Source organism: Eurosta solidaginis, chromosome 5 (genome assembly GCF_040869045.1).
Source record: "Eurosta solidaginis isolate ZX-2024a chromosome 5, ASM4086904v1, whole genome shotgun sequence".
NCBI classification, from domain to species: Eukaryota; Metazoa; Arthropoda; class Insecta; order Diptera; family Tephritidae; genus Eurosta; species Eurosta solidaginis.
The window spans coordinates 60,787,441-60,931,619 of NC_090323.1; the positions used below are offsets into that span (position 1 = coordinate 60,787,441).

Sequence of the window (144,179 nt, forward strand, 5' to 3'; positions counted from 1 at the left end):
GTTTTTCAGAATGTTCGAAGAGAAGTGAAAGCCGTTCCGCCTCGTAAAGTGATCTTTGTATCAAGGTTGCATGCATCACTATCGGAAGAAGACATTTCTAATTATATCTGCACTAAGCTTGGAGCTGAAAATAGTGGCATCTATGTCTTCAAGTTTACTTTTAAATATGCGAGAGACATATCTTCCTTCAAAATATCGGTTCCTGATAAATATTTTGATAAGGTACTGGATACTTCCTTTTGGCCGACTCATTCTGTGGTTCATGTATACTCTAAAAAGCATGTCAATACGTCAAAAAACTAAGAGACCTGTGCTGTGAGAGCAGCACATACCTTGATAGCTGTCTACCGTCCTGTTCAAAAGGTCAGGGAGTTGATAATATTTCCATAAATGGCACCCAAAAGCAATTGAGTGTTTACTTTCAAAATGTCTCCGGAATGCGAACTAAGTCTAACGTAATGTACAATATTAGTTCGCTTGTGGACTATGACGTGTTCGTTCTTATTCAAACCTGGCTAAATCCTGAGTTCCTTGATGCTGAGTTTTTTGACCTGTACACTGTCTATCGCAAGGATCGCGATTTTTCCGTAACTGGACTCTCTAGAGGCGGTGGAGTTTTAATTGCCATACGCCGGCACATCAACTCGTCGCTTGTGGAGCTGAAGGATCAAGACTCGCTTTTGGACCAACTGTGTGTCTCAGTTCGCGGCATCTCTGAAATTTTTATCTGTGTGTCATACATTCCACCGTCTAGTCTAGACTCACTTTATAAGTCTCATGTAGATAATATTACTGATTTAGTTCGTTCTTGTGATAGTGGTAACTTTTGCATATTGGGTGACTTTAATTTACCTAATATTGAATGGTCTTACGTCATTAATAACTACTCATTGGTTCCGAACAATGTAAACACCACTTCTGAGATTTACCTTATTGACAGTTTCTCAAGTGTTAGTCTTTCTCAGATCAACGGCTTCACCAATAAACTGTCGAGAATTCTTGATCTTGTCTTTCTTAATGATAATTTTAGCTGTACGGTCACCGAATGCCTGGAACCGTTGTCGTGCTCTGGTTTGCACCACTTTCCGCTTATCCTCGAAGTAGAATTCTATAACTTCGAAAGTATTGGAACTCTGAATGAGGATCCTACTTTTTCATTTAGACGTGGAAATTATGACTGTATATATCAGGAAGTTTCTTCCGTTGATTGGGAAGCCCTGTTTCGGGGATGTGATCTTGCTCGATGCTTCAGCTTATTTAAAAATGTTGTAAATCAAATTTGCATAAACAATATACCTCAGAAAATGAAGCGGTGTTACAGAATACCATGGTATACTAGAAAACTAAAGAGGCTTAAGAATCAGAGGAATAGGTTTTACAAAAAGTTCAAGGCCACTAAGCTAATGGCGTATAAAGAGAAATACCTGCGTTATTCCAAATCATTCAAAGCGTTAGGCAAGAGGCTCCATGGTAACTATGTTCGTAATTTTGAATCCGCATTAAGGAAAACCCTAGCGCATTCTGGACTTATGTAAATTCAAAAAAACGATGCTCAAGTATCCCTGCCTCAGTCATCTATAATTCTGAGCATGCTTCATCAACAGCTGAAGCGGCCAATCTTTTTGCAGCCTTCTTCTGCTCCAATTTCGTTACGCCACCGGAAGACCCGCAGGGTCGATGGAATATTAAATCATCTACCCATACTGATATTGACGGCTTATCGTCTTATCTTTTGAAAAATTGTTTGGCTCTGGCATTTTCCCTCCTTTTAATTTTCAACTAATCTTTAGAGTGCGGCGAATTTATTGATGCGTGGAAGATAACCTTCATCAGCCCTATTTTCAAGTGTGGTAACAAGAACAATGTCGTGAATTATAGGCCCATTGCAAAATTTTCATCGGTTTCAAAATTATTCGAGTACATTGTGAGACAAAAAATGTACTTTGCTGTTAAACCTCTAATCACTGAAAATCAGCATGGTTTTATGGCCGGTAGATCCACTGTAACAAACCTATCTATCTTCTCTGATTTTTGCATATCTTCTTTTAATGGCCGTCAAGTTGATACTGTGTACAACGACTTCTCAAAAGCATTTGATAAAGTTAGTCATTCTATCCTGATTTCTAAATTGACTCGCGTGGGCTTCCACTCGATGTTTTTATCATGGATTAAATCATACCTCCACCAGCGTAGCTGTGTTGTGGTTATAGACAATAACTCTTCAAACACATTCACAGCCACCTCCGGGGTGCCTCAAGGTAGCATACTTGGCCCATTACTTTTTGTAATTTTTATAAACGATATTTCCACCTGCTTCCAGCACTCTAATTTTCTATTATACGCTGATGACCTAAAGATTTTTAATACCATCGCAAACTCAAACGACGTGACTAAAATGCAATCTGATTTAGATAACGTTGCTGTTTGGTGTCGTGCCAATAACTTGCCACTAAATCTTAGCAAATGCTTTCTTGTAAGCTTTTCTAAATCATGTGGCCTCATTCCCTCTTCCTACTCTCTCGATGGTACCCACCTCTCAACTCTTAACGAGATAAAGGACTTGGGTGTTTCCTTCGATTCGAAATTTTTTTTCACGACTCATATAAATTCTACTATTGTTAAGGCGTATTCACTTCTGGCTTTTATTAGGCGTTCCTGCACAGACTTCACGGATTCCTACACCCTCAAGTTATTGTTCACTGCACTAGTTCGTTCGAAGCTGGAATATGCCTGTTTTATTTGGAAGCCGTATCATGAATGCCATATTGTTAGGCTTGAACGTGTGCAGAAAGCGTTTGTTCGGTTCGCGCTGCGCTCGATGAACTTTTCTGAACCGATTCCATCTTATAAATCCAGGTGCTCACTTATCAAATTAGAGTCCCTGGAATACAGAAGAACTGTCCTATCGCTAACGTTTGTTAATATCATCATTAATGGTGTAGTTGATGCACCTTGTCTCCTCAGGAGTCTCCGATTCCATATCCCTATAAGGCCTCTTCGTAATATACCTATTTTCTATACGGATTGTGTCCGAACCCTCTATGCTTCAAACGCACCTTTGCTTAGAGCTATGACCGACTTTAATCGCATCTCTGATTCTTCAGCTATTGATTTTGCTCTTTCTAAGTTTACTTTTAAAACAATACTTACTGATATCTTTTCAAACTGATAAATGTGCTGGCCAATCTCTTCATAGCATGTAAGTTTTATTGTGTCTATACTCAACTTATGTACTATACTATTAAATAATTATCTAATTTTAATTTAACATTGTTTTCTAGTCTGTAAGGGCTTTAAATGCCATAGACTGAGATATAGAAATATGAAATATATGTATAATAGTATGTGCTGGGTCGGTGCATCAATCCTAAGCCACACCCCCGTATAACGCGAAAATGAACGGTAATATACATGGTTGTTTTTCACAACAAATGTCGGGAAATGGACCAGGGGCCGACCTATTTTAAATAAAATGTTGTACGGTGCGATTTGCTTGAAATTCGGTTTATGGATGCTTCCGTGACTGGCTTATTATTCCAGAAACTTGTTTTTCCAGAAACTGGACCAGAAGCCGACCTATTCCAAAAAATCTAAATTATAGTGCGACCCTCTTCAAAACTTGATACCTCTGTGACAAAGGTAATATTTAAGAAGCTTTTCATTACGGGAAGTGGACCGGGGCCGACCTATTTTAATATACATATATATTTCTTCTCTACGTGTGTTTGTGACTGATCTTCTCCTAAACGACTGGGCCGATTTTGATCCAATTTTGTGTGGGTGTTCAAGTGGACTGAGCATGCTTTAAATTTACAATTTGAGCCGTTCTCTTTCTTATCCTTCCAAGAAGAGAACCAGAGCTGTGGTACAGGTTACCCCTTGACTAGCTCATTATTTGGGAAACTTTTTTCCGGGAATTGGGCCGGAGGCCGGCCTATTCGAAACACTCTCATTAATGGAGTCATATACTAAACTTTTAGAAAAGGGGCTCCTAATATGCAAGCTTAATAACTGAGGCATTTCTTTCTAGCAAGAGGACAAGGTTCGAGTAATTTGTCTGCGATTTGTTTGAAATTTATTATTAAAGCAACCTTTTGAATATGTCAATGTTGTATATAAAAACTAATGCAAAATCGGTTGGTTACTTTATAATAATAGATGATTTGTAAGTGGGTTTCAGTTCCATATGACAACCCATTTCATTATAGACCTGAAATATGGACCAGGGTTTTTTTGTGTTTTCACAATATGGGTAACAAATTGGATATGTTAGTGAGAAGTAGAAAAAGGAAAATAATAGGTAGGAGAGGGGGAGCTGGAGATGGGGAGAGAGAGAGAAATGGAAGAGGAAGATAATATAGGGTGTTACGAAATTGATTCGGTATAAGTAAGATATTACCCCACATATTACAGTGTTTGAGTTGAGCCAGACTGATTTCCTGGTTAACCCCATTTAATTTAACCTCCAGACTGATTTCCTTTTCTGCAGGAATTGGGTTGAGGGTTTCCTCTAATTTTTTTGGAATTAATCGTTACATTCTAAGATGCCGACCCGCTTTATAGTGCTTACGGAATTATTTATCTCATCTGCCTTGGAGGGGACTACAACAAGCGGTTTTTGTTGGATGTCCAGGTGTGCTGGAATTCAGCCCAAACTTCCTGTTAAGCATTTCATTACGTTCTTTTACTGGGATCACTTTAATCTCATTATGTAAATAAAAAGCATATGTCACAAAGAGATATTTCATGTTTTGCCGCTGCAAAAACTAAACTAACATTCTTACATATAACAAAAACTTATATGATGACTTAAGTGATTAAAAAAATGTTAGCTAAAACTCACCCTACAGCTTGGTAAACTTGTCCAGCGGTATCAGGATCCTTAGCGCAATTGAAAATAGCCTGCGCAACATCAGATACATAAACTGGTTGCTTTACAGTACGTTCCCCAGCATACCAAAGTGGCATACCACGGAACTGACGACGCCATATGTGAGCATAGTAACGTAGAAAACGATCCTCTGAACCATAGATGTCTGCTGGCCTAATAATTGTTGCGTCAGGGAACTCATCACGCACTGCGCATTCACCATGGTATTTACTCTTCAAAAAGTGACTGCCCCCTTCGATAACATAGCTTATTGGTTCGGGGTTAGCATTCAGAGCGGATAAATGAATTAACCGCTCAACGCCAGCTTCCTTGGAAATCCTGTTTAAATGGCATAGTTATGCGCACACTCAGTACGAAATTGTTAAATAATCCAAAGCAACCAAGCATACCTTGCAATACGCCGAGCACCTTCCACATGAACATCATTAAATTTAAAATTCTTTGTCTCAAATTCACGGCCAATTAAGTTAATTACCACATTTGAATACTTTACAGCATCACGAATAGCCTTTTCGTCTCTTAAATCAAAAAATTGAAACAGGACTTGTCCTAAATCGCCACATACCTTAAGACGTATGGTTTCGCTGTGATCACCACGATAGGGTAAAATCATTTGGGTGCCGGATTTACCCAACTTATTACACACATATCGTCCCACGAAGCCGGTACATCCGAAGACGGTTGCAACAATGCCATTGAAGCTGCTGCGTCCGCCGGTGCCCCGTCGCATAGAACTCAGGTTAGTGGTTTTTAGAGGACGCGGGGCATCGGAGGAACTTGAAGAGGATTGACGTAAGCAGAATACACTTAAAGCTGCAGTGCCTTGTTGTTCTAAAGAAAGTAAATTTAAACATATAAACAAATGGATGGTTTTAGCTCAAAAAGTTACATAATTTTTATTTTTATCATTTGCTTATTTTGATTGGCTTTCATTTACTTACTTTCTAACTGCCCTTTGCGTCGCAATATTAGTGAGGCCATGTTTCGTTAACTCCTATTTGCTCGCTCCCGAATATAGTGTTGTTGTTGTAGCAGTGCCGAAAATAGTCTTCTAAGGCAGTTGAGTTGGGTATAATTTCCGAAAAGTTTTTAATCAGTCGTTCCTAACTAAAAAGCTGCAATTATACAATAAACAACCCCACGTCTAATTTATAATGTCAAAATTTGACGTTTTTTTTTTGCGTGCCAACAAATTTTGGGAAATCAGTTTCAAACTACAATACATTGTAAATTTTACCAAGTAGCGCAACTAACAGCTGATCGGTGAAAATTCGCACATTCACACGCACAGTTCTCGACTCAGTTCCAAAAAAAAACTTTAGATTATTTAATTCAAATTTTAAAGTGTGATACTCCTTATAAATTTATGTAGGTAATAGTCTAGTTGAGGGGTCGACTGCTAATACGCTACCAAAAATATCGAGAGAGGTGTCAAACGACGCGTCTTGACATCAGTATTAATAATCCGATGGCGGAAAATAAAAATTTTAACGCGTTCAAAAGATATTAACGGAAAACCGAAAAAAGACCCACGGGTACCTCCGAAACCGGGGGTCGGATCCATAGTATTTTTGCGCAGAACATCTTTCTGCGTTGGCGGCCTTCGGCCGCGCTTATAAAAAATAACCCTGGGCTACGCCATGACAAGTCCGGGTGTGTGGTATAACCGTGGCTACCGCCACGGTGATGCACAATTTTTTTTGTGGGTATGAACACAACAACAACCACAGGGAAATCGCCAACTTCAACTGCAAATATCTCCGGACAGGGATAAAATTTTTCTTTTCCGCCTTCGGATTCTTGTTCTCGAGATTAATACGCGTCTTTTGACACCACACTCGGTATTTTTGGTAGCGTATTAGCAGTCGACCCCTCAACTAGACTATTACCTTTATGTATACAGAATATATATGGCGTTTTTGTTGTTATTAAAACAATAGTTTTATTTATATTACAGCTGTTATCATTTTTTTTTCAACTTTGAAAAAACTCCGAACACCATTCCTTCATTATATGACATACGACTGCCTAGTCCACTGCCTTCCACTCTATTCGCAACATAACCTCTACTTAAGCTGCCAAACTATATAGTAAACAATGCTACAATACATGCATAGCGGAACGATACAAGGTGGCAGCATGGTGACATACCTACAACAATAAATAAAAATTTCATGTACTTTGTTTTTGTAAATTCGATGGACAAATGTCAAAATCGTACTGCGCCGTATTTTGATGTATCAAATCAAATAAAAAAAAGTTTATAATCAGCTGTTCCATGCTGCCACCTTGTATCGTTGCGCCATGAATACATGCTACAATAAAAGAAATTTTCATTATATACCATTCACATAAGTTTTTCTATAAAGGTACGCGCACATTACGCTACGCGACACGTAGCGGCAGCGGCGCCTCACAGAGTGACATATTTTTGCAATTCACATTAAGCGGCAATCGAGCGACACATTGCGGCAAAAGTTTGTGTTTTTTTTTGTTTGCAAAATGGACGTCACAGTTTTAGAAGGTGTAATTATTTCATTTTTGTGCGAAGAAGGGGAAAGGAAAAGAAAAAGGTCGTGGCTATGGGTCCAAGACATCTCATCCTCAAGATATGAGGAAAGAGAGTTCCACACTCTTTTGCCCAGATTGAAAAAATTTGGTGCCAAATTCTTTGCATGTATTCTTATGAGGCAATTCACACCTAGCGGCAACAGCACTGCGCGACACTTCCCAACGCGGCTTTTTTGCCTAGTTGATCAAATTTGCCGCGCTGTGCCGGTTCGCGCAGTGCTGCTGACGCTAAGTGTGAATTGCCTCATAAGAATACATGCAAAGAATATTTTGTAGTGCAGTGCAGTGCTGCGTAGTGCAGCCTAATGTGGCCTGGATTTTTAAAATTGGAAGGTTGTCAGATGCAGTCATCCAGTGAGTTTTACAGCTCCGGCTCACGCTCAATTCTCACGGGAATGTTCTGGATCATTGAGAGACTTGAGAAGCAGGGGCCCTATTCGCTAACTGTGACTTTTAAAGTGTAAACAAGAAATTGTGCAAACTTTGAAGTTCTGATTCTGTAAAGCAAAACTGTGAACAAAAAACTCACTGATAAAAACTTCGTGAGTTTTCTTGGCAGCCAGTGTACACTATTATGACATTCAAAACTCATACGCACTGTTACAGAATGACTTTTTTGTTTTCATGGCGTTTGATGAATATTTTCTCACTGACATAAGACTTTTACATTCCGCAAAACAATGTGCACAATAATTTACAGAATCGCATGAAGATTTAAAATGTAAATTGTGTGTGCAAATGAGTTTTCAATGAGTGTACATTTTTCAGTTTTTCATAGCTGATGCGCTATTTGTCGCTCTCCATGCAAATACATGCAATATGCCCATCTGTTAGCGTACGATGCTGCATCAAAAATCACATGTACGTGTCGCTTAGAGCTAAATGCGAGCTGAGCATGGAATCCGAGAATACATAAAAATACACGAAAAAGCTTTTAGTCTTGTCGTCTAGAGCCGATAGGGGTAGCCTTACCATTACACTATCCCATTAATAATATTGCAGCATTAAATGAGGTAGTAAACGCTTTGTCACATTCTTCGATTTAAAACGACCGAAACGTTTATAATATTTATCTTTAACTGCTTTTATGTTGCCAAAATAAATGCCATCCCTCCTACCAACCTAATTGGGTTTAACCTTCATAAGTTCTTCAAAATTATTGACGTTCAAGTTCTTTGGGTCAAATTTGACCCAAGCGGTAAAGTTGTGGTATAGAACTAATTTAACATATTAAAATGTTTTATAAAATATAGCCTATTATATTTATCTAAAATTAATAAATATTTTATACTTTTAGCAGCATTTATTTCAATCTTTTCCTTTTTGATTTCGCAAAACTAAGCAAGAAACACATATTTAAATACAGTGTATGGAATAAAAATATAATATCAATTATTTAAATTCAAGAAAAAAATAAAATTGAATTCATGGCAAAATTATATCTAGACAGTTCAAATTTTTAATTATTTGATCGGTCACATAAAACAATCGTTTTAGAATGCTCCTGACATACAAAGGTTTCAAAATTGGTACAGACTAATCCAGTTTTACTATCTGACTTCTGGCATAGTTGGCATCGACTTCTTTTTGTTGTACTTTTGTCTGGTTTTAACTCCGATCTTGTTGAAATAGACGGCTGTTGATCGTGTTGATCCAAATCTTGAATTCTCTTACCCGATTTCCCGAGAAAATTTAGCCCTTGGTAAAGTTTCTCTTTTTTTATATAAGGCGCTGTAAGCTGTAGGCCTAAATTTTCCAAGAAGTGCCGGCGTTTGGAAAAAGAGTTTTCGTTTTGGCCTTTATTAACAGAGGTAAATAAAATAAAAGCATTATACGCTAATATGTCAATCATATTGCTAAATACAACTTGGGGCCATCGATTTGTCTTTCTTTCTACACCACATTTACACTTGTTATAATCCAATATTATTTGAGGGGTTTGCCTTCGCGATCACTTACTTCTGAGCTATGATGAAAAGTGCTAAGCAGAAGCACCAGTCTGGTTTTCTTTGGGATGTAAGATAGCAGGGTGGTGTTCTCTTGAAAACAAAATGTCGAAGAAAAAAGAGGTCTTCCTTTAGTTGTTACTAACTCTGACTGCAAATCAGGCTTATTTTTGCGAATGGTTCCAACTAAAGTAATGTGTTTTCCAGTAGTTTTTGTTCAATTTGATAAGATGTGAAAAAATTGTCTGCAGTCACATTATGCTCTTTAATTCCAGCTGTCAAATCAAGAACTACACGCATACCTTGGTTTTTTTCGAACATGGCTCCTATATCTTTGTCTGTATACGGTTGGATACTCCAGGCATAACTAGTAACCGCTTCACAAAGAACCCAAAATTTGATCCTATATTTTGCTGGTTTTGATGCTATGCATTGTCGAAATGGGCATCTTCCTCTAAATGCTACCAGCTGCTCATTGATTGTTACATCTTGTGAAGGGTTATAAAGTTTGGGCAACAAGTCAACCCACAGATTCCACAAGTCACGTATCGGTGCAAAATTGTATACCATTCGCCGTTGGCTGCGAGTGTCTCTACTGTCGAACCTTATTACTCTTGAATTGAATTTGAACCTTCCCCAGTAATTCTTGAAGAGGCGTAGCGAGTTACACCTGGACTTTTATTGATAACATTCTCCATGGGGGCTCTTCCATATCTATTGCTACAAGACGCCCTGAATATCTTATTTGTCCATTTTTTGTAACGAAGTCCTCAGTGAAAATATTTTCGTTATTACTTTGACTATCACTTTCACTATCCGACGGCTCAGCGTATTAAATGTTATCTTCACTTTCTGAACAAGATTCCTCTTCGTCTGATACTTCATTCCATAGGACCTCTATTTCACTATCTTTTATTTTCTTTGAAGCCATTTTTCTTAGCGTTCAAATTTATTCGTGTTACCTTTCTTCTTTTGGAAGCAAACATTTTTAGTTCACTCACAAATCAATAATCTGGGGATTCCCCGATATAAAGGCACAAACGTGATAAAAGGAAGCGAGACAAACATATGTCTATAAGAATTTATTTTGAATTTATAGACGTTAGAAAAGTGGAATTTCGCCAAAAAGATTATTGAGCAGGGTCAAACTTGACCCGAAGACCCTATTTGTAAAAAATTTTATATCAATAAAAGTAGTAAATATATGAGTTCAAAATCATTAGTACATTTGTGGCTTCTAAAATGAATAAAAGACATAAAATATGAAAAACTATATCCTCAAACTTTTCGGGAAAAAAACGATTTTCTTCCTAAAGTGGGTAAAATTTGACCCGAAGACCTTATAAAGGTTAAAGCTAAAGCATATATGGCACTACTTTATTTTTGCTTGGATTCCGAACTAAAAAAATTGACGAGACTTTATCGGAATTTCAAAACACAAAAACAATTTTTATCATGAGAAAGCGAGACCACTATTCCCCCAAAATTAGTGAGTTTGACATGTTCTTGTTTATGTTTTACATTTTATTTTTACATTAACACTTTTAACAATAAAAACAATGCAAATAGCACGCGAAAATTTCTTCGGTCTCTAATGGTTCACTTTTTTCCATAAGAAGGTTGATTTTAATTGTGTTTTTATGCACCAAATTTTAATTTCATTTCATTTCATTTATTGCAAAAATAGTATTAGTACAATAAGATCTAGGATCTTTTATAGTACAACAAACAGATAAATCGCAATGTAAAAAAGAACAAAAGTCATAACAGAGGGTTATGTAGGTTAAATAATCACATGAAACATAGAGAATTATCGTAATTTACTAGTATCTAAAATAAACAAACAATTAAATTCAATAACAAAACATTGTATACACTCATATATATTGATGGCGAAAACTCAAGAAGTATAATGGCTTCAACTAAAATGAGCATAAAGAACATTTTTAAAGTTGCTTTTATTTAGACTACTACGTACGGATACTGGAATAGAGTTCCATAGGCGAATGGCATTGACAAAGAATAGCCGTCCAGATGTTAGATAGTTATAAGTTGGTACTATTAGGTCGTTGATTCGAGCAGACCTGGGGAATATTAGCTTATCATATAGGTAACTAGGCTCCTTATACATGATAAGCTGACAAAGGAAAATGCTGTTCCTAGCTTTCAGATATTCGAAGATTTCACAGCCCAGTAGACGCACTCTACAGCTGGATATATGATCAAATCTGGATAAGCCGAATACATAACGTGTAACATGATTAAATGCTACATCAATTTTATGAGCAGACTGGGAGCTCAGTTTACTGTATAATAGCTCAGAGTAGCAAATGATCGGCATAATCAATTGAATTGCAAGTTTTCTTCTAACATTGACCGGAGTATAAATAGCAGACATTCGTAAGTTTCTTAAGATATAGTATACTTTCTTAACCACCGAATTTACATGATCATCACAGGACAGCGTCGTGTTAATAACAAAACCAAGATTAGTCACTTTTGAAACGAGTTTGAGACATTTACTGGCAACGCGCAAGGGTGGAATACTTGAGAAACTTATTCTTTTTTTAGATATAGGCAACACGTATGATTTCTCACTGTTCATGCATAAGTCATTTTTCCTAGCCCATTCAAATATGGATGTTAAGTCATTATTCAATCTTGAGCATAAATCGTTTGTCCCCTCATGATTTCCCGACAAATATAGTTGGACATCATCAGCATATGCATGCATATGAGCATGCTGGCATGCATTAAATATGTCATTAATAAAAATACTAAAAAGTAGTGGACCCAAGATAGAGCCTTGGGGTACCCCTGCCAATAGTGGTTTTAGACCTGAAGTTTCGGAGCCGACTTTGACAAGCTGGGATCTACCCGTCAGATAACTTCGCATGAGCCGCACTGCGGAGTCATCAAAACCAAAATACATTTTTAATTTTAAGCACAGCAGGTCATGGTTCACAGAGTCGAAGGCTTTTGAGAAGTCAAGCAGGCATAATAAAGTCAACTGGTTTTTGTCAAAGGGTGCCCTGATGTCGTCTAAAATTTTTATAATAGCCGTGGAGCAACTGTGCTTTGATAGGAGGCCTGACTGGAATGGTGATAGCAGACTATGTTTGCAAACATGGTCTTGAATTTGTTCCGACAACAATATCTCAAAGACTTTCGAGAGTGCTGGCAAAATGCTGATAGGACAATCTGCAAACTTAGTTTTTGCAATGGGTATAACCGTGGCAATCTTCCACATATCAGGGAAGCAGGAGGTAGTAATACTGTGGTTGATAATATGCGTCAATGTAGGAAGAATGTACGGGGCAATTATTTTAACAAATTTGAGCGGTATATTGTCCTGACCGATTGCGTTGGACCTTATTTTATTTATGCATCTCGCCACATCAAGTTCCGAAACAGCTATAAACTCAAATATTTGACAAACAGGAACCACATATAAGGGAGGGGTTGAGAAACTGGTATTAAGACAAGACGGGTTAGCTTGGCTCACAAAAGCTGCATTAAGATCTTCAGGATTAAGGGAACAGTCAGAACTCTCACTCACATGTGCACGAAGTTTTTTCAGATTACGCCACAAAACATGATTAGGCAACGATATATTCAACATTTTACTGTAGTATCTGCATTTTTCTCTCCTAATATAGGCTGTGGTCTCATTTCGTGTAAGTTTGTATGCACGCCAATTTGCGTCGCTTCGGTTTTTCTTCCAGAGGGAATAAAGCTTATTGCGCTTGATAATCATAGCACGGACGGATCTATTAAACCAAGGGAAAGAGGAAGATCTGTTGCTATATACCCGAGATGGAACGTGAGTTGTATAGAGATATAAAATAATTTCATTTAAAAATCTCAGCTTTTCATGCACCGAACTCAAGCTCCAACAAGCAGACCAATTTATGCTGGAAATGTCTCCAAGAAGGTTATTTACGTCCAGTCGTCGATAATCTGGTAAAATGGATGGTCTAGCTACTGCACTGTGGTTATCGAGCACTACATCAAATGAACAGAAAATTAGATCATGGTTTGAGATAAAGGATAATTGATCAAACTTTAAGACTTTAGACGTATCGGACACAATGAAATAGTCAAGAAGGCTGGGGCAGCAGTTCTGTCCATACCTTGTTGGTACGCACACATTAACCACTTCAAGACCAACACTTGAAACATCGTCTAACAAACGGCAGGTATATGGGTCACTACATCAGAGATTAACATTAAAATCTCCGCAGATAATTATATCAGTGTAATCAACTGCGACCGAGGACAACATTGTAAAATATTCCTTCACGTTGCACAATTTATTAGGGTTATAGACGCACGAAAAAAGGACTTTGGACATTGAACTAGACACTTCAACTAGCAAGTTCTCAGTGACGCCAACAGCTATACTTGATATGATTCTTGACTTGAGATGTTTTTTACAATACATAGCAACACCACCACCTTTCTTTACCTTTCTATCCATCCTATAGAGTACGTATCCCTTTATGCCAAAATGGTCATCAAGTATTTCAGGTTTAAACCAAGTCTCGGAAACACAAATGATATCAACACTAGATTGTTCAAATATCGCTCTGACTACATCCATCTTTTCACCATTTAAACCACGAGCATTAAAGTGCACCACGTTGAAACCTTTATGGTGCCTGCATAGGACATTAAGCAAGGCTAGGCTATTATTCGCTATGCCATTCGCATTTCTACTATCTCCAAACACTGAGTACAATCGAATTAAAAGCAACTTTAAAGTAAGTTATAGACAAAGCCGAAGTAAAAGAAAAAAATAAATTAATGTTTGCGCCATCTTTACATAACAAAAAACAATGAATAAGCATATGAACTTAAGGTTGGCGAAATCGATACAGATCAGCCTCACTGGTAACTTTTGTTGGCTGTGCGGATGTATCAAGTCCATGCCTAACGTAGACGCAGCCACGGAGCGTGAATGCTGCCTGCAGCTTTCCCTGCCGCCTTAATTGGATAGCCGCTTGTAGCAAAAGCCTATTTTCCTTGGTAAGGCTCTCGTATAGGTGGAAGTTTCCCTGGATACCAAGGGGTTCCAGAGAAACAGCGCTTTTTATACGCCTACGGTGCTCTCCAAACGCACAGAGTGTACGATTGCGATCCAGCGGCGAATGGAACTTGATCACAATCGCACCGTTGTTGCCTGCACGTGAGGGTCTCGTGCGGAAAATGCCCCTTATTTGCGGTGACTGAAAATCAATGGACATGCACACCACGTTAAAAATACTTTTTAGGTTTTCGCCCTCCTTATACGGGACACCAAAAGCGACAGCATCAGCAGCGATATCAGCAGTCAGTTTTTGCTGAAGTCCTTTTGCCAACTCCTTTTTGAGATTTTCTATTTCGGACTCAGACTTTTCTAATCTCTCCGTCAACAAAGAAATCTGCGTGGATGAGGCAGACAGAGTGTTGGTAAGTAACGAGATCTCCTCTTCGATACGTTTATTTATTTGTTTCTCCACTTCATCTAATCTTTGAGAGAAGCCCTCTACCAAAAGCCGCAACTGGGCAGTCTGTTGATGCACCTTCGACTCGAATTCCTTCAGGGTGTCGTACACTGCTGAGTAAACAAAAACAAAATTTTCATGTGTTAGAAAAAAATAAAGAAAAAAAGGCCGAATGTAAAAAAAACCTATCGAAATACAAACTGGATAGTTTGTTTTTAATGAACTAGATTGTATTTTCCTTGTATTTCGTTATTTTTTTGAAATATAGTTTACACACTTACACTAGTACTGAAAACGTATTGGATGTGGGAGTCAAGGGGTTGTGTAGCGCAATATATAGCTTCTCCAACCCAATTGTCAACCTCACCTTCGAGCGGCGAATCCCGTTTCACTAACAGACGAGGCTCTGGCGACCCCAAGCTCCTCATGGAACTGTAGGGTGGAGAGGGAGGGATGGCCTGAAGGTTTAATGTGGCCATATAAATCGTTCCCGAAATGGTCGGGCCAGCACCTTAAGGGTGCTGTGTTACCGGAGCGTATCGGATCTGTATCCGACAAAGGACCATCACATCGATAACACACCCCAAAGCCTTCGGGGAGTAACCTAATCGCTACAACAACAACAACAACACGTATTTGATGTACACAAAAATAAAGTAGTGTCATATAAGTATAATTAAATAGATAAAAGCTCTCTGAAATATTAGGTATAAAATGCACGTGCAAACCAGGTATAATCTTCCTGCACACAGAACTGTCACAAATAAAAATAATCGATTAATTGCCAGTATATCTAACGTATAGAACTGGAAGAGGAGGAGATAAATTTTCGTAAGCTAAATCCCTGTTAATTGTGAAAACACTTTTAAAATATACGATTTCATGCCAAAACTGCGCAGAAATCTCTAAATTCTTATTTTTATGCAAAAGAAAAGGGAGTATTATTGTAAAACTGAATTGTGAAAGTTCTATTGTTGGCTACCCGTCGCGAACAAGAGAAACCTCGAATTTTTTTAACTCATACCGGATCTCCTAGTTTTTGGAGAATATGAGCTCTAGTGTGGGCAAGTCGACGACTGCGGCTTCAGGTAGGTGAACGTTTATTTTTTTTTAGATCAAGTAAAAATTCAAGCCTACCTAGACAAAAAGGTGGTAATAGTCTAGTTGAGTGGTCGACTGCTAATACGCTACCAAAAATAACGAGAGGTCTCAAAAGACGCGTATTAATCTTGAGAACAAAAATCCGAAGGCGAAAAATAAAAATTTAAGGCAATAGTCTAGTTGAGGGGTCGACAGCTAATACGCTACCAAAAATATCGAGAGAGGTGTCAAACGACGCGTTTTGACATCAGTATTAATAATCCGAAGGGGGAAAATAAAAATTTTAACTCGTTCAAAAGATATTAACGAAAAACCGAAAAAAGACCCGAAGGTACCTCCGAAACCGGGGTGGGATCCATAGTATTTTTGCGCAGAACACCTTTCTGGGTTGGCGGCCTTTGGCCGCGCTTATAAAAAATAATCCTGGGCTACGCCATGCCAAGTCCGGGTGTGAGGTATAACCGTGGCTACCGCCACGGTGATGCACAATTTTTTTGTGGGTACAAACACAGCAACAACCACATGAAAATCGCAAACTTCAACTGCAAATATCTCCGTAGCCACGGTTATACCACACACCCGGACTTGGCATGGCGTAGCCCAGGGTTATTTTTTATAAGCGCGGCCGAAGGCCGCGAACGCAGAAAGGTGTTTTGCGCAAAAATACTATGGATCCCACCCCCGGTTTCGGAGGTACCCGCGGGTTTTTTTCGGTTTTTCGTTAATATCTTTTGAACGAGTTAACATTTTTATTTTCCGCCTTCGGATTATTAATACTGATGTCAAGTTCGCGGCATCTCTGAAATTTTTATCTGTGTGTCATACATTCCACCGTCTAGTCTAGACTCACTTTATAAGTCCCATGTAGATAATATTAATTTAGTTCGTTCTTGTGATAGTGGTAACTTTTGCATATTGGGTGACTTTAATTTACCTAATATTGAATGTTCTTACGTCGATAATAACTACTCGTTAGTTCCGAAAAATGTAAACACCACTTTTGAAATTTACCTTATTGACAGTTTCTCAAGTGTTAGTTGTTGTTGTTGTTGTTGTAGCGATAAGGTTGCTCCCCGAAGGCTTTGGGGAGTATTATCGATGTGATGGTCCTTTGCCGGATACAGATCCGGTACGCTCCGGTAACACAGCATCATTAAATTGCTAGTCCGACCATCTTGGGAACGATTTATGTGGCCACGTTAAACCTTCAGGCCATTCCTCCCTCCCCATCACCAAGTTCCTTGAGGAGCTTGGGGTCGCCAGAGCCTCGTCTGCTAGTGAAACAGGATTCGCCGCGGATAGGTGAGGTTGACAATTGGGTTTGGAGAAGCTATATATTGCGCTGGCAACCTGAAGGGTTGCGCTACACAGCCCCTTGAATCTGGTATTTTAGTCGCCTCTTACGACAGGCATACCTACCGCGGGTATATTCTGACCCCCTAACCCGCTGGGGGGCTCAAGTGTTAGTCTTTCTCGAGAATTCTTGATCTTGTCTTTCTTAATGATAATTTTAGCTGTACGGTCACCGAATGCCTGGAACCGTTGTCGTGCTCTGGTTTGCACCACATTCCGCTTATCCTCGAAGTAGAATTCTATAACTTCGAAAGTATTGGAACTCTGAATGAGGATCCTACTTTTTCATTTAGACGTGGAAATTATGACTGTATATATCAGGAAGTTTCTTCCGTTGATTGGGAAGCCCTGTTTTGGGGATGTGACCTTGCTCGATGCTTCAGCTTATTTAAAAACGTTGTAAATCAAATCTGCATAAACAATAAACCTCAGAAAATGAAGCGGTGTTACAGAATACCATGGTATACTAGAAAACTAAAGAGGCTTAAGAATCAGAGGAATAGGTTTTACAAAAAGTTCAAGGCCACTAAGCTAATGGCGTATAAAGAAAAATACCTCCGTTATTCCAAATCGTTCAAAGCGTTAGGCAAGAGGCTCCATGGTAACTGTGTTCGTAATTTTGAATCCGACATTAAGGAAAACCCTAGGGCATTCTGGACTTATGTAAATTCCAAAAAACGACGCTCAAGTATCCCTGCCTCAGTCATCTATAATTCTGAGCATGCTTCATCAACAGCTGAAGCGGCCAACATTTTTGCAGCCTTCTTCTGCTCCAATTTCGTGACGCCACCGGAAGACCCGCAGGAGTTGCCCACTGTGGTTGACAGTCCCATTAACTTTGGTGCGCTGACTTTATCAATTGAAGATATGGTCGATGGAATCCAGAATATTAAATCATCTACCCATACTGATATTGACGGCTTATCGTCTTATCTTTTGAAAAATTGTTTGGCTCTGGCATTTCCCCTCCTTTTAATTTTCAACAAATCTTAAGAGTGCGGCGAATTTATTGATGCGTGGAAGATAACCTTCATCAGCCCTATTTTCAAGTGTGGTAGCAAGAACAATGTCGCGAATTATAGGCCCATTGCAAAATTATCATCTGTTTCAAAATTATTCGAGTACATTGTGAAACAAAAAATGTACTTTGCTGTTAAACCTCTAATCACTGAAAATCAGCATGGTTTTATGGCCGGTAGATCCATTGTAACAAACCTATCTATCTTCTCTGATTTTTGCATATCTTCTTTTAATGACCGTTGTCAAGTTGATACTGTGTACACCGACTTCTCAAAAGCATTTGATAAAGTTAGTCATTCTATCCTGAATTCTAAATTGACTTGCGTGGGCTTCCACTCGATGTTTTTATCATGGATTAAATCATACCTCCACCAGCGTAGCTGTGCTGTGGTTATTGACAATAACTCTTCAAACACATTCACAGCCACCTCCGGGGTGCCTCAAGGTAGCATACTTGGCCCATTACTTTTTGTAATTTTTATAAACGATATTTCCGCCTGCTTCCAGCACTCTAATTTTCTATTATACGCTGATGACCTAAAGATTTTTAATACCATCACAAACTCAGACGACGTGAGTAAAATGCAATCTCATTTAGATAACGTTGCTGTTTGGTGTCGTGCCAATAACTTGCCACTAAATGTTAGCAAATGCTGTAAGCTTTTCTAAATCACGTGGCCTTATTCCCACTTCCTACTCTCTCGATGGTACCCACCTCTCAACTCTTAACGAGATAAAGGACTTGGGAGTTGTCTTCGATTCGAAATTTTCTTTCACGACTCATATAAATTCTACTATTGCTAAGGCGTATTCACTTCTGGCTTTTATTAGGCGTTACTGCACAGACTTCACGGACCCCTACACCCTCAAGTTATTGTTCACTGCACTAGTTCGTTCGAAGCTGGAATATGCTTGTTTTATTTGGAGGCCGTATCATGAATGCCATATTGTTAGGCTTGAGCGTGTGCAGAAAGCGTTTGTTCGGTTCGCGCTGCGCTCGATGAACTTTTCTGAACCGATTCCATCTTATAAATCCAGGTGCTCACTTATCAAATTAGAGTCCCTTGAATGCAGAAGAACTGTCCTATCGCTCACGTTTGTTTATGACATCATTAATGGTGTAGTTGATGCACCTTGTCTCCTCAGGAGTCTCCAATTCCATGTCCCTATAAGGCCTCTTCGCAATATACCGATTTTCTATACGGATTGTGTCCGAACCCTCTATGCCTCAAACGCACCTTTGCTTAGAGCTATGACCGACTTTAATCGCATCTCTGATTCTTCAGCTATTGATTTTGCTCTTTCTAAGTTTACTTTTAAAACAATACTTACTGTTATCTTTTCAAACAGATAAATGTGCTGGTCAATCTCGTTATAGCATGTAAGTTTTATTGTGTCTATACTCAACTTATGTACGATACTATTAAATAATTATCTAATTTTAATTCAACATTGTTATCTAGTCTGTAAGGGCTTTAAATGCCATAGACTGAAATAAAGAAATAAAAAAAAAAAAAGCGTCGTTTGACACCTCTCTCGATATTTTTGGTAGCGTATTAGCAGTCGACCCCTCAACTAGACTATTACCAAAAGGGTTCCCTAGTCCTACAGAGAAAACACTACCTGTCTTAAAAATATGATCTTGCTTGAAATGTACTTGCGTTTGAGAAAACGCCACTAACAGTTTTTTGCGTCCAATAACCCTTCGAAAATCTACCTGCTAACTAACTGATATACGAATACTAACACATATGCACCAATAGGGTACTTAAGTACTAAATGGATATATTTACTTTTGTATTAGCCCATAGATTTTGCTGAATGAAAGATTATTTTTTTTGTAATAAAATAGAGCTTAGAGAGAGAAAAAAAAAATCTGCAAAAAAATAAAAAGTTTTCGAGATCTTTCCTCGCAAAGTACAATTTTTTTTATATTTTTACAAAAAAAATTTAAAAAATCCGTAATGATTGTTCGTTATCTTTGAATCTGAAGGACCTAGAAAAAACAAAGCTACAAACCGTTTTGGCATTGCTCAATTCGTTCTTGAGATATATGTATATGATTAAGTGGAGCCAATTTTTTCTTCTTTTTGAAAAAACGGTAATTCGTAAATATCTCAAAAACGTTACCATAGAATTAAAAATAACCATGATTTTCGGAATCAGGGGGTGATTTTACATAGGAATTTCATAATAGCGTCTCTGGTGCAGAAAAAAAATTGGAATTTGTGATCCAGTGTTATCAAACTTTCTATTAAATTGAAAATTCTCGATTTGAGTTGTTTCATTGGTTTCCAAAATACAATTTGATTAAAGCGAATAAGAGATCTAATTTTGTTTATTGCATATTGATTAATATTTATTAAGATTACGAGTACTCATATGTATGTACATATGTATACATATTTGTTATAAATTTTCTATTGTTATTTGTCAATTGGGTGATTTCGAAGGTATCCACTAGCTTGCATCCTAACTACTAGGTTCACAGGCTTTCCTGCAGGCTTGCTAAAAGTTGAAGAAACGAATCGAATTGCCAGCACAGCCACGATATTGATAACGAGCGCAACGTCTGCTATCGAAACCCCATCTTACGCCAGCTTGGCAGCCTCTGCCGCTATTACCCCTAACAATGGGGCTTTGGCAATTAGGACGTCCTAGAAGAAGATATTGAAAAAATGTATAATGAGTTTCGTGAGGGTCGATTAGTAGACACTTACTTAGTGTATTTGGACATTGAGCTTGTGCCTGATCTAGGAAGAGGCATATAATCACGAAGTAGAAGAGGGCAACAAGTTTCATGTTGATAGCGTCAAATAAATTTAGCTTCAATATTTTGTAAGTTGATATCGAGTTGTAGGAGCTTGAGCTGTGAATAATTTTCAAGTGCTAATCAAGGGGGTTTCATGTGCAAATTTTTTTAAGGAAATTTAAAGATTGTGTTTTTGTGGATTTGAGAATTTTTAATAATCATTTTTGCACAAGTTCACATTGTTGAGATTTTTTAAACGCTGGCGCAACAAAATCAACTGCATTGAATCAATTCAAATGATAAAAAAAATTAAAACACCTCTTTTAAGTTTTGATTTTATTATTACATTGAAACCTCTCTTGGATGGACATTCACCTTTGGCCATTTTTTATCCGTCCAAGAGAGGAGTCCGCTTAAGCAAGAGAGGTGTCGGCACAGCACAACAACTAGAACTCCATTAGAGAGCAAATAAGCACTTGGAAGAATTCGGGACAAGGGGAAGCTTACAAACGTTATAGGACCGCCGTCATGTAAGAAAAGATGGTAACAAAAAAGTGGATGAACTGCGAAAGGAGATAATATCTGCATATGATCAAACAAAAAGCAAAGGTGTGAAAGGAAGCGTGGGTTTGCAAGGTGTTAAAAATAATTTCAAATCAAGTTTTGAGGTTTAGAAAAACCTAGTGGCATAGGCCCTAGAAATCGTCTAGTATTTTCCAACAAGACGTACATAGTTATTTCATGTTGTTGTTGTAGCAATGCTTCGCCCCACCTAACAGCCGCGACCGATCACAAATTGTCATCAATATCCTCTAACGGGAGTCCAAGGAAACTTGCTGTTTCAACAGGGGTGGACCATAAGGAAAGGCGTGTTAGAGGCGTTGGTTCCACATTACAATTGAAGAGATGGTTGGTGTCATGTGGGGACACGTTGCAAGCGGGGCATACATTTTGTATGTCGGGGTTGATTCTGGATAGGTAAGAGTTTAACCTGTTACAGTATCCAGAACGAAGTTGAGCAAGAGTGACACGCGTTTCCCTGGGGAGTATGCGTTCCTCTTCCGCAAGTTTTGGATAATTTTCGTTAAGCACTGGATTCACCGGGCAATTCCCAGCATAAAGGTCCGACGCCTGTTTATGGAGTTCACCAAGCACCTGCTTGTGTTTTTTCACTTCATACGGCTGGGTTCTCAGGTGCCGTATTTCCTCAAAATGCTTACGGAGATGACTCCTTAAGCCCCTAGGCGGTGCCGGTTCATCAATCAGATGTCTGTTGGGATGCTCAGGTTTCTGGGTATTCAACAGGAACTGTTTGGTCAGCATCTCATTTCTCTCCCTGATGGGAAGTATTCTCGCCTCATTATGCAGATGGTGTTCTGGGTACATAAGAAGACAGCCCGTGGCAATTCTGAGAGCAGTATGTTGGCAGGCCTGTAGCTTCTTCCAGTGGGTAATTTTTAGACTGGCCGACCATATGGGTGATGCGTAGCACGTAATCGGCTGGCTAATTGCTTTGTATGTAGTCATGAGCGTTTCTTTATCTTTTCCCCAGGTACTGCCAGCGAGGGATTTGAGGATTTTGTTACGGCTCTGAATTCTCGGAACAATTGCGGCTGCGTGCTCACCAAAATGTAGATCCTGATCAAACGTCACACACAAGATTTTGGGGTATAGGACAGTCGGTAGCGTAGTGGCATCGACGTGGATGTTCAAAATGGTCGACATTTGGGATTTCCATGTTGTAAATAAGGTCGCGGAAGATTTAGTCGGTGATAATGCCAGGTTTCGCGAGGCGAAAACACTGGAGAGGGTTCTTGAGGGGATTTTAATTTGGTCGTCGAATAAACTTCTGGTAACATTATGAACACATTCTGTTTGTATGAGGTCCTTACGGACCGGCCAGTTCAACTTAACTTCAGGCAATCCGGCAATCCTTAGTTTTCATTTACATAAAAAGCATAACGGCAATCCGTAACGGCATAAACTAATTGAGATAGATATAGACTTCTATATATCAAAATGATCTGGGCGAAAAAAGAAATTTATTTAGCCATGTCCGCCCGTCCGTCCGTAAACACGATAACTTGAGTAAATTGTGAGGTATCTTGATGAAATTTGGTATGTAGGTTCCTGGGCACTCATCTCAGATCGCTATTTAAAATGAAAGAAATCGGACTATAACCACGCCCACTTTTTCGATATCGAAAATTTCGAAAAATCCAAAAAGTGTGATTATTCATTTCCAAAGACGGATAAAGCCATGAAACTTGGTAGGTGGGTTGACCTTATGACGTAGAATCGCATCGCTGCTGTATTTCTAGATTTCAAGCGAGCATTCGAAACAATTGACAGGTGTATTTTGGTAGAGAAAATGAGAAGGTATGGAATTGATGGAGTCGAAAATCAGTGGTTCGAAAGCTACTTGAGTAACAGGTGGCAACGCACGAAAGTCGCAGAGGGCATCTCAGAGCCTGCACAAATAACACTAGGCGTACCACAAGGTGCAGTGCTTGGTACTCTTCTGTTCTTAATATATATTAATGATATGGAAAATATACTACAAGGAGTTAAAATCTGTCAATTTGCAGATGATACACTACTATATACTACCGGAAATTCATGTCAGGAGTGTATTGCTAGGTCGAACTATAAATTAAAATTTATCTATAACTATATTAGTATGAACAAGCTAAAACTCAACGTTAAAAAACGAAAGCAATTGTAATCAACGGCGAATCGGAAGATAATATTATAGTTAAAGATGAAATAATAGATAAAGTTGACGAAATTAAATATCTAGGCATTGTCATCGATAAAAAAATAAATTTTGATAAGCATATAGATTATATCGGCAGCAAAATCTCGAGCAAAATCTGCAAAAACTACAAAACAAAGGGATGCAGTGCATACGGGATTCAAGGGGTTGTGTAGCGCAATATATAGCTTCTCCAACCCAATTGTCAACCTCACCTTCGAGCGGCGAATCCCGTTTCACTAACAGACGAGGCTCTGGCGACCCCAAGCTCCTCATGGAACTTGGGGGTGGGGAGGGAGGGATGGCCTGAAGGTTTAATGTGGCCATATAAATCGTTCCCGAGATGGTCGGGCCAGCACCTTAATGGTGCTGTGTTACCGGAGCGTATCGGATCTGTATCCGACAAAGGACCATCACATCGATAACACTCCCCAAAGCCTTCGGGGAGTAACCTAATCGCTACAACAACAACAACATGCAGTGCATACTATTATGTAATAGGCTGACACCAATCACATATATGTTAGAAACTCTGAAATGGTTAAATATCAATCAAATAACAATTATGAACTTCTTTTTGTGTTTAAAATGAAATACCACCTACTACCAAAGTACTAGGGTGCGTCCTATCACCGCTGCTTTTCATAGTAGTGCTGGACGATGTCCTGAAGCGCACAAACGCAGAAGCCCCAGATGGGTTACAATGGAGGCTGAATCAGAAACTAAGTGATTTAGTCTACGCTGATGATATCGTTTTCACTACTCACACACTAGCTGCTGTTGCCGAAAAACTCCAGCGACTCGAAATCAACTCCCGCGCAGTCGGTTTGAAAGTCAGCTACGCAAAAACCAAGCTAATGAGACTGCAAACAATGAACACATCTCTCCAACTTGTATCAAATGGCAGCACTACCGTCATTGAGGATGTAGAAGAATTCTGCTACCTTGGCAGCCAAATTACTAAAGATGGCGGCGCAGAATCGGATGTATCTGCAAGGATCTGCAAGGCACGAACTGCATTCCACAAGTTAGGCCGAGTATGGCGTTCTCGCATATTGTCGATGAAAACAAAACTGAGGATTTTTAACACCAGCGTGAAATCAGTTCTGTTATACGGGTCCGAAACCTGGCTTGTCTCTGACCGCATTAACCGACGACTGCAAACGTTTATAAACAAGTGTCTGAGAATAGTCTGCCCAATCTTCTGGCCAAGAACTATAAGCAACGCCGATCTACTGTCACTCACGAACAACCCCCCAATCTACACTGAAATTAAAAAACGTAAGTGGGGTTGGATCGGTCACACTCTCCGCAGAGAAGATGACAACGTTGCCAAAATGGCCTTCCAATGGAACCCACAAGGAAGCCGGCGCAGGGGGCGCCCTCGACAAACTTGGATGCGTACCATTCTCAATGAGAGCTCTTCCACCGCCACCTGGAATGAAATCAGACGTTTAGCGACTGATAGAAGTCGCTGGAGAGCGTTCGTCTCCGCCCTATGCTCCGACTAGGAGCGATAAGTTGTGCTTCTGGATGGCTATGGTATTAGTTTTAACTTTTGCGATTATCAACCAGATGTTCAATTCTATCTAGGAATACAACTAACCAAAGTACTTAACGAGCCAAATAGCATATGTAGGAGATGTGCAACCCTACGGCAACCCTATCGCTTCCCAAGGCAGTCGGTTCTATGTACCGGAGCGACTCGGGATTTTTCCCGACCAAGGACTGTCATTTCAGTGTGACCCCATTTATTTTTGTGTCGCGTCTCCCACAAATTGTCATCCTCCCAGCAGCTCCTTGCAGCAGGACTGCTACATATTCTCTTACTCCGGGAAGGTATCGAACCCAATCCGGGTCCGTCTCCTGACCCCGGTCCTGAGAAATGGTTTTGCTGCATTTGCCAGAAAAGAATCTTTTTAGGACGGTCATACTCTGTTCAGTGTGTCTCGTGCAAGGGATGGTTGCATCGGACAGGTTGTTCTGGGCTTGATCCCAAAACCCGACGTCCACGTAACTTTTATAAATCTTTTGTGGCTCCTTGCTGCTCACGCCCAAGGGCGTCCCGTAGTCTACGCCTAAGCGCCCCCCACTACCTTCCAGCAGCCTCGCTGCTCAGCAAGCCACAACAAGTACCCGCTGCTGCTCGCGCCCCACGGCGCCAACAACTCAAACAGCTGATACCACTCATAACTAATACCTTCGTAGTAGAGCTGGTAGCAATGCTGAGCATCAGCCCCTGCCCCCGTCTTCTTCTCCCCCCCCCCCCCCCCCCCCCCCCCCCCCTCTTTTCTGGCAGCAATCGCGCAGGTCAGGGAAACAGACTCTTAGTCCCTACCTCCGTTTGCACCGTCTGCCAGCACAGAATATATAGGTTTGCGACATCCGCTCAATGCAGCTCCTGCCTTGGGTGGTGCCACTTTCCTAGATGTTCTGGTCTCCGCGACGGCAACCCCTCGACGGGTTTCATCGCGCCATGTTGCCAGGTCGCAAACCCAAATCATCCGGGTACCCCAATGCTTGCCCAAGGGCGCCCAGTCCCAAGGCCACAACAGCAATTGCGTCCTGGCCTTCCACAACCTAGGCGTAGTCACCCGTCACTTACCCCTAGAGTGGCGGCGTCACCCCTCATGCACTTCAGAATTCTGCAGTTAAACTGTAATTGACTAACTGGGAAGATTACGGATATAGTCGATTTCATGAAGCGGCACAACATCCGCATTGCTGCGATTCAAGAGACTAAACTCACAGCAAGATCTGCATTGCAGACCTGCTCTGGGTATAATGTCCACAGGAAAGACCGCGAGAGCGGAAATGGAGGCGGCCTCGCGTTTATTATACACCACTCTGTGCAATATTATATATTTGATCCTGGCATCGACCGCAGGGACAATATATTAGAACGTCAAGGCCTATCTGTTCGGTCAGGCGATGCAAATCTAGAAATCATCAACATCTACATCCCTCCTGTCACCTGTTGCCCCAGTGGATACCGCCCTAATATCGAGGCATTACTCACTGGCAACAATCGCATTATCTTAGGCGATTTCAATGCCCATCACGACCTATGGCATTCAAACTTGCGGGCGGACAGTAGTGGTGAGATGTTGGCGGATCAAATAGAAGAAACGACGTTCTGCACAATAAACGGAGACGCCCCCACACGTATGGTAGGAAGCTGTCATAGCTCGCCAGATATCTCAATCGTGAGCGCAAAACTCGTAAACTGCGTCAACTGGCAGCCGATGGTAACATTGGCATCCGACCACCTGCCCATACTTATTTCGTTCGAGCGTACCGCCGCCTTCATCGTCACCGAAAAACGCACTTTCATAAACTTCAAAAAAGGAAAGTGGGAAGAATATAAATCTGCAACAGACAGCAGCTTTGCTGCCCTCCCTATCCCGACTGATGCCCGCCAAGGGGAGCGTGCCTTCCGTAAGGTCATTGAATCCGCCTCGGCACATTTCATTCCCGCCGGGAGAATTCCCGAAATCCGGCCCCACTTCCCGGCGGAGGCCGCGAGCTTAGCGAGGGAACGCGACCTTATAAGACAGCTTGATCCAGGCGACCCCCAAATAAGGGATATAAACCAACGCATCAGATTGCTTGTGGACGAACACAAGCGGGAGAAATGGGAAGAGCACCTAAGAGGCTGTAACCTCTCTATCGGTGTAGGTAAACTTTGGTCCACCGTAAAGTCCCTATCGAATCCGACTAAGCACAAAGACAAAGTTTCCATCGCCTTTGGCGATAAGGTGCTGTCGGATGCGAAAAAATGTGCGAGCGCTTTCTGCCGACAATATATAATGCATCCTACGGTTGACAAAGATAGACGGAGAGCCAATAGACACGCACATAAACACAAACTCAGCGCGTCACCAATCACCATCACCGCTAGAGAGGTTGAGGACGCCATTGGTCGCGCTAAACCATCCAAAGCAGTGGGCCCAGACGGCATAGCCATGCCGATGCTTAAAAACTTAGGGAAAGAGGGTTTCAAATATTTAGCGCATGTCTTCAACCTGTCTCTTTCCACCTTTGTCATACCCGAGAAATGGAAAATGGCCAAGGTGGTCCCGCTACTAAAGCCTGGGAAACCAGCTAACATAGGTGAGTCATATCGTCCGATATCTCTCCTATCGCCAGTGGCAAAGACGCTTGAAGCCTTTTTGCTCCCTTATTTCCAAGCACATTTGCAGCTAGCCCCTCATCAGCATGGCTTCAGAAAACTCCATAGCACTACCTCCGCGCTAAATGTCATTAGCACCCAGATAAATTGCGGTTTGGATCAATACCCCCACCATAGAACAGTACTCGTAGCGCTAGACCTATCAAAAGCCTTTGATACGGTCAACCATGGCTCGTTACTGCAAGACCTGGAAGGGTCTACCCTTCACCCATGTCTTAAAAGGTGGACCGCAAATTATTTGGGTGGTCGGCAGGCATCGGTGCAATTCAGAAACGAAACATCAAAACCAAGGAGAATTAAACAAGGGGTGCCACAGGGTGGTGTCCTATCCCCACTTTTGTTTAATTTCTACATATCTAAGCTACCTTCACCACCGGAAGGAGTCACAATCGTTTCCTACGCCGATGACTGCACAATAATGGCCACAGGCCCAGGCCCAGAGATCGATGAGCTATGCAATAAAATAAACGGCTATCTCCCTGATCTCTCCAGTTTTTCGCCTCGCGAAAGCTGGCATTGTCACCGACAAAATCTTCCGCGACCTTATTTACAACATGGACGCCCCAAATGTCGACCATATTGAACATCCACGTCGATGGCACTACGCTACCGACTGTCCTACACCCCAAAATCTTGGGTGTGACGTTTGATCAGGATCTACATTTTGGTGTGCACGCAACCGCAATTGTTCTGAGAATTCAGAGCCGTAATAAAATCCTCAAATCCCTTGCTGGCAGTACCTGGGAAAAGATAAAGAAACGCTCATGACCACATACAAAGCAATTAGCCAGCCGATTACGTGCTACGCGTCACCCATATGGTCGCCAAGCCTAAAACTACCCACTGGAAGAAACTACAGGCCTGCCAAAATACTGCTCTCAGAATCGCCACGGGCTGTCTTCTTATGTCCCCAGAACACCATCTGCATAATGAGGCGAGAATACTCCCCATCAGGGAGAGAAATGAGATGCTGACCAAACAGTTTCTGTTGAATACCCAGAAATCTGGGCATCCCAACAGACATCTGATTGACGAACCAGCACCGCCTAGGGGCCTAAGGAGTCATCTCCGTAAGCATTTTGAGGAAATACGGCACCTGAGAACCCAGCCGTATGAAGCGAAAAAACACAAGCAGGTCCTTGGTGAACTCCATAGACAAGCGTCGGACCTTTATGTCGGGAATTGCCCGGTGAATCCAGTACTTGAAGAAAAATATCCAGAACTCGCGGAAGAGGAACGCATACTCCCCAGGGAAACGCGTGTCACTCTTGCTCAACTTCGTTCTGGATACTGTAACAGGTTAAACTCTTACCTATCCAGAATCAACCCCGACATACAAAATGTATGCCCCGCTTGCAATGTGTCCCCACATGACACCAACCATCTCTTTAATTGTATTGTGGAACCTACGCCTCTAACACCCCTTTCCTTATGGTCCACCCCTGTTGAAACGGCAAGTTTCCTTGGACTCCCGTTAGAGGATATTGATGACAATTTGTGATCGGTCGCGGCTATTAGGTGGGGCGAGCATTGCTACAACAACAACAACAACAACGGCTTAAGGAACAAGAATGATTTTAGAATTAAATTTTATAAATCCAATAAGGCACAAAATGTTTTAATGTATAAAGTTCTAAAACTTTTTAATGAATTGCCAAGCAATATAAAAAGCGAAAGAAATATTAATGTATTTAAAAGACTGATAATATATCATATTAGAGAACATTATAGCTCACAATGAGCCAATTAGCTATTGCTAAGATTACCGATTTTGTATTACTAAACTGTACCTGAAAGTTTTAAAAAGCTAGGGCTAAATAAAGAAGCTAATAATAATAATAATAATAATAATAGAAAATTAGTAAAGTTTTGGACAATTGGTGTGGCACCGCCCACTTTTGAAAAAAGGTAATTTGAAAGTTTTGCAAGCCGTAATTTGACAGTCGTTGATGATAACATGATGAAATTTGGCAGGAACGTTACAACTATTACTATATATGTGCTAAATAAAAATTAGCTAAATCGGATGAAGAAAACGCCCACTTTTAACGAAAAAAATATTTTTTAACTCAAATTTTAACAAAAAATGTATTATCTTTACAGTAATAAGTAAATTATGTCAACATTCAACTTCAGTGATTATATGGACAATATGCAGCAAAATACAAAAATAAAAGAAAATTTCAAAATGGGCGTGGCTCCGCCCTTTTTCATTTAATTTGTCTAGAATACGTTTAATGCCATAAGTCGAACAAAAATTAACCAATCCTTGTGAGATTTGGTAGGAGCATAGATTCTATGACCTGTGAAAATGGACGAAATCGGTTGAAGCCACGCCCAGTTTTTATACACAGTCGACCGTCTGTCCTTCCGCTCGGCCCTTAAAACGATAACTTGAGCAAAAGTCGATATATCTTTACTAAACTTAGTTCACGTACTTATCTGAACTCACCTTATCTTGGCACAAAAAATGGCCGAAATCCGACTATGACCACGCCCACTTTTTCGATATCGAAAATTACGAAAAATGAAAAAATTCCATAATTCTACCAAATATGAAAAAGGGGATGAAACATTGTAATTCGATTGGTTTATTGACGCAAAATATAACTTTAGAAAAAACTTTGTAAAATGGGTGTAACACCTCCCATATTAAGTAGAATAAAATGAAAAAGTTCTGCAGGGCGAAATCAAAAGCCCTTGGAATCTTTGCAGGAATACTGTTCGTGGTATTGCATATATAAATAAATTAGCGGTACCCGACAGATGATGTTCTGGGTGACCCTGGTCCACATTTTGGTTGATATCTCGAAAACGCCTTAACATGTACAACTAAGGATCACTCCCTTTTAAAACCCTCATTAATACCTTTAATTTTATACCCATATCGTACAAACAAAAATTCTAGAGTCAGCGCTGGTCCTTTATGGCGATATCTCGAAAAGGCGTCGACCTATAGAACTATGACCCACTCCCTTTTAAAATACTCTTTAATACCTTCCATTTGATACCAATGTCATACAAACACATTCCAGGGATAACCTAGGTTCATTTTCTTACATGGTGCTTTTCCCTAATTTTGTTTCCAAAGCACTCAGCTGAGTATGTAATGTTCGGTTACACCCATATATATAATACTTCTATATCTATACCTTCCTATCTTCCTAATGTGCAAATTTTCTGTCAATCATTATTTGCTGAAACTGTGCAAATGTATGTTATGCGCATGCGCGGGCTTTGTTAGTGTTAGTAAATTGTAGTAGCGTGTGTAAAAAAAGTATAAAAGGGGTTTAACGGGTCACTATCCCCTTTACCCAACTTCAGCATACTAATTGTTATAAAATCTCAGTTTAGTCGATTAAACAATGAAAAGGCCAACAAAAACAATACAAGTGTTGATGTATTTATTATTTAAACATGGGATGCAGCCATAAAAAGTACATTATTTACATAAATAGTAAAAAAAAACCAGGCGAAGGATTCATATTTTTGAAATGAAAAAAATTCAAATATACATGTATAAAAATATACTTATACATACATTCCTCCAAGCATTTCTTTAAACGTTTTAAAATAAATTTAAAGTGAATTAGCTTGAACAAGCGATATATAAACGTTTTCAAAATTTTACTTATTTTGAGTTTTTTAATGAAGTAAATTTTTGATGAAGTAAACAAAATATGAGTACTGGGCTGGCTGCTATTGGTGTTGAAATAATATCATGTAAATTTTTTTCTAGCATACTCTTTTTCGTCCGCGCTTTTTTCGTTTCAAAAAGCAAACGAGGCTAAGGGCTGATTTACATACGTATATCTGCGCACTCAGCACAAATCGGTAATGCTATTCTGCGGAGTTCTTAAAACAATAAAAATTTTATAATACTAATGGAAAACAAAAGCTTACTTCTTCATTTGGAGAACGAAATAGCCTAATGTACAGTATTGATAGAAGCAAGACGGTTTGTTGAAATATACATATATTTAGGCCTCTTTTTTACAAAATTCAAACGACAGCCTTGAGATTTTGTCTCGTTCTCTCGTTGTATATCTGTACTGTAATGTTTGACAGGCTGCACAGTTCAGTGGTAGCGATATAGAAGTATTACATATATGGTTACACCCGAACTTAGCCTTCCTTACTTGTTAAACTTGGAAATTTTACTTATGCAAATTTCTTTTTATGCACATTACACTATGACACTACTTAAACTACATTTGTTTCGAACACATAATCGGTTTATTCGGAGAACCCCTTTTTTATTTGGAAAATATTTACATATATATGCAACCACATATATGATCACACTTTGTCTGCTTAGGTCCATACAAGGCAGATTTTCGATTGATTTGTTATGAAAACAGTTCTCAATATCCGCCAATAATAGGTTCGCATCCACTCAGTGGAGTTTTTTCATCCCATTTTTTAGGAAATAACGGCCCGCGTCCGGCCTAGAGGATGACCGCCTAACGAAGGTCAATTTGTTCTTAAAATTGTACCTAAAACTTGGCGCATGAAAAACTGCCCGTCCAAGAAAGGTGTCCGCCTAATACAGCTGTGCGTTAGGCGTGGCTTCTCTGTACTTGTCACATCCCTCTCTCTTTTCATACAAATGAGAAATAGTGCTTTTAAATAGAAACCTCGGACCAGGCGTCCTTTCGGAGATAAGACGTGCTGTGATCGCTGGTGTGAAATATTTTATAAATAGTTTTGGAAGCGTGAGCGGTCACACACCTTCTTCAGGGAAAAATCGAAAATCGCTATACATGCGAAATAATATATAGAGATTTTAAATTCGACGACCCGAATTGGGGAAGGAGAAGAAGGGGAAATAGGAATGAATATGAAAATAAAAATAATAACAATATAAACAGGAATATGCTTAGAATGTTTAATATGGTCATATTAAATCGTCTCTGTTGTAAATAAGGTCGCCGTGATTTGGTCGGGGACAATGTCAGATATAGCGTGGCGAAAAAACTGGAGAGATCAGGGAGATAGCTGTTTATTTTATTAGAAAGCTCATCGATGCGCGGGCCTGGGTCTGTGGCCATTATTGTGCAGTCATCGGCGTAGGAAACGAAAGTGACTCCTTCTGGTGGTGAAGGTAGCTTCGATATGTAGAAGTTAAACAGAAGTGGGGATAGGACACCATCCTGTGGTACCCCCTGTTTAATTCTTCTGGGTTTAAATGTTATGTTCCTGAATTGCACCAATGCTTGCCGACCAGACACATAATTTGCAGTCCACTTTTTGAGACTTGGAGGAAGGGAGGACCCTTCCAGGTCTTGCAGTAACGTGCCGTGGTTGACCGTATCAAAGGCTTTTGATAGGTCTAACACAAAGAGTACTGTCCTATGGTGGGGGCTTTCGTTTAATCCGCTATTTATTTGCGTGTTAATGGCGTTCAGCGCGATGGTAGTGATATGTAGTTTTTGAAAGCCATACTGGTGATTGGCAAGACGCAAATTTACTGTGAAATAGAGAAACAGAATGGCTTCAAGTGTCTCAGCTACTGGCGATAGGAGAGATATTGAACAATAAGAAACTCCTATACTAGCTGGTTTCTTAGGCTTTAATAGCGGAACCACCATGGTAATTTTTCGGGGATGACGAAGGTGGACAGGGACATGTTAAGGACATGCGCTAGATAATTAAATCCCTCTTTGCCTAGTTTTTTAAGCACCGGCATGACTATGACGCATGGCCTACTACTTTAGATGGCTTAGCATGATGTATTTATGCTTCTGTGCGCGTCTATTGGCTCGCCATCTGACTTTGTCAACCGTATTATAACCATTACATATTAAGAATTTTCTGCAATTCCCCTTATTTGCAATATTCTGCTAACGTTCGAATCACTAAACTGTTGAATAAATAACTCCAATATTGAATAATGGAAAAATGGCCTTTATTAAAGTACTTCACAATAACACTTATACTTTGCAACTAGCTTGCTTAATAACCAAACTGACTGATAGCTTAAATGAAACTGATCTATTGCCCGACAGATAGCGTGCCTAAGTGAAACCAAAGAAATTGAAATTATAAGAAGGTTGAACACGCCAGTATACGAGTTTTTTTGGCGAGTTGAGTCCAGAAGAACAAATTAGTGGAGTTCACCACATGCCACACACTATTTTTCGTGTTTGCCAAATTCACCAAATGCAAGCCGCGGCGAGCATATTTTCGCCGCGTAAAATATGAGAAATGTCAAAATACAAATAAAAAGAATGAATAAAATTGATCTTGTCTAGGAACTTGTCTACCTTGTTACTCTTTGGGTAAAATGTATGCCGAAATTGGGGTGCTTTTGGCAAAAAATTATATTCCTTGTTTACTTCTACCAATTGATTTTAACCGCGGGGGCTTTTACATCCTTAGGTGTGAGGCAATTAACAAACTTTCATTCGTAATGTTTGATAATTTGAGAAGTGTCAAAATACAAATAAATGGAATGAATAAAAATGAGCTTGTCTAGGGATATTGTCTACTTTGTTTCTCTTTGGGTAAAATGTATGCCGAAATTGGGGTGCTTTTTGGCAAACAATTATTGTACTTGTTCACTTCCACCAATTGATTTTAACCGCGGCGGCCTTTAAATCAGGCATGCTTAACCAACGAAACGATATCATTTCGTTACGATAATCAACGTTAATAAACGAAACGAAGTCATTTCGTTTCGTTTATTAACGTTAAGATCGTCAAATTAACGAAATGATTTCGTTTCGTTTTCTGCCATATCAAAACGAAATCAAATCGTTTATGTTGATTATTAGTTTCAAACTATGCTGGCAAAGCTGATTGATGGCGGAGTCATTAAAGGTGAAAGCATTATCCAAGCTGATTGCAACTTTTCTCATGAATTTTGACAGTACGAACATTTCTCAGAGTATTTTTGACATTACCACCAACGAAATACACAAACAAATTACATAGAGTTTGTGTGTGTATGTGCGCTCGTTGTTGCCACCTTACGGCTTCACCATGGCTATAGCATTGCCAGCACAATTCAAACATAAAGTACCACGTTTTCGTTAACGTTTTTAACGTTAACGAAAGCTTTTCGTTTCGGTTAAAAACGAGATACAATTTATCTTGATAATTTCTTTATCGATAATATTTCGAAGTGTTTCAACGGAAACGGTGGAAATTTTTTGATAAACGATTAGCTTAACGTTAAGGTGCATCCCTGCTTTAAATGCTTAGGTATGAGGCAATTAACAAACTTTCATTCATAATTCATAATGTCCTCGCCCGCTACGCCCACAACTTTTGATGATTCTTCGTGGTTCGAATACCAACATTTTATTTATTTTTATATTTTCTCTTCTTTAAATCATCCAAAATCAAGCAATCAACAACCAAAATTATCAAAAAAAGTTGTTTCACAGGCCACAGTATAAAAGAGCCCAACACACCAGGCCATCAGAAAAATATGTAGGGTTACTGGAGTTTGTTAGAAAAATATAAGTAAAAATACTTATCCATAAATGAATGTTGCAAAGGAAAAAGTAATATACAAACCAAAGGATAATAGAGCTATCTTCTTTGTACAAAATATATAAAAATGTTGTCAGGGTGTGGGTGTTCCCCGCGTTGATCGCACTTTGGCCCGCTCGAGCGGTACGGCTGAACTTCCAAGTCATGGGCAAAGTTACCTAGAAAGACAGAATAAAAGTAGGCAAAAGTAATAACCCTTAGACACACGTGTACAAGTCATATATACTTCCCGTAAACTCGGCATTCCAGGATTCCAACACCGCGCCCGCTACGCCTCAAAACCGGAACCTCCTATTTCCGCACTGAAAAAGAAAAAAAAAAATTAAATTATTTTAGCCAGGAAAGCATGAGCCACTTATATAAGTGCACATTTTTTTGTGTTGGGTAACAAAGGCATCAGAATTACAACAACCACATGAAAATTGTCAGCTTCAACTGCAGATATTTAGAAGTAAAATTTTCAGTATGATTACCTTTTTGATGTGCCTGAGGCGTTTGGTCGTCGTTGGCCACCTCCACCGATAATTTTTGGGACGCTATAAGCAGTCAACCCCAAATTTCTCACTTTTGTTATTTTGGATCCCGGCCCCTGCACCATATGCATGGAAGTGACTTCTTCCATAGCCAGCCCAACTGCATATTATCTGGGACAAATGCAGCACATAACCATTTTGGTCTTTTTTATGCTAGCTACACCAAATCACTGCACTTAATAAAAGAAAAAAAAAAAGAATCGAACGCGAAATCAATATTTAATTGCCACGATATTAATTAGCGCACAAAAATATAAACAAACGCGAAACGTCAAGGTAAAGAATATCAACAAAAATCCCAATATGGGGAAATTTGTAAAAGCTCGTTTCGAAGGGTTGCCAGATGAGCGATAATGGTGTGGAGAAATAAGGACAGGACAGGGATGGCTATAGAGCGACAATGGTTGCGGTTGATGTAAGGATGACGAGATAAAACGGCATATGAAAACGGTGTTCCTCACGAACACAGGCTATATAAGAATAGCTAACTGTAGAAAAAGAAGACAGTTGTTGAACATAGCAGCATACAAGTCTGCAGCGCGCCGCCCGCATGAAAATTCTTTTAAGTATCATTAAATAATTAAATCCCTGTGCGCGAAAAGTTATGAACCGATCTGTATTGTTTAAATAATAAAGTGGTGTTTTTGTTATTAAAAAGAAAACCAAAAGAAAATCCCCATAAAAAGGCAAACCAGCCAAATATATATATCGCGCGCTCGGGCGACAAAAAAAAAAAAAAACTTTCAAATTTAGGCAGGAGCCTTCGGCGAGCATAAAGGATGTGGAATACTTCTTATCTGGTGAGTGTTAGAACAGTATAGTGTTGTTTTGTTTGCGTATAAGGATTTTCGCGCCGTTTGGGATTTACCTAACCTCGTCCTCGACTTCGGTCGCCAATCTCCTCAAGAAATCCGGCACTGGCATAATGCGTATGCAGGCCCGGATTTCAGGGAGTGTAAATCCCCACTCCACCCTCTTTATACTTCGATAAAAGAATAATTTAAATAATTTTTTTTTGGTAAATTTTTGTTGTCTTGGGGATACATTTCTATTTTTTTTTATCCACCCTAATGTCTAACCTAGACTTGGCGAGGATACATGTAATGCTTGAGGAGCGTAAATGCCAAACGGGCGTGAAATCCTCAAACCTATTTGAATCCGCGCTAATAAAGCCTTTCGTCCCTCCAGTGGAAGGATCATCTCTAGTGCCGAAAAGCTCTTGCGTAGCGCCAGGGATATTGCTTTTACATAAACTTTTCATCACCATCTTACCATAATTGCCATGCTATAAAGGGTTTTCTTCACAAATATAACGATCGAAGACAGCAATCGGGAGTGTTGAGTGCATCAAAATCCACCTTTCAAAGAAAACGGGGAAAATTAAAGCAACCAAAAGGTCGAAACGTTAATATACGTATGAGGGTAGGCTAATTTAAGTATTTTTTTTTTGTCCAAATCGCATTTGTTTAAATTCAAGTGACATCGCAGTAAAGTTTGTAAAGAGCTGTTCGGTGACCAAAAGGGGCCAAATAGTCAATTTTGAGTAATTTCGCATGTCCTTTCAAACACTTTTTTTTTGTAATAGCTGGGAAAAACCAGCTCACACCAATTTCCCTTAACCTCCATAATAGAGCTCTGTTAGGTAGGCATTAGGGTATTGTATCGTGTCTTGGTCGAACTTCGCTCCTATTGAGCATATGAATGTTTGGCCTATCTTTGGTGGCAGAAAGGCCTAAGAAATATGTTATAATTTATTTTGGTGTTCAGTGACTGAGGATTTCTTTTATATGGCATAATGCGACTTTATTTGTCAAAATGTATAATACATGGATGTGTTCTTTTGTCGGAATAGCCAATTATTTATAGGGGATTTATGTAAACTTTTTATATAAAATAATTTTCGTATATGTATACGTTTTTTTTTTTTGAAACTTTGTTTTTTATTAGGAGAAACGCTTTCATGCCTAAATATGGAGCTTGTGCAGAATGTATGTATATATAATCGTTTAGGGTTGTAAATCATATCTTGCGAACATTTTTTTGTTATTCGTTTGTCTGAAAGATCTGTTGGTCAGAAACTCGTAAAAATTCTGTTCTTACAAACATATAGCCTCGTACAGGAATAAGTTTAAAATTTTGAATCGTTTCAGAGAACGTTGTTTTTTTTTTTTGAATTCTTATATAGGATTAAGATATTTTTATAAAATAATGTGAAAGTGAATTAAAAGTGAAAGAGATAATGGTTTGCTAAAAATTTAATCGGTTGGGGAGGGGGAAGATGACATTAGGGTGAGTATGTAGGGTCATTTGGAGCAGAGGAAAAGGGGACTCGCTGCCAAGCAGAAATTCGAGCGGTCCAAGGCAGGGTGGGCTTTCTGCGAGGGGAATGCACGGAAGTCAGATGATGATGATTGTGACATCCGCCCCGCATCAAGGTGGACAAGGGTTAAGGGCCCCGACCTCTCGCCCTGAGCTAGCTGGGGGACATTCCACCTTGATTGCGCAAAGGGGCGGATTCACCTTCTAACAGGTGTACGTGACAATTATTATTATTATGGCGCCCAATCGAAAGCATAGAGAGGGGGCCGCTATAGTGATTATAGCGGCCAAACAAAAGAAATTTTTTTTAGTACCATATACATATAATGGTGATGAAATAAAATGTTATCGTGAGGATTGTACAGCAGCGCCGCTGATTGAAATAGGCGCCCGGCAATGAGCAAATTTGAAATTCGAAATCAACATCTAATTCGTCAGTAATAGCAAAGCTCATTTCATATAAATATATTTCAATCTTCAAAAGATACATATACATATTTTTTTCACGTAGGCAATCATCGAAGTAAACGGGTCTGGCCGTATGCGACCAACACCCTGTTTCGGTGACTTATTCATGGTGTTTGATCCGAAAATTTAAATGCACCGAGACAGGAGTTGGAAGCAGACGGCAAACCCTAGCAATAGCCCATAGATGGCATAGCCGCATTAGGGTGGCAGGCTATTTGCATTTTTTTTTATCTTCTTAAATTTACATTTTTTCTTGTGATTCATTACAATACAATCATTTTTTTTTGTAGCTTCAGATAAAAGGAAGTCCTTATTGAGTTTTTTTTCTTGTGAATAAGTTGCCCCAAAATTTTGGAATTTTTACATTATGACCTCAAGCGGTCGATTGCATAAAGCTTGTGTTGCACAATGTATACGAATTTTGAAACACATCCACATATTGATTTTTTTTTTGAAATACTGAAGTGCATACACCCTCGTAGGAACGCAAGTGTTTGCTCCAATGACTCCTAGCATCAAAAAATTTTCCTTTGATAGGCCTGAACGTCATCTGAACCCCCCCCCCCAAACCTATATATGTGAAATTTGAAATTGTTAATATTTTTTTTTGTGAAAACAATTTGAAGTCAAATAGTTTGACATAAAATTGAAATTATAAATAATTTTCTTTGAGGAAACATCGAAATTAGATAGTTGAAACTGATCTTTGAAAACGATTGGAAGTCAAAGATTTTGATATTGAAGTTAAATTATAAATAATTTCTGGATTAAATTGATCCGTGAATACGAGCGAATGTATGCCATAAATTTTTTGATATAAATTTTTTTTTTGAAACAATTGTTGCGACCAGATTTATAATCGAATTGGTTTTTTTTTGCGGAACAAAGGGGGAAATACTGTGCGATAGGTGTAAAACACCAATCGTATGGGTCGCTTCGAACCTTATAACACCCGATACAAGACTAAACAATTAAATAAACTAAAATCGTCCAGTATGGCGAACTCCCAGGACACTACTTTTATAGATCTTTCTGATCGATTCGGGAGCGGTAGCACAGCACAAGCCGCAGGCGGGGATGATAGGCAAACGAACATAACCAACGTTTCAGCTGAGGCAAACAAGAGCACCGGTACTGTTCCGAAAGTGCCGAAAGAGCAATCGCAACCATTACAAGTTCCACCATCGAACTTGAAATTTCCACCACCTATTACTAACAATACTGTCGAACCAAATCGAGCGCCTGTAGGCAATCCTCGTGGCCTCAGGGATGAGTTAGCACCCATTCTAAAAGAATTGATGGTCGAGGCGAAACAAGCGATTCTGACGGAAATTCGTGAGAGTTTACCGGGACTAGCTAGGACAACTCCAAATACGGGTACAGCCTTAGAGCCGGCAAGGGTTAACGATAGGGTACGGAATCGGAATAATAAGCGACGAAGACATAATTCAAGTATCGAGTCTCGTGATTCTAGGCGTTCCAGCGATTTGGCTACACACGCTAATACAAATAATCATAACGTGAATAGAAACAACAATCACCCTATGCTCAGTACAGCAGCCTACATGCGCAATAATCCACCACCAGCTCGTCAACCTCTTATTGTCGAAGAAAGGGAATCAGCACCTATCCCTGCAGGACGTGAAGAAGCATCAGGAATAAGGGAAAGGGAATTGTCCAGGCCAGACATTAAGGTAGAAAAATGGGGACTAGACTTTAAAGGGCACCGCGACGCCATGCCAGTCGAAGATTTTATATTCCGACTAGAATACTTAAAAGGTCAATACGGGTGTACATGGAATGAAATAATACGCGATTTCCATCGATTGTTGAGCGGCGAAGCACGCGAGTGGTACTGGCTTTATATAAAGTCGCACGGCAGAGTCGATTGGCCGAGTTTACAGCTCGCGCTGCTACGCCAATTTTCATCACAACGTACAGATTTCGAGATCCTCAGGGAATTGACAGAGAGAAAGCAAAGGCCGGGGGAAAATATCGACGAGTATTTTCACGCAGTTGGTATTTTACGTTCGCGACTCAAAAATCCGATACCCGAATACGAGATAGTACGGTTAGTAAAAGGGAACTTGCGCGAATCGTTGGCTAAAATGGTCTACCCTATTTCGGCATATTCCCTAGACCAACTAAGAATGGAATGCAAGGAGGTCGAGCGATGCTTTCCGCGCCGGGACCGCACGCCGTTGAATAGTTTTACGCCACGCACACAATATGTGAATGAAGTTTACCCATCTGAAGATGATGAGCGTTTTGCTCCCGGTGATGAGGGTCAAGTCACCGTGGAGGAAATACGTCATCAGTCTTCAAATAAGCAGTCGAACGTTCGCAGAAGCGTTTCATGCTGGAATTGTGGCGCTGACGGCCACTTTTTCACCGAATGTATGTCGCTTCAGCGACGCATTTTTTGTTACAAGTGTGGCAAACAGGATGTCATCACTCCTAAATGCCCAATGTGTAACCCAGCGGGAAACGCTTCGCGGAACGCGGTTGTGACGGGGGAATCGCGCTCCACCCAAACCTCGTCAAAGTAGACGCGTCAACCAACACGGAACCGTATAGGGAACCCGAAACTACAACTAAAATTTGCATTTTTGATAAAAATACGAAAACCATAAAGCCGTCAAATACTAGGAAGGAAAATACGATTTCCTATGAAGAGCGACTTAGGAAATACCTCGAAACTCGGGAAAGAATTTTTGCAGAAGGCATTGTCATGGGACGTCGGGCAGTTTCGCGTAAAATTCAGAAGGCAAGGGAACGATTTAAAAAGAGGAAAAAACTTCGACAGAAGGTAGTGGCATCTATTAAGAAAATAAGTACCACAGACCCGCGTGTGTATGCGGATATAGATATAATGGGCATACAAACACGCGGCTTACTAGATACTGGCGCCTCCGTCAGTATTCTAGGCCGTGGCTGTCGGGAGTTTGTAGAAGAGTTAGGAGTTCCTATCGAACGTTACGTGTCTTCTGTCAAAACTGCAGGTGGCCGCCGACATAATGTCTTAGGCAAAACAACTTTACCGGTAAAGTTCAATACAGTAGAACAGAAAATTACATTTTTTTTATGTCCATATTTAGAACAAAAGATTTATCTTGGGGTAGATTTTTGGAGAAATTTCGAGCTGGCACCGGAAGTTATTTCCGTTAATGAAATAGATCTAACAAAAATAGAGCAAGATTTGGTATCTGATGAAGACAGGAACGAACGTCGTGTCTTACACTGTTTAACGCCAGAGCAGAAAGAGCGTTTGGAAAAGGTAGTCCAGGGTTTCAGAACCTATGAAGATCACGGGTTGGGACGCACAAGCTTAGAAAAACATATAATCAAGTTGGTCGACGAAACAGTACCGATTAAGGAGCGACATTACCCTCTTTCGCCGGCGATGCAAGCCATCGTATACGAAGAGGTCGACAAAATGTTGGAGTTGGGCGTAATAGAGGAGAGTGAGAGCCCGTGGAGCAACCGAACAACAGTGGTAAGAAAACCGGGAAAAAACCGCTTTTGTTTAGACGCTCGTAAACTAAACGCCGTCACGGTAAAAGATGCATACCCCCTACAAAACATAGAAGGAATATTAAGTCGCATCGACGACACACATTTTATAAGTAGCGTCGACTTAAAATTTGCTTTTTGGCAAATCGAACTAGACGACGAGAGCAAACCCTATACCGCTTTCACTGTGCCTGGACGCCCACTCTATCAATTCGTAACTATGCCGTTTGGACTGTGCAACGCTGCCCAAAGACTATGTCGCCTAATGGACCGTGTCATTCCACAAAGATTAAAGTCAAATGTTTTTATCTATTTGGATGACTTACTAATTATCGCTCCTGACTTTGACTCACATCTCCGAATTTTACAAGAAGTCGTCATCTGCTTAAGAGACGCGAACCTTACGATTGGATTAAAAAAATCGAAATTTTGTTTTAAAGAATTGCCATATTTAGGTTATATTGTAGGAGGCGGGATGTTAAAGACAGATCCTGAGAAGGTCAAAGCAATACAGAAAATCCCTGTTCCAAAAACGGTAAAAGAGGTGCGCAGTTTCCTCGGAACTGCAGGATGGTATAGGAGATTTATAAAAGATTTCGCCACAATGGCTGCGCCTTTGACCGATTCGTTGAAGAAAGGTAACAAATTTGAATTGTCTGCAGAAGCTATTGAAGCATTTAATAGCTTGAAAAGAGCTCTGACGAGCGCTCCGGTACTTAGGCATCCTGATTTTGCAAAAAGATTTTGGGTACAATGCGATGCATCTGACTACGGTCTGGGAGCAGTACTGTACCAAAAAGAAAGCGATGGGGCGGAGAAACCCATCGCATACTATTCGCAAAAATTTAATGATTGCCAGAGGAAGTATAGCACGACGGAGAAGGAATGTCTTGCAGCGGTGATGGCCGTCAAGAAATTTCGACCGTATATAGATTTAATGCCATTTACAATTGTGACTGACCATGCTAGTCTTAAATGGTTGATGTCGTTAAAAGATTTGAATGGGAGACTTGCTAGGTGGTCACTACAGCTACAAGCTTTCAATTTTGAGATAGAACATCGTAAAGGTTCGGATAATATAGAGGCTGACACGCTCTCTCGTTGCATTGAAGAGATTACAGAATCCCCCATAGGCAACATGGATACGGTCGAATTTGAATCCAAAGAATACAAAGAACTAATTGGTACGATAGAAAACAACAAGGAAAGGCTGCCTGATCTAAAGGTAGAAGACGGCATGGTTTTTAAAAAGTTTTTGTCGAAAAACGTAGAATTAGGAGAAAATGAATGGAAGTTGTGGGTCCCTGAGGCGTTGACCTCAACTCTCATTGAAAATGCACATTGCCCAGAAATAGCTGCGCATGGGGGTATGGCGAAGACGTTGCATCGGCTAAGGAGGTTGTATTATTGGCCTAACATGGTGGTACAGGTTCGCAACTTCGTGCGGGAATGTCAAACTTGTAAAGAGACAAAACCCTGTAATGCGGTTATGAAGCCAGGGATCGGTAAAGAGGTAGTAACAGTCCGGCCATTTCAGAAAATATATGTCGACTTCTTAGGCAAATACCCGAGGTCTAAACGTGGAAATTGTTTTATTTTCATCGTCGTTGACCACTTTTCTAAGTTTATCTTTTTAAAGGCGATGCGTGAAGCTACCGCAAGCAATGTGGTTAAATTTCTAACCGGTGAAATCTTTCACAAATTTGGGGTGCCGGAAATATTACATTCCGATAATGGAAAACAATTTATGTCCAAACAATTCTCGGAACTGTTAGAAGCCTATGGAGTTAAACATTTAAAAACAGCTTTTTATTCACCGCAGTCGAATGCTGCTGAACGGGCGAATCAGTCTGTGTTAGCTGCTATTAGATCCTACCTAGAGAACGACCATCGGGATTGGGACCTATATCTAACTGAGATAGAATGTTCACTTCGTAGTGCAGTTCATTCCGCAACAGGGGTGTCGCCATACTTCGCGCTGTTCGGTTTCAATATGTTCACGAACGGGGCAGACTATGCATTGGCACGGAAATTGGATAGCATGAGCGATAATGAAGTCTTCTTTCTCGACCATAGTGATAAATTAAGGTTAATGCGCGAAAGGATAAAAGAAAATTTGCACGAAGCATACGAGACAAACGCGGTTCGCTACAATAAAAGAGTCCGCGAAATACAGTTCAAACCTGGTCAGGAAATCTATAAACGTAACTTTGTACTTAGCGACTTTAAACAGAATGTAAATTCGAAATTTTGTCGCAAGTTCACAAAGTGTCGCATTTCAAGGGCATTAGGGAACAACATGTACCTATTAGAGTCGTTGGCAGGGAAGAGTTTAGGGGCCTGGCACGCGAAGGACCTTAAACAATAACCGCAACCTAAGGAACCGAACGCCAAAGAGGCTAGCACTAACGAACCTAATGCTCAATAACTTAATACTAATTAACTTAATATTAGTCAACCTAGAACTAAATAACTTACGGTTAAATAACTTAAAACTACGCAATTGTGTACTATATAACTTAATACTAAAATGCCGCTGCGATGACCTGAAAGAAGGACAAACTGTAATTAACTTTATACAAATATATTTCATTACTTGCTGTGAATACCACCTTCGATGAGGGTCAAGTCGGGGGTAGGGTATTCCTGCAGAAGTGGTGATGCAAAATTTTCCTACTAGAAAGAAAAGAAAGATTACAAAAAGTAACGAATCTTAAGTACATATCTCAGTTTTTTTTTACTTCCCGTAACATATGCCCGGCTAAGCTCTCGAGGCAGGAGACGTTGTCAGGGTGTGGGTGTTCCCCGCGTTGATCGCACTTTGGCCCGCTCGAGCGGTACGGCTGAACTTCCAAGTCATGGGCAAAGTTACCTAGAAAGACAGAATAAAAGTAGGCAAAAGTAATAACCCTTAGACACACGTGTACAAGTCATATATACTTCCCGTAAACTCGGCATTCCAGGATTCCAACACCGCGCCCGCTACGCCTCAAAACCGGAACCTCCTATTTCCGCACTGAAAAAGAAAAAAAAAAATTAAATTATTTTAGCCAGGAAAGCATGAGCCACTTATATAAGTGCACATTTTTTTGTGTTGGGTAACAAAGGCATCAGAATTACAACAACCACATGAAAATTGTCAGCTTCAACTGCAGATATTTAGAAGTAAAATTTTCAGTATGATTACCTTTTTGATGTGCCTGAGGCGTTTGGTCGTCGTTGGCCACCTCCACCGATAATTTTTGGGACGCTATAAGCAGTCAACCCCAAATTTCTCACTTTTGTTATTTTGGATCCCGGCCCCTGCACCATATGCATGGAAGTGACTTCTTCCATAGCCAGCCCAACTGCATATTATCTGGGACAAATGCAGCACATAACCATTTTGGTCTTTTTTATGCTAGCTACACCAAATCACTGCACTTAATAAAAGAAAAAAAAAAGAATCGAACGCGAAATCAATATTTAATTGCCACGATATTAATTAGCGCACAAAAATATAAACAAACGCGAAACGTCAAGGTAAAGAATATCAACAAAAATCCCAATATGGGGAAATTTGTAAAAGCTCGTTTCGAAGGGTTGCCAGATGAGCGATAATGGTGTGGAGAAATAAGGACAGGACAGGGATGGCTATAGAGCGACAATGGTTGCGGTTGATGTAAGGATGACGAGATAAAACGGCATATGAAAACGGTGTTCCTCACGAACACAGGCTATATAAGAATAGCTAACTGTAGAAAAAGAAGACAGTTGTTGAACATAGCAGCATACAAGTCTGCAGCGCGCCGCCCGCATGAAAATTCTTTTAAGTATCATTAAATAATTAAATCCCTGTGCGCGAAAACTTATGAACCGATCTGTATTGTTTAAATAATAAAGTGGTGTTTTTGTTATTAAAAAGAAAACCAAAAGAAAATCCCCATAAAAAGGCAAACCAGCCAAATATATATATCGCGCGCTCGGGCGACAAAAAAAAAAAAAACTTTCAAATTTAGGCAGGAGCCTTCGGCGAGCATAAAGGATGTGGAATACTTCTTATCTGGTGAGTGTTAGAACAGTATAGTGTTGTTTTGTTTGCGTATAAGGATTTTCGCGCCGTTTGGGATTTACCTAACCTCGTCCTCGACTTCGGTCGCCAATCTCCTCAAGAAATCCGGCACTGGCATAATGCGTATGCAGGCCCGGATTTCAGGGAGTGTAAATCCCCACTCCACCCTCTTTATACTTCGATAAAAGAATAATTTAAATAATTTTTTTTTGGTAAATTTTTGTTGTCTTGGGGATACATTTCTATTTTTTTTTATCCACCCTAATGTCTAACCTAGACTTGGCGAGGATACATGTAATGCTTGAGGAGCGTAAATGCCAAACGGGCGTGAAATCCTCAAACCTATTTGAATCCGCGCTAATAAAGCCTTTCGTCCCTCCAGTGGAAGGATCATCTCTAGTGCCGAAAAGCTCTTGCGTAGCGCCAGGGATATTGCTTTTACATAAACTTTTCATCACCATCTTACCATAATTGCCATGCTATAAAGGGTTTTCTTCACAAATATAACGATCGAAGACAGCAATCGGGAGTGTTGAGTGCATCAAAATCCACCTTTCAAAGAAAACGGGGAAAATTAAAGCAACCAAAAGGTCGAAACGTTAATATACGTATGAGGGTAGGCTAATTTAAGTATTTTTTTTTTGTCCAAATCGCATTTGTTTAAATTCAAGTGACATCGCAGTAAAGTTTGTAAAGAGCTGTTCGGTGACCAAAAGGGGCCAAATAGTCAATTTTGAGTAATTTCGCATGTCCTTTCAAACACTTTTTTTTGTAATAGCTGGGAAAAACCAGCTCACACCAATTTCCCTTAACCTCCATAATAGAGCTCTGTTAGGTAGGCATTAGGGTATTGTATCGTGTCTTGGTCGAACTTCGCTCCTATTGAGCATATGAATGTTTGGCCTATCTTTGGTGGCAGAAAGGCCTAAGAAATATGTTATAATTTATTTTGGTGTTCAGTGACTGAGGATTTCTTTTATATGGCATAATGCGACTTTATTTGTCAAAATGTATAATACATGGATGTGTTCTTTTGTCGGAATAGCCAATTATTTATAGGGGATTTATGTAAACTTTTTATATAAAATAATTTTCGTATATGTATAGGTTTTTTTTTTTGAAACTTTGTTTTTATTAGGAGAAACGCTTTCATGCCTAAATATGGAGCTTGTGCAGAATGTATGTATATATAATCGTTTAGGGTTGTAAATCATATCTTGCGAACATTTTTTTGTTATTCGTTTGTCTGAAAGATCTGTTGGTCAGAAACTCGTAAAAATTCTGTTCTTACAAACATATAGCCTCGTACAGGAATAAGTTTAAAATTTTGAATCGTTTCAGAGAACGTTGTTTTTTTTTTTGAATTCTTATATAGGATTAAGATATTTTTATAAAATAATGTGAAAGTGAATTAAAAGTGAAAGAGATAATGGTTTGCTAAAAATTTAATCGGTTGGGGAGGGGGAAGATGACATTAGGGTGAGTATGTAGGGTCATTTGGAGCAGAGGAAAAGGGGACTCGCTGCCAAGCAGAAATTCGAGCGGTCCAAGGCAGGGTGGGCTTTCTGCGAGGGGAATGCACGGAAGTCAGATGATGATGATTGTGACATCCGCCCCGCATCAAGGTGGACAAGGGTTAAGGGCCCCGACCTCTCGCCCTGAGCTAGCTGGGGGACATTCCACCTTGATTGCGCAAAGGGGCGGATTCACCTTCTAACAGGTGTACGTGACAATGTTTAGAAGTCAGAAATTACCGTTACTTAGTATGTATGTCCCACGCATTCACTCACCACTCACTACACTGAAACTCATGCACCATGCATATAAATAACTGGCTGTTAGGCTATTAAACTTTATTAGCTTATGTAGCGTAGCTGTATAGGCTGATGATTTTTTGTAGGTTTTTGTGGGTTCGAAGCCCGCTCAAGTTAATTCTTCTTTTTTTTTTTTAGCTGAAATTATAAAAATGCGCCAAAATAGCAAAATTTTGCCGATAAGGCGTTTTCTTACAATATCAAAGCAAAATTTGTTGTAAGAATATAAATAAATGAGCTAAACCCATTTGACAAAATCAAAAGTTAGCCAAATTCAAACAATTGTTGAATTACTTTCCATTGTTAGAAATTGTTCTCAAAGGAAACAAGTAAGGAAGGCTAAGTTCGGGTGTAACCGAACATTACATACTCAGTTGAGAGCTGTGGAGACAAAGTAAGGGAAAATCACAATGTTGTAAAAAGAACCTAGGGTAACCCTGGAATGTGTTTGTATGACATGTGTATCAAATGGAAGGTATTAAAGAGTATTTTAAGAGGAAGTGGGCCATAGTTCTATAGATGGACGCCATTTAGGGATATCGCCATAAAGGTGGACCAGGCCTACATACCAAATTTCATCAAGATACTTCAAAATTTACTCAATTTATCGTGTTAACGGTCAGACGGACGGATGGACGGACAAGGCTCAATCGAATTTTTTTTCGATACTGATGATTTTGATATATGGAAGTCTATATCTATCTCGATTCCTTTATACCTGTACAACCAACCGTTATCCAATCAAAGTTGAGCTCTGCTCAACTGAGTATAAAAAGGGCATTTCAAGACCATCGAAAGCTGGCATGGTAATAGGCGACCATATAAAATAGCAAATGTCGCTAAAAATATGCAAACATTTTTCTTAACTTCCATACCCGCCTTCTCCTCATTCACAAGCACGAAAATCAAATCCTAAATTTTTATTTTGTGTCGATTCTTATTACCAACACATTCAAACATTTCGTCCGGCCTCGTACATATAGACCAAACCTACTACAACTTTAGATTTTGGCGAGGAAATCTGACATTCCCGCCTACGTCTGATCAACAGCCATAAAGGGAAGAACAAGAAATCGATGGCAGAGCAGTCAGACAAAATTTAAAATTTGATTTTATTTCGATTCTTGTTACTAATACATACACACTTTTCGTCTGGCCACGTACGTATAGGCCAAACTAACACAATCTTATAACTTAGGCGAGGAAACCTTCCATTCCCTCCTACTTCTCATCATAAAGCAAATTTCTCTAATTTATTTTGCAAAATATTTTGTAGAAAAGAAATCCTATCTTATCCGTCATCACCCCACCCCATCCATCATCTTGTAAAGTTTTAAGGAAGAAGAATTATTTGTAGAGAAATTTTTACTTTACCAGGCGCTCATAAAAATTAGCGCGTGTCCGTCAAAAATATGAAACGAATTTTTTCGTGTTCATACGGACACATGTATGCAACTCCTTTTACGCAAAGAATTTAACGCATGAGGGTGAGTACAGCAATCTCATATTTCGCACTTTAGAAATAGTAGAAAAAATCTTTTGTTCCCGCCTTCATCTGATCTACAAACAAATTACAAAATCCCATTGATGCAACCAAAACATTTGCTTATTTATATATTTTTGCACAGCTTTCGTATGCAACTAATGCAAACAAAGTATAATTCAACACTCGTTTTGGCAATTGTTATTAGTTTTCAAACACCAAAACTTGTCCTTGGCTTGGTATCTTTGTTTACTTTTTAATTTTCTCACACACTGCTTCACTATATATGTACATACATATGTACACAGTTCATTAGCTTCACCATTGTTTTGATTTGATGGTTTGATGGAAACCAAAATATTTGCTTATTTATATATTTTTGCACAGCTTTCAAATACAACTTATGCAACATAAATATAAATAAATACTTATTTTGGCAACTTTTTTTTTTTTTTTTTTTTTTGGGATTTGATTGCATGGAGGAGGACCTTCTTATATTTGAAAGTCCCAGTTCCAGGTTATTGTCCAATGCATAAAATGATTAATTTCTGGATTAACTTTCCATAGTATGTAAGTAATTTAGGCTCCACTAATACACAATGGTAATACCAACTGGCCAGAACCATGTGTAGTAGCTTGCTATTTGTATTTAATTATGTGCTTTGTTAACTGGTTTTTTCATGGCACCACGCCAGGTTATTTTCAAATTATAGTTATATGTATGTTTGATTATTTATAAAATTTGTGTTTATGTCCAATTTAATTTGGTAAAGGTCTTTAATTTGTTGATATTTTCCAAATCTTCATATCACAATAGTTTCAATTTTTGTTAATTTTCAGTTTGAGTTGGTATTTTTGTCCACTTTCTTTGTTTAAATATCACTTTTTGGTTGTATGATTCAAATCCAATTTGTCTAATCCGGTAAGTTTTATCTCGATTCCACCAGTCCATTCCATTGTTGTTTTTGTCCAATTTTGGTAATTATTTTTCGTTTATTTAATTTGTGTATTTTGTAAGTTTTAATTCAATATATACAGATTCCCCAGTCCATTCCATTGTTGTTTTTGTCCAATTTTGGTAATTTTCGTCTTTTCCGTTATTATATTTTATATTTATTCAGGTTATGTGTACATGACTGTACATTTTAGTTACTCCGTTAAATTGTCCCGTTTATTTCCGAGAATTTTATTTCCATTTGTATGTATGTAAAAACATTAATTTTCAGTGGCTTGTTGCCAAGTGTCTTCAATGATTTTCCCGTTACGACAGTTTTACGTAAATCGAGTTGGTATTATGTGGCCCACGCCAGGTTATCCATTTCATTTGTTATTTATATGCACAATTTGCATATTTTTACAATACAGCGCACAATTTGTAAGTATTTTTAATTAATATTGTCTTTTCGACTCCCGCACTATCCGCCATTTTATTCTCAAACCGCGTGAGTAAAGCCCCTTGATAGCACGCGGTTGAGTTGTGGGGAAAACCGAACTTGACGCGACGACGTCAGAAAACGAAGTGATTTTGGCAACTTTAACAATATTAGAACACAAAACTAACACTTTTTCCTTGTTTACATCTCTTCTTCTTCCATATTTTTGTTTTGATACTTCCACTTCTTTCAAGCACTTCACAATTTCTTTGTATCACTTTTAAACTACAATTTCAAGTTTTCTATCACTTCCCGCAAATTAATTTATTGAAAAACACTTTAACACGTTAAATTTCATTCAATTATTCAGGCATGTCATTTCGTTTCGTTTATTAACGTTAAGATCGTCAAATTAACGTTATTTTGACGTTCTTAACGTTAATAAACGAAACGAAATGACTTCGTTTCGTTTATTAACGTTGATTATCGTAACGAAATGATATCGTTTCGTTGGTTAAGCATGCCTGCAATTATTAAACATTTTTATCACTGAAACGAAAACAAAATTACGCGACCGACACTGCTTGACATCAAAACAAAACGTCACGAAAATCACGAAAATTCAATTATAAATCGTTTTCGCCGCGCGGTGCGAAAGACGAGCCAAAGAGTATGGTGAACTCCACTAACCAGCTCTTTCAGAAAATTTTTGTTTTCTCGCTGAATTTTGAAGCAGCGAGTTCAACCTTCTTATAATTTCAATTTCTTTGCTGAAACCCCTGATGACATGATACGAAACTTTTATTCTCTCTCAATTCGTTTCCAGGAATGGGTATTGAATTTCATTCGATTGTAAACAAAAGTTCGTTCGTTTCCAAGAATGGGTCTTGAACATCATATGGCTATAGAGTTGCCTAAACTACCCAAAAAAAAAAAAAACTCCAAGAAATCCGTTCGGTTTCATTATTTTTAAAAAATCAGGAAGTAAGGTGATAGAAACTTATTAAAATTTATAAAAAAGGCAAAGTTTTGTAGAAATATTTTGTAGTAGATAAGTGAAAAAATATGAAATAATATACTTCGATTGCGTTGCTTTGCTTTGTTGCGCTGGCACCGCCATAAGATAACAATGAACGGCTAGCACCTTCTTCACTTTGATGCGACCAAAATGTTTATTTACATACATATGTATATCCACATACAATAAAAAACGCAAAAAATTTATAAGAAATTACGAAATTAGATCACTTGGTGAAGTATCTACGTTGTCGTCCGCAAAAGGCTGTTAATTATACATGTTGCGTTACCCTATACGTATACCTACAATTTATCTCAGCTGTCAAAAGTGGAATGTTGCAACGCTCCACAAAAACCTGGCCTTTATGCATCCATTTACATCAATGCGAAGACTAAGAAGCTGACTTTTTCTCCAATCGAAAGCTGCTATCAAAACCCGTTTCGTGTGCAGCCCTTCGATGAAAGGTGTTGTCACTGATAAATTTTCCACGGTTGAAAAATAGTTATTTTTTCTTCGGATTTGTAATCCTGACAAAAATTCGAGTTTTTTGATATCCCATTTGACAATCTTGAGTAAGTTTTCAGTGAAAATTATAAATTAAACCTTTACCATGTAAAATACCCCAAAGTTATTCTGAAATGCCCAAATTTGATTTTGAGCATGATGGTATCTATGGCCAATATTATAAAAAATGCACATTTTCACGCGCTCTCAGAGAGCGAGAAGTTTCATATCATGTCATCTGTGGCTGAAACTGATTATAGCGCCTCTACCGCTGGTGCTTTTATACTCTGTGATTTCCTCGTGGCATATTCTAGGCGCTTCCAGGATTTACTTAGTTAGTTATAAATTCTCAGCTGCAGATGTATAATTTGTATAGCTTCTCTCATACCCCATGCGCTTGTATGTGTGAGCGACACTTCCACAATCACAATTGCATACCTTTAGGAGCATTTTAGATAAGATATATGCATGTGTTTGTGCATTGCTTCTCCGCTGCTCGTATACGTACATATGTGTAGACGCAATTATTGATTCGTTTATGTAGTACATAATGATTGAATTATTGATGTGAATTCACGTCACTGCTTAGCATCGGCCTAGAGATGGCAGCACCCCTTAGTTTTGCTAACATTCGTAACACTGCCCTCCACCTAAGTCTGATAGTCCCGATCAGACAAATCTCCCGATCTAAACGCCGCTAGGATCTCCAAATGTACCACTCTTCTACTCCGTGGTTTCCGGATTGTTTGTATGCGGTAGATGGTGTCACTGATCTTCTTCACAACTTTGTACGGGCCTTCCCAACTGCACCGAAATTTGGATGGAACACCTTTCTGCCGGTGAGGGTTGTATAACAGTACCAAATCTCCCGCCAAAAAACCTTTCGAATTATTGTTCTCATCGTACCTGTGTTTCATCGTACTACTCAAATCCCTGGTTCGTTCCTTCACACTCTGTTGTTTGGCCAATAAACTACTTCGTAGAGCTTGTGCTGGACGGATTTGCTTTGCATAATCAGTATCGTTCCGTCGCTTCACGAGAGTAGAGTGCTCTGGCTTGAAACCACCCTTGTATTCTTTCTGCGAAGTTCTTTCCTTCGTTTTAGTACGTGCGTTAGGGCTTTTCAATGCCAGTGTTTCTCTCACAGGTACCTTCGATTTTGATTTGTTTGGCCCATTCGTTCCATCAACCCTTGCCCGATCTGCTGCCTTTGACTTTTGCGGTTTTTGTCGGATCTCTTTCACCAGTACTCGATTAGTGCTGAACCCCTCTTCTTCTCATAGCGCATAATCTTTCTTGGCATATCGATGCTGATGTCATGGTCAACTAAGAAGTCCACTCCCAATATAACTTCATCAACAACCTCCGCCACAACGAATTTGTGTAAAACCATGACCTTCCCAATTAAGACTTCACAGATCACTTCTCCCCGGACTTGGTTATACTCGCCAGTGACCGTACGCAACCTTGCTCCAGGTAATGACTTTACTCTCCTGTAGACCAAATCAGATCGAATCAAGGAATGAGATGCGCCCGTATCTACAGTCAGTACACGTTCTTTACCATCCACATTCCCTGTGACGGTAAGACTGCTCGATTTTCTACCAATTTGCAACACAGATATCACAGGGCATTCAATAGCTGGATCTAGCTCTCGATCTCTACATCTTACTCGCTCTTGCTCATCTCCTCCAGCTTTGCGTTTACGGCCACCCACATTGTTGGAACTGTTAGGGTTCGTGTTGCAATAACGCGCAATATGCCCTGGCTTTCCACACTTAAAGCATTTGACTGCATCATTATTCTTCTGCTGCGTACCCTTCAATGCTTCCAAAATTGCGTCTACCCAGTCTGCCCTTTCCACTTCCACGCGATGAGCTTTGTATGCTGGCTTACTCAAAAGTGAGGCTGTTTCCTGAGTCAGTGCATGCGATACCGTTTCTGCAAATGTTGGCTTTGGGTTTGTGTATGTGGCTCTCTTCGTTTCGACGTCCCGTATGCCATTTATAAAGCTCTGAATTTTTACCGTTTCGGTGTATTCCACGGGTGCGTCGGCATTCGCCAAATGTGCAAGCCTTTCGATATCTGACGCAAACTCCTGCAAAGTCTCATTAGGTTTTTGGTAGCGGTTTTGCAACTCTATTTGGTATATCTGCTTCCTGTGTTCGCTTCCGTATCGCCTCTCTAGAGCGCTCATCAATGTTTCGTAGTTGTTCCGCTCTCCCTCGGAAATAGTCTGTAGGATTTCAGCAGCAGATCCTTTCAATGCCACGAATAATGCAGCAACTTTATCTTCAGCACTCCAGTTGTTCACTGCTGCGGTCTTCTCAAACTGAATCTTAAACACCTGGAAAGGAACAGAGCCGTCAAAAGATGGCGTTTTTACCTTTGGATTACTCGTTGGAACTGCTGGGCGATTTAGTTGCAACTGCTGTATACGTCCTCTCAAAGCATCCACCTCGGCCTCGATTTTTTCCTCAAACTGTAAAATTTTTGTATCCTGGGCCTCCAGCTTCGATGTTACCCTTATCTCCTGTGCCTCCAGCTACGAGGATATGCTGGCCTCCTGTGCTTTCAACTGCTCAGCCAACTGAGATGTCATATATGTCTTTTGCTCTTCCAGTTGGGATGCCATATATGTTTTCTGTTCTTCCAGTTGAGTTTCCATCTTGGATGTTATCTGTGTCGACATTTCTGAAATACGTGTTTCTTGTGCTTCAATTTTCGATGTTACTGTCGACGTTTGTGCAGATATTGCAGCCAATATCACGTTCAAGTCTGTGTTGGTAACTGTCTGCGATGTTTCATTTTCCTCTTCAATTTTTGTTGTCTCCTCGCCATCAAGAGGAAAGACATACTCTTCCACGTTAATTCCGTCTGCTTCCATTGCCTCTTGTAGTCGTGCCTGAAGTTCGAGTTTAATGCCGGTTGTATTCAATCCACGGCTCTCCAACTCTTTCTTCAGTTTCTGGATCTTCAATTCACTGAACTTCGCCATGTCCTTGTTGTCCTCTGGAATTTATTCAACAATTCCTCTTCTGACACCAATTGTAACGAATTTTCTGCAATTCCCCTTATTTGCAATATTCTGCTAATGTTCGAATCACTAAACTATTGAATAAATAACTCCAATATTGCATAATGGAAAAATGGCCTTTATTAAAGTACTTCACAATAACACTTATACTTTGCAACTAGCTGGCTTAATAACCAAACTGACTGATAGCTTAAATGAAACTGATCTATTGCCCGACAATAGCGTGCTTAACTGAAACTGATTATAGCGCCTCTACCGCTGGTGCTTTTATACTCTGTGATTTCCTCGTGGCATATTCTAGGCGCTTCCAGAATTTACTTAGTTAGTTATAAATTCTCAGCTACAGATTTATAATTTTTATAGCTTCCCTCATACCCCATGCGCTTGTATGAGTGAGCGACACTTCCGCAATCACAATTGCATACCTTTAGGAGCATTTCAGATAAGATATATGCATGTGTTTGTGCATTGCTTCTCCGCTGCTCGTATACGTACATATGTGTAGACGCAATTATTGATTCGTTTATGTAGTACATAATGATTGAATTATTGATGTGAATTCACGTCACTGCTTAGGATCGGCCTAGAGATGGCAGCACCCCTTAGTTTTGCTAACATTCGTAACAATATTGTCTTCAAAAAACGTTCGCACTTTCCCATTTCGCCCGCTTGTGTTCATCCACTAGCAATCTGATGCGTTGGTTTATATCCCTTATTTGAGTGCCGCCGAGGTCATGCTGTCTTATAAGATCACGTTCTCTCGCTAGAGTTGCCCCCGCTGGAAAATGTTGCCCGTTTTCCCGGATTCTTCTGGCGGGAATAAAACGAGCCGAAGCTGAATCAATGACCTTGTGGAAAGCACACTCTCTTGACGGGCATCAGTCTGCATAGGGCAGCAAAACGATTGTCAGTATAAGTTTTGTAATCTTCCCACCTTCTTTTCATAAAGTTGATGAAAGTGCGTTTCTAAATGGTGATGAAGTCGCTCGAGCGAAAGGAGTATGGCTGATGTCAGGGCAGTATCCACAGGGGCAACAGGTGACAGGAGGGATGTAGATGTTGATGACTTCTCAATTTACATCGCCTCGCCGGACAGATATACCTTGACGTTCCAGTACAATGTTCCTGCGACCGATGTCGGGATCTAATAGATTAAATAGGTGACAAACGCGAGACCTCCTCCATTTCCGCTCTCGCGATTTTTTCTGTGGAGCAGGTCTGCAAAGCAAATCTTGCCGTGAGTTTAGTCTCTTGGATCGCAGCAATGCGGATGTTATGCCGCTTCATAAAATCAACTATCTCCGTGACCTTCCCAGTTTACCAATTACAGTTTAACTGCAGTATTCAGAAGTGCAACGGGCAAGACGTCAATCTGGGGGTAAGTGACTGGTGACTACGCCTGAGTTGAGGGAGGCCAGGACGCAAGTGCTGTTATGGCCCTGGGACTGGACGTCCCTGGGTAAACATTGGAGTACCCGGTGTAGCTGGGTTTGCGGCCTGACAGCATGGCGCGATGAAGCCCGTTGGGGGGTTGCCGTCGCTGAGACCAGAATATCTACGAAAGTGCCACCGTCCAAGGCAGGAGTTGCACTGGGCAGATAACGCAAACATATATATTCTGTGCTGGAAAACGGTGCAAAATGTGGTATGGACTAAGAGTCTGTTTCCCTGACCTACTCGAATGCTAGTGTCGGAAAGAGGGGGAGGAGAAGACGGGTACAGAGGCTGATGCTCAGCATTGCTACCCACTATACTACAGAGATTGTAGTTATGAGTAGGAGCGGCCGTATGAGCTGGTGGCGTCGTGGGGCGCGCGCAGCAGCGGAACTTGTAGCTTGCTGACCAGCGGAGCTGCTAGAGGGTAGTCGGGGGAGGCTTAGAGCGCAGGCTACGGGACGCCCTTGGGCGTGAACAGCAAGGAGCCACAAAAGATTTGTAAATGTTACGAGGACGTAGGGTTTAGCCAAGAACATCCCGTCCGGTGCAACCATCCCTTAGACGTGACACACTGACAAGAGTGTGACCATTCTAAAAAGATCCTGTTATGGCAAACGCAGCAAAACCATTTCTCATTTCAGGAGAATAGGCGCAGTCCCGCTGCAAGTATTTTTTAAAATAGTGCCACCGCTTTCTGAGGGTTTTCCAAAAAGGTCGCTCAGTGCGACATCCAGCGACAACTATTGCCAAAGTCAAATTATATTTTGGTAAAATATCCACTCTTTAAAAGCCCTGAAAAATTTGCCATACTCATAACGCCTAATTCGTAATCATATTTTCATTTAATCATAGATCTTATTGGTGCCTTAATTTAAAAAATGTCATAACTTCATAAAATAGAAAATACGAAAAATTTCGAAACGAAAAATAAAATCCCCAAAATGTGAATAAATTCGTGAACGCAAAACTTTATAGATTATGGATGTGGCAGAAAACCAAAACCTAATTGGTTGGCTATGATATCGTTATGACTAAGGCTTTATTCAATGGCTTCAATAACCGATTAGATTGACTTCCATAGAATTCGTTGGATCAGCTGTTTTACATGGAGTTTGTCAGGGACTTAAAGTAGTCATTCCGCAATTTTGTTTTCATCTCGTGATCTATTCATACACGAGGGAACTATAAAGTTGTGAGCAAAGTTTTGCTTCACAACTTAATTAATTTACATGCGTCACACTTTCATTGCATACAATAAAAAATATTTATTTATTCACAATTATTACAATTTATTTCTAGATGATATAAGAAAAAATATCATTACTTCGACTGCTGAGCGGAACGTCACCATATCTCAACTGCTGTTTCGAAAATGCCCTATCTCAAAATGTTTCGAAACTAGCCTTTCAGCCGAGTTTGGTTCATATTCTAATCAACAGTCAATTTATAATAACACCCTTCTGTTCCTCGTGTGTTGTTATAAAGCTATGAAATCTTGGTTTTGTTACATTTATGTACATATATACACACAATGGGATCCCAACACGCTTCTTCTGCCACCGCACAAAGTCGTCCATTCTGAACGCCTGCAATTCCAGATTTTCCATACCACTCATAACGTTCAGTAGAAATTATTATTTTGGTAAAATCATCATTACAGTGTTTTATTCGCACGGACTTAGTTTGGAAAGGACTGTTCCATGCGTGTTCATTCCATCCACTAATTTGCAGCGTTGAGCGCAGGTCTAAAGCATCGCAAAGTTCTATTACTTTTACTGTTGCATCATTCAGATCAAAGGGTTTATCCACTTTAATCAGAGCTAAATCATATCAAATTGGTTCTGAAAATGGTTTATCATAACGTATTGCCACCACTTTGCGTACTGCTGTTTCGAAAATGCCCTATCTCAAAATGTTTCGAAACTAGCCTTTCAGCCGAGTTTGGTTCATATTCTAATCAACAGTCAATTTATAATAACACCCTTCTGTTCCTCGTGTGTTGTTATAAAGCTATGAAATCTTGGTTTTGTTACATTTATGTACATATATACACACAATGGGATCCCAACACGCTTCTTCTGCCACCGCACAAAGTCGTCCATTCTGAACGCCTGCAATTCCAGATTTTCCATACCACTCTTACGTTCAGAGAAATTATTATTTTGGTAAAATCATCATTACAGTGTTTTATTCGCACGGACTTAGTTTGGAAAGGACTGTTCCATGCGTGTTCATTCCATCCACTAATTTGCAGCGTTGAGCGCAGGTCTAAAGCATCGCAAAGTTCTATTACTTTTACTGTTGCATCATTCAGGTCAAAGGGTTTATCCACTTTAATCAGAGCTAAATCATATCAAATTGGTTCTGAAAATGGTTTATCATAACGTATTGCCACCACTTTGCGTAGTTGCCTTCCTCTCTGGATGTATTGGTTGCACCAGCTACAATGTCGAATTTTCTTTTATCTGGTGTATGATATACACAATGAGCTACTGTAAACACCCATTCAGCACTGACTATGAAACCAACACAAATATTCTCTATCTTTAAGTATTGCTGCGCTCTATAGTTGAATCTTCGTCATCTATAATATGAAATTGCGCAGGACAGCTAAGCAGCACAAAAAGAACGCAAATTGATTTCGTAGAGTAATTTTTTTAATTTAAAACCTTTTCTACCACTTTTAACGTATAAAGTATACCGAGATAAATTTTGTGGGCGCTATTTATACCTAATTGAGTTGTGTAAATAAAAAATAAGATTTCAAGAATTTGAAATAACAAAAGTACCTCTAAATTTAAGTTAAAGCTACACAAGCTCAATCTTGTTATACTCAGCGAGCTTTACACACACAGTGTATTAACTTTGGTAACACAACGGGCATAAACGAATCGAGATAAATATAGACTTATATATATCAAAATGCTGAGGATGAAAAAAGGAATTGATTTAGCCACGTCCTTCCATCCGTCCGTCCATCTGTCGGTGTACACGATAACTTGCGTAAATATTGAGAATAAAATATTGCAATTTGGTATATGGGTTACTTGGCGCTCATCTCCCATCGCTATTAAAAATGAAGGAAATCGGATGGTAATCACGCCCACTTTTTACATATATTACATGTTATATGAATGGTGTTTCATTTTCCAAGTGAAATTATAACAAGAAAAAGGAAAAAAATTTAATTTTTGAAAATGGGCGTGGCAGCGCATCTTTTATGATTAAACAATTAGCTATGTTTCGGGCGCCATAACTCGAAGAAATATTAAAGGGTCATAATAAGACTGGGTACACATATTTTCCTTATAGCAGAAAATACTTCTAGGAAAAATGGATGGGATCGGCTAAAGACTACGCCCACTTTTATATAAAAAGTTCGTAGAATAAAAAAATAACCTATATCTTAGCGAAAAGTAGTTTTGTATCAATGATATTTCACTTACCAAGTTTTATTGTAAGAGGAAATTAGGAGACATTTTTTTTAATGGGCGGTGCCACGCCTCTATTCCGATAAAACATTTCTATAGCCTCAATAGAAAAAAAGAAATCATTTATCTGAAATGAACTGTACAATTCAAACTCACACTGAGTATATAATATTCGGTTACACCCAAACTTAGACACCCTTACTTGTTTTTTGTTTGTTTTAATTAGCTGAACCAGCTCTTTAATTAGCTGAATTAGCTTTACACAAATAACAAGTCAAATGTATTTATTGATGTTGTAGCGAAATGAAATGACGCATTTTGCTATGTTTTTTCAAAACAAAATTTCATTGCAATTGTTTGTTTATTTATATGTGGGCGATTCCCAAATAAGGTCCATCACAAACCGAAAATCAAAAGTGGTCAGACTAACAAAATATAACGTCCTTTTGATTTTAATAAAATTTTGTCAAGTCTTTTATTTAGCATTAAAAAAACTTTGGAAAGCGGAGGTTTTATAAATTGATCCTGCCCTTATCCTCATTATTTTCTTAGTAAGCAAACGTCGACTTGAAATTAAAAAAGCCTTCAGGTGTTAAATAGGTCTGTTTACTAAAATTTTTCCGGAAAGTTCGGGTAACATTTCTTATTGGTGTCTAAAATTTTTCAAGTCCATTACCTCTCTTCAATTAGTTGATCTATATATTTAGGCCAATAACTGTATGTCTGTTTAGCCAACGAAGAAAACTTTATATCTCGTCAGAAAGAGGGCATTTTGCGCTTTCAGCAGTGCATAAATTGTTAATTGATTCTTGGAGATGTTAGAGAAGTCTTACAAAATATGACGAAAATTTAAATTGTTGTATCTCTTTTTTAATTTATATATACAAAGGATTATCTGAGGAAAATCTAAAATCAGTTCTGATTTCAACAAGATATGAATTTTAAGGTTTAATGTAGGTTTTATTGGTTATTGATGTGTTCAATAATTTCATATGAAGACACAAAAGACAGCAATACAAACTAGCTTGTATTTTTCTTGTGAATCTTATCAAACATATAAAAAAATTTGCAGTAAAATAATATTGCGACTATAAACTGAGATATAACCTATCCTATATTTCAAGTTAGATCAAACTACACACGGGGTGCAAAACAAATTCAAAATCGGTTCAGTAGTTTAGGAGTCCATCGCGGACAAACAATGTGACACGTGATTTTTATATATAAAGATTTGTTAACTAGAAATGGTTAAATTGGAATATATTATCCAAATTTCAGGGGATGTATTATATTCGTGAGTTTTTGAATGCAAAATTGTAAATAGCCTCTTTAAATTTTGATTTATTTTGTACTTCTGTTCTATTTCTTCCATAAAACTAACTTTTGATGACCTAAACATTTATCGAAGAATAAACAGTGGGAAAGTTATATACCAGTATACGTCTCGAAATTCTACGGGCATTGGGTCTCTATTTCACCTTCTGTCTCTCATTTAAGGAATGTTAAATCTCCCCTTAGCTTCTTAAATTTTGCATACTTTCACAAGTATTAAAAAACTACTTCTATTTCTTGCCGCGTCCGAACCTTATCATATACATGGTCATATATATGTACATACTTACAATTGTGCTTTAAATATTTTAATATCCGCTCAGTCCACTGTTCATGTCTTCTTTTATGCAGATTGAAATGCGTGCGAATGTCGCGCCCGTTACCAAGGACTTGCCCATATGTATTTGCAAAGTGTGTTATTAACTTTTATTAATATTTTTAGTGAAAAGTACAATGGGTACCTACACCTAATTAGTTTTATCTGTTCTGAGACGTGTAAATAAAAAATAAGATTTCAAGAATTTGAAATAACAAAAGTACCTCTAAATTTAAGTTAAAGATACACAAGTTCAACCTTGCTATACTCAGCGGGCTTTGCACACAGAGTGTATTAACTTTGGTAACATAACGGGCGTAAACGAATCGAGATAAATATTGACTTCTATATAGCAAAATGATGATGATGAAAAAAGTAATTCATTTAGCCTCTGTCCGTCCATTTGCACACGATAACTTGAGTAAATATTGAAAATAAAATATTGCAATTTGGTATATGGGTTCCTTGGAGCTTATCTCCCATCGCTACTAAAAATGAGGGAAATCGGATGGTAACCGCGCCCACTTTTTACATATATAACATTTTGGAAAGACATAAAACCTGATTATTTAGTAAATAATTCATCTAGAATGTTTAAAGAGCTCACTGAATATTTTAACTTTGTTCGCATGGGGGAAAAAAGAAATTCATTTAGCCATGTCCGTCCGTCCGTCCGCCCGTCTGTAAACACGATAACTTGAGTAAATGTTGAGGTATCTTGATGAAATTTGGTATGTAGGTTCCTGGGCGCTCATCTCAGATCGCTTTTTAAAATGAACGAAATCGGACTACAACCACGCCCACTTTTTCGATATCGAAATTTTCGAAAAATCGAAAAGTGCGATAATTCATTACCAAAGACGGATAAGGCGATGAAACTTGGTAGGTGCGTTGACCTTATGATGCAAAATAGAAAATTAGGAAAATATTGGACAATGGGCGTGGCACCGCCCACTTTTAAAAGAAGGTAATTTAAAAGTTTTGCAAGCTTGTATTTGGCAGTTGTTGAAGATATCATGATGAAATTTGGTAGGCACGTTACTCCTATTACTATATGTGTGCTAAATAAAAATTTGCGAAATCGAATGACGAACACGCCCACTTTAAAAAAATTTTTTTTTAGTCAAATTTTAACAAAAAATTTAATATCTTTACAGTATAAAAGTAAATTATGTCAACATTCGACTCCAGTAATGATATGGTGGAACAAAATACAAAGATAAAAGAAATTTTCAAAATGGGCGTAACTCCGCCCTTTTTCATTTAATTCGTCTAGAATACTTTTAATGCCATACGTCGAACAAAAATTTACCAATCCTTGTGAAATTTGGTAGGGACGTAGATTCTATGACGATCACCGAAAAAATGGGCGAAATCGGTTGAAGCCACGCCCAGTTTTTATACACAGTCGACCGTCTGTCCTTCCGCTCGGCCGTTAACACGATAACTTGCGCAAAAAACGATATATCTTAACTAAACTTAGTTCACGTACTTATCTGAATTCACTTTATCTTGGTATAAAATATGGCCGAAATCCGACTATGACCACGCCCACTTTTCCGATATCGAAAATTACGAAAAATGAAAAAAATGCCATAATTCTGTACCAAATATGAAAAAAGAGATGAAACATGGTAATTGGATTGGTTTTTTGACGCAAAATATAACTTTAGAAAAAACTTTGTAAAAAAATGGGTGTGACACCTTCCATATTGAGTAGAAGAAAATGAAAAAGTTCTGCAGGGCGAAATCAAAAGCCCTTGGAATCTTGGCAGGAATACTGTTCGTGGTATGACATATATAAATAAATTAGCGGTACCCAACAGAAGATGTTCTGGGTCACCGTGGTCCACATTTTGGTCGATATCTCGAAAACGCCTTCACATATACAACTAAGGGCTACTCCCTTTTAAAGCCCTCATTAACACCTTTCATTTGATGCCCATATCGTACAAACACATTCTAGAGTCACCCCTGGTCCACTCTTATTGCGATATCTCGAAAAGGCGTCCACCTATAGAACTAAGGCCCACTACGTTTTAAATAATCATTAACACCATTCATTTGATACACATGTCATACAAACACATTCCAGGGTTACCCTAGGTTCATTTTGCTAAATGGTGATTTTCCCTTATTTTGTCTCCAAAGCTCTCAGCTGAGTATGTAATGTTCGGTTACACCCGAACTTAGCTTTCCTTACTTGTTTTTAAATGGGCGCGGAACCGCCCCTTTTATGACCAATAATTTTCTATGTTTCGGGAGCCATATCTCGAAGAAAAATTAAAGGATCGTAATGAGATTAGGTATATATATATATATATCTAGGAAAAGTAGACGGGAACGGTTAAACACCACGCCCACTTTTATATAATAGGTGTTTGAAAGGGTTGTAGAATAGAAAAATAACCTATATCTTAGCGAAAACTAGTTTTGTATCAATGATATTTCACTGATCAAGTTTTATTTTTTTAATGAGCGCTCCCACGCCCCTATTCCGATCAAGCATTACAAAACATTTCTAAAGCCTCAAAAAAAATCCCTCGTAACGAAATTCGAAAAAGTAATTTATCTGAAATGAGGTGGACAATTCAAACTCACGCTGAGTATATAATATTCGATTTCACCCGAACTAAGACACCCTTACCTGTTTTTGTTTATTTTAATTAGCTGACCAAGCCTTTAATTAGATGAATTAGCTCTACCAAAATAACAAATCAAATGTATTTATTGATATTCTAGCGAAGTGAAATTACGCATTTTGCTAGACTTTTTCAAAACAAAATTTCTTTGCAATTGTTTGTTTATTTATATGTGGGCGATTCCCAAATAAGGTCCATCACAAACCGGAAATCAAAAGTGGTCAGACTTTATTTCTCTCACCTCACTTGGGATTAAAGGTCAAATATGTGTATGAATTGAAAGCAATTATTTTATTCTTTCCCCTCATCCTGGACAAAGAAACATGATTTCAAGGAAAGGCTTCATCGGTTTTGCAAATTTGATCGGCCGTATATATAGCATATGTTGAACAATAGGGGTGTGCCTGAATGCGAATGGGGAATTATACTCACGCACGGTATGTATTACGATTTGATTGGCACAACTTTCTTTCTATTAATTCAAGTTTTAATTAACAATAATGACTCATGAACTAATAAGGAAGATGTAACAAATTATATTTCGATTAAATCAAACTTCAATGATGAAATTTAAAACTATACAACTGTAGGACATGCACTTGTTAAAAAACAACTTGTTTATTTTAATTTTATCAAACAATTTTTTATATATATCTTTTTATAAAATATCAAAATGAAAAAATATTTTTTCTCTAAATAAATTTTAGTTGTTAAAGATTTGTTGAAAAATAAAGAACGTTATTTTCGTATTTATTAAATACGATAAATTAGTGACCCCGAACCAGTGAACATATTCATACGTATCATGCCGAATACACGCTCCCGAGACAATGCCGCCTCATCACAGCAATCAACCACAATAAACACGAATCCGCCATCCACAATCAGCAACACGATTGTGGCATCTTCAAGCAACTCGAATTCATTTTCACAAGGAGGAATTCATCTACGAATTCCGAAATTCTGGAAGGAAAACCCATTGGTATGGTGTGCACAAATCGAAGCACAGTTCGAACATCACGGAATTCTGTCGGAGAAAATAAAATATTTCACGATTATTTCTGAATTAGAATCTGATATATTAAGTCAGGTAAACGATATTATTCTGGCACAACCTCAGAATATATATACACAGCTTAAACAACGTCTCGTCGATCATTTTTCAATTTCCGAGGAAAAGAGAATCCAAAAGTTGTTGAACGATTGATTTGGACGTAGTGGACAAAAAATCTAGTTGTCTTCTGCGGGAAATGCGTGGTCTCTCGCATGGCAGAGTTACCGATGACTTCCTGCGAACATTGTGGCTACAACGTCTACCATCACAAACGCAAGCTGTTTTGGCAGCATCTTCTGAAACGTTGGACACACTTGCAGTAATGGCAGATAAAATTCAAGCAATTTCAGCACAACAACAATCAACTGTCGCGGCAATACAATCGTTTCCTAATCTATCGGATCTTCAACAACAAATAACAACTTTGAGCGCCGCTATTAGCAATCTTCAAAAACAACGCTTTCGACGCAGAATTCGCTCAAATTCGCATGGGCGTTACACAAGTAAGTCAGCTAATACAACCGAGTGGTGCTATTACCATCGTAGATTTAGGTCTCAAGCCCAGAATTGTCGACAGCCATGCTCATTCAAGCAACACTATCAGGGAAACTCGCCGGCCGGTCACTAGATGAAGCTAGTGGCCGGTGCTCTACAATTAATCGTTAACATATCTTTGATAAGTCCACCAACAAAAAGTTTTGGAGCGGATGTGTCGGTTCTCCCATCAGCAGGTATATCTTACAAAACGCAAGACAAATACAAACTTTTTGCTGCTAATGGCACATCTACCAACACTTTTGGTACTCAGCTTTTAACCCCAACTTTTGGTTTACGTCGTTCCTTTGCTGGGAATTCATTATTGCTGATGTCAGCAGTCCTATAATTGGCGCAGATTTTTTGAAACATTTCGGCTTGTTAGTGGATTTGAAAAAAGGCTGTTTGGTAGATTGTGAAACTGGTCTGAGCTCTTCCGGTAAGTTGTGTGAATTAAGAGAGTTACCAGCGGTAAAGACACTTGTAAGTTCAACCATATATCATAAACTTTTATCTAAATATCCGAATTTAACGAATCCTTCGTTGCATCAGAAAAAAGTTCCTCATTGTGTTGAGCATGTCATCGAGACAAAAGGTCCTCCGATATTTTCGAGGCCTCGTCGTTTAGCACCGGACAAGCTCGAAATTGCAAAACGAGAGTTTCAATTTATGGTCGATCAAGGACTTGGTGCCCATCTAAAAGTTCTTGGTCAAGTCTGATACATATGGTATTAAAGAAAAATGGCCAGTGGCGTCCGTGCGGAGACTATCGTCGTCTTAACGCTCAAACTCTTCCTGATCGTTATCCCATTCCGCACATCCATGATTTCGCTTATGGGCTCTCAGGAAAGACAGTTTTTTCTACCATTGATTTAGTTCGTGCCTACAATCAAATTCCGGTTGCTCCTGCCGATGTTTCAAAAACGGCTATAATTACCCCGTTCGGATTATTTGAGTTCCGATTTATGACTTTTGGCTTATGTAACGCCGCTCAAAGGTTTCAGCGGTTTATACATGAGGTTCTTCGAGGGTTAGACTTTTGTTTCCCTTATCTCAACGATGTTTTTATTGCTTCTGAATCCTCTGAACAACACTTATTACATCTTGAGCAATTGTTTAATCGCCTTCAGTCATACGGTCTAACAGTAAATGTTGCGAAATGCCATTTTGGACAAGATAAAGTAACATTTCTCGGCCATTTAGTGTCTGCTCAAGGCATTCAGCTAATTTCTGAGAAAGTTGATGCAATTATAAACTTTCCGCAACCGAAAACTGTCATGGAAGTGCGACGTTTTACTGCGATGTTGAATTTTTACCGCAGATTTTTGCCACATGCGGCTGGGATGCAAATTCCACTTCTTATTTATCAGAAAGGTAATAAGAGGAACGACAAATCTCAAATAGAATGGACACCTAAAGCTCAATCCGCGCTTGAAAAATGTAAAAATGAATTGTCTCGAGGTACTCTGTTGACTCATCCTATAGATTCTGCACCGATATCTGTTATGGCTGATGCATCTGACGTAGCAATTGGTGTTGTTCTACAACAGAAAGCTGATGAGGTTTGGAAACCTCTGGGATTCTATTATTGAAGCTAAATGACACCCAGAAACGTTACAGTACTTATGATAGAGAACTTCTTGCGACATACCTTACGGTATAGCATTTTCGCTGTATGCTAGAGGGTCGTAATTTTATAATCTATACGGATCATAAAACCTTACTTTTGCGTTTAAACAGAAACCTGAAAAAGCTTCGCCTGGTCAGTTTCGTCAACTAGATTTTCTCTCGCAACTTTCCACGGACATACGTCATATCAAAGGAAATTAAAATGTTATAGCAGATAATCTCTCACGAATTTCGACTATTGATTCTCCGAATCTAATCAATTATGAAGAGTTAGCAAAGCTCAAGAAGAAGATACAGAACTAAAAGCTTTAACTGATAATCCAAGCTCTTCATCTTTAATCTTTAAATCTATAACAATTCTATCGTCGTCGAAGCCTATATTTTGTGATATATCCAAAAGAAAAAAGATATTAGGACATGGTCAAAAGCTTGTGCTAATTGTCAGCGATCAAAAATTCGTCGTCATAATCATAGTTGATCTTGTTGGACCATTGCCTTCCTCACATGGATATTCGTATATTAACTTGCATTGATCGGTTCACTCGCTAGCCGGAAGGAATTCCCTTAGTTGACATAAGTGCCCGTTCAGTTGCAGACGCTTTATTTCATGGATGGATATCTTGGTTTGGAGTTCCTTCAAAAATTACAACGGATCAAGGTCGTCAATTTGAATCCAATCTTTTTAAGGAACTTACACAGCTTCTGGGTTCTCAACGAATACGCACTACGTCGTATCATCCTTGTGCCAACGGTATGATTGAGCGGTGGCATCGTTCGCTGAAGACTGCTTTCATGTGTCACAATACTAAAAACTGGATGGAAATTTTACCAATTGTGCTGTTAGGACTGCGATCAAGTTTGCGCGAAGATGTAAATGCCAGTCCTGCTGAGCTGATTTATGGAGCTTCCTTAAAGCTTCCTTGTGATTTTTTCGACGCTAAGAATGACTTGTCTCCTTCCGATGAATTTGTCAAGCAATTGAAATCTTCAGTGAACTCGCTGCGTCCAATTGAAGTTTCGTACAAATCAAATCGTTCTGTTTTCGTCTACAAAGATCTTGCTAGTTGCACTCACGTATATGTTCGTTGAGACGCTGTTAAAAAGTCTCTTCAGTCATCGTATGATGGTCCATATCTAGTTGTGAGCAGAAATGATAAAGTTTTTAACGTCAATATTAATAATTGTACCAAATCAATATCAATTGATCGACTCAAGCCAGTATTCGTATTTAATACTGATATTTGTGAAGATCCTCGAACGATTTGTGTTCCAATACACCCTCATGTAAGAAGCCGTATTCCACGTAATGTACACTTTAAATCGAGACTTCATCGGTAAACAAAGTCTCTGGAGGGGGAAATATATAGGACATGCACTTGTTAAAAAACAACTTGTTTATTTTAATTTTATCAACCAACTAGCGGACCCCGTTGCACTTCGTAGCAACCAACCAAAAAAAGAAATGAAAGATTATACATTTTTTTTATGAAATGAAATTTATTAATGTCAATCCAAAACATTTGGATATACAATATTTTTAGTTTGCCCATTGGAAGCGAGCACAAACAAACAATTTTGAGTTCCAACTCTTGAGCAGGCCACGCATAGCTGTACATGTGAAAAGCACGGCTCCTCCAAATTTAATCCGCATATTTGAAGCGTTTGTCCTTGTGCCTTATTGATGGACATGACAAATGATAGACGCACTGGGAATTGCAAAGGCTTAAATTCAAATGGCAGGTCTGTTGGAATCAGTGGAATACGTGGTATGAGTACATTTCATTTTTCGCTGTTCCGGTCAATATTGCCGCTTCAATCAAATTCGGCATCAATTTTTTTACTACTAATCTTGTGCCATTGCACAGTTTTGGTGCATTTAAATTCCGCAGTAAAATAATTGATGAGCCAACCTTTAAATTCAAATAATGCGGTGGCATACCAGGTGGTTCCAATGAATTCAAAAATTCAATTGGATAATTCACTGCATCATCTGCATTCATTGCGCTATCAACAGATTTATATGATGTCACTGCACCTGCCAATTTTTCTTGAATATGATAATTGATTGCATTGACGTGTAAATTTTTTGGTGCCAGTATTGCGCGTTCTCTCAACCAATTGTGATTACTGTAATTTTGAACAATATTTGGAAACACACTTTCAATCAACTCTTCTGTTGATTGGAGAATGGTACAGAAATTGTTCGGCAATGTAATCAATCCATTTGTATTATCGACTCAAACTTTTCCATTGCCAATATCTAACAATTGCTTCGAGAACCGATCTGCAGATTGGTCGTTGTGGAATTGAACGCGCATATTTATGTTCAATGTCAATTTTTGCACATGTCGCCACAGAAGAGAAGACTTTAAACATGCGTTGATCTCATCCGCCGGTGTTGATCGTGGAACGACAGGCAATATTTGTCTAAAATCCCCTGACAATAATATTAATGCACCACCAAAAATTTCTTGATTCTGACGTAGATCTTGCATTGTACGGTATAATGCTTCCAGCGATTTTTTATGCATCATTGTACATTCATCCAATAGAATAATTGCTGCTTGTTGCAAAACTTTTGCCATCGCAGAATTTCTTGAAATATTGCACGTGGGATGTTCAATCACCTGTTAATTTGAAAATAATTACATTTTAATTAATATCGATTAAATTTTAAAGTGATCAATCAATAAATATAAGCATACCTGCACATTCAACGGCAATTTTAATGCAGAGTGCACTGTTCGTCCACCATCCAATAGAGTAGCAGCGATTCCCGACGACTTCTTTGCAGTCCAAGTGAAACAATGCGTTACATCTGAATACAGCAACGTTCTGGCAAAGTTATCGCTTTCGCACAATTGAAAAAATGCAGTTAATGTTGTTGCTGGTGGTTGTGCTGCTCTCTGCTGTACATTTGCATCGGTAAAAGACACACGCTGGCCATTTTCAAGATGAACAGCCAAATGAACCACAGCCGGATATCGCTCATGAATTGGAAATGAATAAGTTCTCCAAAGAGCTTTATTAGTGCTAATGTAGCACCCCATTTGATATTGTGCGATTTCATCAATGCTATTGTCACCAGCTACTCCAAAAACAGCCATATCACTGGCTTTATTCACATATTTGCAAATGTATTTAATCGATTTCACAGAATTACAGTACTCAACATTTATGTGAGCCTGAAATACTTTTGACAATAGTGGAGAATAAGGCACAATCCAACGATTATCAACTTCAACGTCTTGATTGCGTATTTTAATTGTTGTTGTATGGCCATTATCCTCCAGTGACCGACGTCGGTACAACGGGTATCCGTCGGCACCTGTAATAGTATCCGAAGTTAATGCTCTTGGATACCGTTTTGAACATTTTCCATCATGCATGGCGAATTCATATTTATCTGACCGCGAGGGCCATGTATCATATTTTTCGTGACAACTTCAAATAATTCTGGATCACTGATTTCATCTGGAATTTCAGCTGATATAATGATATCAATTTGATCGGGTGTTATTTTACGAACCAGCCATATCAAGATATGCGCGTGCGGCAGCCCTCTCTTTTGCCATTCAATCGAATACATCCAGCAACGCACCTCCCCAAAAGTTCGCAATTTGATAATCAAATCCATCAGTGCTCTTACTTTTTGTCGAAATACACGTGCTGTTATATCGTGTCGATCTGTTCGATTCTGACCATCAAATAAATTGTTTTTATGTTAGACCACTGTGGATTGCATGTGAATGTTATGAATAGGTCGGGACGACCATATTTGCGAACGTATGACATTGCATCTTGCGTATATTCGAGCATGTGGCGCGGACTGCCAACATATGTCGATGGTAAAATTGTTAAACGTCCGATATCATTAACATTGCCATCATTCACTATCGCATCTCGCAAGTGTATGTATTCTTCCAATCGTAATTTGGCTTGATTGAATCGAAGATAATTAAGGCGTTCTGCTTCAATTTTCGCATACATGTCAACAACGTATTGGTGGAAAAGTTTGCCACATCGCATAATAAAGTTGTCTTCTTGTGGGCGAATCATGAATCAATACGAATAATAATTCATCGCACTAACTGTTTTTTGTACGTCACGACCTATGATGAATACATAATCAGAAAATTAAAGTCATGTCTTAAATTGAATTCATTTAATTTTACCGGTTCGTGGATCTATCATTCGTATATTGACAATCACAATTGCCACTTCATCAATTGTTGGTGCATTAAATCGTCTCACATGCTCTCCAAAGGGCGTTTGGTCAGCCCTTATAACGATTCTGTGATCATCAGATGGCATACGATCGAGAGCGGTTTTAAACAATCGAATTAATTCATTGTACTTGTAAGAAGGTTTGAAGTTCAGAAACAATTTGTCGCCTTGCATGCGCATAAATTGTACAACGCCGATCCAATTCACAATTTGCATCTCCGATAAAATAGATTTGCAAAAATTGATGATCAGCATCAGGATACGGCAATAAGGATCCAGCTCGATGATAAATCTGACCTTGAATCTGTAATATATTTTTGAAATGTAATTAGATACTGGATACGAGTTCTTGAACACATCAAAAAAATTGCTGCTCAGATCGCAATTTTCATATGATATTCCGCATTAAGTAATTACCTTAAATGTCGGCGTGAAAGTTTCTCTTACAATTTTGGTCGCACCAAAAGAAATCATTTGAAATGCCGCATTGTATTCTTGAATGTGAGACAAAAAGTGCTTAAACGTTTGCGACGTTCCAAATATGAATGAATGAAGTGGATCGGGGGGAGATTCAAATGCTGTCTCACTTTTCCATTAGCACAACACATGCCAGGCGTTTCACCCTGAAATTTGGCTGCATCACAATGTGGACATCTCACCGTTATTCCACCAATATTGGCATGTTCACTATAATCATTTTCGCTATTGTAAGCGAGAGCAGCGTATTCCATCTCTTGCACAGCACGACGTGAAAGTCGTGTCATTCGTCTCGATGCTGGATTTAATGGATTTGGATCTGTCGATCTATGACGACGTGCGTTTCGTAATTGTTGTACTTGGTTTTGTTGTGAGCGTTCCACTACACTTTGCGCTCTGCTTTGATTAAATCTATAGGTAGAATTACGCGTACGCCGACCTATAGTTTATCGTCTTGTTGGTGGCATTTTGATGCATATGATGAAATTATGGAAAAAATATTTTTTAACTATGTTTTCTTGCACTGAACACACTTAAAATCACTTTTTAAATTAATAATAGTTGGAGAAATGTAGAGCGTTTTCTACATCTATGTATATGCCAAATCAATAGGCAAACGAAATTTGGTTTTTATATGGCTTTATTTTGCCGTAACTCTTTGACGATTACAAATTCAATGATCTTACATGCTAAGAAAAAATTCAATTTAGGCAGCAGAATTTATGTTTTGGAATTTTCCATGGAAAAGTCCTGCTATTTAATGTTGACAAAATAAGCGATGATATTGGCAAAGTAATATTAGTGCAGTGAGTGTGCATTATGTTGCTGCAGTGGTAGTGGGAGTGAGTGGGAGTGCAGTGCATTGAGGAATATGCGATAATAGCAAAATGATAAAAAAAAGCGAAAAACAAAAGCGAAGACGGTGACGTTACGTTGTATAACAAAAGCATGAATACGTGCGATGAGTGGGAGTGTGTGTTTGTATGTATGCAAATTATTAACTTAACGAAGATATGTTGGAAAGGCAGGCGTGAACAATAGTTACCATCAGAAGAAAGTGATTGATAAACATTTGCATTTGGATAGGTTCATCTGTTTAACATTTGTATGCTGTCAATGAAATTAACTTGTAATAGGTTGGATTGATTTTTTTCGTTAGGTCGGACCGAAATGTAAACTTTTTTTTTCAAATTTTTAATTTTTTCAAGAATGGCTAAACCGATTTGTGATTTCAAAATCAACTAACCATCATCTCTCCTTCCTGTATCTTTCCTAAAAATTTCATGGCAATCTGTCGAGCCGTTCTCGAGTTATGGAGTGACAATCAAAATGTACACTTCTTTTTATATATAGATTTTTTTATATATCTTTTTGTAAAATATCAAAATGAAAAAAATATTCTTTCTCTAAATAAATTTTAAATTATGAATTTTTTGGCGACCTTTTATCTTTAAATATGTATATATAGCTGGCTTTAGGTCCGTGTTTTATAATTGAAAAATTAAAAAATACCCTTTGATTCTTCTTTTAAATCGATATATTTCGATTGCTCAACGGCAATCATCTTCAGGATTGTAGCAACTAACAAAAATAATAAACATAACAATAAACAAATTTTGCATTTTACATTTCACATAAATACATACTTTTATTAACACGTCTGCTTTGTCCGACGTGGAGTATGGTACTGTTTTTTAGTGAGCAGGTGTTTGTAGATATGTGCGCTGTGATCTACGTCGCTCTTATAGTTCAGTCGTGTGTTAGTCGGAATATTAATAATGTGTAACATTTCTAGTGTGAAGCGTTTGTTATAGTGTTGTTCCTGTTGCAGTATTTTAGTCTCATCAAAGTTTGGTGTGTGGCCGCTGTCTGCACAGTGGGCCATGAGTGCTGTTTTTTGATTATTAACTTGATGGCAAAATTTAAAATCAGACTTATGCTGTGAAATTCTCGTTTTGAGTTTGGACTTTGTAGTACCTATATATATATTATTGCACGTTTCATCGCTATTGCCTTTACATGGTATCTTGTAAACTACATTATTTTTTTCCATTATTGGTATTTTCGATTTTGTTTTGTTAAATATGTTTTTTAAAGTGTTCGTAGGTTTATGTGCAATTTTTGTAGTTTCTTTATCATAGCAGTCAGATTTTGCTAAACGTTCTGATAGCTGCGGTACATAAGCCACCGACTTGAAAATAATGGGTTTATCGGGAGTTTTTAGTCTATTTAAATTTTTGGTTTTTCTTAATAAAGTTTTTATGGTTTTTTTCGGAAAATCATTGTTTCTTAGTAATGTGAAAATTTCTTTTTTAACTTCTTTGTGGTATACTTCATCTGAGGTCTGCAACATTTTCCGTATACAGCCCTTTGCTGTATTCATAATCATTGTTTTCGGATGTTTTGAATTAAAGTTTATAATTCGTCCTGATGCTGTAGGCTTTTGATACCACTTTAGTTTTAATTGATTTCCTCGTCTGTTTATTATGGAGTCCAGGTATGGTAATTCCTCGTCGTTCTCTAGTTCTATACTAAATTTTATATTTTTGTCAAAAGTGTTTAGTGTGTCAAGTGTGTTTTGTATTTCATTTTCTTTTATTATCGCGAATAGGTCGTCGACGTATTTGGTAAGTATTCTTGGTTTATGTCGCAACTTCAGCATAGTATCATCTAATAATTTTTCCATAACTATATCCGCTATTATTGGGGATGTGGGTGCACCCATCGGCATTCCTTTTAGTTGCGTATAGATAGTATCATGGAATTTGAAATATCTGCTCTCTTGAATGCAGAATTTAATTATTTCCATGAACAGCGTTTTTGGTATCTTTGTGTATTCTTTAATTGTATTCCATTTCTCTTGTATTATTTCAAGTGCCAATTGTATCGGGATGCTAGGGAAAAGCGAAACTACATCAAAGGAAATAAGCTTTTCATCTTCGTATATGTATGTATTGTTTACTCTTTCTTTAAACTCAATTGTGTTTTTAATATTGTACGTAGAACTCGCCGTTACGTTTTTTAAAATGTCTGCCATATATTTGGACAGTGTGTAAGAAGGTGACCCAATTGCTGAGCATATTGGCCTTAATGGAGTTCCTTCCTTATGAATCTTCGGGAGGCCGTAGATTCTGGGTGGCTGTGCGGTGGTTGTTATCATTCTTTTTCTCTCCATCTTTGTGATTATTTCCATGTTAAAAAGTTTTTCTACTAGTGCATTATTCTTGTTTTGTAAACGTGATGTTGGATCCTGTCTCTGAACTCTATATGTTGTTAGATCCATTAATATATCTTCCATTTTCTTATTATACTCTTCAATTTCCATTGCCACCGTTTTATTCCCTTTGTAAAAATAAAATAAATGTAAGGCGCTATAACCTCCGAAGAGATCTAAGGCCGAGCTTCTCTTCCAATTTGCGTCGTGCTCCTCTTGATTTTCCCTACAAATTGGCCGGACGGGACCTACATGTTTTATGCCGACTCCGAACGGCATCTGCAAGGCAGATGAGTTTTCACTGAGAGCTTTTCATGGCAGAAATACACTCGGAGCGCTTGCCAGTCCCTTTGTCGGATGTTAAAATTCTATTGTTTTTATTTTCATTCAGGAATTTCTTAGTTTGCTCCACTGTATCTAAAATTGCATTGTCTATTGTACAATGTTTGTTTGTTGTTGCATGATTTGATATTAACAAAGAGAGTTTTGTGCGAGCTTCCTCCTGTTGATCTTTGCTTTTTATGCTTTGTACCAAATCTTCGCCGTCTGCTATATATTTAAAGAGAGGGAAATTCTTGTTATCTACAGGTAGTCCGAACTTCGGCCCCTTTGCTAGCAATGCTTGAATATCTGGCGGGAATTCCAATTTGGTTTTGTTTACAAACCACTCTTTATGCTTGGTGTTGTTGGTGAATACTTCATTTCGTTTCGCTCTAATTTTCTCATATTTCAGCTCTTGACGTTTCTTTAAAGTTGTTGTGGTTTTATTAGCGACATTACTCTCGCTATCCAGTAATTCTTTGAAATCTTTTTCACTCAATTGTATTTTTAATTTGTTGGTTAATTGTTCTCTTTGTTGATTTAATCGTTGCAATATGTAGTGTTTTTGTTTTATAAGTAAGCTTAAGACTTTTGTAAGGAAAAAGTGTGTATGTCTGTGTAACATTTTATCTATGTCCGAGTGCTTGTCCAAGTCAGATACAAATAAATTCTTACATCTAGTGGAGTTTTTTATAAAATTCGGAATAATTTTTGATTTCCTACATTTTAATAGGAACTTAATACTTGATTTTACTTTTACCAATTTTTTAGATGTAAACTGCAGTTTGTTGATTGTTTCTTTGGCGTTTTTGTTGTTGTTGGCACTTGAAATAATACAAGAGAAATGGAATACAATTAAAGAATACACAAAGATACCAAAAACGCTGTTCATGGAAATAATTAAATTCTGCATTCAAGAGAGCAGATATTTCAAATTCCATGATACTATTTATACGCAACTAAAAGGAATGCCGATGGGTGCACCCACATCCCCAATAATAGCGGATATAGTTATGGAAAAATTATTAGATGATACTATGCTGAAGTTGCGACATAAACCAAGAATACTTACCAAATACGTCGACGACCTATTCGCGATAATAAAAGAAAATGAAATACAAAACACACTTGACACACTAAACACTTTTGACAAAAATATAAAATTTAGTATAGAACTAGAGAACGACGAGGAATTACCATACCTGGACTCCATAATAAACAGACGAGGAAATCAATTAAAACTAAAGTGGTATCAAAAGCCTACAGCATCAGGACGAATTATAAACTTTAATTCAAAACATCCGAAAACAATGATTATGAATACAGCAAAGGGCTGTATACGGAAAATGTTGCAGACTTCAGATGAAGTATACCACAAAGAAGTTAAAAAAGAAATTTTCACATTACTAAGAAACAATGATTTTCCGAAAAAAACCATAAAAACTTTATTAAGAAAAACCAAAAATTTAAATAGACTAAAAACTCCCGATAAACCCATTATTTTCAAGTCGGTGGCTTATGTACCGCAGCTATCAGAACGTTTAGCAAAATCTGACTGCTATGATAAAGAAACTACAAAAATTGCACATAAACCTACGAACACTTTAAAAAACATATTTAACAAAACAAAATCGAAAATACCAATAATGGAAAAAAATAATGTAGTTTACAAGATACCATGTAAAGGCAATAGCGATGAAACGTGCAATAATATATATATAGGTACTACAAAGTCCAAACTCAAAACGAGAATTTCACAGCATAAGTCTGATTTTAAATTTTGCCATCAAGTTAATAATCAAAAAACAGCACTCATGGCCCACTGTGCAGACAGCGGCCACACACCAAACTTTGATGAGACTAAAATACTGCAACAGGAACAACACTATAACAAACGCTTCACACTAGAAATGTTACACATTATTAATATTCCGACTAACACACGACTGAACTATAAGAGCGACGTAGATCACAGCGCACATATCTACAAACACCTGCTCACTAAAAAACAGTACCATACTCCACGTCGGACAAAGCAGACGTGTTAATAAAAGTATGTATTTATGTGAAATGTAAAATGCAAAATTTGTTTATTGTTATGTTTATTATTTTTGTTAGTTGCTACAATCCTGAAGATGATTGCCGTTGAGCAATCGAAATATATCGATTTAAAAGAAGAATCAAAGGGTATTTTTTAATTTTTCAATTATAAAACACGGACCTAAAGCCAGCTATATATACATATAAATAAATTTTAGTTGTTAAAGATTTGTTGAAAAATAAAGAACATTATTTTCGTATTTATTAAATACGATAAACAACTATCGATTTGAAATGTTCGAATTAATGAATAAGTAGCACTGGATGCAAGTTAGAAAATATGAACGATGATTGATGTTGCCGTATATAGTTATGTATATATGTATGTGCATGAGCGCACCTATGCACATATATATGTATATATATCGGAGTCACAGGGATGGAACCGGGAGTTTTGGAATTTGGGAAAAATGTAAAAAAGTAGATGGATTTAAATAAGATACTTATCACGGCGTTGGTTTAGATGTGCTGACGCTGAATACTCGTATGTATCTGCTGGCCTTTGTCGGCGATGGTTTGCTCAGAATAAAATTTGACTATTCGTAAATTTAATTTTAATTATCCTAAAGCAGACGTCGGCAAAATGAAAATGCAGATGTGTTAGTGAGAGCCCGATGATCGCGCACATCACTTGATGCATCGTTTTGCGTAGTTCCTTCGCTTATTAGCAAGCAACAAGACAAGATCGTTTGTTATTATTTTTTTAATGCACACAATGGCAAGCAAAAGGTTTATACAATAAAATTCGTTGCATTTGCTCGAAAGGGTTGGTAAAAATAATGCCCCTATTACCGTTTACAACTCAACTCTGGTTGGGTTGAAATTTCGCAATTTTGTATTACAGATTACAACTCAACCTGTCAAAAAAATGTCGGTTGAGTTGTCTAGTATAACAACTTTTTGTGGTGTAGTTGTCAAAGACGTCAAAATCTTACAACTGATCATTAGCAGTTGTCTCATACAATTTTGCAGTTGTTTTGATAAAATGTAACGTTTTACAATACGGTTCACCACCTAACAAAACAAAAATTTTCAAAGTTGGTATCAAAAGACATGTTTCAACCTCCAATTTAAGAATCCGAAAACAAAAATTTAAAATTTAATTTCTAATAAAATCAAATTTCATGTGGTTGTTGTATTTTGCCAGATTTTTTGTACACACTAATGCAAAAAGGCGTTGGACCCACCCAGGGTTATTTTTACAAATCGCGGCCAAAGGCCGCCAAAGCAGAAAGATGATCTGTGCAAAAAAACTGTGGAACGGGCCTCATATTTCGGACACTCTCGAGTAATTTTATGGGTTTTTGTAAATATTTTTCGACAGAAATAAAATTTTTAATTTCCGCTTTCGAATCCTAAAAACGGAGATCGAAACGCGTCTTTTGATACCACCTTTGATAAGAGTTAGATGGTGCACGGGCTAATAAAACGCTACCAAAAAAAAAAACACAAAATTTAAAGCGGGTAGTTAAACGTTTTTTAATCAAACAATAATCAACAATTTTAAACACATTTATAGAAAAAACAACGCATAACCGAGGATTACATTGCATAACTTTTTGACTTTATGGAGCGTCATTCCGAAGTTGGACGGGGCTGGCCGAAGTTCGGATGCAGCCAAAATAGGTGAAATTATGCGAACGTGAGTCCCATTGATACTTATCACTACTCCTGGGAATCCTGTTTTAGAGTAAAATACAATTTTTGCTGTTTGGGTTTTAATCCACTTCGCACAAATATGCTCCTCAATAATATCTAAAACCAGTCCAACACCAAAATCATTTCGAAAGCATATTTGATAGCTGCCGTCAGCAAGGAATCTGAGTGTGGCGCATAATTTTAAAATACCAACGCATATGCGGAAATGGTCCTTAATTTTGTTTAGTAATGAGCAAAATGCTTCCTTTCAAATCTGCAATATAACTTCATAAGAAGCTCATCATTTGTTACTTAAACATTTTCTTACTTGGTGCTTGTTAGTTCCAAGGTATTGGAATGATCACGCGAATGTTTTCCGTATTCGCGACATGTCAATCACCAACATTTTCGCCATTATAAAAGAGATTTCATATAATATCCGTGCTTTTAATAACAAAATCACTTGCAAATGCTTAAATTTCCGCCACAAATTGATCAGCTGTTCATTTATCTGTCAAATCATCACTTTCTGAAGTTCGCAACTCAATTCAACTTCAACTGAAATAAGTTGTAATTCGTAATACCAAACAGGAGTTGAGTTGTCTTAAAGTTGATTTATTTTAATTAATCGATGTTGCTGCGCCAAATCATAGATTAGATTGATACGAATCTTTTGTTTACGCTCTCATATTTTCGCTCTCACGAGGGATTTATCTTCTAGTTGTTGCTGGCAACAATCACAGATAAATCCCTCGCGCCAGCTGAAGCGGGTGCCAGAACAAAAAATGTGCCAGCCAAAACGAAAAACGTGCCAAAAATTTTGGTAAACTTTAGTTTGACCTACAACTGTATAATAGCGTTCAGAAATTATGGGAAAAAGGATAAAAATACTTGTTTTAGTGTAAGTATTATTAGTTCGAAGGCGGAGGGTAAATATTATTTCCCATTCAAAAGTTATCACTAAAAACAGGTTTTGTAAATATGAACTGCCGATGCAACCAGTCCATTTTGATCACAGAACCTGAAACGCCAGACATGTAGGATAAGCCCTATCCATTAAATAATATTAACTATTATATCATAGGTCCGATTTACTGAAATTTCAAAAGAATATATGGTTTTCACTGCGAGTTAAATGCGTTACAATATTTGACTAATTAATTTAATCGAAATGTTAGTTTTACTTAGATTTGTTTATATTTAACTCTAACAAGTCGTATTATTGTAAAATATTTTAAGGAAATAAATATTTTACGACTATCATTTTATTAAATGATTGAAACTATAATCGCCGAAATGTATGTCAAAAATCCCCATTTTCAGATCTATTCATTTTTGTTTGGAGTGGCATCATTGATAAATGTTATAAAAAATGTGCATTTTGACAGCGCTCTCTCGAAACAAAGAGTTGCAAATCCATTCATCTATGCGCCAAATGCTCAGTGACTACTAAACTAAAGAGAATAAAGGCGGTGACACATGACACAATGACATTTTTCATATAGATGCGTTTAACACAAGCTTATGCATTCCAATAACATCGCCACAATCAACCAAGATGTTGCGTTTGTAAATATGAAGGAACTTCAGACTTGGCAATTGAAGTTTATTACGCCTTGCCCATTCACATACAAAATTTCGCGAAGCACTGTTGTAAACATTGTCCCAATTCAACATAAATACTTGCTAACATATTTTGTGTCGTATTCGATTGTTATATTGCTGTTTTTAATTGTGAAAAATGTTAGAAAATTTACCAACCAGTAGGAAAAATAATTTCACTTGCAAAGTGTGCCAACACCCTTAGCCAAAGCAAATGTCAAATTCTTCTTCTTATGATTTGCTTGGAACACAATTGGGGAGTTGGCTACTTTTCAATATCAGATGGCGCCAGTGTCGCTCATTATACCGTTCTCCATAAGAATACGTGCAATCTACTCATAATGCATAAGCATGTGTTAAACTCATCTATATGAAAAACTGCTTGTGTCAGACCTATAAGAATACGTTTGAATTGAGTGTGCACAATTGTGCCAATATTTGCCGACATCTGTCCTAGAGACATTTCGCGCAACACTTTGAAACCATTTTAAATAATTCATTTTGGCCGCCCGGTGCTTTTGTACGTGAATTTGAACATAGACGTAAAGTAAATATTCCTAATCTGGCTACCGTTCCTCATAACAATACTGCAGCAAAAAACTAAATGTTAAATCTTTTCCTTCATATATTTTATCAAAATGTAAGAGATCTAAACATTAAACTAACTGATCTGTACTTGAAATCATTTAACTGTAATTACAATATCATAGCTTTCACTGAAACTTGGCTAAAGCCTCATATAATTAATTCGGAGGTTCTTTGCAATGATTACCAAATATATATGTAGTTAAAAAATAAAAAAAAAAAAATAAATGCTTTTAACTTTTGTATTAGTCCATCGATTTTGTTGAATGAAAGCTTATTTTTTTTTTTTGTAATAAAACATAGCTTAGAGAGACAAAAAAAAAATCTGCAAAAAAATAAAAAGTTTTCGAGATCCTTCCTCGCAAAGTACAAATTTTTTTTATATTTTTACAAAAAATTTAAAAAATCCGTAATGATTGTTCGTTATGTTTGAATCTGCAGGGCCTCGCAAAAAGTGTTGTATGCACAGTTTATAGCGAATTATATTACCTTTTAAAAGCTTCAAACCGTTTTGGAATTGCTAAATTCGTTCTTGAGATATATATGATTAAGTGCACCCAATTTTTTTTTTTTTTTCTGAAAAAACGGTAATTTGTAAATATCTCAAAAACGTTACCTTAGAATTAAAAATAACCTTGATTTTCGGAATCAGGGGGTAATTTTACATTGGAATTTCATAATGGCGTCTCTAGTGCAGAAAAAAAGTTGAAATTTGTGATCCAGTGATATTATAACCTCGTATTAGGGTGTGTTTATGTGAGACCAAATCGGCAAAAATACAACCACATCAAAATTTTTAAGGAGTATTTGCAAATATCTTTCGACAAATAATATTTTTAATTAGAAGAGAAACTCAGCTTAAATCTTCTTGGAGTTAAATCGCACCAAATATTTAATATTTTTTTATTCCTTTAACTATTGATCGTTACAATTTATTCGAATGCGGCTCAGATATCTCGCTCACCAAATCTTGACTAGGATTTGGAAACTCGATCCTTAAAAATAACGACAAGAAAATATTGGTATCAAGGGACAAATTAAAAGGTGGTCGGATTCATGTCGTAACCATCGCTCAACAATAAAGTTTTTTCGCTTACAACTATAATAATGTATGTGAGTGTAACGAATTTAAGAAGTCCTTTCCGATATGGATATGGTTGGTCTGGCTCTAGTACTTTCTTGTATGACCCAACTGCTCCCGTCTGAGGAATATAAGGATTTCGAAAGAACCATGAAGAAATCTCGCACACGAGAATTGAGCCGTTTGAACCACCTTTTGCCCATCAGTCCCATCCACAAAGGTTAGGCTGGGTTGGGTTGAACTGGGTGATCCGTTAAGACCTCACATAGACTGAGTAAGTCCGTAGTTATATCGGAAGTTTGTTTAAAGACCAAAGACCAAACCTCTTAGCCCTCTAGAGCAGTTCTCTAGGTCATATGCCACTTGCTGCTTCCTGATCTGATAGCTGTATCACTCCTAATAGCTGGAGACTTAGCCTGACAATCTTCACTTCCTCCTCCACATTGAGGTTACACGACAGTTAACCGTTTATTCTTGATGACTCTTAGATATTTCCCTTTCCCAGCTCATTATACCTAGTAGGTCATTTTACCTTTTAGTAAACAAGATCATGTCCATCCTCTCCGCGTTGGCGGTCATCTCGTCGTCCTAAAACATGTAGGTCCCGTTCTGCCAGTATGTAGGGAAAGTTAAAAGGAGCATGACGCAAAATGGAAAAAAGCTCTACCTAAATCTCCTCGGAGGTGAATCGCGCCAAGTACATATTTATATATTAATTTATTTATTTTATACTAAAAGTTTGGGAAGGGCTAAATTAATAGGAGCGGACCAGTTGTTGTATTAACGATAAAGACATTCCACGAAAGTGAAAAAAAACGAGTATTATCGATTTTGATGGTCCTTCACCGGGTATAGATACGCTACGTTCCGGTAGCAAGCACCATTAAGGTATTGATTCAAGGGGCTGATAAGCGCAATGCAAAGCTTTATAGCTTCAGACCTTCCACAAGCTAATTGCCAACCTCACCTACACGAGGGGAATCCTGTGATAGAAGGTTTAATGTGGTCATATTAATTGTTCCCGAGATGGTCGGGCTAGTGGCTTAATGGTGTTTGTTTCCGGAACATACCGATCTATATACGGCAAAGGCACCGAGCGGGTTAGGGGCTTAGAATATACCCGCGGCAGGTATGCCTGTCGTAAGAGGCGAGAGAAATACCAAATTAATTCAAGGGGTTGTGTAGCGCAACCCTTTCAAGTGGTTGCCAGCGAAAAATAAAGCTTCTCCATCCCAATTGTCAACCTCGCCTACCCGTGGCGAATCCTGTTACTTTAACAGCCGAGACTGTAGGCTACTTGAGTTAAATATACTATATTTTTGTAAATTATTTTTGAATTACTTTACTTTGTATGTTATTTCAAGATTAAAATTTTCTTGACATTGCAACATTTACTTACATACAATTATATAAAAATTATATAAAAAATAAATACAAATGTACACCATTGTATAATTTACAGCCACGACTGCTGCACAGCTACTAAGCTCTGCTCCCAGCGCTGCTGAAAAAAACAAACAATGGCAACGTGAGCTTCTTATGGAGCGTATACGTTCTCGCTCCAATCAACATAAATCGTTTGCTGAACTCTCCAAAGCTATGCGTATGTCTATGTTGGAAAAACGTTATGCGCTTGATGCCGTAGAGAAGGCAAATCTACAAAAATGTCTTGATAGCATGCAGCATTGCATTAAAGTAACATCAAGACAAGGCCTAGTTGAACGTCTTGAAAGTTTATCCCGTCAATTGGGCTTGAAGTTCATGGAGGATACATCAGGTTTATTTATATCAACAGATATGTTCTTTTTGGAAATAATTTTGGATGCTAATGGTGCACTTACCGATGTGAAAGTGCATCATGAATGTAAAATTGAACAACAATCATGTAGTGAATTGGTGAATTGTTTGAAACGTGGCGACTTTGCTGATTTTACAGTACAACTGGAAGGACTATCATCAATCTACCAACTGAATGCAGAACCCAAAGTAAAAACAAAAGCTTTTGTTGCTCTACAAGCAATGGAGACCGATCTTTATAATATTTTTCAAATGCAAAATTTCACTAAAGATTCACAACAATTAGTTCAAGCATCGTCGGTTGGTTTAGTCTTAAAACGGCGTGGCGGTCATCCCATGAAACTTATATACTTCGTGTCACCTTACGATCTCATATCGGTTGAATCAAAATCGCTACAACAACTCACTACAGATTTGATCACAAGTAAGGATATTGGTTTCAATGTTACCGTTAATTTAGAAGCCTCATCAGCAAATAAATTGCAAATATTACCAATTGTTAGTCTAACTAAAGACCCACAAAGTGGTTTGGATGTTCCAATATATGCACCATTAAATTCACAAAACTCAATGCTTTTACCAGCTACTTTTGTTTTACGCTTAAATAAACCACTACCGGTGTGTCATGCGACTTTGAGGGCGCTGGGCGTACCAGTTGGTGGATCATCTGATGGTGCAGGTGGCTTGGAAACGTCTGACAAAAAGGAGATGGTTATTTCATCGATTATGAATTTAGTAGTACAAACTGCTTCAGAGCAGCTTTTGAAGAATTCACAGAAAGGATTATTTGTGAATTTACCTGATCAAACACATTGTTATTTCTTCACTGAGAACAAACAATTGCAGGTGAGTAACAGATTTCAAAAATATTTTTGTTATAAATTTGTTTGAATTGAATCGGGGGTCGGAAGACTTTGGTATGAAGATGTATACTAGCATGGGAATAGTATTGTAGCCTTACTCATTATTTCTAAATTAATATGAGTTCAATAAATTCATATTTTCATGCTCTGTTGATGCTATCTGTTTTTATACTCAGTTGAGCAGAGCTCACAGACTATATTAACTTTGATTGGATACTCGTTGGTTGTACAGGTATAAAGGAATCGAGATAGATATAGACTTCCATATATCAAAATCATCAGTATCGAAAAAAAATTTGATTGAGCCATGTCCGTCCGTCCGTCCGTTAACATGATAACTTGAGTAAATTTTGAGGTATCTTGTTGAAATTTGGTATGTAGGTTCCTGGACACTCATCTCATTTAAAATTAACGTTATCGGACTATAACCACGTCCACTTTTTCGATATCGAAAATTTCGAAAAACCGAAATGTGCGATAATTCATTACCGAAGACGGATAAAGCGATGAAACTTGGTAGGTGAGTTGAACTTATGACGCAGAATAGAAAATTAGTAAAATTTTGGACAATGGGCGTGGCACCGCCCACTTTTAAAAGAAGGTAATTTAAGAGTTTTGCAAGCCGTAATTTGGCAGTCGTTGAAGATATCATGCTGAAATTTGGCAGGAACGTTACTCCTATTACTATATGTATGCTTAATAAAAATTAGAAAATCGGAGAACGACCACGCCCACTTAAAACAAATTTTTTTTAAGTAAAATTTTAACAAAAAATTTAATATCTACAGTATATAAGTAAATTATGTCAACATTCAACTCCAGTAATGATATGGTGCAACAAAATACAAAAATAAAAGAAAATTTCAAAATGGGCGTGGCTCCGCCCTTTTTCATTTAATTTGTCTAGGATACTTTTAATGCCATAAGTCGAACAAAAATTTACCAATCCTAATCCGATAACTGTTTTCTGTGAAAAAGAGCGAAATCGGTTGAAGCCAGGCCCAGTTTTTATACACAGTCGACCGTATATCCTTCCGTTCGGCCGTTAACACGATAACTTGAGGAAAAATCGATATATCTTTACTGAACTAAGTTCACGTACTTATCTGAACTTGGCCGAAATCCGACTACGAAAAATGAAAAAATGCCATTATTCTATACCAAATACGAAAAAAGGTATGAAACATGGTAATTGGATTGGCTTATTGCAGCAAAATGTAACTTTAGAAAAAAACTTTGTCAAATGGGTGTGACACCTACCATATTAAGTAGAAGAAAATGAAAAAGTTCTGCAGGGCGAAATCAAAAGCCCTTGGAATCTTGTCAGGAATACTATTCGTGGTATTACATATATAAATTAGCGGTACCCGACAGACGATGTTCTGGGTCACCCTGGTCCACATTTTGGTCGATATCTCGAAAACGCCTTCACATATACAACTACCACCACTCCCTTTTAAAACCCTCACTAATACCTTTAATTTGATACCCATTTCGTACAAACACATTATAGAGTCACCCCTTGTCCACCATTATGGCGATATCTCGAAAAGGCGTCCACCTACAGAACTAGGGCCCACTCCCTTTTAAAATACTCATTATCACCTTTCGTTTGACACCCATATTGTACAAACGCATACTAGAGTCAACCCTGGTCCACCTTTATGGCGATATCCCTAAATGGCGTCCACCTATAGAACTATGGCCCACTCCTTCTTAAAATGCTCTTTAATACCTTCCATTTGATACACATGTCATACAAACACATTCCAGGGTTACACTAGGTTCATTTTCCTACATGGTGATTTTCCCTTATTTTATCTCCATAGCTCTCAGCTGAGTATGTAATGTTCGGTTACACCCGAACTTAGCCCTCCTTACTTGTTTTTTTTTTTTTTTTAATATACTAGACAAGTCATTTTTCAAACACAGCCGTTTGTTAGATATCCGATCCGATACCCCCAGCGGGTTAGAATATACCCGCGGTAGGTATGTCTTTCGTATGAGGCGACTAAAATACCAAATAGATTCAAGGGGTTGCCGTCGAAGGACCATCAACATCGATAACACTCCCCAAGACCTTGGAGTTCTTAACAGAAATTATTTAATAACTCCTTAATTTTTCAAGCGTTTTGGGCAAACTGTAAAACGGGATCGGGAAAGATATTAATAGCTTAAAAGGCTTAATGCCAATTAATGCATGAATTAAATCGTCTTTTTGAATTTACTTCTGCACTCGTCATTTCGATCCTTTAACAGGCTATTGAATTAATTGAATTACATATTTAGATTTAATACACTTTACGAAATTTTACTTCATATAATTAAGTATTCTTTGTCGTAGTTTATCAATTATCATGAAATAAAATTCATTCTGCCAACAATTCTATTACAGGCTACTCTTGTTTCATCTATACCATATACGGAACCAATGCAAGTGCCAAAAATTTTAGACTTCCTGAAACGGCAAGCGCTTTTTTATACGCTATTGGCTAGTTGTGTGCGCGCACAGTCCAAAATGGGAAATGGTAATTATATTTTAAGCGCAATCTTAAAATTTTTTAATTAATTTCGATTTCCTGATCGCTTTAGATATGGAATCCACAACAATACTGGAAGTGAACGCAATTTCATTTCAGCAGATCAGCGTTTCCCTACAACATCCTTACGAGGAATCAATGGCTACTGTCGAATTTGATTTACGTGATGGCAATGTTAAATGTACAATTTACTCAATAACACAAAATTATGATTTGCTCTCATTGAAATTAACCAAAATAGTCGAGAAATGTCTATCAATACCAGTGACCATACGTGCGCTTCTTAAATTTTGGGATCAAGAAACTATAACCATGTTTCAGCGTACCATAAGTGCGGGTGTTGGCGGTGGTATGGGCACAAGTGGTTTGGGCGGTACAAGCACCAGTACTGGTGGTTATGGAAATTTTAATATGGCTTTAGGACCAAACGATTCCGGTAATGCAGGTGGTATACGTGGTGGCAACGCCGTTAAAATAGAACCAAACAACAGACAACAATTGACGACTTCTATGGCTTCAACTGCTGGCGCATTAAGTGGGGGTGCAACTTGCAGTACAGTCACCACCACCAGCAGTAGTAGCAGTAATAGTATTGCGGGGTTTCTTCAATATAAAAATGAGGTGCAACAACACGAGGATTTTCATGACAGCCCAAAGAGTCAAATGCAAAATAATTTAGCAATGCATGCTGTTGAAAGTAGCTCTTTGGGCGGCGCCCTACACCACCTTCAGCAAGCGCAGCAACAGCAACACCTACACCATCAACAACAGCAATCAACTAATGACCAACAAGCTACAGGCAAACAAACGGAGATCGAAATAGCCGATAAATACAAAACTATTTGGATGGATAAAACAGCAAATTTAAAGAATTGCGTTAGTATAACTCCCATATCACCCGACAGTAATAGTAGAGGTGCTGCACAGCAAGGTGTAGATGTAAAACGGGCAGTTGGTATCGAAATAATACCGCTGACAGCACAAGGTGGTGCTGCAAATGGTGGGAATGGTTCTAGCAGTGCTTCAATGATTGCAGCGGGCACAACTGTTTCACAACCAGGCGTCAACACTTCATCTACCATAACTATAACACCTATAAATGCCATGACTGGCAGTAACAGTGCTATCAAAGACAAAAAAGCCAGCAGCGCTAGCACAGTTGGTGGCAGCAGCATCATTACAGCTACATCTGCCAACATGTCAACAACGAGCATTAGTAGTAAACGTTCATTGGAAGCTCCCTCCCCCACCGATACTCAAAAAGAGAAAAAGCGCAAAAAGAAACGTGACGATTCACCAATGGGGCCACCAGAGAAAGTATATTCACGCCAAAATTCGCCTGCAGCGAATAGCGAAGCAGCGGCAACAGTGGTGGCGCGTAAATTTTCATCACCCTCATCCTCGCCAAAAGGTGGAGCTAGTGGTGGCATGTTAAATAGTAGCAGCGCTGCTGCAACCCTTGCTGCAGCAGGAAATGCCGCTTTACTCTCTACACGTCCCAGCCCGAAGCATTCGCCTGTGTATAGTAGCCCGAAGCACTCATCAAACACTGCATCGAACAGCCCGAAATCACCATTCGGTACACATTCGCCAAAGCATGGCTCATCGGGTAAGCCGAGTATGTCAACACTAAAAAGCGCCACAGCAACCAGTCTTAGTCCAAAAGGCGACAAGAACAGTTGTGTTAGCGGTAGTGGCTTAACTGGTGGTACGACGGTAGGACTTTCAGCAGCAGCGGCAGCTGGTGTAGCCGCTGCAAATGCAGTGAAAACCGCAATGGGTGTTGGCGTGGTTGGTATGCAACAAATGAAGAATATGAATCATTTAGCTGTTTCAACGGCAATGTCCCCAACAGCTGGGAATGCTTATCCTGCTGTAACTAATATTGGTGGTATGAGCAGTACTGGTGTTGGACAATTGATGAGCGGCAATGGTGCTGGTGGCAGTGTCATGGATATGAATGCGGCAACGGCTGCTGCATCGCAAGCGGCCGCTATGCGTAAGGTGGTTGGTGGCGCGGTAAGTTCATACAACAATCAGTAGACATAATTTTCTCAGCTAAATTTAGTTAAACATAATAAAATATTTGTGCGACAATTTAACGCTTTTTGGGCGGTATTATTTATGTATTTTTCTGATAAGTGCAATTTAAAAAAGTGTATTTGTTCTATGTAAAAAATTATTATTTATTGTTATACCCAGTGGTGCTAACATACGTTCGTTTATATAACTGGGATTTATGACAACATTTAAGAAAATAATCTAATGAGTGCTTTAAAACTGTTTTGTTACGTCCGAGGTTGCTTTTGAAGACAAAACAACATTTTCATACAATTCTGTGTGGTTGTTCTCTTTTATTAGCTCGAGACATCGTCAATGTTGAGGTCTAGTCTATAAAATCTGCATACCATTTATCTTTTATTTGATTTATAATTGCATTAAATTTTTGGCTATTTGGTCAGAAATTTCATTGCCCTTGATGCCCATATAACTGGGCGTCCAGACTATTACAACTACGCTAAAATATGCTTCCTGGTTGTTTGTTGGCTGTTTTTATCATGCAATTTAAGTTGGCACATTACGTTTGCTTTACAGGAACAGTTTCATTAACAACTGGAAGTTGATAAAAGATCCCAGCAAACACAGTTTCTAACGTTAGAGAAATATTATAGTATTACATTAGAATTCTAATGTAGTTCTCTAAATCGTTTTCTAACCTAAATGTTTGTTGGGATGGTCTGGAATTCATTAAAAACAATATTGTAACTGGAATTTGCACGAGGGTACGAGATTTTTAAGAGATTCATCATTAGATGTGACATGAATTTTGAACATCCACGTCGATGGCACTACGCTACCGACTGTCCTACACCCCAAAATCTTGGGTGTCACGTTTGATCAGGATATACATTTTGTTGAGCACGCAGCCGCAATTGTAACGAAAATCCAGAGCCGTAATAAAATCCTTAAATCCCTTTCTGGCCGTACTTGGGGAAAAGACAAAGAAACGCTCATTACCACATACAAAGCAATCCCCTATATGGTCGCCAAGCCTAAAAATTACCCATTGGAATAAGCTACAGGCCTGTAAAATACTGCTCTCAGAACCGTCCCCAGAACACCATCTACATAATGCGAGAATATTCCCCATCAGGGAGAAATGAGAAAAACAACATTATTAACAAATAAAAATCAAATAGATACTACATTAATGTCATGCTTGAAGCAATACGCTTTAAATACGCTAAGTGACTTAAATCTAATCTTTTTTTCATTACTCTTGTAATTTGTTTGCTTTTTTCATAAATTTTTTGTTTTTTTGTTTTGCCGTTTTTTACTTTTTGCACTTGTGTTTCAACATAAATAAGCTCCCTTTGTAAGTCAGATAATAATTTGTACAGCGTCGCACGACTTTTTCCAACTATGACTTTAAGGCGGCGATGCCAAGCTTCCACACTGTTTTTCGTTCTTGGAAAAACTTTCGATGTAGGGTCATCGAACACTGACCAAAATTGTGCTAAATATTTTGGCTGTGCTTTTTACCAAACACATAATTTTTTTCAAACCATTTTCAAAGTTTTTGCAAATCGCTGTCGTCAAATGAATTACGCAAACTTGTAATACTCTTGGATTTCGTTATGAGGAACCAGTGCTAAGCTTTTAAGCATTCGTACTTGGATTGAAAACTGCTCGCTGTTGACATATTTGCGGCTTAGTCTGAAAATATTTAATAATAATTTTATCTTAAATGCAGGAAGTTGCGGTTATGCAATAAATTTACCCTTCTTTTTGAACTTTTCGCCAAATATTTTTCCCGAAGTGGAAGAGGCAACCACTCTGCCGTGCAAATGGGAAACACTCTCTTGCTGCAGAAATAATAGCCATTTCAAAATCACTAATTATACGCGTCGGATTCAGTTGGATACCATAGTTCAATACGACGTTCTCCAACTCAACAAGAAAAGAAATTTTCATTCACTTTGATTTTTTGGTCATAAGAGAGAATACCAGCGGATCCTTTCTGTAGGCAAAAGACCGATTAGGTAAGATTTTCATCTATGATTTTAGATGGACTCTTTAATGCACGAATTAATGCATTTGAGCAGCACTGGTATTAACAATATGGGTTTTAAGTTTGTTTAGTTATTAAAGTCACAATCAATTTTAGGGATGGGGACAATTTTAATTGCGTGCCATTCATCAGGTATCTGATTTGATAAGAAATAGTTGTTGAGCATGGTATGAATGTTATTTAAGGAAGTATCTGGTATATTTTAAATCATACTATATGTTATTTTATCAGCACCAGCTGCTGAGTTATTGTTTTTGCTGTGAATAATATTGTATAGTTCAACAAAACTAATTAGAAGCTCATTATGCGGATTTATAAACTCATTAATTGGGATAGAGTTCGAATACTGAGGTACCTGATGAGCAATGAATTGAAGAGGATCCTTGTCGTTATCATTACATCAACGGATCTGGCTTGCTTGTTTAAAATCACCTCTCAGGGATTTCACAAATCTCCATGTCTTTTTAATAGTTGAGTTTTCATTAAGGCTGATAATCTTATGACCGAAATTAGATTTTTTTGCTTGCTTAATTTTGGGCTTCCATTCAGTTTTGATGTTAGCCAAAGGTGGAAATTTTCTGGGGAGGGTTGATTATTACATATTTTATACGATATCCTAAGAAATCTGTATGTTTTTCTAAATCCTGCTTTCGGTTTCCTTTTTTAATAAATTTTAAAGGTATCTGCTGTAATTTCATCGTTAAACTTGCTTTGAATATCATCAAGGCAAGGTTCGAAGTTGACTGTCTTCAAATTTTCTATGAGTTTTCTCTGTGAGAGGAATTCATTTTTTTTGTAATTGAACCATCTTCAATTATAATTGGCAGGTGATGATTATAGTTTAAAATAAAACTATATATTTAAAAATTTTATTTATTATTTTATTAGTTTGAATATTTATTTTATCAAACTTTTATTATAAAAGATATTTTATTAACTGACAATATTTTTTTGATTTTTTGATAATAAACAATCTAATAATAAAAACTTTAAAATATAACAAAGTATGTTTATTAAAGTACATAAGTAACCCTACCGCCAATATAGTTTAAAATAAAATTATATATTTAAAAAATTTTATTTATTATTTTATTAATTTGAATATTTATTTTATCAAACTTTTATTAAAAAAGATATTTTATTAACTGACAATATTTTCAGTTTTTGATAATAAACAATAAACGATCTTATAATAAAAACTTTAAAATATAACAAAGTATGTTTATTACAAGTACATAAATAACCCTACAATGACTACCACCAATTCTGATGTGGCAATTCTTCAATTAAATTGTCTTATGCAATTGATGAAAGAAAGATCAAGGACAGAACCATTGCTTGCAGCAGTATCACTATTGTAAGTTGGTGAACCATCATCTAAATGCCAGAATTGAAGGAGGAAAGTATGTAAGGCGGATGAGTAAATTCGGTCTCAGATTAGTGGTTCTGACTATGATAATGTCAAAATCAGAAATAAATGTAATGATGGACTTTGAGGGTGCAATGCCAACTCCACCATAGCCATTTTCTCTATTCTTTCCTAAAATGTTATAATTATTTTACGATGTTGTGGTTCATTAGACGCGAAAATTTCACTGAAGCATGCAATATCTGTTTTATTGTCATTAAGATAGAATTTAATTGAGTTTATATTGTTTTTCAACGATTAAATATTATATTGTAATATCCTCATACTGACGGAGATTGAGTAGAACAAGGCTGACTGATCAGGACTGCATCATGTTTTATGGTACTAATTTCAAGACTTTTTGATAAGTCAAAAATTTTTCCAATGGTGTCCTCTAGTCGAGCACCCACACCTTTTTCTTGTAGAAGCTTGAAAATATGCGAAAGGATACGTTCAAGTTCTGTAACGTTATTTTCTAGGTATTCTGGTTTCTCTACAATTGACTGAGATTCAGCTCTATTATTATTGTTATTTTTCGTTTTAAAAGGTATATCCGGCGTATTTGACGTCTTTTTTCAAAGACCGATGCCCTACCTGCCACTGTACTATATCTATATTTGGTGATCTTACGATTGACCTCGAGGTCCCTATCTCTAATTGTGGTGTTAATTTTAGTTAGGGGAGTGAAGCTTTCCTCATCTATATTAAGTCTACGAAAATCGCCACAAGGACGCCAATTATTATCTTCTTTTTAGGGTACTAAATGAAGAGGGGATGCAACGGATGAATTTGATGGTCTACAAATCCCAGTTCTTAAAAAAATCAAATTCGGTTTTGGCCACATTGAATTTAATCGGATCTCAGCGCCTGGGATTAGAAAAAGGAAGGTTTCCTTCAGTAATAAGTCTATGGACCGTAGTATGTATGACTGGCTTTGAATAATCTGGATCAGAAATCAAGGATGGAAAAGATTTTAATAATTTCGTATATTTATTATCTACTGAAAAAATTTATGGAAGAGGAACATTACAAAAACAATGGTATTGACTGAAAGGCTCGTCAATGGGTCAACCAACCAAATGTTTGTTTCTTATATCGATTAGTAGACCATATTTAGACAAAAAATCGACTCCTATGATTGGTTTCGCGATATCGGCTATCAAAATCGTAAATTGAAATTCACGCCTTAACCCTAAGTTAATATTCGAAAGTTTTTTACCATATGTAGAAATTGTTGTATCATTAGCCGCTGTCAAAATAATATAAGATTTCTTTTTACATAAAAATTTTGAAACTGTTAAGATATGAATGGTACTATTCTTTTTTTCGCGATTTTTTTCTATTGTATGTGCTGAAACTGATATTTTTATGTAGTACATTTCGCTCTCACATTCATCCATTATGTGTCGCATATCTTTGCTTGTGAATGAATATCCCTCCGATTAGCGGTGAATCAATTCAACACATCGTAGCGTTCTCGTATGATCAGACGAAATTTTACACTTGGAACTTTATCCACAAATATTTTAATTTTTATTTAAATTTTGAAGAAAACTCGTTGCACACTGTGATAAGTTTGAATTTTTATTGATATATTTTGAAATGAATTCGATCTATGAGGTTTTCTAGGCTTAAAAATATGTTCGTCTAGCCAGACGACAACGCCAATAAGTGATATAATCAAATTTGGTACAAAAAAAAAAGATAAAATAAAATCCACAAATACTTGAATTTTTACTAAAATTTTGAAGAAACTCGTCGCACCTGTGACTCCCCAGAAATAAGTTTGAATTTTTATTGATAAATTTTTAAACGAATACGAACTATGAGGTCTTATAGGCTATGTTCGTCTAGCCAGACGACAACGCTAAAAGGTGACATAATCAACTTTGGTACAAAAAAACAGATAAAATAAAAAGAAAAAATATCGATTTTGGAATTATTGTAAACACCGCCTCTAAACTTAAAAAGTCACTAAAGCTTTTCATGATCGGGTGGGTAGTAAAGTTATTCACAAAAATAAAGCCTTCTCGTCTGACCAGACCCCACAATCTATCGGAGGGATATTCTTTATATTTTTGTTCAAGTGATTTATAATATCTTTCTAAGGTTCGCAAAAATATTTCTGAGTATTCCCTCTTTATTTCTTCTTTAGTTCTTAAAGCATATTTCTTTGATATTCAAGTTTTTGTATCATTTCATTATTTTTCTTTGAAGTACTAGTTTCTGTGACATCGTCATCATTTGATTGTATTTGTTAATTCGAGTAGAATTTGATGCCCGACGTACATAAATTGATTTTGAAGGCGCAATTACTCAGACCTATACAATGGTTTCATGTTAATTGGTTTTTTCTATATTACAATTTTTATTTATAAAAAAATTTTTTATGGAAAAAGTGTCGATTAATAAACTAACGAGCGTGCCGGTTATGTCGCCTTTTGTTTGTAAGCGCGGCAGCCCTATGCTCGCCTAAATACATACTGTCTGTTTCATATTGTTTTTTTTTAATTTTATACTGGCTCTAGATCTTACCTATTTATCTGATGAATTCTCTGGAGTTTCCTATCTTGCGGAGCAGTCGCGTTATTGTAACTTGATACCCTATCTCTCTTATATATATATGGTTTGGGATATAGTTGTCTGTATATGTTGCCTAGGAATAGTTGCGGATTGGTGTTGTCGGTAAAAGCTCCTTGCTTGGTAGTGGTTTCTCTGCATCCTTATGTTCGGCTACTACTGTCTCCCTTCTCTATGCGGTTGTAAATAGGTGTTTCGATTTTGGTTCTGTTGATAATATCTAATATGATTTTGGAGTCTGGACTGCGTCTCAAATTCCTCGTTCATGTTATCATGAGAAATGGTACAGGCTGTCGTGTACGCTGATTCCAAATTTCCTGGGTTATGGCTGTACAATGTGCCGCTGGTATAATTCGAGTGTAATCCAAGTATAAACGTTCTTGCCGCCTCCTGGTAAGCGTATGCTTAATTTTCGCTTACGCTAAATTAAGTGTCTTAGACACCTCACTTTGGAATTTTCAACGCGGTTTCCTTCCTTTTATCGAGAAGGACATATGTATATGTTGCAAATGTTTAGGATTACTTCAGCAGAGCTGGATAACCTTTTATTAATGACACACACACAAGTTATTTTGTACTTGCTTTTATTTTGAAAGAAATATAGAGAAGTGAAATTTGCTTACAAACTACGATAGTTATCGGTATAAAGAGCTGAGTGCTGTGTTCGAGTGCTCAATAATTAAGTGGTTGTTGGGCCACATATGTGTAGTCCAATCCATTTACAATTGATTAAAATTAAATTTGGTGTTGTGTCTCCCTAAGTATATTTGCAGCTGGTCCTGTGATTTTCGATCTTATGATTCCCAAAGCGTTTTTATATTTCGGATGGTTTTAGAAGCTCTTTATAGCTTCAAAGTCCAGACTTGTGATCTCAATGATCTCTACTGTACCTTATCCTCATCAAATTTTGGGTAGTGATTTGAAAAATTTAAGGTTGATGTCCTTAGGACCGGTGATGTTTAGTTTCAATTAATCATATAAAGCTTCTTCTTGTGTAGCGTTTTGTTGCTCCAGCTTATCTATTCCTTCCTGTTACTGGATCCTGTAGACCAATGTGGCCACATGTGCATTTAGTTGAGCCAGTTGTTCCATTTTCGTTGAATTTTTTAAATTTATGCAGTCGTCGTAGGGTTTTGGTTTTTATAACGGATTCAGTTTTGTAACCGTAAGGTTTTTAACTCACAACTCTTCTATAACGCCACTTTTCTTAAAATTTTTCATGAACTTTTTTATTTATTAATTCTGTGGCTTCCCGTCATAACCGAAAGAGTCACTTACAGCTGTGCCTGGAAAACTTGCCATATCCATATAAAACAGCTGATCCAACCAACCTTATGAAAATCAATGTAATTGATCAATGGTGCCATACCACAACGCCCTGGTAACCATACCATAGCCAACCAATTGCCTTTTGGTTTTTCGCCATATACATGACCTATAAATATTTGAGTTGGTAAATTTAATAACTTTTTAGATTTTTTTGTTTGTTTTGGATACGTTTTGACCAAGTGAATTTTAATTGTGCAATATGTTATTAATTTTTTGTATTTTCTTCTTTTTTAATAAATTATCATAGTTTTTAACTGATGCCAATAGATATGGTTAAATATGGTTGACTCAGGCATTATGACAAAGACAACTTTTTGTCGAAAGTTGCAAACTTTAATGACTTTCTTTTATAATATCTTTGTTTGCGTTGCATAAGTTAAAATAATTAAAAAGTAAGGGAGTACAAGACTGTGCAAATGGCATAGCTTCTTTGCATTGCAAACTTTTGTAACATATTTTTTACAGTACACTAACAAAAAACACGGCCATAAATTTGGTACATCAATGCAAAAATGCAATGTCACAGATCTAAATTTATTTTTTTAATATTGAAAAGCAAATCATCTACTGTCAAAACAAAACAAAAAGTGCAAAGAAAAATATTAATATGAAAAAAGTTGCTCACGATTAGTAGCTCATACATATTTGCTATAGCAACGGTTCCAATGTAAAATACACAAAATTATGAACTCCTTTAGGGCTATTTTTTTTATTCCGGGTAAGCGCAGGCCGAACGGCTTTCTTTTATATAATAGATGTGGGAAATTAGGGCATTTTCTTTAATTTCGGTGGGTAATTTCACAGAGTTTATCTACCATCACTGGCTCACCACTGGGTATCTTATTTTCGGTCTCGCCTGAAATTAGTCTAGCTTAATTGTTAAGATATTTAATTCTTATTTCATTCTAATATTATAGTTAGGTTTTAGTTTAAACTAATAATTTGTTTAATTTTATTTTTAATAAACAATGTAAAATAGTTGCTTTAATTCCGATCAATCGAGTATATTGCTATTGGCTTTGTACAATAAACCACTGGGATGGGATAACTAAACAAAAAATGTACACAAGAGATTAAACAATAAAAAAGAAGCAAAAATCATTCTAACATCTGTAGTTGGATTTTCTTAATTACTACTTTATTTATTTTTATTTTCTTTTTCCTTCCATTATTTTAACTGAAACGCATTCTAATATTAATATAGTAAAATGCTAATAGCTCCTTATCCATACATCTTTTTAAGCTAGTCTAAGGGATTTCCCCGACTTCGCCTTTTGTCCGATTTTTCAGTGCAAGTTTAAACTCCAGAGTTAAAACTCTAGAGTTTAACCATGCCACTTTGTTCGATAACATAAAATTTTGCTACTCAGCTTAAGTGGCACAAGTGGCAGGGTTATACTCAAGTCAACTTTAACTGTAGTATAGATATTGGCAATCCATTTAAGAACTAGGTTAAAATTAGCTAGTCATATCCTGGCCCAAAAATCTAAGGTACATCCATCAAGGTTTGAAGTTTTTAAGCTCTAATTTTCTTCCAAAAAGCAATAAATAATTCGACTGTTAATAAGAATATTACCCTCAGCCGGCTACCGTTTCGAAAACGCCTTATATTTGTTTGATGAAAACCGTACGTCACTCTATTTTTAACATTTACCGAGATTATCTCCAATTTCTTACTAAACTTCTTATTTTTAATTAAAAAGATAGATTTCCCGTAGCATATTTCCCTTCGACAATCGTTAATTATGAAAAAACGTTAAAGATGCCGATTTTTTTCATAGACAAAGTACCATGTCATCCCTAATTGAAATAAAAAAAAAATTTGACAGCTAATAACATCTATTGAGTATTTATTGTAGATAAGTGGCCTCCGTGGTGTGATGGTAACGTGCTCCGCCTATCACACCGTATGACCTGGGTTCAACTCCCGGGCAAAGCAACATCAAAATTTTAGAAATAAGATTTTTCAATTAGAAGAAAATTTTTCTAAGCGGGGTCGCCCCTCGGCAGTGTCTGGCAAGCGCTCCGATTGTATTTCTGCCATGAAAAGCTCTCAGTGAAAACTCATCTGCCTTGCAGATGCCGTTCGGAGTCGGCATAAAACATGTAGGTCCCGTCCGGCCAATTTGTAGGGAAAAATCAAGAGGAGCACGACGCAAATTGGAAGAGAAGCTCGGCCTTAGATCTCTTCGGAGGTTATCGCGCCTTACATTTATGTTTTTTTTTTTAAGTGGTCTTAAACCAAGTTTACACATGCACTAATCTACAATAAATCCCCCATAGTTAATCTACTCTGTCACATGTGTCCCGTTCCTAGTAACTAGATTATTGGCTGTCAAATTTTCACGTTTCTCTGTTATTTCGTGTCTCCACTTAAAGATGACACACTAAAGGTGGTTTCTTGTCTATAAAAAAAATTTGCATTTCTAAAATTTGTTCATATAACCGATTACTGAAGGGAAACATTTATATGGGAAACCTAGTTATTTAGTAAGCGTTTAGAATTAAGTATGAAGTCTAATCTATCGGTTGGAGATGGCCATAGTCAGAGCTTGTTTTAAGGTTCTCTTATCTGAGCATAGATTTAATACATTTTGAGCTGACATACCGAGCTTATGAAAGCTATGATATAGGGGTCTCTTCAAACAATGAGATAGGGCGTTTCGATTTGACAGTCGAAATAGAGCTGCAACTAAAAAACTATTTATTTAATCTATAAATATTCCATACGTCTTTAACTGAACGGTGGAGGGGGTAACGACGCATGTGAAGTAGCTACAAATACTGCTAGAAAATATTTGACAGTTACATAAGTATGTTTTGAGTGAAAATCGCTTTCAGTCACTGACCGAAGATGGAAATACGGGCCCAAGTTTTGAGATGGGGCGCCGTTCAAAAAAAAAAAAAAATGCTAAGATAGTTCGTTTATATTGAGATATGTCGAGTTACATTGAGATACGTAGGTCGTTCTCTATATATAGGCTGAGATAGTTAGTTGTTTTTTAACCGACTGCAAATGTATGCATGTGCATTAGGACAGGTCAAATTGTATTGGGAAAAAGCGGGGAAAAAAACTTCAGGTGCACATCCAGCTTCTGAATCTATGTGTAATACTGAGTAATATTGTCCATGGGACCATAGGTCTGAAATGAATTTCAAGCCTCCCTAATTTTGTTAGAAAATTTTATATCCCAATCCGAATCCGAATTTATTTTCATGTATTTTATTTGTGAGAGCCGCTATTCGGATTGGGATATAAAATTTTCTAACAAAATTAGGGAGGTTCGAAATTCATTTCAGACCTATGATCCCATGGACAATATTACTCAGTATAACCCATAGATTCAGACTGGCTGTACCTTTTCAACAATAAATTTGACCCACCCTAATGTGCATACAAACTTTTTTTTGAGCTCCTAAAGTTTTACTCACTTATTAGTTCTATTTTCTTTATTTAATCCACGCTACTTTAATATTCTACCTCTCCACACATATGTGCATATTGCGTCCACACAAGCTTCCCCCTATTTCTAGCGCTTTCCGTATGTATTTACCCAAACACAAATATGATACGAAACTCTTTTGTCAGGTTAGTTCGATGGCGTCAACGATGCCAGTCGAGCAAACAACAGCAACAATAGCACAAACGCACCCGGAACTGCAAATAACGCAGCACTCTCTGTCACCGGACATTGGCAACAGTAGTGTAACAAGAGACGGCGAAAGTACTGATACCATACAACAAGAATTCAGCTCTTCCACTGAGTATATGGTAAAGTCGAGTCAAGAGGGTTTGAAGCTCACAATCAATAAAACAGGCGGTGGTGGAAAGTCTGCAGGTTGCAGTGGGGGTAGTGAGGATGTTGCAGGGAGCGGTATCATTAGTACATCATTTTCAACAACAGCGAAATCTTACAAATGGGGAAGTGATACTAGCTTCAATTCCCCAGCAAAGAAACAGCACACCGGTCTCAAACCAGGTGTGAATAGCGGACCGGCTTCAAAGAAATTAGCTTCAGCAAAATCCAAATGTACCACCACAACGAAACACACCTCCCAAAAGTCCAATTCTTCGAAGAGCTTATCGACGAAATCAACAAGCTCATCTACAACCATTACTGGTCTAACCAAAAGCTATAGTACAAACTCATTGGGCGATTTACTCCGTGCTGGCTCGTCACGCAAATCATCAAAAAAGTCTGCCAGCACGAACAATACTAGCCACGCAACTTCAGCTCAACCCGCCACACGTGTGAATCTTCAAGCTGATATGTTGAAAATACTGCAATATGCCTCACCCCCAATGGCAGCTAATATGGAAGGTTTTATAAAAGGTCTAAATAATAGCAAATTTCATATACCAAAATTATCACAACATGCTGCGAACTCCACAATGATATCAACACCATCGACAGGTATAACAAATGGAACACCAAGCTCACCTGCCACAACCAGTGGGTTAATGTCCGATTTAAATCAAAACACTAGCAGCAACGCAGTCAATGAAGCCTTACAAAAACAGTATCAAGCACAAAATCAGCTTATAAAGTTAAAGACCTCAAATGTGTCAATACGGAACGAACATCATCAAAGCACTAGCCCCGATCCGTTGCATTCCAATGCACATTATCAATCGCAACAACAACAAACGTCACAGCAATATGCAAATCACCATTGTCAACAACAGCAGCACTATCATGACGTCATGGACGAGGCGGCGACATTTACCTCAGCTTCAACTACTACTGCGACGTCAGCTGGACTCGCCGGTAAATGACATTTACAATCGTTTCGAAATATTTTTTTGTTTTTTAAGTGCTTGTGTAAGTTAAAACCAAGGTGTGTCTCACATATGTATATATATATATATATGACTCGTTTATATGCAAAGAGTTGCGAGACAGAAACTGCACCAGAACTTTTAGGTCTTCAGGAGGGTATCTTAAAAATATAATTAAGTATTTTACTGTAATTTATTTTACACGTGACATTGTGTTCTGTCATATAGTCCCGGTAAGCATTAAAATTCCTTTAATTGCTTATCGCGGCTTTATTTGACAGAAAATCAAAAATGATTCTAAGTATCTTTAACGACATTTACGCAATCAAGCATTCCCAGTAAATATGGCCTCTGCCGTTAGAGCCACCTTTTGTGCCACATTAGATAACTACAATTCTCTAAAGAGAGGTTGAGCTGTCAGAGACCATGCTTCTGGGCGATTTGGCAGTTTTTATTATTCGAGCATTTTATGTTCAATAGGTTTTCGAAAATTTTTTCATAAAAATAGGTCTCGCTTCCTTCTTCAATGCGCAAAACGTGGGCAGCTTTCTTCTTCGTAGCAATGTTAAAACAAACAGTCTGCTTCCATGTCCAAATTACTCTTCCAAATTCGATTAAAAAACTTTAATACTAGGAGTCTTAGGAAAATAAAATTCAGCCTAATTCGTGAAAGAACCAATTCTCTGCTTTACCCTTCAGCAACCCAAGAAAGAGAGCCAGTAATTTCTTCTATTCGATAACTGATGCCAATTAGAACCACCAAGGGAATGCAAGCGCTTTTCCACCCACCTTACCATCCTGATGCTACCTCTGAGTTTAGAAGAACAATTTTGTCGCTACTAATGTTTTCTACGGTAACACTCTAGAATAATGGTCGACTACTAAGACGCATTCAAAATTATCGGGAGAGTTTGTAAAGACGCGTTTTGACCCCAGTATCAATAATCCGAAGGCGGAAAAAAATTGCATCTTTAAAACCGAGCCGTCAAGAAAGCCCGAAAATGACATCGGACCTCCTCGAAACTGGGTGTGGGATGCACAGAATTTTCGCCCAGAACACCATCTTCCCTAGCGGTTTTTGGCCGCTCACATAAAAAATTTACCTGGGTTGCTCCGACACCGATTCGGAATCGAAATGAAATACGCGTACCGAAACACCTTTTTACAAATTGTTTTTCCTGTATACAAGAAAATCATCAAAACTACAACGGCAAGCAAATTTTCAACTATTTTGCAAATAGCTCCTGACAGACACAATTTTTTTTATCCGCCTTCGGAATACTATTGCCTATATTGACGATATTTTTCACCTTTTTTACTAATCAAGACTCTATTGAGAAAAATGTCGCAGTGTCCAATATTATACCTATTATATATTTTCTACACAGGTAGGTCCTCGTTTCATTTTCGGTTCAGTAATATGCTTCAAATAAATTTAATACTTAAAAGTTTTTTAGTATTTGTTTATCGGAGGTATTTTAACCAAGACCGTTTTTGTAGGTTACATTCCAATAAAAACTGCATTAGAGAATTACACTAGATATCGATATAAATATAAAGTGATCAAACTCATTGTACAGGTTTACAAGTATGATATGTATGAGAGGGAAACAATTTCTTTCCCTTTCTAACACACTGCAGTTTGACACTTCGGTCAGTGTCAAACTAGCGTGGAACCCAGTGGAACCTGCGTGGAACATGAGTTTTGACACTGAACGAAGTGTCAAAATTACCGGGGTTGCTTCGTCGAAAGCGACACAGGGAAGCACAAAAGGGATCGGAATATCAGATATGGGTTGCTGTGATGGTAAACTTCTTTTAACGAATTTAGTAGGAAATTTTAAGTGCACCCATGTGGGTCCTTCAGAAAATTATAAAAAAGTCTTCAATTGGGGTATCTGAGGACGCGTAGTTATTTCAGTATTAAGAATACAAACACGGGAGTTAAGTTTTTCTACCCGTTCAAAAGTTCTCCGCGAAAAACAGTTTGAAACCGAGGTCGACTGCAATAACCCGTCCAAAAAAGCGGAAAGAAAAATGAATAGACGCGTTTTGTCCTGTTGTCAATAGTCCGAAGATAAAAAGTATTCGAATTATTGGAAGCGAGGCAAAAACGCGTCTATTAATACCTCCCCCGACGGTTTTGGTCGTGTTTTAGCAATCGTCCCCGTAAAAAAGTATCACAATTTGTTAATTAAAATTGTCCAAAATATATGGTTATTAAAGAGAGATGTAATTAAGTGCTCGTTTGAAAGTAAATAAGTATATTTCTTTGTAATATAAGAAAAAAAAATTTTAAGCAGTTTTCGATAGCAGCTACTAAACTTTGTTTGGTCCTAAGAAGTACAACAGTGCCAAATAGCATCCACAAAAAAAACGAACAAGAACAAGCATTTTATCAGGTGAGCGTGGCTGTGTATGTGCGTGCTGCTACATATCCTACTTGTAGACCTGTACAACCGGTGACCGAGGCGGTTAGCCAATTTTCTTTTCGTTCTTAACATAGTAAACATTTGTGTCGGAATGGCGAGAAAAAAAGATTTTCAAAATTTCACTGTAAGGGATTCACGTAGCCATGGTTATTTATTTATTAGCTTATATGCTTATGTGTTATTTTTACGCAACAAAAAAATAACAGGAACTATCCACAAATTGTTAAGCACATAAGTTGATAATGAGGTGATGTGAATACCCCATATATGACCAAACTTACGCATTAGTTCTTCAAAAGCTTTTATATGAGCTAAGAGCTGGGAATTTTTTTTAATTACTTGCCTTGATGTCACCTTCCTTCTCTTCATACGCAGCCAAAGGTTATGGGTTCAAGTCCTGGAAAAGGCAACATTAAACTTCTTTCAATAGTTCAACAGTTTATCTAAGCGGTGGCGCCCCTCGGCAGCGATTTGGCAAATCGCAAATTGAAAAACCAGCTCGGTCTAAAACTCTTCAGTGGTAAATCGCGCCAAGTATTTATTTATTTGTGGCTTGAGTGTCGACCTCCTTCGGTAAAGAACTGCTGCACATTATCCACTATTACAAGGCGTTGTAGCCAAAGCTTGGTTAAACATCAACGCTACATCCAAAAAGCTAACCATTTCTTTGCTCTGCTAAAAACTCCAATCATATCAATATTTTTTATAATAATAATTTTCATAAATATAGCAAAAAATTCTATGACTCATAAACTGCGTTTAAAACAAAAATGTCGTGTTGAGGCATAACGTGATTTTTTTATCACTCATTAGGGTTCTTCATATTAGTAAAACTTTAAAACTGTTTGTTTTGCCCTCCTGAAAAACTATGGTGTTGCTGATAGAGGTGTTGAATAAAAGCCGACTGGGATTGTAACCTATCTAGTACGATGTTATATTTTATAATTCGAAAATCATGTTTGATGTCACGAGTGGTACGTTCAAGTAGGTATTTCGGCCTAAGAGATTCAGAAATTTATTCTACTTACACCAAATACGTATGTATATTCATCAGTTTTTTTAAATTCAAGATTGCAAAGTGAGTGATTGAATTAAAAAATAAGTCAGCAAATCTAAGAACTAAGTTAATTAAGGATTTAATAATAAATAAAAGTATGCACAAACGAAAGGTGTAAAGCAAACGGCTGTTATCACAGGTCGCAGGCAAATGTTTGCTAATTTTTGTTCGTTGAATACTTGAAATTTTTGCTCTTTATGAGAGTAATTTCTTTAAGAAAGCTAATTTGGTGCTGTACAATTTGTGCTAGAATTTCTGGCCAAACACGCCTATTATGTACTTATTCTTATATAAATTGTAGTACCAATATTAATCTGTGGTACCACTTAAAGCCAATCAAATTATAAAGTGAATTTCCTGGAGTTTCCAGGTAAGCACAGGTAGAACTAGATTTTTTCACGCCACACCAATGTACATGATACGTTTATGTTTTGTGTTCATAGAGAGGTTTTATGACATCACTTTTGTAAAATAAAACACCTTTATGTCTTACGTTTAGTAATATGGCAGGATTGTGAAGGAACACACTTATATGCACATTCAGTGATTTCAAATGCAGCCAAACTTTTTGACTAAAGACTAAACTGCGAAATAGTTTCTCTACGGCGGCTGAGGTAGACAGGATTGCGTTGTATTTTATCTACGTCCTTTTTAGTATTATGATGGCCGTGCAAAAGCTACAAATAGGCTATAAATTCACTTTCAATAGAGGAGTGCCATACAGCGCACTATGGGATAAATTAGAAAAAAATTGTTCTAAAAAAAAAAAAAAACAACAAAAGTTTAGGTTAGAAAAGAGACGTGATCGATGTGTAAACATACAGGTGTATGTCTGACAACAAATTTTTTAAAGTTAGCTAGAACTCGCCCAGGGGTTGAAGCTAACCCACAACAGAGATAACTTTGTCAGAAACAAATAGTTCCGGGCTTATCGAGGAGAGCTTTGTCAGCTTTTTATTGGTAACAACCCTCATGGTTTTATAATCGGCTTTTTATCGATTACGAATAGTAATCGTCGACTTATCGGTTTGCCATCAGCTTCTTATTGGTTTCTTATCGGTTTCCAAGGCAGGGTTACATATTTGTCATCGGTTTTATATTCAAAGATTTAAATGTATCTGTATCATAACAAACATATGAGTCGGCGTTCACAAACCAATAACAGACTGGTAACACTGCAATAAGATATCGATAACTTGTTCAGAGCAATCCGATAACAAAAAGGTAACACTCCGGTAACATATCTATAAGTTTCCAAAATCCAACTGATATCCTTTTTATAATATATCGATGAGTTTTCGGTATGTAATCGATATCATTTTGGTAGAAAATCGATACATTTCTGATAAGAAATTGACAACTATCCTATAACAAACCGATAACCCATCGAAAATATATCGATAGTTTTTCGGTGATAAAAATAAAACTTTTCGATAACAAACGGATTACTAGTCAATTAAAAGTCGATTTAATTAAATTAAATGTAATTTAGACTAATCTAACATCATTTTATTTAAATTAACTTAATTTAACCTGGCGACCGCCGTGCTGTAGTGGTAGCGTGCTCCGCCTACCACAACGAAGATTGTGGGTTCAACTCCTGGTCAAAGCAACATCGAAAATTTAGAAACAAGTTTCTCTAAGCGCGTCGCCCCTCGGCAGTGATTTGGCACAAACATTCCGAGTGTATTTCTGTCATGAAAAGCTTCTTAGTGAAAATTCATCTGCCTTACAGATGACGTTCGGGGTCGGCATAAAACATGAAGGTCCCGTCTTGCCAACTAGTAGGAAAAATTACAAGGAACACGACGCAAATTAGAAGAGAAGCTCGGCCTAAAATGTCTTCTGGGGGTTATCGCGCCTTGCGTATATTTCAATTTAAATCAATCTAACTTAGTTTTATTTTTTGTTATGTTTTATTCTATTTTATTTTTGTTCATTTTGTTTAAATATTTTTATTTTCATTCTTTTAAATTTTATTTGACATTATTTTAAATTTTAAAAATATTTTTATTTGCCTTCAAATATTATAATTTATTAAATTTTGATGAGCTCAAAGCAGTTTAAAAAATTGAAACACAGTTTAAATGTTTGTATTTCTAATTTTATTTGGTCGATATTTCGATCTCATTCTGAGATCATGTTCAGGAACTGTGGACAAAAACAACAATTAGTTAACATGTAAACAATTTTTCACCCTAAACATAATACCACTTACACAATTGAATATGTTTTACCGACTAACAAGATGTACGAAAAAAGAAAGCGTAGAAGTCAAATAAATATGAAAATATAAACAATTTAAAACACCGTAAGTATAAACAAAAATCTGCAAAAACAACAATACATAGAATGACGAACAAAAAGACACAATCTTTGCATTAACATACAAATGTACATATGTACATATATATTGGTCATCCCACTGCATTTGTTGTGTTGAGCTGCAATTCTAACTAGAACAGTGTTGTTGTCTTAAAACTAAAGCGCCAAATACACGACACGAACATTCCGCAATCTTGTTCGCAGCTTTAGCCATACACCATACGAACTTTTGGCCGAACATTAGTTCTCTTTCAGACAGCGATGAATACGGACAACAATTGTGCTGCAGCAATATTGCTCGCTGTGGCAATTAAGCATAAACAATGATGGCAAAGATTTATACATTTCAATAAATTCACTCAGAAAATTTTTATTGTCCATTTTACTTTTCCGCGCACGTCTGTTCCGTTCAGAAATTACTACGATTATGAGCTATTTCGCCATACACGCACGAACAGTTCGCGCAAATGTTCGCCAAAAATTAAAATATTTTGATTTTTGGCGAACATTTGCGCGAACTGGCAAACACCACCATACACGACAGAAAAGGTAGCAGAAACATGACATAACGGGAATGTTCGCGGAAATGTTCGTGTCGTGTATTTGGCGCTTAAGTCGCGGTAAACGCGCGCCAGCTGATCAGTGTATTTTATAATTCATTTTCGTGTCATTAGGGGTGTTCGTAATGTGCAGCATTTATAAAGTATATCGTTTGCCGTAATTTTTCTCCTCGTGTAAAATGGATACATTATCAAAATCAGAATAATGCCCGGTATCCTTGCAATGTGATGAAAATGCCGTTTTATTGTCCGAAAACTGCTTCTTAGTTTCACATTTGATTTGTGAGCGGAAATCCTTGTTTTGAGTTTCATTTTTGTTGTCCCCACATATACCTTATCGCATAAGTGGGACCCATCACCCTTACACGAAATCCTGTAAACTACACCAGACTTCTCTTGTTTGGGAATTCTATCCTTTGTATTGCTGTAGAGTTTTCTTAGCATGTGTTTATAAGTTGACGCGATCTGATATTTATCTCTGTCATAGAGCTTTGAAAATTTTATTCTTTCCGAAATTCCTGGAACATGAACTACTGATTTGTATATTTTTCCCTCTCCTTTGGCTATGTTGGTTCTCTCCTTATTGTTGGTAATAAAGTATGTTCGAAGTAATTGATTTACGGTTGTCATAGGGAAGTCATTCTTTGTCAAGGTTACTTTTATTTCGTCAATATTTTCGTAAAAAAAACGTATCGCTAATCTAAAGAACTCTTCTAATGAAATTGCTTGTGGTGTTTATAATTGTTTTTTCTTTTCAATTAAAATTAATAAGTCTTCCAGATGCCGTGGGCTATTAGCTCACCGTCGTATGAATTATGCAAATATTTTGTTAACATATTGGAAAATATAACTAAGTCGTCTAAATTTAATGCTAAAGATGCGATTGAATTCAAACGAAAAATAAATAATACCTATATCTATGATGATGAGATCCTAGTGTCTTTTGATGTAGTGTCCTTATTCCCGAGCATTCCAGTAGACTTGGCATTAAGGATAATATCCTCAAAATGGAATGAATTAAAAGGCCATACAAAGTTAACGCAAGAGCTGTTTTTAAACATAGTGAAATTGTGCATAATGGAAAATCATTACTTTAAATATAATGAAAAAATATATGAGCAATGGCCAGGAATGCCTATGGGATCACCAGCATCACCTGTCATAGCGGATATAGTCATGGAGGAACTACTATCCAAATTCATGACGGAAACTGCCAACAAATCGCGCTTACTAACTAAGTACGTTGATGACTTGTTCGCGATTGTAAGGACACAAGATGTCGACAAGATGCTCAACGATCTTAACAATTTCAATAAATCAATTCAATTTACAATAGAAACGGAAAAAGATGGAGATCTACCCTACTTAGACACTCTTATTATCAGAAAGAATAACAAATTGTTGATTGATTGGTATAAAAAGCCCACGGCATCTGGAAGACTTATTTATTTTAATTCAAAACATGACAAAAAAACAATTATAAACACCGCAAGCAATTTCATTAGAAGAGTTCTCTCGATTAGCGACACGATTTTTTGCGAAAAGAATATTAACGAAATAAAAGTAACCTTGACAAAGAATAACTTCCCTATGACAACCGTAAATCAATTACTTCGAACAGACTTTATTACCAGCAATAAGGAGAGAACCAACATAGCCAAAGGAGAGGGAAAAATATACAAATCAGTAGTTCATGTTCTATGACAGAGATAAATATCAGATCGCGTCAACTTATAAACACACGCTAAGAAAACTCTACAGCAATACAAAGGATAGAATTCCCAAACAAGAGAAGTCTGATGTAGTTTACAGGATTCCGTGTAATGGTGACGGGTCCCACTTATGCGATTAGGTATATGTGGGGACAACAAAAATGAAACTCAAGACAAGGATTTCCGCTCACAAGTCAAATGTGAAACTAAGAAGCAATTTTTCGGACAATAAGACGGCATTGTCATCACATTCCAAGGATACCGGGCATTATCCTGATTTCGATAATGTATCCATTTTACATGAGGAGAAAAATTACGGCAAAAGATATACTTTAGAAATGCTGCACATTACGAACACCCCTAATGACACGAAAATGAATAATAAAATAGACACTGATCAGCTGGCGCGCGTTTACAGCGACTTAGTTTTAAAGCGCCAAATACACGACACGAACATTTCCGCGAACATTCCGCAATCTTGTTCGCAGCTTTGGCCATACACCATACGAACTTTTGGCCGAACATTAGTTCTCTTTCAGACAGCGATGAATACGAACAATTGTGCTGCAGCAATATTGCTCGCTGTGGCTTTTTACTTGCCACAATGATGGCAAAGATTTATACATTTCAATAAATTCACTCAGAAATTTTTTATTGTCCATTTTACTTTTCCGCGCACGTCTGTTCCGTTCAGAAATTACTACGATTATGAGCTATTTCGCCATACACGCACGAACAGTTCGCGCAAATTTTCGCCAAAAATTAAAATATTTTGATTTTAGGCGAACATTTGCGCGAACTGGCAAACACCACCATACACGACAGAAAAGGTCGCAGAAACATGACATAACGGGAATGTTCGCGGAAATGTTCGTGTCGTGTATTTGGCGCTTAATACATTAACACTGTTCTAGTTATACGCCAATTACACGGCTCAAGTATCCTTGTGCCAATAACCAATTTGCACAAGGATTTGCCCGGTGTGTGCACTGGTTGCGCTATTTGCGCAGAAAACTGCGCTAAAATCAAAACGATTTTGATATTTACGCATGTCTGCAAATATTGCACATGCTTTTTTCTTCGTGTGTGGTGAATCTTACACAGTTTACCTGTGGTTCCTGATAATATAACATCAGTAATTATTGCTTAAAAATGTTAATATCGAAGGCGCAAGGACCATCTCTAGCTTGTAACAGGAATTCACACAAATTCAATAATAAATAATAATTTTTTATACAATTAGAACATATGTTTCATTTGTTGCGTTAGTTGAAAAATGAATATTGCGCAGTGCTGCAATGAGTTGAGCTGGTCTTGCAATTAAAATATATATTTTATAAATACAATGGAAAATAAATGCTTCTGTGCGAGTTTTTCGTCTAATACCGTGAATTACCAGCACTGTGGAAAATAAATAGTGAATTTTTATAAAATTAATGCCTCTTTTATACAATTAAAATACATGTTTCATTTTTTGCGCTACTTTAAAAATGAATATTGCGCAGTGTTTTTGAGCCGTGTATGTAAAAATTTTCATTTGCACAAATTTCGTCGTTTTATATTTGCGCAAGGTTTTTGTGTCATGTATGGGCCGTATTAGAATTGCAGCTCAACACAACAAATGCAGTGGGATGACCAATATATATGTACATATGTACATTTGTATGTTAATGCAAAGATTATGTCTTTTTGTTCGTCATTCTATGTTTTTGCAGATTTTTGTTTATACTTAATGTGTTTTAAATTATTTATATTTTCATATTTATTTGACATCTACGCTTTCTTTTTTCGTACATCTTGTTAGTCGGTAAAACATATTCAATTGTGTAAGTGGTATTATGTTTAGGGTGAAACATTGTTTACATGTTAACTAATTGTTGTTTTTGTCCACAGTTCCTGAAGATGATCTCAGAATGAGATCGAAATAGCGACCAAATAAAATTAGAAATACAAACATTTAAACTGTGTTTCAATTTTTTAAACTGCCTTGAGCTCATCAAAATTTAATAAATTATTATTTTAAATTATTTTATTTCATTTCATTTTTTAATTAAACTTAATTTTATTAAAATTATAATATTTTCTTTGTTTGCACTTTATTACTTCATGTAAGCCTAAGCAAATAATGTACAAAGATCTTACACCAACAAAACCGTAAAAAGAAACAAATTTCAACTTAAACCTGAATACCTAACCATCTTCTTTGTTTTTGTAAACACTTCTTGTATCAGTGTATACACCTCTTCGTGCACATACAAGCACAAAAATTGTATTTATGTTCAGAGACTTGTATATGTAGCGGACATGTTTGCTTCAGTTGCTGTGCGATGTCGCTCATTCAACTACCACATACCTTGCTCCCACAGTACTCCTACAGTTTAGTGTAATATACTTACGCTCTCATTCTTTATTACTGCATACAGAATACCGATACAACACACTATGCCTACAGTTATACATTCTCTAGTACTCCATACAGAACAATACCAATATTACACATTATGCCTGCATTAACATTTTGCATGTATACCTCTTTTAAGGACTACACTTACGTTTACACTTACATCTTACACTTATATTCATGACTCCCACAGCAAAGCTCTTTACACATCAAAAGGTAAAAAAAGATTAAAAATTAATAAACGGTTTTCAATATTTATGCTTGAAACACAATACCGACCGAAGACGATATACGCCGCGTCGGGCGATGACATTTTTAAAATTACGCCCAGACATCTCGTCTACTTAAAACACAATGCCGGGCGAAATTGACGCTGTTTATTCAGAGTGGCCATTATTTAGAAATAAAGATGAAAACAATTAAAACTTTTTTTAATTCTATGCTTTAGCACCTGACTGCTAAAACACGCCCAAAATGGTAAGAGCTGTGTTAATCCGGAGGGCGAACATTAATATTATAACCCTATAATTTAAAAAATACAGTTTGCATGTATTACGGCGCACGTTACGTACGTTTCCATGAGCTTGCCTGAGTTTAGATTTTTGACAGCGCACGTACTCGGTTAAAAAAAAAAAAAATTAGCAAATGTTTGTGCTAATTATCTTTTAGTTTTTAATAATATTAATCAATAGTTGGCGGTTTATTAATAATGATACCGAAACACGTCTTTCGATATCCCTGCTAATTTTTTTGAACGTGTTTTGGCAGTAAAATTATCATTTATATGTAAAAAAACAAAAAATTTGTTTTTGGATATTATGTTTTATTTTTTTATACTTAAAAAATTGAACTGCAGCAACCCTTAGGATGTTTGTCGTCATCGCCCGGCGGCGATGATAGAAATAAATCTGACGTCGCGTAAATTTCGCTCTTCGTTTTCATTGTGTCGACCTTCATGTAATTACGGGGATTCTATTTTTGACCAGTTAGACGCGTTTATTTCGCGGCGTCAGGGCATAGTGTTTCAAGCATAACATACACATATTTGAAGTTTTTACGAATATCCTGTTTTTCTCATATTGGCAAACAATTGGCCCTTCGAGCGTTTTTTATTTGATAACCTACATTATTGCTGAGAAATTTTATTTTGAGACAACTTTTTTCAAGTAACCTCATAGTGCGGCGGCAGAGGTGCGTTGTTTTAGTGTACGGCCTTTTAATAATAGGATAGCCGTGATTCATGATTCGAAAATCTAGGGTGTGCTCGGAAATACGCGTCATATAGTTAAATAAGTAGTATTGAATATTCCGAATTTCACAGCTACCTGGCAGTAGTTTTTTATGTGATCACCGGTGATAGAATGTCATCCAACGCGTTAAACATTGCGTAAAATAATCTTGTACTATATTTGCTCAATAATAACCAAGAAGTATGCATTTCTTTTTTAATATTGGGCTAGCCTAATTTTTTTGAGGTTCGTATGATTTTCATTTACACAACAATACACAAAATTACACTCAACAATAGTGAAGTTAGATATAGGTTAGAGAAGGTTTAAAACAGAGAAACATAGCGTTTTCAAACAATCTGGGACCTAATTCTTAGATAGAGAAAGCTCTGGTACACTAAACGAACTCATATCGCAATTATCTAATGGGATTCTAATGTGAACAGAATTATGCCTAGTTATCACAACATTCTCGACTTTATCACTGATGTAGTTTTCTAACATTTTTGTTCGAGTCAAGATTACACTAGTTTTATAACTTGCCAGCAAATGTGTCTCTACCGCTAGACACTGAACACAACTAATGTTAATTGAAGAGCAACTCTTAAATAGAGAAATAACTTTCAGAGGGCTTCTCCCGTCAAATTTGTATCATTCATCGAGTCCGCATACTTCGAAGAATCGACATTTGGAGAGTTCAGCACTCGCGACGGTAGACGTCCCAATCCGTTTGGTTGAAATCAAAAGGAGACAGGAATTGCATATGATCCATCAAGCAGGAATGGTGTGGATAGAAGTGCGGGGCTGCAAAATTTCTAATATTATGTGCAAGTCGTATGACGTTGGGCACACAAAGTTGCTCATATATCTAAAAAAACTTACGGCTCATGATGGGCATACTAACCCGATACTGCCTTCTTTCGTTACATCCTTATAAGTTAATCCTCGTCGGTAACAACAGATGTAGGTAGTGCGAGCTGCATGAAGAAACGGTTGAGCACAGTAATTGGGGGCGGAGGAGTTGCCAGATCTAGAGGCAGCAATTAAGCTAGGTTCTAGAATACTTCTAGTATTTGGAGTTGTTCTATAACATAAGCCCTGGTGCCTAATTGGGGGTTTCACGCGGGTTAAACCTAACCTAGCCTAAGGGTTTTGAGCATTGAACTTTTCACCTGATTATTGAAAATAGGATCTTGATCAAAACACCTACTTAAATGACTCACAATGCACTTTAACCCATTAACGAATTGTATGAAAATAAAAAAAGTCTTTCAAAAATGGTTGGAACAAGTGGAATAGAAACTTCGTTATACGGGAGTAGTACTTCCTGATTTTGGGGACATGGAAGTGCGCGGCATCGGGGATGAAATATTATTGTAGATATGCAAAGAATTTTTGCCTACTCTTCTACTAACATTACCGTGCGTTTGCTGGTATTTGTGATCTCGGGCATAGATGCCCTCATCTACTTACTTTAAGGCTGCGATTTGTGACATAATACTTTATAAAAAAGATATATCTTATCAAGTACTTTTTCTTACAAAAACTATAGACTAAATACTAATCTGTAATACCACTTGCATAATCAGGAACTTTATGATCAGGTAACCACTCAAACTTCGACGGTTTTGTCACGTCAGGTGAATGTAGACTTGTTACGGGATATCATGTGCTTGTACAGAAGTCATAGAACCAAGGGTCTAAAAAAGGACTAAGCAGCCTTATCGGACAATGGATCCAATTGTGCTCGGCTCTACAAATAAAGACCTTTACATCTGCCCCTGGCATTGTGCCTTTCAAGAAGTGCATGCCAGTAAAATCGAAAAACGTGTACTCTTTATGTAAATAGTAGATGCATCGATACATTGTACCTAGTATATTATTCCACTACATATCGGCATATTTTAGCTGCCGTTTCGAAAACGGCACTAAACGAAGTACTTAGTAAACAGATAATAACGCACCACTAAAAATTCAGTTTTACTAAGGCCTGGTTTTTCAGTGCGAGTTTAAACTACAGTTAAAGTTGACTACAGTTTAACCCTGCCACTTTGGCTGCTTAAGCTGAGACGAGCAGCACATATCTATGTTATCGAACATATTGGCAAGGTTAAACTCAAGTCAACGTTAATGGTAGTTTAAACTCGCACTGAAAAACCGATCATAAGTTCCACTCAATTTGGACTAAAAACATATGGTATTGTGTATAAAAGGAATAGCAACAAAAAGGCAACACTTACAGCCTGATTCTAATGTGGTAACAACTTTCTTCACCACGGCAACTTTCTTCATGTGGTAACTTTTGTACCCTTTTGGAATTCTGCCCACGAAAGTAGCCGGATAATTGTTTACCCACTAAAATAGGTGGTAACATCGATGTAACCACACAAAAGCTGTTGTTTAGAAAAAGGCAATACTGAAAAATTAAGAATTGTGTGCGCAAATAAGTAAACATAGTAGTAAAAAAGTGTTGCCCCTTGCTGTACATATTTGTTTCCATGTATGTACTTTCACAGTATATATTACAATATAGCTATGTAAAAACGTATGCATGTATGCACATATGTATATACACATCGTCCCGTTAATTCGTTAACATCGTATCTACGAGTGACACATTTTCGGCAAAGCCATGGCGGAACCATACACGGTGGCAGCATGGTGACATACCCACAAACATAAATAAAAATTCCATGTACTTCGTTTTTGTAAATTCGATGGACAAATGTCAAAATCGTACTGCGCCGGAAGTTGATGTATCAAATTAAATAAAAAAAGTTTATATTCAGCTGTCCCATGCTGCCACCTTGTATCGTTCCGCCATGGGTAAAGCGAAGAAAACCAACTTAAATTTCACCACAGACACTGGTGAGTTTTTCGGTGATGACAGCGTTACCACTTTGGCCAGAATTGCGAATAAAACAACTGGTAACGATTTTTGGTTACATAATGTTCTGGGTACTATTTTACCGGTAACGCTAAGAATCGGGCCGTTACAGACTATTAACAAAGCGTGCAGCGGGCATTCATATGGCTGAGTGGATAGAGGTATATCTGCCTTTACACTGGTATGAATGTTGGAGATTGGAGTTCAATACTCAGCTCCCGAGAAGCTAGCTGATGAAGAAGTTAAATTCAGAAACGTGGTTCGTATGATTTTCATTTACACAATGAGATGCCATCAGTTCAACAAATAGTGAAGTTAGATAAAGGTTAGAGGAGGTTTAAAACAGAGAAACATAGCGTTTTCAAACAAACTGGGACCTAATTCTTAGATAGAGAAAGCTCTGCTTCACTAAACGAACTCATATCGCTATTATCTAATGGGATTCTAATGTGAACAGAATTACGCCTAGTTATCACAACATTCTCGACTTTATCACTGATATAGTTTTCTAACATTTTTGTTCGAGTCAAGATTACACTAGTTTTATAACTTGCCAGCAATTGTGTCTCTACCGCTAGACACTGAACACAACTAATGTTAATTGAAATCAAAAGGGGACAGGAGTTGCATATGATCCATCAAGCAGGAGTGGTGTGGACAGAAGTGCGGGGCTGCAAAATTTCTAATATGATCTGCAAATCGTATGTCGTTGGACACACAAAGTTGCTCATATCTTTAAAAAAAACTTAAGCTCACGATGGGTATACTAACCGGATACTGCCTTCTTTCTTCACATGCTTATAAGTTAATCTTCGTCAGTAACAATAGATGTAGGTACTGCGAGGTGCATGAAGAAACGGTTGAGCACAGTAATGGGGGGCGGCGGAGTTGCCAGATCTAGAGGCAGCAAGTAAGCTAGGTTCTAGAATACTTCTAGTATTTGGAGTTTTTCTATAACATAAGTCCTGGTGCCTAATTGGGGGTTTCACGCGGCTTCAACCTCACCAACCTAAGGGTTTTGAGCATTGAACTTTTGACCTGATTATTGAAAATAGGATATTGATCAAAACACCTACTTAAATGACTCACAATGCACTTTAACCCATTAACGAATTGTATGAAAATAAAAAAAGTCTTTCAAAAATGGTTGGAACAAGTGGAATAGATACTTCGTTATACGGGAGTAGTACTTTCTGATTTTGGGGACATGGAAGTGCGCGGCATCGGGGATGAAATATTATTGTAGATATGCAAAGAATTTTTACCTACTCATCTACTAACATTACTGTGTGTTTGCTGGTATTTGTGATCCCGGGCATCATCTACTTACACCAAGGCTGCGATTAGAGACATAGTATGTTATAAAAAAGATATATCTTATCAAATACTTTTTCTTACAAAAACTATAGACTAAATACTAATCTGTAATACCACTTGCATAATCAGGAACTTTAGGATCAGGTAACCACTCAAACTTCAACGGTTTTGTCACGTCAGGTGAATCTAGACATGTTACGGGATATCATATGCTTGTACAGAAGTCATAAAACCAAAGGTATAAAAAAGGACTAAGCAGCCTTATCGGCGAATGGATCCAATTGTGTTCGGCTCTACAAATAAAGACCTTTACATCTGCCCCTGGCATTGTGCCTTTCAAGAAGTGGATGTCAGTAAAATCGAAAAACGTTTACTCTTTATGTAAATAGTAGATGCAGCGATACATTGCACCTAGTATATTATTCCACTACATATCGGCAACGGGGTGAAATATCATATTTTAGCTGCCGTTTCGAAAACGCTCTATCTTAGAAATACTTAGCAAACTGATAATAACGCACCACTAAAAATTCAGTTTTACTAAGGCCTGGTTTTTCAGTGCGAGTTTAAACTACAGTTAAAGTTGACTAGAGTTTAACCCTGCCACTTTGGCTGCTTAAGCTGAGACGGGCAGCACATATCTATGTTATCGAACAAATTGGCAAGGTTAAACCCAAGTCAACGTTAACTGTAGTTTAAACTCGCACTGAAAAACCGGTCATATGCACTGTTGAACACGCCTGAAAGTGTTCCACACAATTTGGAATAAAAACATGATATTGTGTATAAAAGGAATAGCAACAAAAAGGCAACACTTATAGCGTTTTCTTTTCTGAAATAAATTGTTGCCTAATTAAATGGTAAAGCCTTAATAGAGTTAAGGGCCCATTACCCATACTTAGCATAGACTTAACTTGACTTGAGAAGTGTCACTTACAGTTCTGTTAAATGAACATTGCATGTTACTGATTACTCAAAAATTGGCAACACTTAACTTGACTTAAATTGACATTTATTTAAAAATAAATTTCAAGCCTGATTATGATGCCAGATTGTATGCGCTAAGTGGAGTATAATCGTTGCTAAGTTGCCAAGCTTACGCCAAGTCAAGTCAAGTCTATGCTAAGTATCAGTAATGGGCCCTTTACTCCAACCCCAGAAAATTTTCAACATTTGTGCATACAAAGAACATTTCAACTCACCATATACACTCATATTAACAGAATATATGTATGTGGAACTTAAGAGCGAATTGAGAGTTTCACAGAGTTGCACTGCCACACCGCCATTTTATGCAGGGTAAAAGTGTAACGCTTTTGCGTTGCGAGCAGGCAACAATTTTCACAAAAGAACGAAATACCCCGTAAAGGCGTTGCCTGTTTTTTAGAATAGAACAACAACCCCTGCGCGGCGTAAAAAAAGGCGTAACACTTTAGCCAGAAAAGAAAACGCTATTAGAGGCAATTTACAAAGCGTGCAGCGGGGCATTCATATGGCTGAGTGGGTAGAGGCATCTGCCTTTACACTGGTATGAATGTTGGAGATTGGAGTTCAATACTCAGCTCCCGAGAAGCTAGCTGATGAAGAAGTGAAATTCAGAAACATGTTTTAGTAACCATCGCCGTGTGCTAATTTTGTATTTTTTTCTGAAATATCGATAACATAATTTATTTAGCTAAAGCAAATGATAAGAAAATATCTAAAGTTTTGCTAACATAGGCAATTTTGAAGAAATACCTGAAAAATCCGTTACAAATCGGCGTCTCGGTATCTCTCCGATGCATCGAACGTTATTGATGTATATTTCGATTAATCGATTTAACAATATATCGACGTATGTATTTCTGCGCCACTGATACTCCTAGAGTACAATAGCACATCTTTATTTATAATCTGCCGTTTATATTAAAAATATTATTTTAGTTTAACGCTTCTGTTTATTGTAGTTTACTTGTGACAGAGAATTTATACACATTTACGACTTGCACCCTGTTAAGTTAACATGAATTTGGGGAATAGTGGTGAAGTGCAAGACGTGTCACATGCAAATGGGTCGTAACCTGTGGATGCCAAAAAAACTCCTCATTGTGTATAAATTCTCTGCTTGTAAATAAAGTACGGTGCTGTTTTGTATTTCTAAGAATTTCCTTAAAAAGGTAAACATTGCTATAAATTTCTACCTAGATTCCACTGTACGAAAGATAATATCTGATTTATAGTGGTAACTGCAATGGAAGTCTAGTTCCTGAAACTATGCGCTATATTATCCGGACTTACTCATGATTCTTTGACAGAGCTTGACTTGAAAGATAAAATCGAAGTACGGTTTAGGTGCGGTCTTGCTACACCAAATCGGTGAAGCGTGCAGCGTAGCAAGAAGTTGAAATATTTTTAATAAAATTTAACTTTTCTGTTAAAGTCGAAGTATACATTAAAAATATTGCTTAACGTTTTCAATTGATCCACTAACACTAAGTCAATAATCAATAACTGTCTACTCGTATTTTCCTGTCTGAAAAATGTTTAATTTTCACATAATAATAAATGAGTCTGTATCTCTCCATATTTAATTTTTAATATGATGAACACGATTCTCATAAAGCACATTTTGGCATATGTTACGGAATGGAGTAGTTTTTTCCCATAAAGCACATCCTTGCTAGAGATATTTCGGCTTTTTGAATTTGCTGTCAAAGTAGTCGAATATTTAAAGTTTGACTTATTAGACGAATATTACAGTCTCATTCTGCTTGGCGCATGGTTCAAGTACTATATGGTTGGCTCATCTGTACAATAACAAAATATGTCTGTTCAAATTGTCAAAATCTGTGTATTGGTGTTGGTGCGGATGGTATGGAATGGAAACATAAAATTTAGCAGTTTTTGTATGTGTAAGAAAATGTTGCCAATGTGTTGGTTTCATTTTGAGTTTGCCATCTCCTTTTGACAATCCCATCGACCATGCAATGAAATAAATAAAATCAGCTGATGAGATGAGCCAACCATATAATGAGCCATGGCTTGGCGATTGTTACCTGCGTTGACGTTTACGTTGTCGTTTACTATGTAGATTTACGTTATTTGTCAACATTCCGAAAGCAAATGTCAAATTTTATTTTGTTTGTTTTTGACACCATGTTTTCGATGTAACAGCAGCTTTACGCGACAGAGTTTGCCAGTAATAAAATAGATTACATGAGAGTATGCTGTTTACGATTGCTAAGCATGCTTAAAAGACAAAAACAACGATGAAAGTTTTCGAAAAATCAGTTCGAACTATATTCTTTTGTAAAATAAATATAATCTTTTATCCGAGATCCAATCCATCCGCAGTTGTTTTTCAACAGTACAACAAGTAATATAGAATATCCGCTCTGCCATCGAAAGTAAAATGTTAATTTCATAACTCTCGAAGATTTTTCCAAAGTATTCAATGCCGTTAGTTATAAAACGGTAACGACATCTTGCTACGGAGCATTGTCACTGCTGGTGCTCCTTAAGGCGCTTTACTAAAGTAAATGCTGGTTGGAAAAAAGAGGGTAGTTAAAGGTATCGATTTGTGTATATTGTCTGATTTTCCGTCATCTCCGAGAGAGAACGAAAATCGACACTGATTATGGCACAACGCCGAAACCGGTTTGTCTTGAAACCAAATTTGACAAGGGATGGTGGAATATCGTTCCAATATACGTCATTTATCCACCCTGTCGGAAAATCAACAAAACAAAGTATCGATTTGTTTTCAAAATATTAGGGGCCTTACCAAAAATCTGCGATACTTACAGAGCACTAGTAGTAGTACAAAAAGCGATCTGCCTTTAGGCCAAAAGGTTTCAGTCTTGTGGTTGATAATCATGCTCAATAGCCAAATAAACCAATTTTTTTACATAGATTTTGCTTTGCAAGTTCCACATCCTTAACATTCTCTACAAGTTTTGCGGTACAGCGCCAAAACCGAGTTCCCGATAGATAGATATTTCGACTAGCATTGTATGAAAATTAGAAATTTGGAAAATGGGAGTGGCACCAACTCCAGTTCCAAGTTTTGAACTACGTCACCTAGCGCTCTGCGAAAACGTGGAATTCGTATGTAATGGTAGCCATTTTCTTATTTAGAGGGACATATTTTGTGAAACCAAAGCATTAACTTACGAAAACATCATAAGGAACGTCTGGCGGACCTGTGGTCTTGGGCTACTAAACAGTTCATGTAAAAATGACCCTTCATTCTTTATACCTGTGCTACGCCACATTTTGTGTCATACTTAAAATAGTTTCGTCGCGTATATCGCCGATTTAGAGTCATAACTAACGTGCACACTTTACCCGTCGATCTTTTGCCACGAGATTATTTTCGTTGTGAGACTTTCTTTGCACATATATATCAGATCCCTGAAATTAATAGACACACAGTCGAGCCATCCAGCTGTTGCTTCCATCATGATGCCGTAAAGTGTAGTCATGTAGAACTTTATAGCAGGTCTCCTCTATTTTTCACGTTAGGTAACTCTCTTAAACCTTCATTGGTGTCTTTTCTCTATTTGAGGCACCGCCAATGTCTGCCTGCACTCTTTAACTTTCGAGCATTCGCGACTATCTATAGAGATAATCGTGTATCTGCGAATCCATGATTATGGCGAACGTTTATGGTAGAGAAGGAACAAAAGTGGGAATTTGATCACCCTGAGTTACTTCTCGACTAGTTTTTCTAATGACCTTTTTAGCATCGCGGAAAGTTCCGTTTCTTGGAGGTCTTGACAAAGCTTGGTTGACTATGGAAACCTTTTGACAGCTCATATGATATAAGGAGCGTCCGTAAATCCGTGATTAATCAAAGTGCCAGTGGCGCTTAGCGCGCTGTTAGTACATTACATGTTGCGGACGCTATGGTGATGGATGACTGTCGGCAAACTCGTAATAGCGCAAGGGAGTAGCACGGCCTCTAGTGTCTTCATTGCTGGATAAAGAGTAGATATGTATCTATCGAAATGACTTAATTCTTAGAGTAGCGACAGAAGTACTCCGCGAAGATTTTATTTATTGTGATACTAGTCGACGCTGTCGTTTGAACGATCAATATTATTGTATGAATTTACTAAATGTTCAGCCTGTATGCACGATTGCATCAAAAACTTACGGTGCGTTACAACCGTATACAGCAAATATGACCTTAGATTTATATACATACACAAGCTTAGCTGTAGTTTGTGGCCGCGTTAACATATCGCATAAATATTAAATGATGTTCGTCCGACTGTCGGACGATAATTTTAGCAAGTAATGAGATTTCGTAACGAAATATCATCCCGTTTATTCGTTAGCCACGTAAATACAGTTGAGATATTTACGGAAAAGCGAAGCAAACTAATGGCGTTTTCTTTTCTGAAAATAATGTCGACCTGTTGGTTCTCCTCAGCTCTCTCGTGATTTTCTGAGTTTCTTTCGTAAAATATTCTCCATTGAATACGAAAAGAAGTATCATTATTTTGACGAAATGACTATCACTCCACCTTTATCGATGTCTTCTGAATGGTTTTACATAGAAACCCGTGTTTCTCAAAATTTCAGTTACGTGGCTAACGTATGTATGTATAAATGGGACGATAGGGTATTTAGGTTCCTTGGCATTTAGCTGCCGTTTTTTCATAAAAATGGCGACAATGTCAATGATATTTGATATATGATTTGAAATTGTGGACATATGTATGTAAATTCTCAACTTAGTCCAACTCTTGCTTATATTTCTCCAATTTGTAGAGCTGGTGAATTACTTATGAGGTTCAGCCCGATGTTGGGTGCCAGTTGTCAAATATGAAAAAAGTTTTAAATAAATAAAATATATGGATAAAAGATACAATATTAGTACCTTTTAGTAAAAACATAACGACCGGTCGGTTATACGCCGTTTTATATTATTTTTTTAATGACAGTAAACACTAGAGTCCCACTTTGATCTGCTCATCTTTCATATAGTAAAAAGCCTACTAACATTATGTATTTCTTTATCTCTTTAAGACATGATTAAAGTAAAGGAAACAGTTCAACTTTTAAAAATGAATGTCTAAGGGGCTTTGTGCCTATTTAAACTAAATATATCATAGAAATACTATGGGTAGAAGGCATTTTTTTACAGCCAAATACCGCTGCGAAATAAATTTTTGATAAACGGTTTTTTTTTCTGGAGAATTTTTTGATCCTGAGTTTATACATTGTTTTTGATTTTCTTTTAAACAACATTTGTAAAAATAAAAATAAATTTAAAAATGTAAGCAAAGCTCAGCGCATAAACTTCATTTTACTACTATTTTTATTCATTCTACTTAAACTAGGTTTAAAAATAATTTTATTTCGGTATTGCCAGATGTTTGCAATGCGTAATCGACCGTACGAGTCTCTTCCCACTCGATCCTGCGTTAAGCCAGGGTCCTCCTTGTGTCATATGGTGATGATTTTCGGGTCTCTCCAGGAGCTGTATTTGTAAGTGTGACTTTTGAAATGAAGGTTTTTCTTTCATACAAATTATATGAAGAACAAGTGTATATTTTAAAACTCAAACAGGGTCATTTGTGGGTCATTTCGGATTGATTTTGATGACTTCTTCAGGGTATTCCCAGGATATTTTAAGGCTATTTTCGGAAACTCCATCGGAATCTTCACGGGTCATTTCGGGATGGAACACCCTTGGGATTCTCCCGTGGTCATTTGAGGAAAGTTTCGGGATGATTTGGGAAATTGTACGATACGGTACGATTTTGGGGACTACCTCGGGATCATCCCTGGGTCAATAGAAATCGTTCGCGCTGATTTAGGGAACTCTTTTGGAATCCGCCCTGGGTCATTTGGGGTTCACTTCGGGGCCATTTGATAATAACGTTGGGGATTCTCTCGGGATCCTTTCAGTTTTTATATAGAACAACCAAGAAGGATAAATAAATAAAAATAAATTTATCCTCTTTGGAACAACATCTTTTACACCAATATTTTTTTAGGTGTTATATTTTTTTCTTCGAGTTTTTATTACTATTTTTTCCTCACGACATTTCATTCTCAAATTATTTAAAAAAAAAATCGATAAGTGAACGCTTTCAGCGGACAATTCTTGTTGATTACTTTCAAACATGTTTCCGTCAGTTCAGTTGTAAATATTTTTTTTTATGAACGTCAAGTTAAGCCACTGCCAAATGTAATAATTATACTCAAATTTTGAGCGGAAAGACTTCATAAATTATTTTTTACACTTCACTATACATAATACTAAGAGAAAAAAATGTTTTCATAACCAACACTTTAAAATATCAAACAGCTGCCAGACAGCCGAATAAACACGTTGGGCAAATGTAGCGAAAAAAATCTCTGCTCAGTAATTTAACTTAAACCTTCAGCCGTTGAGTGAATCGAAAATGCTCTACAGTACATTCAGAAGGTTATCACTCAACGTTTGATAAACATGAATAAATTTTTTTCATACTTTTGCAATTAATTGGAGGAAATCAAGAAATGTTTTCCCACTAGAAGTATCCTTTTTATCTGTAAAATGGCATCACTGTAATACAGTGATGGTCTAGCAAATACATGAACAAGAGAAGTTGAAAACTCCGCTAGATTGTATTAAGCAACAACGTGGTACCCTGTGCTCAGGGAATGTAACTAACGCCTAAAAGTATGTAACGATTATCGTAATATAATTATGCTAAGTTATTGTTACTTTCAGTTTTAGCTTTTAGGCGCATTTAGCAAGTTGCAGAGTTTTCATTGCATTACTATTGAGCTTTATGTATTTTGGAGTCTTAAGAAATAATAATATATCATTAAATTTTGGACAATTGTTATATTTTAAAATAGCGCGATAAGCTGATATTTATAAATTTTAAAAGGAAGCTAAAACTACTAATGACACTAACGTAACCTAAAACCAAATTACTATTCATATATGTATTTTTAGATATAAAATATACATAGATGTTAAGAAAAATGTAATTTTACCTATAATCCAATAATTATGAATAATATTTACTCAAGAATTCTATTTTAATAGGAAAAATTATTGAAATTATTTGATGATTCTTAATGACCGCATTAATAATTTAAAAAGTTTTTGTAAACAATAATACCTAAATTCAAATAAAATATTTTTAAACCAGATTCAAAGTTTTTAATTGTAAATTTGTTGAGCACAAAGAAGCTTTTTATCGGTGAGTACAAATAAGAACTAATACAATTTTATCATATTAGTAGAAGCCGTGTTGATTTTTCCATCATCCAGGTGTGGAATAGAAAATTTAAAGTATAATATGTATATTAAATAATTTGGACGGACAAGGAGACAGCTGTTTCGATTATACCTTCAAAATCTCTTCGAAGCTTTTTTTCTCCCGAGACTTGGACTTCAAGCCGCACTACTGCGATGGTTGTAAGTATACTATTTTTACATTAAGAGTGCACTCAAGGAGCAGCCCATGTTATTGGTCTCCACATCTTTATACTAAACGATGGAGTGGTTTTATCAGGCCAAGAACACTTACACATATACATATAAGGAAGCAGACGTTGCAGTATAGAGTCCTCTCGATGTGATTTTTCTCGAGAAATGGCTATGCTGGCACAATGAAGTCACGAAATTAGTGATGTTGAAAACAGTGGCGTAGTGAAGGGGGCAGGGCATCTTGTCCCGGTCGCTACTCACAGAGGGGCGCCAAATGATCCGTAAAGCAGAACTTCCTGGATAATTTTTATTTTTAATTTAACTGATTTCTGGAAAAAATTTTCTATACTAAAAAATGCGTGCATATATCCGGAACACTTGCGACAGGTTGTGGAATAATTGAAAGCATATTGCCCCTATTACGGTTTACAACTCAACTTAGTTGGGTGGTACACTGTCTTGTATAACGTTACCTTTTTTCAAAACAACTCCAAAATTTCCTGAGACAACTGCTTGTAATCAGTTGTCAGATTTTGATGTGTTTAGCCCACCAGCCTAAATATTACCGACCACCCTAACACAGATTTATTAATAACATCATTATTTACCGGTAACGGCCCACCCCTGCCCGCGCGTTTGGCTGAATTTCTTGATTTCAATAAGTATGATAGTGCACAATTTTGTGGTGGCCACCGCGTGCACCTACGGAATTGTAGAAGATTGAGTTTAGGCGAAAACAGGAAGAAAATAAAAACAGCGAAAAGGTTTCGATTAACTAAAGAAATTACAATGGTTTTTATTTGTATGAAATATATCGAAGAGAAACAACAAGTGTTAAGGCAGATTTAACAAATGTTGTGAAAATATATGTAAATTTGAAAATATTGAAAATATTAGCACTTACGTGACGTATGTTGGCAGGATGCTTTCGTTTAGACGGCTGGATCAAAAGAGGCCGCGCGCTTGGCAGAGAAAAACTATGAGCCCACTATACAGCCACTTGCGTTGAGTTTCCTCGCCGAAAGTTGCTATACAGTCGGTCCATAACAATAAAGTAAAAACAAAAAGTTTAAAGTAGGTGTGCCTAAACAATTGCAGCTTAGACATATGAACGCGTGTGCATTTGTGAACACACATTTATAAATGTGTTGGTTAATGAAGTAAATTGCTACGAGGGAGGGCATTATTTTTGGGCCTGTGGCCTAAACAGATGGTATTTATTTGACTTAGCGCAGTTATTCAATGAATCTGGTAGCGCACTGTTACGTTCCAAAAAGGAATTTAATTTCTCAGCGCTAAAGGTATAAGTGAGCGATTGTGGTTTGCCTTGTCCACCAGAGAAGATTGTAGATATTGCTCAATAGATACCTGAAACGAATAAAAACGCAAAGAAATTTGAATCAATGTACCTACAAGTCAAAAAAAGCATACTCACCCAAACCACGTTTTGCCAATATGTCCATACATTTCTGAGTGTCACATTCATTCGGAAAATGTATGTATCCCCTTTCCCATGAATGAATGACATTTTGAAATTTCTTTTTTCGTCTCTTAAGCGGTGAACACATTGCATGCGAAACCATGGGATCACAATTCGGACTTCACTCACAAGCCAGACTAGTAGTACGCGAGCTAGGCAAGGTGTCCGACACACCTTACCAACAGCCATGGTTCGGTACACCAAACAAATATATATATTTATATATCCCTGGGTCGATTTGTATAGACGGGAACTTAACCGATATGGCGCCATCGGTTTTTCGATTTTTTTTTGGGTTTTGTGGAGTGTTTTGGTAGAAAAATTGACCCTTTTGCCATTTTCTTTCGCAGGCTCGAAATGCCGTTTTTTGTGCACAAACTCAGTAAACACAACAACACTACACTACAGTGATGCCAGACGGACATCAGCGAATGGGCAAACCCAAAAGAGCTGATCAGATCAACAGCGGTCGACGGCAACATTGTACAGGTTTACAAGTATGATATGTATGAGAAGGAAACAATTCCTTTCTCTTTCTAACACACTGCCGTTTGACACTTCGGTCAGTGTCAAACTGGTGTGGAACTCAGTGGAACCTGCGTGGAAAATGCGTTTGACACTGAACGAAGTGTCAAAATTACCGGGGTTACTGTCGTGGAAAGCGACGCAGGGAAACAAAAAAAGGAGCGGAATATAAGATATGGGTTACCGTGAAGGTAAAATTTTTTTACGAATTTAGTATGAAAATGTATTGCACCTATATGCGTCCTACAGAAAATTATACAAAAGTCTTGAATTGGGGTATCTGAGGGCGCGTAGTTATTCCAGCATTAAGAATACAAACACGAGTGCTAAGTTTTTCTACCCGTTCAAAAGTTCTCCGCGAAAAACAGTTTGAAACCGAGGTCGACTGCAATAACCCGTCCAAAAATGTGGAAAGAGAAATAAAAATACGCGTTTTGTCCTGTTATCAATAGTTCAAAGGCGAAAAAGTATTCGAATTATTGGAAGAGAGGCAAAAACGCGTCTATTAATACCTCCCTCGACGGTTTTGGTCGTGTTTTAGCAATCGTCCCCGGTAATAAAGTATCACAATTTGTTAATTAAAATTGTCCAAAACATATGGATTTTAAAGAGAGGTGTAATTAAGTGTTCATTTGAAAGTAAATAAGGATATTTCTTTGTAATTTTGCATAAAGCATTTTACATAGTTTTCGTTAGCAGCTACTACACTTTTTTTTGACCTAAGAAGTACAACAGTGCCAAATAGCATCCACACAAAAAACGAACAAGAACAAGCATTTTATCAGGTGAGCGTGGCTGTGTATGTGCGTGCTGCTACATATCCTACTTGTAGACCTGTACTATGGACGGCAAGCTAAATGTAAAAAATAAAAGAAAAAAAATAACGAAATATCTGAAGGTAAATAAAACTTTTCTACTTAAATACTACAAACAAGGTGAAAATGCTATATTCTCCAGGTCAGCTAATGCGGAACACCTTAAACCTGTAAAGTATGTAACAAACTTAACGCCTAAACGATCAGATTATACGCCATTTCTGAGTTTACAGAGAGCGTGGAAAATATACGGATTTACCGTTGCTAACCCTATTTCACACAAATCATAGCGTATATAAACGATTGTTGCCTGCAATAAGAAACAAATCCGCTTATAGCAATACAATTTGGTTTAACAATGACACTGAGATAAGAATAACATAGCTAGGTTATTCACCCCATATGAGTCCTTTATTCTGAGTACGCCCACCAAAATATCAGCCAGAATCAAGCCCCTAGTCTCCGTCCATACGCCACCCAACAACAACAACTTGGAACGCCAACAAAAAACAAAATATATGCGATGAGCGCGACGAGGAAGCAAGCGCCGACGAGGTGCTATCCATACACATCACCGAAGACATCCGACCATGGGCCCAACAGGTAGCAGATGAGAAGGAGGAGATGCAAGAGATCGTCAGAAGTGCAGCAACCTTTGCCATCGCCCCAACGACCAGCGGAGAAGCACGACCCTTCCGACCGCTGCTTCAACATGAGAATCGGAAAGCAATCCCCGACCGGAAACGCGACCATGTACAACAGAAACATGGGGATGGCGCAGAGACACGTCCTTTCCGCCCATCGCACCGTAATGCCAGTGGGTGACATGCGGCGCGGAGCCGCGTCCATTTCGCTCTGCCCGACGGCCCACTGACAGAGGGCCCCATATCCACTACGCAAAGAAGGTACCACCACCACTATAGTCCCACGCCAGGCGATCCTTACCGGCTTCAGAACAGGGCGATTGAGGAAAACCCACGTAGCAATGACGATCACCCGATTGTACGAATAGAGGCAGGGGGCGCCTCCATTTGGTGCGCGCACTCGTTCATCCCTGCGCGCCGACGTTCGTGATTGACGCGCACTTATCCCACGACGTCGAACTCGAACGGCTTAACACGGCAAGACATACGAATTGTACTTTAGTGTTGCGCGGGAAATATGGAGTTACGGATAGAATCACGACCAGGCTACCGTAGTAGCACGGCATACGCATCTGAACCCAACCGCGACGACTGACTCCTCTGTCGCCGCACCATTCCAATTCATGAAACTCGCTACCCGACGTTTTATCGATCCGCACCGGTTCTACTGACACTCGGTGCCGACGTCTACGCCAACATTATGGTGACTGGTACAATTAATTGAATATCTAATTGCATTAGCAGAAGTCAACTACATTTCTAATTGTAAAGGTAACACAATTTTTTTTTGCTAATGGCAACTAATTGCAATTAGATTTACCATTAGAATAAATATTTCAATTATCTAATGGGAATTAGTTGACTATTTATAATTGTTTAATGAATTAGAGAATTTCGCAAATGAAGGTTAATTAGCAATCACTAGCATTATCTAATCATTACTTAACATCTATGGTTCAAACTAAACGTACGCTGATTTTAGAATTGTGTGTTTTTTTCAAAACAAGTTTTAATATCACGTCCGTAAATAAACAGTTTTTATACATTTTTCTTAAGTGCCTTTTAAAAAGGGGTTTTTACAGTTCGTTATAAAATATTTTAAGTATATATTTTTTAAACAAGTCTTTACTAATTTATAAAATATTTAAAGTGTGTTTTTCGAAAACACGCAAAGCGTGTTTTAGACTTCGTTTATAAAATATTTAAAGGGTGATATTTTCACAAAAGTATACGTATATTCGTCTGTAAAATATTTAAATTGTGTTTTTGAAAGTTTTTTCAGAACGGTATTTGTGCTTCGATTATAACATATAAAGCGTTAATTTCTCACAAAATTACATATTCCTTTATAAAATATTTTAACTGTATTTTCTAAAAAAGTTTTTACTCATCTATTAAATATTTAAATTATGTTTGTCGAAAAAATTTAACAAAGCGTGTTTTATAATTAGTTTACAAAAGTTCACAAAAGGCTACAAAATATTTAAAGTGCCATTTTCGAAAGTTTTTTAAAACGGTTTTTATACTTTGTTTGTATAATATTTAAGGTATTAATTTTTCATAAAACTATATTTTCCTTTATAAAATATTTTGCATATCGTCATAAAATATTTTAGGTGTGTATTTTTCAAAAAGTATATGCTCGTCTTTAAATATTTATAGTTTGCTTTTCGAAAGTTTTTAGAAAACTTTTTTTATACTGCGTTTACAACATATTTAAAGCGTGACATTTTCACAAAAGTATATATTCATCCATAAAATATTTCAAGTGCGTTTTTTGAAAGGTGTTTAAAACGTTTTTTATTCTTGACCTGTTATTGATTTCAAATTAGTGTTACATTTTTTAAATACCTTTTCCCAAGTGTCTTTTAAACCGTCATTTTACATTACGACTATAAATATTTTGAGTGTAGTTTTCCATGATTTGAAATAACTGTAGATATATTTAAATAATTAATTTTCATACATTTTCTTTTCGTTATAAAATATTTTGGCTTTCCAAAAAATTTCGATTTCTTTGCCCAGGAGGTTTTTCAAAACAGTTTTTAACTGATTGTAAGTGTATTTTTCCACACAATTCTTCATAGCTCGGCTATAAAATATTTAAGTTGTTTTTTTTAATACATCTCCCATACAAGGTCTCTACACATTTTTATACTCAGTTGAGCAGAGCTCACAGAGTATATTAAGTTTGATTGGATAGCGGTTGGTTGTACATATATAAAGGAATCGAGATAGATATAGACTTCCATATATCGAAAAAAAATTTGATTGAGCCATGTCCGTCCGTCCGTCCGTCCGTCCGTTAACACGATAACTTGAGTAAATTTTGAGGTATCTTGATGAAATTTGGTATGTAGGTTCCTGAGCACTCATCTCAGATCGCTATTTAAAATGAACGATATCGGACTATAACCACGCCCACTTTTTCGATATCGAAAATTTCGAAAAACCGAAAAAGTGCGATAATTCATTACAAAAGACAGATAAAGCGACGAAACTTGGTAGATGAGTTGAACTTATGACGCAGAATATAAAATTAGGAAAAATTTGGACAATGGGCGTGGCACCGCCCACTTTTAAAAGAAGGTAATTTAAAACTTTTGCAAGCTGTAATTTGGCAGTCGTTGAAGATATCATGATGAAATTTGGCAGGAACGTTACTCCTATTACTATATGTACGCTCAATAAAAATTAGCAAAATTGGAGAAGGACCACGCCTACTTTAAAAAAAAAATTTTTTTAAAGTAAAACTTTAACAAAAAATTTAATATCGTTACAGTATATAAGTAAATTATGTCAACATTCAACTCCAGTAATGATATGGTGCAACAAAATACAAAAATAAAAAAAAATTTCAAAATGGGCGTGGCTCCGACCTTTTTCATTTAATTTGTCTAGGATACTTATAACGCCATAAGTCGAACAAAAATTAACCAATCCTTTTGAAATTTGGTAGGGGCATAGATTTTATAACTGTTTTTTGTGAAAATGGGCGAAATCGGTTAATGCCACGCCCAGTTTTTATACACAGTCGTCCGTCTGTCCTTCCGCATGGCCGTTACCACGATAACTTGAGCAAAAATCGACATATCTTTGATGTACTTAGTTCACGTGCTTACTTGAACTCATTTTAACTTGGTATGAAAAATGAACGAAATCCGACTATGACCACGCCCACTTTTTTGATATCGAAAATTACGAAAAATGAAAAAAATGCCATAATTCTATAAAAAATACGAAAAAAGGTATGAAACATGGTAAGGTAATTGGATTGTTTTATTGACGCGAAACATAACTTTAGAAAAAACTTTATAAAATAGTTGGACACCTACCATATTAAGTAGAAGAAAATGAAAAAGTTCTGCAGGGCGAAATAAAAAACCCTTAAAATCTTGGCAGGTATTACATATATAAATAAATTAGCGGTATCCAACAGATGATGTTCTGGGTCACCCTGGTCCACATTTTGGTCGATATCTGGAAAACGCCTTCACATATACAACTACCACCACTCCCTTTTAAAACTCTCATTAATACCTTTAATTTGATACCCATATCCTACAAACAAAGTCTAGAGTCACCCCTGGTCCACCTTTATTGCGATACCTCGAAAAGGCGTCCACCTATAGAACTAAGGCCCACTCCCTTTTAAAATACTCATTAACTCCTTTCGTTTGATACCCATATTGCACAAACGAATTCTAGAGTCACCCTTGGCCCACCTTTATGGCGATATCTCGAAACGGCGTCCACCTATGGAACTAAGGATTACTCCCTTTTAAAATACACATTAACACCTTTCTTTTGATACCCATATTGTACAAACAAATTCTAGGGTCACCCCTGCTCCACCTTTATGGCGATATCTCGAAACGGCGTCCACCTATGGAACTAAGAATTACTCCCTTTTAAAATACTCATTAACACCTTTCTTTTGATACCCATATTGTACAAACAAAAAAGGGTCACTACCACCACTCCCTTTTAAAACTCTCATTAATACCTTTAATTTGATACCCATATCCTACAAACAAAGTCTAGAGTCACCCCTGGTCCACCTTTATTGCGATACCTCGAAAAGGCGTCCACCTATAGAACTAAGGCCCACTCCCTTTTAAAATACTCATTAACTCCTTTCGTTTGATACCCATATTGCACAAACGAATTCTAGAGTCACCCTTGGCCCACCTTTATGGCGATATCTCGAAACGGCGTCCACCTATGGAACTAAGGATTACTCCCTTTTAAAATACACATTAACACCTTTCTTTTGATACCCATATTGTACAAACAAATTATAGGGTCACCCCTAGTCCACCTTTATGGCGATATCTCGAAAATGCGACCACCTATACAACAACCACCACTCCCTTTTAAAACCCTCATTAATACCATTAATTTGATACCCATATCGTACAAACACATTCTAGAGTCACCCCTGGTCCACCTTTATGGCGATATTTCGAAACGGCGTCCACCTATAGAACTAAGGCCCACTCCCTTTCAAAATACTCATTAACACCTTTCGTTTGATGCCCATATTGTACAAACAAATTCTAGGGTCACCTCTGGTCCACCTTTATGGCGATATCTCGAAACGGCGTCCACCTATGGAACTAAGGATTACTCCCTTTTAAAATACGCATTAACACCTTTCTTTTGATACCCATATTGTACAAACAAATTCTAGGGTCACCCTGGTCCACCTTTATGGCGATATCTCGAAACGGCGTCCACCTATGGAACTAAGGATTACTCCCTTTTAAAATACTCATTAACACCTTTCATTTGATACCCATATCGTACAAACGCATTCTAGAGTCACCCCTGGTCCACCTTTATGGCGATATCTCGAAAAGGCGACCACCTATACAACAACCACCACTCCCTTTTAAAACCCTCATTAATACCTTTAATTTGATACCCATATCGTACAAACACATTCTAGAGTCACCCCTGGTCCACCTTTATGGCGATATTTCGAAACGGCATCCACCTATAGAACTAAGGCCCACTCCCTTTTAAAATACTCATTAACACCATTCGTTTGATGCCCATATTGTACAAACAAATTCTAGGGTCACCCCTGGTCCACCTTTGTGGCGATATATCGAAACGGCGTCCACCTATGGAACTAAGGATTACTTCCTTTTAAAATACTCATTAACACCTTTCATTTGATACCCATATCGTACAAACGCATTCTAGAGTCAACCCTGATCCACCTTATGGCTATATCCCTAAATGGCGTCCACCTATAGAACTATGGCCCACTCCCTTATAAAATACTCTTTAATGCTTTTCATTTGATACACATGTCATACAAACACATTCCAGGGTTTTCCTCGGTTCATTTTCCTACATGATTATTTTCCCTTATGTTGTCACCATAGCTCTCAACTGAGTATGTAATGTTCGGTTATACCCGAACTTAACCTTCCTTACTTGTTTATAATTCGTTTGTTATTTTAAGTGTGTTCCTTTAAAATAATTTTTAATACTTCTTAGATAAAATTACTCAACCGATTTTACAACTCTGAATCTACGAGATATTTTCAGAGTGTTTACTCAAAACTGTTTTTCGTACTTCTCCATAAGGTTTACAGAAGTAGAGGCTCATAATTCGCCTAATAATATATTTCAGGTGTGATTTTGTCACAACAGGACCTAGCACCGTTTTCAGAGATTTTTCAGTGGTTGGGATTTTTAAGTGTTTATAATGCCACGATTATCAGCCCGATCCCAGGGGCAACGACGCAGAGATGCCATAAATCGGAGCCGTAGACATTATGCAAGCAACTTACCACAAAATTGCACAATCAGCGCCAATATTATGCCATCCTTACGGTCAAATTCCCAGTTTCGTCAAAGGGAAAGGGAAAATGATCCAGTGCTACATAGGCTTAGACGACGGATATCTACACGTAGAACGGTTGAACGCAGCCAGGACAGCATTGCACATGCAGAACGAAGCAAAACGCTGCCCTGAGGGAGGATGAGCAGGCCCGTAACACGTTAGCACATGCGACACGAAGGCAAAACGATGCCCTGCGGGAGGATGAACAGGCCCGCAACACCACTGCTCATAGATTGAGGCGGAATATTCCACAATTGAGGGAAGGGGAGCAAGCTGGAAACACTGTTGCTCGTAGAACAAGAAGAAATTTTCCGGAATTTAGTCAAGGTAAACAAATTCGCGATAGACTGTCTAGAACACAACGATGATCTAATCCTATTACAAGACGTCGGGAGCAATTAATTAACACATCTCAAAGGCGAATGACTCGATACAAAGTCGGAGAGTAGAGGAAACTAACAGACGGAACGTGCAAGAACGAGTCAACCTTCATAGATCTAATGAAGAAACCCGAATGAGGGAAAACCAGAGGCAGCAGTTGAGAACGCAGCAGTTCGAGGGAGCCTCTCGCCTGAAGGATTGGAAGAAGCATCTGACATCCAACTGCAGCTACGGCACTTAACGCTGTACGAACAATATGAGTCCCAAATAAAGGAAGGACCGACTATTGTATGTGTGTGCTATGGTGGAACTTGGTTTTCCCACCAAATAAAAAAGCTGAAAAAATCTGCAGTCGAAAGTAAACACCCACAACTAGAGCTCAACAAAGTTTTCTATTTAGAAAACGAGTATCCCAGCACCACAGGAAAGTTCACGTTTTGCTTGACATGCTACCGCCAGAAATTTTCAGGAAAAATTCCAAACATTTGTTTGGCTAATGGATTGCAATTTCCAGATATACCTGAGGCTTTAAGAACCCTAGAAGAGCGGCTTATATCTCCTAGAATTCCATTTATGAGAATAGTTTCTCTTGGATTCGAGCGTTAATGTGTAACTAGAGGTTCAGTAGTAAATGTTCCCATGCCAGTAGTTGAGACGGTGATCACTCTCCCTCGCAGATTTGAAGATGCACAAGTAGTACAAGCGCACTTGAAGCGACGTCTAGAATATAAGCACAGTTTCATGACGGAAACAATAAGGCCGTCTAGAGTAATTGCAGCCCTTCAGTGCCTAATGGGGACGGAGCTGTATCTGATGCACAATATTCAGTTGTCTGGACGTTGGCTAACAGACATTGGAAATAACGGTAAGGTGCCATTTATAGCAGATCCGGCAGATGAGGATATTGTAAGAGACCTGCAGATCAGCTCGCTACTAAATATTGGAACTGAAGTCAATGAGGAAGATAGTATCAATCCCGGAGCTCTTGCAACTCTTTTAGATAAGGAGCTTATCGAAAACCTTCCACTGAAACGAGTGGCAATAGCCCCTGGCGAGGGACGAACTCCAATAGATATAACACGCGACGAAGCAGCAGAAGAGTTATCTTTTCCAACTATTTTTTGTGAAAACAAGTAAGGAAGGTTAAGTTCGGGTGTAACCGAACATTACATACTCAGTTGAGAGCTATGGTGACAACATAAGGGAAAATAGCCATGTAGGAAAATAAACCGAGGGAAACCCTGGAATGTGTTTGTATGACATGTGTATCAAATGAAAGGCATTAAAGAGTATTTTATGAGGGAGTGGGCCATAGTTCTATAGGTGGACGCCATTTAGGGATATCGCCATAAAGGTGGATCAGGGTTGACTCTAGAATTTGTTTGTACAATATGGGTATCAAAAGAAAGGTGTTAATGAGTATTTTAAAAGGGAGTAATCCTTAGTTCCATAGGTGGACGCCGTTTCGAGATATCGCCATAAAGGTGGAACAGGGGTGACCCTAGAATTTGTTTGTACAATATGGGTATCAAAAGAAAGGTGTTAATGAGTATTTTAAAAGGGAGCAATCCTTATTTCCATAGGTGGACGCCGTTTCGAGATATCGCCATAAAGGTGGACCAGGGGTGACCCTAGAATATGTTTGTACAATATGGGTATCAAACGAAAGGTGTTAATGAGTATTTTAAAATGGAGTGGTGGTAGTTGTATAGGTGGTCGCCTTTTGAGATATTGCCATAAAGGTGGACCAGGGGTGACTCTAGAATTTGTTTGTACGATATGGGTATCAAATGAAAGGTGTTGATGAGTATTTTTTGAGGGAGTGGGCCATAGTTCTATAGGTGGACGCCATTTAGGGATATCGCCATAAAGGTGGATCAGGGTTGACTCTAGAATTTGTTTGTACAATATGGGTATCAAAAGAAAGTTGTTAATGAGTATTTTAAAAGGGAGTAATCCTTAGTTCCATAGGTGGACACCGTTTCGAGATATCGCCATAAAGGTGGAGCAGGGGTGACCCTAGAATTTGTTTGTACAATATGGGTATCAAACGAAAGGTGTTAATGAGTATTTTAAAAGGGAGTGGTCGTAGTTGTATAGGTGGTCGCCTTTTCGAGATATCGCCATAAAGGTGGACCAGGGGTGACTCTAGAATTTGTTTGTACGATATGGGTATCAAATGAAAGGTGTTAATGAGTATTTTAAAAGGGAGTGGGCCTTAGTTCCATAGGTGGATGCCTTTTCGAGATATCGCCATAAAGGTGGGCCAGGGATGACTCTAGAATTGTTTTGTACGATATGGGTATCAAATGAAAGGTGTTAATGAGTATTTTAACAAGTAAGAACGGGACTGTCTTCGGCTGTGCCGAAGACTTCATACCTTTCATGAATGGGGCTGAACAATAATCTTATCCCGTTCGTAATCTCCGAATAATCGGATGTATAAGATAAGAAATATATAGTGAACAGATCTGCATACCTTAACGATTTTTAAGATAAATATAAAATAAACAAGTAAGAACGGGACTGTCTTCGGCTGTGCCGAAGACTTCATACCTTTCATGATTGGGGCTGAACAATAATCTTATCCCGTTCGTAATCTCCGAATAATCGGATGTATAAGATAAGAAATATATAGTGAACAGATCTGCATACCTTAACGATTTTTAAGATAAATATAAAACAAAAAACAGGTAGGTACTTTGTGTGAGGATGCAAAGTTTCTGGTTTTTTGTGGTCTGCGTGTAAAAACTATGACTGCGAATCACGTATTTCAACAATATATGACGTAAACGTAACTATTTGATGAAATTTGATGAATTTTGAAGCTTCTAGCCGTAAAAAGGGGGCAAAAATTAGAGTTTATATGGGGTATATAATATATATACCACCGATCTCTATGATTTTTTCAGACAACAATATATGCTATATACGTAAGCATATGGTGAAATTTGAAGCGTCTAGCTGTTAAAAAGGGGCAGAAATTGCGCAAAGTTTCTTAACTGAACAATCGGTTGTATGAGATATATACTATATATACCATCGATCTCAATGATTTTTTCAGACAACAATATATGCTATACACGTAAGCATTTGGTGAAATTTGAAGCTTCTAGCTGTTAAAATGGGGAAGAAATTGCGCAAATTTTCTTATCTAAACAATCGGTTGTATGGGATATATACTATATATACCACCGGTATCTATGATTTTCTCAGACAACAATATATGCTATACACGTAAGCATTTAGTGAAATTTGAACATATCTAAACGATTTTTAAGATAAATATAAAATAAAAAATAGGTAGGTAATCTGTGTGAGGATGCAAAGCTTCACGTTTTTTGTGGTCTGCATGTAAAAACTATGACTACGAATCACGTATTTCAAAAATATATGACGTAAACGTAACTATTTGATGGAATTTGATGAATTTTGAAGCTTCTAGCCGTAAAAAAGGGGCAAAAATGACAGTTTATATGAAGTATATAATATATATACCACCGATCTCTATGATTTTTTCAGACAACAATATATGCTATATACGTAAGCATATGGTGAAATTTGAAGCGTCTAGCTGTTAAAAAGGGGCAGAAATTGCGCAAAGTTTCTTAACTGAACAATCGGTTGTATGAGATATATAATATATATACCATCGATCTCAATGATTTTTTCAGACAACAATATAATCTATACACGTAAGCATTTGGTGAAAGTTGAAGCTTCTAGCTGTTAAAACGGGGAAGAAATCGCGCAAAGTTTCTTATCTGAACAATCGGTTGTATGGGATATATACTATATATACCACCGGTATCTATGATTTTCTCAGACAACAATATATGCTATACACGTAAGCATTTAGTGAAATTTGAACATATCTAAACGATTTTTAAGATAAATATAAAATAAAAAATAGGTAGGTAATCTGTGTGAGGATGCAAAGCTTCACGTTTTTTGTGGTCTGCATGTAAAAACTATGACTACGAATCACGTATTTCAAAAATATATGACGTAAACGTAACTATTTGATGAAATTTGATGAATTTTGAAGCTTCTAGCCGTAAAAAAGGGGCAAAAATGACAGTTTATATGAAGTATATAATATATATACCACCGATCTCTATGATTTTTTCAGACAACAATATATGCTATATACGTAAGCATATGGTGAAATTTGAAGCGTCTAGCTGTTAAAAAGGGGCAGAAATTGCGCAAAGTTTCTTAACTGAACAATCGGTTGTATGAGATATATACTATATATACCATCGATCTCAATGATTTTTTCAGACAACAATATATGCTATAAACATAAGCATTTGGTGAAATTTGAAGCTTCTAGCTGTTAAAATGGGGAAGAAATTGCGCAAATTTTCTTATCTAAACAATCGGTTGTATGGGATATATACAATATATACCACCGGTATCTATGATTTTCTCAGACAACAATATATGCTATACACGTAAGCATTTAGTGAAATTTGAACATATCTAAACGATTTTTAAGATAAATATAAAATAAAAAATAGGTAGGTAATCTGTGTGAGGATGCAAAGCTTCACGTTTTTTGTGATCTGCATGTAAAAACTATGACTACGAATCACGTATTTCAAAAATATATGACGTAAACGTAACTATTTGATGAAATTTGATGAATTTTGAAGCTTCTAGCCGTAAAAAAGGGGCAAAAATGACAGTTTGTATGAAGTGTATAATATATATACCACCGATCTCTATATTTTTTTCAGACAACAATATATGCTATATCCGTAAGCATTTTGTGAAATTTGAAGCTTCTAGTTGTTAAAACGGGGCAGAAATTGCGCAAAGTTTCTTATCTGAACAATCGGTTGTATGAGATATATACTATATATACCACCGATCTCTATGATTTTTTCAGACAACAATATATGCTATATACGTAAGCATTTGGTGAAATTTGAAGCTTCTAGCTGTTAAAATGGGGTAGAAATTGCGAAAAGTTTCTTATCTGAACAATCGGTTATATGAGATATATACTATATATACAACCGATCTCTATGATTTTTTCAGACAACAATATATGCTATATACGTAAGTATTCGGTGAAATTTGAAGCTTCTAGCTGTTAAAATGGGGCTAAAATTTGCCAAAAATATATATATATATACTATATATATATACTATATATACCACCATATATATACTATATATACCACCGATCTCTATGATTTTTTCAGACAACAATATATGCTATATACGTAAGCATTTGGTGAAATTTGAAGCTTCTAGCTGTTAAAATGGGGTAGAAATTGCGCAAAGTTTCTTATCTGAACAATCGGTTGTATGAGATATATACTATATATACCACCGATCTCTATGATTTTTTCAGACAACAATATATGCTATATACGTAAGCAATCGGTGAAATTTGAAGCTTATAGCTGTTAAAATGGGGTAGAAATTGCGAAAAGTTTCTTATCTGAACAATCGGTTGTATGAGATATATACTATATATACAACCGATCTCTATGATTTTTTCAGACAACAATATATGCTACATACGTAAGCAATCGGTGAAATTTGAAGCTTATAGCTGTTAAAATGGGGTAGAAATTGCGAAAAGTTTCTTATCTGAACAATCGGTTGTATGAGATATATACTATATATACAACCGATCTCTATGATTTTTTCAGACAACAATATATGCTATATACGTAAGTATTCGGTGAAATTTGAAGCTTCTAGCTGTTAAAATGGGGCTAAAATTTGCCAAAAATATATATATATATACTATATATATATACTATATATACCACCATATATATAGTATATGTATCACCGATCTTTATGATTTTTTCAGACAACAATATATGCTATATACCTAAGCATTCGTTAAAATTTGAAGCCTCTAGCTCTTAAAATGGGGCAGTAATTACGAAAAGTTCCTTATCTGAACAATCGGTTGTGGGGGATATATACTATATATACGACCGATCTCATCAATTTTTTCAGGCAACAATATGTGCATTATACGAAAGTATATGGTGAAGTTTGAAGCTTCAATCTGTTAAATTGGGTAAGATATTACAAAAATCCTCTTTTTCTGAAAAATCGGTTGTATGGAGGATATATGCTATAGTGGTCCGATCCGGTCGGTTCCGACAAATGTCTAATCGGACACCCAAATACACCCGCTCACCAAATTTTATCAAGATATCTCAAAAATTGAGGGACTAGTTTGCATACAAACAGACAGACGGACAGACGGACAGACGGACATGGCTAAATCAACTCAGCTCTTCAACCTGATTATTTCGGTATACTTAATGGTGGGTCTATCTATTTTCCTTTAAGGACTTACAATTTTCGGTTTCGTGACGAAATTAATATACCATTTCATTTTCATGAAAGGTATAAAAATAGGTAGGTAATCTGTGTGGGGATGCAAAGCTTCACGTTTTTTGCGGTCTGCATGTAAAAACTATGACTACGAATCACGTCTTTCAAAAATATATGACGTAAACGTATGTATGAGATATATACTATATATACCACCGATCTCTATGATTTTTTCAGACAACAATGTATGCTATATACGTAAGCAATCGGTGAAATTTGAAGCTTATAGCTGTTAAAATGGGGTAGAAATTGCGAAAAGTTTCTTATCTGAACAATCGGTTGTATGAGATATATACTATATATACAACCGATCTCTATGATTTTTTCAGGCAACAATGTATGCTATATACGTAAGCAATCGGTGAAATTTGAAGCTTATAGCTGTTAAAATGGGGTAGAAATTGCGAAAAGTTTCTTATCTGAACAATCGGTTGTATGAGATATATACTATATATAAACCGATCTCTATGATTTTTTCAGGCAACAATGTATGCTATTTACGTAAGCAATCGGTGAAATTTGAAGCTTATAGCTGTTAAAATGGGGTAGAAATTGCGAAAAGTTTCTTATCTGAACAATCGGTTGTATGAGATATATACTATATATACAACCGATCTCTATGATTTTTTCAGGCAACAATGTATGCTATATACGTAAGCAATCGGTGAAATTTGAAGCTTATAGCTGTTAAAATGGGGTAGAAATTGCGAAAAGTTTCTTATCTGAACAATCGGTTGTATGAGATATAAACTACATATACAACCGATCTCTATGATTTTTTCAGACAACAATATATGCTATATACGTAAGTATTCTGTGAAATTTGAAGCTTCTAGCTGTTAAAATGGGGCTAAAATTTGCCAAAAATATATATATATATACTATATATATATACTATATATACCACCATATATATACTATATGTACCACCGATCTTTATGATTTTTTCAGACAACAATATATGCTATATACCTAAGCATTCGTTGAAATTTGAAGCCTCTAGCTCTTAAAATGGGGCAGTAATTACGAAAAGTTCCTTATCTGAACAATCGGTTGTGGGGGATATATACTATATATACGACCGATCT

At 37.4% G+C, this 144,179-nt stretch overlaps 4 protein-coding genes across 6 annotated transcripts in view; 2 read left to right on the forward strand and 2 right to left on the reverse strand.

Annotated features, from left to right (window-relative positions):
- The window catches only part of ND-39 (NADH:ubiquinone oxidoreductase subunit 39), an 11,763-nt gene extending 5,650 nt beyond the window's left edge, over positions 1–6,113 (reverse strand). The window contains exons 1-3 of the mRNA XM_067791294.1: positions 5,833–6,113; positions 5,281–5,722; positions 4,844–5,209 (exon numbers count right to left, since the gene is read on the reverse strand). Of these exons, the coding sequence (XP_067647395.1) occupies positions 4,844–5,209; positions 5,281–5,722; positions 5,833–5,872 (848 nt within the window). The 5' untranslated portion in view covers positions 5,873–6,113. The remainder of the gene's footprint in view (positions 1–4,843; positions 5,210–5,280; positions 5,723–5,832) is intronic.
- Positions 6,114–15,715: 9,602 nt separating this feature from the next.
- MED1 (Mediator complex subunit 1) lies at positions 15,716–105,100 on the forward strand. Of its 3 annotated transcripts, none has more exons than XM_067789767.1 (6): positions 15,716–15,982; positions 65,031–65,275; positions 84,763–85,943; positions 88,356–88,488; positions 88,553–90,519; positions 101,479–105,100. In XM_067789767.1, exons 2-6 carry the CDS (start codon positions 65,221–65,223, stop codon positions 102,664–102,666), a joined length of 4,524 nt encoding a protein of 1,507 aa, XP_067645868.1. In that variant the 5' UTR covers positions 15,716–15,982; positions 65,031–65,220; the 3' UTR covers positions 102,667–105,100. The 3 variants fall into 3 exon arrangements, with proteins under 3 accessions (XP_067645868.1, XP_067645870.1, XP_067645869.1); XM_067789769.1 differs by having other exon boundaries at positions 101,484–101,734; XM_067789768.1 differs by lacking the exon at positions 65,031–65,275.
- On the reverse strand, positions 74,186–76,077 carry LOC137252139 (uncharacterized). The gene is made up of 2 exons (XM_067787437.1): positions 74,406–76,077; positions 74,186–74,340 (listed from the first exon to the last, which is right to left on the reverse strand). Exon 1 carries the CDS (start codon positions 76,055–76,057, stop codon positions 74,411–74,413), a length of 1,647 nt encoding a protein of 548 aa, XP_067643538.1. The 5' UTR covers positions 76,058–76,077; the 3' UTR covers positions 74,186–74,340; positions 74,406–74,410.
- LOC137252999 (uncharacterized) lies at positions 77,264–78,525 on the forward strand. The gene is made up of 2 exons (XM_067789201.1): positions 77,264–78,347; positions 78,413–78,525. Exon 1 carries the CDS (start codon positions 77,269–77,271, stop codon positions 78,340–78,342), a length of 1,074 nt encoding a protein of 357 aa, XP_067645302.1. The 5' UTR covers positions 77,264–77,268; the 3' UTR covers positions 78,343–78,347; positions 78,413–78,525.
- Positions 105,101–144,179: the final 39,079 nt, after the last annotated feature.

Coding starts and splice junctions, on each gene's coding strand:
- LOC137252139 (XM_067787437.1), bottom strand. CDS start 76,057: ATGGAAGATATATTAATGGATCTAACAACATATAGAGTTCAGAGACAG.
- LOC137252999 (XM_067789201.1), top strand. CDS start 77,269: ATGGGTGCACCCACATCCCCAATAATAGCGGATATAGTTATGGAAAAA.
- MED1 (XM_067789767.1), top strand. CDS start 65,221: ATGTTGAACAATAGGGGTGTGCCTGAATGCGAATGGGGAATTATACTC. Junction 65,276..84,762: donor GGGAATTATACTCACGCACG/GTATGTATTACG, acceptor TATAATTTACAG/CCACGACTGCTGCACAGCTA. Junction 85,944..88,355: donor CTGAGAACAAACAATTGCAG/GTGAGTAACAGA, acceptor ATTCTATTACAG/GCTACTCTTGTTTCATCTAT.